Below are 142,492 nucleotides of genomic sequence, written 5' to 3' on the forward strand. Positions count from 1 at the left end.
TATGAGACTATCCCAGGCATGCTTACAGTGTATTGTATGTGGTCACAAATGGAGATAAGTTACAGTGATCTTTAGCCATATATCGGTATGTTATAGTTATAGTCATAAGTTTATTGGTAAATTGTTGTAATTTGTAAAATATAAGTGTTTGACCATTGTTAAGTTGCGGGACAGAGTGCTACAAAATCAATTGGTTTTGCTAGCTGTCTACAGTTTACCAGTGGTGAACCAGTTATACAACTTAACTTGCTCCAATATAAGTCTTTACCCATTTATCCACTTTCAGCAAACACTTCATTTAGACTGATGTGGAGTTTCTACTCAGAAGCACGGTGAGCAAAGATTAATAAATCTGCTGGTTCTGGTAGAGTTGTTTTGGCCTCTCTGATTGATACAAAAGAAGACACACTTTCATACACAGTAACACACTCATATCAGTTTAGCCTACAGATTCCCAGAACAGGCTGTCTGTGAAGTATGCAAGCAAATGGTGATACACAAGGCGTGAAGACACAGCCTTCCCTAGCGTGTCTAAGCTAGACTTGTGAAATTCAAATAAATTGAATTTAGAAGGCATTGTTACTTTTTGTTAAATTAGCATCTTAAAGAGTATAGGGGTTATTGGATTACATCCGTGGATGCATAAAAGATAGGTTTGGTAGTTTTTAAGGATATTTATTGCACTGTCTGCCAAGCTTACATTATGCAATTTATGGTTTGCTGAATACCTTAAGCCCTATGCATCTGCTAAGGGTCGAAGGTTAGAAAATATTGGCAGGATTTATGAATAACTATGGTAATAGTGTTAAAATTTATTGTATTTGTACTATCTGGAATCTAAATTGTTCTATGTAAATCCTTGAAGTCTGGAAAAGTGCAAACTTGTGCTTTTTAAAGAAAAGAAAGTAAATGTTGTTACTCTGGCATTATGTAGTAAGCATCTTCAAAATCCATACTGCCTTCATGGCTCATGAAGTCACCCAGAAACCCTCCCTCACGTCACAATGTCTCTCAATCAGCCAGTGTAAAAGTCAAGTGTAAAATGGTGAGTAGCAATAGTTATGCAGTATTAATATTTTCAGAACTAAAATGCATTTAATCTTATATTAATGCAGCAGGTATTACAGGATTAAGAAGCCGTATTTCTAACCAAATGTTTGTTTGTGAGAGTCTAAAATTGCGAGACTGTTGTATCCTCATACAAGGACTTGGTTTTGTTTTGGTAAATATCTAGTGGAGTAAACTTGAAAGCAGCGCACATCTTTCCCAAAAAACATTACACATCATAAACTTTCAGTATTTGTTTATCTGCTGCTAAGAAGATAATGCATCAATCAGCAGAGACCAGGCTGAATCCTGAACTGGTTTACAAATCTGTTCCCTTCACAGCCCAGTTTTCACTAATACTCAGAATTGAAAGCTTGTTGCTGGTGGCTCCACGAGTCACTGGGAAAACAGGTCAAATGGGGACTGACAGTAGACATAGGTTAGGGCTGAGCCCAAGGGCACCACATTCAAATAGGTGATCATGTGTCAGTTTTCTGGCTTTTCTTGTTCCTCTTATACAGGTGACTCCAAGCAGAAAGGATGAGAGGAGGTGTTGATGGATGGGGGAGAGGTGCCAGCTGTGAGGCTTTGAGGGGACCCAGCCTGTGGGCAGGAGGGGTCTCTTGTGCCCCTGAAAGAGCCCTCTTGTTTCACAGAGGCATCTGATGACAGCGTCTTCCATCGCGGCTGCCAGCACTCATCTCCCCTTCGCTTGAGAATGTGTGTGAAAATATTTATGACGATGACATCACGTGACCCCTGTCTAGCTGGGAAAGCACAGCTCTCTTTTTATAGAACTAGAATTTGCTTTATGCATAACATAAAAGAATATCATTCCCTCTGTTTATGTATCTATGTTTCACACATATGTGTATATAGCATGTACACATGCGGTACTTTGCAAAAGCCGCAGTCCAATGTACCGTGTGGGAGAATCTCACTTCAGACAGAACACAGGCCCTCCCAGTGCTGCCCGAGGACCCATAGGCTCATCTGCATTATTTAAGTTTTGCTCCGGTTTGTTTAAATTCCATTCAGTCCCCTATTTTACCCATTTTAGTCTTTGCTTTTATTTAACATTTACTTCTTTCTCTGCTACAGCTGTCCAAAGCAACTTATTTGCTCACCAAATGTTACTTAAGTTACCCCATTCACATAGTAGCAAATGCACTACAATGCAATAATCTCTTAGCCAACTGTAATGTAAAGAGTAACCATCCCATAAGTCTCAGTGTTCTGTGTCATTTATATCAGTGTCCTATCCACGGGGTCCTCCAGGCCGTTCAGGTTTTTGCTCCCTCCCAGCTCCCTGCCAGACAGTCCACATTTTTGCTCCCTATCAAGAGCTGGGAAGCGGCAAAACCGTGGACTGTTTGGGGGACCCTGAGGATCAGTTGGAGAAATACTGATTTATATTATAGTGTCCAGTGTCCTGATGAGGTGCCAGTGAGCCACTGTATCATTTCCGCATAACTTAATTTGACTTTGTTTCCCTCGTTTCTGTTTGCCTGTTCTCTTACTCCGTGCTGTCTGCCCTGCTGACGTTTCCCCTCACTGGGAATAATAGCCAGGAACTCCATTTTCTCTCCCAGCTGCTCCCCACCAAAAACCATACATTCTCTCCTCATCTGTGTTCTTTGTGGATGAATTCGTCCGTTTTCTCACTGGCGGTGAACTGCGGATGTGGGACACTTGGCGCTGTGACACTTTTGGCAGCCTCTTCCACATTGTATAAAAGTTTTGTCCTTTTTATTCTCTGTGGTAATGTTCTCCCTCTTCCTCATCATTCACACTGAATAGTCTTAATAATTCAATGTATTTCCATATCATGGGATTATCCCATGGGGTGGGTGGAGGTGCACTGGTTAGCAGCGTTGCCTCACCCTTCTGGTACCTGGCTTCCAGTCTTCCAGGATTCCATGTGTGTCTGCATGTTCTCCTCATGTCGTCGTGGGGATTCCACTGGTTTCCCCCCACAGTCCAAAAACATACTGAGGCCGATTAGAGTTACCAAATTTGCAGTAGGTGTGAGTGGATGGTGTGTAAATGTGCCCTATGATGGGTTGGTGCCCCATCCTGGGTTGTTCCCTGTCTTGTGCCCTTAAGCTCCAGACCCCCTGTGACCCTGAAGAGGACAAGCGGTTTCAGAAAATGGATGGATGGAAGGAACTACTCTGCCCGGCCAAAAAAAAAGATCACCATTTGAATTTAAATCAGCAAGTACTTAAGAGCCAATGACTGGATCATTATAACAGCTCAGCAACGTTATGCAGCAATAAAGTGAAGTCAGCTGATTTTTCTTTCCTATCGGCATGGGCATATTCCAGCATGAAAATGCCAAGACTCATCGGGCTCGAGTCGTCAGAGAATGGTTCAGGGGGCACGGGGAATCATATTCACACATAATTTAACCTTAACCCCATTGAAAGTCTTTGAGATGTGCTGAGGGAGACTTTATTGAGTGGTTCAACTCACCTATCATCAGTACAAGATCTTGACGAGAAATGAATGCAAAACTGGATGGAAAAAAAATGTTGAGACGCTGCCTAAGCATGTAGAAACAATGGCATGAGGTACGTGCAGCATAATCAAAGCTAAAGGCTAAAGGCCCTACGAAATATGAAAGGGTGCGACTTTTTTTTGGCCAGGAAGAGTATCATAGGTGGGCAGTGGTGACTTAATGATTAGATAGATAGAGAGAGAGAGAGACTTTATTGATCCCACACTGGGGAAATTTACTTGTTGCTACAGCCAGTAAATCTCAGACCAAAAAAAATACTAACAAATACAATAAATAATAAAATTACTGCACACAATTACACATCTTGCACAGACCCAAAACACATATACAAACATATATACAAACACATATACAAACATATATACATACATACAGATTGCACTGAGTGATGTAAATATGGTTGTATGCCTATGCAGCGGATATTGCACAATATACAGAATAGTGACATAGTTTAGGTGACTGATTAGGGAAGCGTACTTCTAACTGAAAGATTGCTGGTTTGAATCCCTGACCAGTGAGGTACCCTGAGCCAGATGCTGCTCTCTGGCTGCTGAATTATGCTCCTGCTATGTCATAATGTCACACATTGGTCAACTGCAGAGGACTCATTTTGCTGTTGTGCACTGTGTGCCCTGGTGTGTCGACAATGACAGCTAATTACGTTCCTTCGTTTCACTTCACTCATGTACACTATCAGAAAACATTACCAAATTGTACCTGTGCTAGTCACTGGGGCTGTACCCTCTAGGGTAAGTGTACCTTTTAATGTACAGAAATAGACTATAAGGAACATTGTTGTACCATTGGGGGTACATTAATGTTGTTTGTACCTCGGGAATGTTCATCGGAGTCTATTTCTGTACCTTAAATTAGGCTAAAAGGTACATTTACCTGCAGCTAGGGCACAATTGGCAGACCCTTGCGAGTACAGTGCCAGTGACAATCAAAGGTACAAAGCGGTACTCTTTTTCTGGCAGTGTACCTTTACCATATATTAATGTGGAATTTAAATGTGCTGTGTTATTAACACATTTGAATTTGTACTACAGTTATATGCATGAATAAATAGTCTTGACTATATTCTGTAATGTGTGCAGTGTGGACTGAGTGGACATCCGTCCGCGTCTTTGCCTGTCGCACCCAAAGCGGCCTTCTGCCGTTTGTCAGGCCGGAGTGCCCGTCTGCGGGGCAGCACGTCTAACCATGTTAATCTGCTAATTCATCCTGAGGTTTTTTTCCTCTATGGGGGATGTATTGGGAACATAAACATGCCAGGCCACTAACCCAAACAGAACTGGCAGCCAAGAAACGTTTTATGGGAAACATTTAGAGAATCGTGGGCCATCAAAGGCTGGAGCCAGGGGCCTGGTTGAGACGACTCTTTGTCTGTTATACACACGTCCTCGTCCACACACAGAGCACACTCCATCACACACACAGACTCAGGCACAGTCACACGCTCATATCACAGGCTGCCGGTTCTTAAGCGTCTTGTTTAAGGAGACTGTCAGGCAGGCTCCTTGGGCTGAAGGAGCTCCAGATGAGGCTCCTTGATGTATTACCAGCTGCTGAGGTGAAACAGAGCCCAGCTACCTTGGTTGTGGAAGGTAGGTTACCCCGTGGAAGACGTGAACCCTGCCCAGATCATAGATGGCGGGAGGAAGACTGAGGGGAGGTGTAATATCCCCGTGTTCCAGTTATGGGGCCCCGACAATAGCACGAGAGATGCTTTTAGGTCTAATTATTCTGTAGTCTATAATTGTGATTTACTGTAAAAGAGTGTGAAATGGTCTGTATGGAATGAATGAGGTGTATGTACTCAGGGTTAATGAGGGGGGTGCTTGTGGTGCATATTGGTGGGTTATTTGGGGGTGGGGGGGGGGTTGGTAGCTAGTGTACGCTGCCACAGCAGAGGGGCTAACAGTGCATCACCTCTGCAAATTTTGTTGTACAGCCGACGGCGCAGGGAGGAGCTGCTGGATGAATGATTTATGCTGCACAAAGGGTGTGTGCTTAAGGTCAGCTAGCCATGAGCGGGAAGCTGTGTTTCTGCCACTAGTGGTCATCTTGGACATGTGACAGGTCTGTGGGCTGAGGGCCACAGTGCTGGCGAGGGGGGGGGGGGCTGCCCAGAAAGCCTTGTGTGAAGTCTGAAGGCTGTGCAAGGCTGTTCTTTGTGTGGGATGAGATCCTGCTGGGAGCATTCTGGTGTTTCATTGGGGTACCGTGGGTTTAGTGGTAGTAAACAGGGCTGTGAGGATCTTGCATTTGAGTCGTCTTCTCCACCCACCTTTTGATGTGCCTGACTTGCCAGTTGCTCCCGTTTTCCAGAACCTACTTCAGTGTACAAACCAGGTGAGTTTACAGCTCAGGGTATTTCTGGCTAATGAATGTGCAGCTCCATTCTGGTTTCTAGAATGTTCTCCTGCATGGGGAATGCAATATTTTGTTTGCATGTGTCGATAGGTTTGCATGTGTTGGTCTGCATGAGTCATGCGTGGCTTAATGAGAGATGGTAACTGCCAGGAAATGCAGCAAAGGAGGAAGTAACATGGCGGTCTGGACCGCGCTGGACCGTGCTGAACCATGCTGGACCGTGCTGCCCCCCAGCACTGGTGTGAGGAGGGTGTGCATCTTTGCTCTGCTACTGTACGCAGGAGGTATTTAGGTTTATTTTCAAGGCAAGAGCTTATTAGTCAGAGTGTCCGGAGATGGCCGAGGTGCGGATGTTCTGCAAGGGCCCTCGCACTCAAGCATCATGGCTCATTCGCTCATTTTCAGAGGGTTCAGACGATGTAACCTGAGCACTGACTGCCCACAGCGCCGCTACAGCTCGGGTTCGGGGCCCGGCTGGCACGCAGGAATCATATCGGGGCAGTGGAGACAGAGGGTCGGAGGAATTGAGAGGGCGAAAGGCAAGACGGGCAGAAGAGGCTGAAGAGTGGGAGCAGGTGAGAGGAAGAGGTGAGGGGAAGACTTGGGGGAGAGTTTGGGGGGAGGGTCGGACTCCAGAGAGGAGTCTTGTCTTTCCTTAATAAGCTCCCCAGTCTCAAGGAGAAAGATAAAAGGCCACGAGAAACATTTATATTCTGAAGCGGCCGGCTGCTCCTCGCCAGCCCATGTTTTATTTAACTATCTAACTCGTCCTTCATTCCTTTTTCAGCCCCCCCGACTCTTATCGCTTCCTTAATGCCCCCATTGTCTGCCCCCCCCCACCCCCTCACCCTTCATATCATATTAAACCCTTCATCCCACGTGCTCACAGGCACTATTCCCCGTTTATTCCCGAGTTCACAAGCAGTCCGCCGGCTCTGAGACGTGACTCAGGTTACCCGCCTGCCGTTTGACATTGGCGCCTATGAATGTGGGGAGCGGAGCGACTCTCCTGGCTACGTGTCTCACCACAGCAGACGGGTCAGAGTGATTGGCACGAGCGTGTGGCCTGCCTGCTGGACAGGGACAGGTGCCTGGGGGGGGGCGCCTGCTGCGATATTCTGGCCCCTGGAGCGGCCAGAGGCAGCCTCCCTCCCCCCGGCTGTTTGTCCGGGGGGACACTGTCAACTCATATAGGCGTTTCCTTGCGTCCAGCTGGAATCATCTCCGCACCAATGGCCTCCACCAGCCACAACCTTGTGGCCTGGCACTGCTGCTTCTCGGTTTCCATGACGACATGGAGCTCAGGCCTGATTTGAATCCACAACGTTGTTGCAGCCAGAGGTTCCCGCCGATTGTTCCTGTCTATCTTCGTGTCAGGCTGTGACGGCCTCGGCCCCCGATTCTCTGCTGCTCTTGCTTCTTGTGGTTCAGATTTCAGTACGGAAGCTGATTTCAGCCAAAACCGTCCGACCCATTGTGCTAGTTTGCACTCTCCCCTTCCTGCTGCGTCGCGTAGGTCTACACCCTACAGCCACTAATGACGTTTGTGGTTTTCCACAGACATGCTCTCATTGTCCTGTATCTCTCTTTTATAGCTATTTAATCTATTAGGCCTGCCTTGCACAACCAATGCTGCCTGGAGCTGAGTGTGGGTTCTGCCTGCACCTTCCATGACCAGTTAGAATCAGCGTGATGTGCACGATGCTGCATTGCCTCTACGCTGCATGCATCTTTTCCACTTAATGAGATACTTCATTGATCCCAGGGGAGGAGTTGAGGACCATAAAGTGCAAAGAGAGAAACACACAAAGACAGCTTGCATAGTAACACAAGGGAGCAGCACAGTGGGGAACACCACCGCGTCGCACATCTGGGAGCTGCCTCCATGGCTGCATGTGTGGAGTTTGCATGTTCTCCCCGTGTTGGGTTTGCATGTTCTCCCCGTGTCGTCATGGAGTTTCTTCCGCGTACCCTGGTTTCCTCCCACAGTCCAAAAACATGCAGAGGTTAATTGCAGTTACCAAATTGCCTGTAGATGTGTGAGTGAACGGTGTGTGAGTGTGCCCCATGATGGGTTCACCCCCCCATCCCTGTTCCCTGCCTTGCACCCATAAGCTCTGGACCCCCCCTGACCCTGGATAGGATAAGTGGTTACAGAAAATGGATGGATGTAAACATAAATAAGCGTACAGTGCAATTCACATGGTAAAACTCTGGTGCTATCTGCTCTGAAGATGAAATGCTGCACTGACATGTGCTTGTGTGATGTTCCCCACAACTGACCTGGGTTTATGGTATTTAAACTGACATGCGGCATTGATAGTCTCGCTTTAATTGGTGTTAATAACCTGCTTTTTTATTCATTAAGCAGTCTCTGAAATTACAAAACAACAGCCACAGCGAGGTTAGGCGACCCTGACATTTTCACCCGTTATTGCTTCTGGTTTTTGTTCTGCTTGACCGCAAAATTGTTTAATTAGAGTTTTTACTGGCCTCAGTTGGCGCAGCAGGTCACGTGTGCTTGATTTTATGCGGAGGGGTCTTACAGATGCTGCTGGCAGAGACAGAAATAGGAGAAGCTGTAATCTGCTAGTTGCTTTTATTAATAATCTCTTCCTTCCACCTTCCTGTCGGGCGACACGTTCTTCAGTCACGGCGGATTAAAATTCCCCGTCACCCTCCTGCCACTTCACTGCGAGCTGCATGCCGCAGCTGCGAAGTTCCGAATCTGCAGACATGGCCGGCCGGCCTCATCGGGCTCCGCGCTCGGGCCCAGGGCTCCAGGTGAGGTGCAACGGGCACCCAGAGGACAGCCGGGCGGCTCTATCAGTGAGATGACAGAGGGCCTTAATCCCTGCCTGGCTCGCAGGCCTCCTGTGGACGTAACCCAACACATTCCTGAGATGACAGGAAGGAGGGCTGGGGTGAGAGGGGGGGGTGCTGGGGGGGATACTGTAAATCTGCTGTCGCTGACAAAAGACAGACTCCACTTCCTGTGGCCTTTCTTTCTCCTTATAGTACCTGATACATGCCGTCCCTCTGCCTCCTGTGTGTATTTCCCTTTATCCAGAAATTCTGGGCCCTAGAAAGACCTCTTTGAATCGCTGCCGACCCTCTCTCCTGAGATAAAGTCTGCGAGGGGAGAGCAGGTCCCCTGACCTCCGCAGACATCCTTCTCACACTCCTCCCTTTGTTCTGCTGTGGCCTGCTCTGCGGCTGTTATGTCTGAAGGTCCCCTTTTGGCTTCCCGGTCATCACGGCAAAGCACCAAGCACGTTAAATGGGGATTAACGTGACAGCAACAAAAATACATTACTGAGTGGCTGCTTAACAAATGGCTCTCAGTTGTTGGTTTCTTTTTTCCACTGTTTTTAAATTCTCAAGATTTTCCTGATTTTGTGTCTATTATTATGATTTTTGTGTATACATATTTGGTTAAAAAGGTCAAGATTTATGCGTGTTTGCATTAGGTGTATGGATCTGGGCCAGGCTAATACAGAGGTAATCGAAATTATATTAAAATAAACAACAATGAAGTTTTTGAACATAAGCCCATTGTTGCTATAGTAATGAAAATGGACACTCCCATACAAATTAAATGCTTTATTAAAGTTTGAAGACGGCGGAAGTAAAGTTAAATAGGGACTTAACCCCAATTACCATAACATAATTTACATGTGTGTACAGTTTAGTGCGAAGCATTTCAGATGATTTGTGTCATCGGGGAGGGGGGTCCAGCTGAGGGGGAAATAAAAGACACAGCTGAGCCATGTGCAGTGCAAACAGGAACAGACTGGGATTCCTGGGAGTCTTTAAATGGCATTTCCACTGTTCAGTTTATTATATGCAACCTAATGTACTTTTGTCATCAGGACGCAGTAGGAAGGAACAGACGGACCGTTTAATGTTCAGTCAGCAGCTGAGATGAGCAGAAACCATGAAATATGTGTTACTAGATGGACTTGAACTGTACGGCGGGGGAGCACCGAAGGGGGGTGGGGGCTGCCTATGCAGCGAGGCCCGAAATGCGTGTCCCTGCTGATGCTGATAGCTTCCCCTCCTGTGTGTCTGTCTCCTCCCTGTCACCTGACACCCGTCACAGCTCGGGGCAGGAGAGACCCCACCACCACCACCACCTTCTCAAGATGTGGAGCTCCACGTATCTGGGGAGGGGAAAAAAACAGAAGACAATAAAAACAATGTACAAACAAAGTTTACAGGATGCTGACTGAGGATGTTAGAGTTGCAGTGGAGGGAATGGGGAGAAAGTCTGGATCATAAAAAACGATGGAAGCGTGGAAGAGGCTGCAGAGAGCTGGGAGTGTCTGACAAACACACAAGTCAGCCTGCATACCTCTAATTCCATGAGGAGGGATCATAAGTAATGCTATGGCAGTCATAGCGATTTAGTATGAAGCTGTATGCACTGAGCTACCAAGGGTAAGACTGTAGTCCTATGACTATTCAGGGCAAAAACCATGAACATGACCGTCCACTGTGAATAACTGTAAGGCAGACACACCCACGCCTGACCATTCCAACGTGTCTAATACATTCATTAACGTAACCTGCAGTGTGGCATGTTATATATGTTTCAATTCAAATGAATTTCTCAAAACATACTTCCAGATGTGTAGATTTCAGGTCCAGTGAGTACAAGTCCAGACCAAGATTTTGTTTCAACCAAGCAGTTGAGTATAAAGAGTCACAGTCTCAGAGTACTCAACTGGTTGGTTGGAACAGAATCTTGGTCTGGATTTGTACTCTCTGGACCTGAAATCTCCACCTCTGCATACTTCATTAGCTTCAGCAAGAGATGGTTCACTAATGCGGCCAAAATTCTAGTTGGGAAGAAGTGTCTCTTGGTAATCCATGCAGCTGAGATATTTAAATAGAATGAGCAGTTCTCTTTTAGGAGTAAATACTGTATTTTTAGAGGGTTCTGTTGGGATATGGTTATAAAATTGTTTGGTGATGATCAAACGGCACTTTTGGGACGGGTACTTCTTCACATTGATGTCTGCAGCTGCTCTTGGCTGGGATGTGTGTGTGTGTGTGTGTGTGTGTGTGTGTGTATGTGTGTGTCTGTTTTTACCAGTTGTTTTCCTTTTTTTTCCAGGTGACTCTACTTCAGTGCTTTCCAGCTCCCACAAATGCACGTGCAGCAGTCTGCAGACCACCTCTATGACTGCCTCTATGACTCACCTCACAGACACACCACCTTGAACACTTAATTTGATCTTTTCTGATCTACTAGTAAGGTTGATCTTTCTGGATTTTAAATTGGTCTCTCAAAAAATGTACCACATTTGATCTTCTGCAAATAAGATAAGATAAGATACGACAAAGATGTACTTTGTTAATCCCAAGGGGAAATTCATTGATATCAATAAAGGAATTATATTAAAAAATGTAAAATATTTTTTGCAAATTTTTCATGCTGATATTATCTTTGCATTAACTAAAACAGATTTTCAGCCTGTTTAATGCTACGAATGGAAACACTTTTGGAGGAGAGAGAAGTGAAAAGTTTTAGCTGAAGAATGTCCCCCAGAATGAAAGGGGGCCACTGCCTTCGCCCATGTGACTGATAATAATCTTATGAATCAGGGCGCGTACTATTACTCATACGCTGACAGGAAACAGAGAGAGTAATATGGTCAACAGACCCTCCCCCTCCCAGCCGCTTTCAGCCATTTTGCTGCATTGTCCTGAAGTTTGAGGCTGGATCTTGCTGCGTGACCCCCCCAGACCCCCAGACTAATAACTGCATTATGCCCTCACACCATGCAAAAGGGCCCTTTGTGGGCTAGGTTAACGCTTGGGGGGGTTGGGTTGCGGGTGAGGGCGGGGGGTTACTCGGCTGGGCCTTGTATGAGTGTGGGGGGGGGGGGGGGGGGGGCGGTGCAGAGGCTGAAGAGTGTAGCAGTGCTCAGTGCTCAGTGCTCTTCAAATGCTAATGCTACTACAGACTGAGGTTAATGCTGTCATATAATATGCTGGATTGTACAATAGCTGAGATATTACAATAAAAATAATGGCAGGTAAGAAAACCAAATAAACCTCAGGTACACGTTCCTGAGATGAAAAATACACAATATCTGCACTGCTAAATTCATCTGTTTTCTCTTCTAGCAGTTATATAATTCTTAGGCTGCACATAGCTGTCCTTATGGATAACTAACAGGCTGACTGTATTGATGTCATTTCCCAGGTTTATTGGTTACTGATGGATAGCTCACTCATCTTCTACGAAAAATAGGAATAAGGTATCATGAGGGATCATTAGGTTACCCGAACTGATGAGTTAACATGGTGCTATATTTACTTCAGCTGCGTGAGTTAGCTGAGGCGCTATATATACCCTCGCAGCAATGCAGTGATGATGCTATATGCCAGTTCTCTGGGCACACAGGGAGGAGTGCCCCCCCCCCCCCCCCAACCCGAAGCGGCTGATGCAACCAGCTGAAAATACTGTGATTGAGACGGGGCCCACTGCAGCTCATTCACTGCGGGCCTCCACTGGAGCTCTCCACCTGGCAGAAATGCAGCTGGGAAGTAGCACAGCCATCAGGTGAGATGCAGAGGGGTGCAGCACGCAGACCAGGATGCGTAGGAGGGCCCCCCACCCCTGTCACAGGCTTACTGCAGGGCTGTCCCCTGAATACTCCAGTAAACTTCTTGTAGCATAAAAGGGAAAAGTGAAAATTTGTGAAATACACAATAATAAATAGATACACTAGCACAATTCACTATTACCACCCCCCCCCATTCCACACAGCTGTATTTTTGCTGGGTTTAGAGCCCAGGTTATGTGTACTGCAGTAGACTCCAGCTCAAGGTTTGATCCACCACCTTTCAGTGTCATTGACTGCTACATAGAAACTTTTCAATTTTAGTGTATATATTCTGCTGAAGGGAGCGCCAAGTTGGAGTAACAAAGGGTGGCATCTACGTGCTCTTATCTTCACCAGAGTTGCCCAACTTAAGTAGCATAGAGCATAAAGTGGAGTAACATTATACACAAACATGCAAAGTGGGCAATTTACTGTAGAGATGTCAGCTCACCTTGCTGCAGGTTTTTTGGACTATGGAAGGGCAGTGGCGTACCCTGGGGAAACTGGTGCATCATGGGAAAAGATGCAAGCTTCACATACACATCGTACGAGTGCAGCTCAAGCCCCTGTCCCTGTATGTGAGCCTCTGTGTCATTTGCCACCCCCAGGAGATTATGCTGTAAACTAAATTGAAGTCAGCATGCTTCTGTCATTTAATTATGTTTTATGGGGAGCATTTTGTTGTGAACGTGTTGCTAGGTTACATAACTAAGAAAATCAGTGTGCAATCACTGTGATTTTCACAATCACAATAATAGACCAGGATACCAGTACACTAGGTTATCTGCAGTAATGCAATAGCTTTATAAATATATATATATATATATTTTTAATATTTATATATTTATTGCTGCCTGTATCTCCTGATTTAGCATTTGAAACACCAGAGAGAAAGGTGGGCCGAAGGGGTTGTGTCTTTAGCCTCTAGATTGCATCAGGGTTGAGAATAACACTGTTTTTTCAGTCATGTGATGGTCTGGTGCTTCTTTTGCTGTTCCGAGACCAGTGGATAAAGTGTTCTCTTCCATGCCACTGCCCCCAGAACCTGAGACACCACCCCCAAGCCCCTGAAACCCTTCTCATTCTGCCCTGTGCTTTGCATTATGGAAATGTCTCCACTTACATTGTCATAATAGCCCCTTTAAGGCTTGGTTTGAAATAAAGGAGGGGAGGCACTTGGGACTGCGGGACTGCCAGAGGTATGCTAAAGAGCACATAATATTTCCATCCCATTACCGGGCCATTCAGGCCCATTAACATGACAATCTGTCCTGAGCATAGCCTCAAGGCATGCAGGGATATAAGCATCAGTGATCCCCTCCCACAACTCAGTCAAAGTGCAGAGAGAGAGTGAGAGAGAGAGAGAGAGAGAGAGAGAGAGAGTGAGAGAGAGAGAGAGAGAGAGAGAGAGGGAGCAGGAAGTTATACAAGAACGACACCATAGAGAAGATCGATGAATGGAGAGAGAGATATGGCAGAGAGGAATTTAAGGGGGGGATTCGGTCGCATATGATGCTGGTATTAGTGTAAATGGTGATGATGGTTGTTTAGAAACTGAGGTTGGAAGTTCAAATCACAGAATATTTATCATGGAGAAGAAAGGACTTCGTGGAGGAAAATAAAGACCGTAGAAAGGCTTCTGGTTTCTATACTGTTTGCACTCATGTTCCTTGTTTTTTTAAAATCCCATTGAGGCCTCAGATTGATCTAATGGGGTCTCGGGCAGTTTGTGAGTGGAAAAGTGAAAAAGTGAAATTACTGTAAAATATACGTTAGGAATCATACCTCAATCTAAACTCTCAACTAGACAACTGTCATGCATCTCATGGTGGTAATCTTTTTCATGCATGAATATTCTTTTTTGTTAATTTCTTTAATAGCATTTTAATGAAATAAAAAAAAGTTTAAAAAGTTATAAAAAGTTAAAGTTTTTTAACAATTTTGGAATTTTATTGATGATTTTCTTGCACCTCTTCCTCCCTTTACATAACACAGAAGCATTAAACATATTGTCGTTATAGTCATTAAGAATCAAAATTAATTTCACATTTGAAGGAGTATTGGTCAGTTTATTATAGGAAGCAAATATATTTTTCTGTTATTTTATCTCTAGTTAGTTATATGATCAGATGAAGAAGATGATGAAGTAAATTTGAAAGCATCGACTAAAAAAGGATCACAAACAGATGGATCATTCATAAGGAAAAATCACTTTTTTCCAAAGGGTGAATATATTTGGGTATCTAAAAAATGTAAACAGTATACTGGACACAGCTGTCAGGACAGCAGTATGATCAATGGGGCAAACAGACGGGGAGCTGAGTGCGACTCTGATCTGAAATAGTCCGGGTTTTGGTCCAGCTAACGTGAAGTACACTTCATGGATTCTGGGACCTTGCTCATCTCAGAATGTTGTTTTTCTTCTTGTTTTTCTTAGCATTTTGCTGGTCTCCATCGTGCTTTGACTTGTACTGGTCCATTCTTCAGTCTGGTGCCTGCGGGCTCCTATTCACTGCTGAGTACGATTCGGATTCCTGAGTGGACCGCTCATAAGCCCGAAGAAGATGCTCCACACGGAAAAACACAAGGGCTGAAATCACCCCCTCTTTCTTAAGGAAAAAAAGACCCCTCACGTCATTTCTTTTTCTGCCCCTCTTCAGCTTTACCGAGATGGGAGGGAGTATTTCTGGTTTTTGTGTGCTGGCCTGTATTCAGTACTTGGCTGGCCTCTTTCTTCCACAGTCTTTACAGTGTTAATTCATTCCTCCCCCCGATCGGCCCTCCTTGCGTGAGAAAACCGCAGCCCTGCACAAAAACAAACCCTTCCTGGGTTCATAAATATTAATGAGCCACACCCTTCCCATTCAGGCCCTGGGACTGCTACTAAACTGGTTACTGCCATGCACACCTCCCCATTGAATCCCAGAGACTGCTACTAAACTCCTTACATGCACACACCCTCTCCATTCAGCTGCTGAGGCTTCAGCTACTGAGACTGTAACTGGTTCTCTCCCCATCTCCATTGAAGACCCGATACCGGTTACCAAAGGCGTTGCGTGAAAACGCCTCTCCGTTTACAGTCAGGCTGCCGCTGAACATGTTGCATCCAACCCTGGGTGACAGTCACAAACAGTCCAATTGCAACATAAATCCAGACTCTGAGAACAGCCCAGATAAAGGCTGCAGTCAGTCGGCACCAGGCCCCGACCCCTGGGGACGTGGAAGGTCAGAGGTCACAGGTCAGAGGTTTGCCTCAATTGTGCGTCGCTTTATGGAGGGGGGAAAAGTTCTCTCTCCGGGCCCTTTTCTTGGGTTTGTTTTCTTTGTGAGGGCCCGGGGCTGGCAGGCTTCTCTCTTAGGCCTCTGCTTTGTTCCTGCATTCTCTTTTCTTTCTCATTTTGTCCTCTTTTAGTACTTTTTGGGGATTCAAGGAGAAAAGTTCCCTTTTGATTGTTGGGCAATTCAAGACACCATTTGTGCCTTAAATTCCAAACTAATGGTCTCACTTTTTAATCCATATTCGCCAGTGGTATCAGAAATCATTGTGTGAGATTTAATAGTCTTTGAATCTGAAGTCTTTGAATGCTTATAGAATGTAAAAGAAGTGGAAAGATCGAGCTTCTGCTGTCTTCTGGTGGTCGTGTACAGCCACTCTGCTTTCTCATTTTGCATATGGACTTTCTATTTGCTAAGCTGTGTGCAGCTATCAGATTTTCCTGTGGGTCCAGATGCCAGTGAGACCTTATCTGTAAACAATCACTGTCCGTGTTACTGTCTGTATGGGAGATTCCAGGTTTTCACACAGATCTTGGACTGCAGGTGCATTAACTGTGTGGTTGTATTGATAATTTTTCTCAAAAAAGTTTCCAACGTCTAGCTGTAATATTAGAGGTTGAAATATCGTAATTCACGTACCACTCTGACTGCACTGGCCTCTCACTCGTCACCTCTCACTGAGAAGAAATGATTGTTAGTAACATGCAGTTGCTGCCATTAGAGGTCTCTATACTGGCTGTGAGCTCATAGCATGTTTGGGTCCATAACTACAGTCAAAGCAGTTGTTGGTGTATTTCATCAGTGTTGGATCAGATACACCGTCATATATATGGACCAAGAGGGGCTGTCCCTTCCTTAGGTCTGATGTCCTGCTATGTGATTTCAGTCACTACATTATGTAAGAGAGTTTCCCTGAGGGAATCAAGACTAGGTATCTCGAAGGCAATGGAGGGAAAAACATTCTGAGTAAAATGAGAGAGAGAGTAAGGGGGGGGGGGGGGCACACTGGGGGCGAGAGGGACTGTGGGGTTGATCTCTGTGATGTAGATCTGGTCAGCTGATAGGGTCTGGAGAGGTGATGAAAGACCCCAAAAACCAGGGCAGATAGTGCAGGAATAGCTCCTGTCACACTGCTTTGGCAAGCCTGTGTGTGTGTGTGTTTGTGTGCGTGTGTGTGGATTATGTTTATATTAACATTTTTCAGGTCCCCACAAAGATTTGTGAATGCAATGGAAAAACTAAAAAGGCAAAAGTCTTGTATTTTCTCTGGTTACTTATGGTTAAGGTTAGGGCCGGGTAGGGGTTAAGGTCTTCATGTTGGGATTAGAGTTTTCCCCAAAATGAATGGAGAGTCCCCACAAAGATATAATTATAATCCAGTGTGTGTGTGTGTGTGTGTGTGTGTGTGCACGGACACTGCAGGGGCCAGTGGATGGAGGGTACAGAGGAGGGTGCCCTTCTTCCCGTGGAATGAGCTTTGGGCTTGAGGGTTTATCTCCCTTTCCCTGCACTCACCTGGCAGCTTAAGGGGAGGGTTATGTGCCAACATATGCTGCATGAAATCAGCAACAGCTTCTCTTGAACTGAATGGGAAGCTTTGTGTAAATAAAAGTATCTTCTTTACTGTAGTCCAGGCATCCATCTTCCAAACACTTGTATGCTTGGCATCCAGTGCTGGGTTGCGGGATGTTACTCTAATGCACTTCTTAATTACATTTGAGAAAACTTCGTACTAAGACTAAATTGTATATGCACAGTATGTAATTTTTCATAGGCGTATTAGAGTTTGAAAAATGTTTATTTAGATGTTTCAGACTGGTGTAGCACCTCATGTCCATTATGACCAATGGTTTATTGGAGGTGCTGAAAGTGAACTGGGTTTGAGGTGTCTCTGTGGAAAGCGTGAACATGGGCAGCCCGCGGCATAGTTGCATGGGGATGCCGATGAGTCATAACGGCACGTGCACCGTATCAATTAATGCAGCGTATGGTCAACTGAAGGCATCTGGATCTCTTTTCAAGTTCAAGTTGTTCTTAAAGGGGTTTAGATATTCTTAAAGGGATTTAGATATCCTGAAAGGGGTTTAGATATTCTCTGTGGGAGAATGCCATGTTTGAACCTTGGATGTGACCTTAAAAGTCTTTACTCATGGGTTGCTCAATCGATGCCTAACCTCCATTGCTCTTCCCCTTAGAGCACCACTAGTTGCTACACACACCTGTAAAAACACATTTGAATGTTGGGTAGGTTTTGTACCTACCCAACCGGCTCCTCTCTTCTTAACCTCAGCCCTTACTCTATGCAGTGTTATACATACACAGACGCACATGCTTGTACACATATCTTAAGTGACCCCAGAAGCTATGGAAAATATGCACATGTTTTTCTTGCAATCGGGAAATGAGTGATTTTCACTTTATGGGACCAATGGCCTTGGGCAAAATCAGAATGTAGAACGTAGAAAAAGAACATAGGAGTAATTCACTTCTTAGAGGTGAATCTTTGTTTTTCAGTGTGGGGCAATAGAAAAGATATACTGACATTCTGCACATTCTGGCACTACCTGAATTATTGATCATAGTCCACAAATGAAACATCAATCTAAAGTTTACTTATCAAATGCACAATAGTACAGCAAACAGCAGTAAATGCAGGCAATGGAATGAATTTCTGTGAGAGGTCCCTATAGTAAAGTAAAAATTAAGGTTAAGGATAAATTAAAGATAAATAAAAAAATAAAAAAATGAATTACATAAAAATGTAAGTGTGCAAAGTGCCCATACCAATTAGCAATCTTCTGTTGAGTAGCTGAGAAACACATTGGCTGCAGCAGACCTTCATCCTCCGCCATCCAAATGACTGAGGCCTAAATTCTGTGCCTCTTGGTCACACAGCCTCCAGCATTAGACCCGCACTCTACGTCATGCTTACATTTTCCACAGAAATGGGTACTTAGGCTTTCTGTGATTTAAAGCAGCAAGTCAGATGACAATTGCTTGCCTTCCTCACGCTGAATTGAAGTGAGTCCTTCAGCCTTGTCCCTCATGCAGACTGGGGGGCTGGCAGACAAGCGGAGCAGCTGATGGGCCCCCACCACCGGCCCTGGGGCACCAGGCATGTGCCGCGCCAGTGTTTGCTTTGCCATCTCGCTCTCCTGGGTAAAAGGAGGAATGCGACCTCTGAGCAGAGCCCTTGACCTCTTAACTTCTCCCATGCGATTGTGATGAAAACAGTACTGGTTGGTAAGATCTTTCGCTGCAAATCTACGTCCCCCAACTCTGTATTACCCGTCACCCTAGTAACACAGTGATGTATTTATTTACAGAGAAACACCATGTAAAAACATCTATCCCTTTCAGAGAGTCAGTAAAAAGACACAGTGAGTTTTTGGGCAGTGGATATTCCAGTGTTTATTCCAGTGTCACGTATAAAGGAACCAAATGACTGAACTTGATGTACAACAATGACTGCAGAATATTTGCCCGTTGATGCAGAGTGAGGAAAAGCTGAGCTGCCATCTTCCCATGCAGATCGCCCCCACCCCCCCCCCAGCAGAAACCCCTTTGCACCCTTTTCCTCCTTGCATGGAGAGCTATGGATAGGGATCATTGTTTGCCCATTGTCTCTAAACACGAGGAAATATTAACCATTGAAGGGAAAAAGCGGGACAAAAAGCCAGGGCTGCAGTGCCGGGCCGGCGGACGTCCCCCTCTTGTGCCGTAATGACGCTCTGACTGGTGCTGTAATTGGAACTGAGGGAATCAGAAGTAAAACAGCAAGCAGCAGGAGCTGCTGGTGAAGAAAGGCAGCTTCCCAACAGGAGTCTCCTAATCTCTTGTCTGAGTCAGGGTGGATTAAGCTGCCTCTCCAGGGCCCCCAGCAGGAACCTCCACTGCCGCCTTCCCCCCATGAGCACATATCCTCCCTGTGGGCTCCGGGCCTCTCCACAGCGCGTGTCCAGCCTCGTCCCCCCCGCCCCAGCTGGGGCCCTCAGTTACCCCCTCTGCATCTCAAAGAGCCTCCCCTGCTGTGCCTTTAAGGGCTGCTGCCTCCGTCACCCCCTCACCCCCAGCCTAACCCCACCTACTCCTGCAGACACACACACACACACACACAGGTTTGTAATTATATCTTTGTGGGGACTCTCCACTCATTTCTATGGGGAAACTTCTAATCCCGACATGACTACCTTAACCCCTACCCATTCCTAACCTTAACCAAAAGTAACCAATTAAGACTTTTGATTGTTTTTTTTAATTAGTTTTCCGATTGCATTCACAGATCTTTGTGGGGACCTGAAAAATGGTCTCCACAACTTGAAAATAACAGGTTTTTGTCACAATATAATATATACATGCCCCCCCCCCACACACACACACACATATTTGGTCCTGCATAAATATAATTGGCTTCGGAAAATAATATCCAAATGAAGAAATGTGCAAAATGCAAAACTGAGTTCCGTACATTGTTACCAAGCAACCTAAAATACACTAATGTGGCATTTCTGATGTCAGCATAAGTGGGTCGTGGGCGGCGTTACTGCCTTACATCTCTAGGGATGTTTCTGCTTCTAATCTTGTTCAAAAAGTCTTTCTACGGAGTTGTTGTGTTTATGCATGCACTGACTCTTAATTGACTTTAGAAAGTGAATCTGAGCACCCTGCAATAAATAGGCCTTTGTCCTGTTGGAAATCCTGTGACTCTTTTCAGGTATGCAATTCCTGGAAATGGATGTTATTGCCTTTTCATGCTTCTCTCGCTGGGGAGTATATATCCATGCAGTAGGAACATGTCCACCTGGAAGGGATGCTCACAGCATTTCACAAAGAGGAGCTTCTCTTGCTTCTGTCACCCTGTACTTGTTTCTGTGTGTCCACATTCATATTTATTTAACTTCCATTGCAGTGCAAGTATTTTACTCATTCTACTCATGTTACTCATAAAGACTGTGTCCCCCAAGCACTCTTCCCCTGCTGAGGTTCGTCAAACTGTACTTGTGGTTCTTGAGGTGAACTTGTGTCGAGGAAGAGTCCATCTCCAGTGTGCCCAAACCCTGAACAACTGTGATTACTCGTGTGAGATGGTGAAACCACAAGAGCGACGTAGCTGAAATGTAACAGATGTGCCTGAAACGAAGTGCCGTATTTTCATTAAGATGTTGAGAGAATCTCATTAGGCCTTGTTTGCACACGCATAGAGACGCCACCAAATGCAAAAGCCAAAGTGACTATTGACTGAAGCACCACACCAGATGTTGTCATGTGACGCTAGTGGCTGTATGCTGGATGCCATGGTGACCATGACCAGCTTTACTCCACACAGTCAGTGTCCAGTAACAGTATTTGTTCCTGTCCATTGTTTCACTGTATTAAGTCATCAAAGTGGAGGGACAATGTGCTCTCTTTCTAAAAACCTCTAGCCTAATCCTTGTCCTGTCCCTGAGAACAATGGACGAGGTTTCAATACAGCTTCTCTCCCAGTGTGTGATTGTAAGGCTGGATTCCACCCACATGACTTTATGGCAGAGATGAGTAGGAAATCCCCCCCCCCCCACCCCCGTCGTCTGAGAGTATGTAAGAATGTTTCTGCATTGGACAGAAGTCTGTTCAGCTTCTCTGAGAGAAGGAGGGATTTGGGAATCAAAAGACGGGATAATCCATCATTCTCAGATCTTGGCACCACTAGGTTGATGAGCTTCTGCTTGATCCACTGCCGCAGAAGACGCAGAGGGGTCTACAGGATTGCAGCGTGCTCATTTGCACATTCCCCTCATGCTTATGCATACATTCAGTCATCCCCTGCGCCATCTCAGCTTGTTGTGGACCTTATGCGTCGGGGGAATATCAGACCTAAGGATGAGGGTGCAATTGGCAGATTTTCAACAGCTGCTCTTGGGCAAGAGTTGCTAATAACCATTTTGGAAAACACTCTTCTGGACTGTTACATGGCTCCTCAGGGACTTCTGAGCGAAAATAAGGCATGTTGAGGCCAACACAATCTAATTGCTGGGACTCAAAAGATTTCCCTTTAATCTAAGAAACAGTCTTTCTTAAGATTTTGGGTTTCCCCAAAATGCAATTGTAAGAAACAATATGATTATCCTCTGGTAGTCAGAAAATGGGTTTATTTGGCAAGCCTTAGAGTAGCCGCAGTGACCTGGAGCACAGTCAGACAGTCCCTGACCTTCTCTGTTTTATTGAATTCTAAAAAGTGACCTTGTGCCGATGGACCCTGCGGCCGTAGTCACACCACAGCACAGCCAGGGGTGGCTCTGACATGGCCTTTCAAAGTCACATGCTTCTACAGTACTGTGCAAGTCTTAAACAGTCAAAGAAAATGATGTTCAAATGACCTTCATGTTGGTGTAAAATTATATGATGTCTGTCAAGGTGTGTCAGCGTAGCCGTTTCAAAACCTCCCCTAAAGTCGTCTAATACACACGTGTATTTTTTTTTAACTCAGTTGCTAGCACACAATCTTTGGTTAATCAATATCTTATTGAGTTATTTAACTAATTAAGGTAATTGATTAAGTTAGCTGGTTGTTAAATTTAATGAATACATGGGATGGCTGAGGTGCCCCTGAGCAGTTTGGGAACTGAGGTGGTGTTCATCTAGCCACCCAAAAAGACATCAGTAACTTTTTGGAGAACGGAAGAAATTCTTCGTAGTTTGTATTGTGCTACTGTTAATTTGCACTTGCTACCCAGATAAATAGCTTTAAACATTTTCTTTGCCTGCCTAAGATTTTGCACTCTACTGTATATCATTAGTAAGGTATTTCTTGTTTGTGCCGTCTGCATGTGTTCAGTGTTTGGACAGTAGTTATTCCACTTTTATTTAGAGAAGCCTGAAAAGTTAGCAGCTGCTGTAGGTAGATGTTTTGCAAGCGGAGATCTGCTTAGATACATTGCTGCTGAGTGTAATGGCAGGGTCCTTTAAGGCATGTGAAGGTTAGAGGTCTGTGACAGACTATGCTACTGTTTATATGTGTGTGAATAATGGGGGCTAAGCGTGTTTGCATATGACCAATAGGGAAACGTCTGCCCGTGCATCAAAGCTGCCCAAGTTCCGGCATCACGTGAACAGAGCTACATGAGATCCGTGCGAATGGAGATGTCTTTGGGCCGCATGTTCATGAGCAGGACACATGAGCTTGTAAGTCGGTCAAGATAAGATCTTGACTTTCTAATTGCTTTGTATACAAGATTATGAATTGGGTTAAGATGGGTTAAAGTTAATATGATGGTTTCATATTATTGAATGGATACATCTGGCTAAATATGTCACTTATGGTGTCATTGGATTTGTCTCCCCTGTCAACAGCTTCCCATGTCCACTATCACTTTATGACATAAATCTGCACATAAATCAGCAGATGGATGCTGTTTTAAATCATAATACAAAACATTGCCTTCTTAATCAAATTACACGTTATGAAGGTATTATGGCCGCATTCCTGCACAGATCTTTGGTAAGTCTGTTATTTATACTCTTTTCCGGAATTAGAGGCAGAAACTAAAAAATCCATATTTCAAGATTCTCATTATTAACTTTGGAAGTGACACTAATGCAAAACTCTCACCCCTGGTTTTGAGCACTGGGGCTCTTTCATTGGAATGTAATCATAATTAGCTTAATCTTACTTTGCCTTTAATCTGTTGCTATTATCGTCCTTGTTTTATTTCACAACAATAGTATTGTTTTCTAGTCTCATTGTCATTTTCCTAGTCAAGTACAGATTTACTGTCACTCTGCCACACTTGAGTATGCTGTGATTTTAACCGGAATCCCACACTGGTGTTTGGTGAAGGTGCCAGCTCATGCCCTGTGTGGTCCCCAGCCGGTCGCCTCGTCTCCTTGCCTCCCCGATCTTTATTTGTGTTTATTTGCAGTCTCTCGCTGATGCAGCTGGCATCTGTGGGCTGCTGCTCTCCCAGACTCCTGAGAGCACCATGGATGGAGGGTGGGGGCAGCGTGTGGATGCAGGGTGGGGGCAGGGTGTGGATGCAGGGTGGGGGCAGCGTGTGGATGCAGGGTGGGGGCAGCGTGTGGATGCAGGGTGGGGGCAGCGTGTGGATGCAGGGTGGGGGCAGGGTGTGGATGCAGGGTGGGGGCAGCGTGTGGATGCAGGGTGGGGGCAGCGTGTGGATGCAGGGTGGGGGCAGGGTGTGGATGCAGGGTGGGGGCAGCGTGTGGATGCAGGGTGGGGGCAGCGTGTGGATGCAGGGTGGGGGCAGCATGTGGATGCAGGGTGGGGGCAGCATGTGGATGCAGGGTGGGAGCAGCGTGTGGATGGATGCAGGGTGGGGGCAGCGTGTGGATGCAGGGTGGGGGCAGCGTGTGGATGCAGGGTGGGGGCAGCATGTGGATGCAGGGTGGGGGCAGCGTGTGGATGCAGGGTGGGGGCAGCGTGTGGATGCAGGGTGGGGGCAGGGTGTGGATGCAGGGTGGGGGCAGCGTGTGGATGCAGGGTGGGGGCAGCCTCCAGAGTCCAGGTGCCAGAAGCCCAGTCTAACCCGGGTCTCTGTGGGAGAGCTATGCTAATGCGTGAGGTGAGGGAACACGGGGGTGACTGGGGGTGGGGGGAAGGGTGCAGGGGCCAAGCCTGTGGGGGTCCCTTCCTTCAGTGCTTTTCGGCCGCTCCTCCCCCCTGGGATCCCATCTGCCCTGGAAAGGTGAGGGGGTGTGAAAGACAAACACAATCAGACATCTCAGGAATTAATCCTCTTTCCCTGGGACTCTCTTTTCCTCCCCAGTCTCAAAAATCTCAGTTGGAGCAAAGTGAGGTCTGCAATATCCCCCAAAGTGCGGCACATCTCCACTGTAAAGCGGGGGCTTGCTGTCATATACCCCCAAACCAGCGCTAAGGTGCTTTCCTGGCAACAATAGAGATGTTTCTCTCTCTTTAATTGAGTCTCCTTTGGCTCCTGCAATCTCCATGCCAATGAAGGCCTGTAGTTGACATGTTAATAGCAGAAACAGTTACTGAGTGTGTGAATCACAAAGGAACCTCATGCATTGTTGTTTCCTTCAAGATAATGTTTATAATGGAATTAAAATAAAGGGTATATTTCACTTTCAATGACTCATTTACAGCTGCCTGCAGCTTTTTTCAGTTTAATTTCTTGAGGAATGTTCTGGGATAAATCCTATTCATAATCCTTCAGGTGCTGACCTATTAAGGCAATGATTTGTGAGGTTATTCATTTTCTCTGACTTTGGAAATTCATCCCGTCCTTTTTTTTTTTTGCAAGATGTTCGTTTGAGCTGTAATACTTTCAAATGTAGGTTTGCGCTTTAATATAAAAAGTTGAGCACCTTCAATGCCTTATGGTTTGTGTGTCTTAACTGTCTACTCATTGACGTCCTCAGCTTTCCTGTCCTGCCTTTTCTCAGCGTTTGTTTCCTTTCCATCCATCAGTCTTTGTTCCTGGATGCTCGTTAGATACGTTTAAGAGCTCGGCAGGACAATGTACTCTCTCAACGATGTGCACAGCTCACTGATCTTCTCTCTCACCCTTGTTTTTTTTCTCTCTCTGTCTTCCCTTTTCTCCAGTTCAGCCTACATTTCAGTTTATTATTTTCCTGAAGAATCGACGTCGTTTCTGACATGGTACTTATGTCCTGAGTCATTCATTCTCAGGCCCTCCTTCTCCAGCTGTTTTTCTCATGTGGTGGGTTAAGTATGATTGTAAGTTGATACCTTAGTAACTCGCTGGTCCTTTTTTGTGAGAAAAAGTGAGCATGTGCTGTAGTATAGCTTTGTGGTCTGAGGTGCTGAGGACTGTATTTTTGATTATTGCTTCTGTTTGTCACCTAAGAATAAGCACTTCTCTCTAAGAAATGAGTAAGGGTAACGTGAGGGGTACTTACTTAGTATGAAAGTTCTTATTTAGAATATTTTTAAAGATTTACAGCTGGGTCTTCATTGTACTCTCAGAGTGATTGGACAGTGGCAATGTTACGTTCCTCACCCTCTTAGACAATAAAGCTTTTTGAAAAGATAGAGAAACTCTGTGGCCATTTGTCTTGGTTGTGGGGAAGGGAGGGGTGGTGTCAGGACCCCCCCTGTGGTGAGGCAGCCTGCCTGCAGAGAGGAGCCCCCTCCATGTCGGGGGAGGGATTTGTGACCAGACCCAACACATATGGTCTCCTCCATTCCTGTCACCACCATGTAACCTGTAGGTGTGATGTGATCTTCATTTATTTCATTACTGGTCTGGAGGGAGGTGGTGGTGGTGGTGGTGGGGGGGGGGGGGGGTGAAGTGAAAGCCCCTCCCTCTTAGGACATAGGATTTGGTGTTTTTGCACTCTGTCTGCTGTAACGCTCGCACCACAGGAAGACTTCCACTGACCCAGCAAGGGTGAGCAGACATATATCAACAGCAAGTCTATCTGTGTTGTTGCCACAGACACCTGCCAAAGAGCATCTGAATATGGTGGTGGTGGGGGGGGACGACTGGAGGATTAAGATTGTGCAACAATGTGGCAAATGTAACAATGTAGCAAAACTTTGATGATGTCAATGGGAAGAATTATGGGGCAGAGATGGTTCTGGGAAGGACACAGATGTAACGGCCTTCCCAAAGATACTGAGCTTCAGTTACATCTGCATGTGTCCAGCTGTGTACACAGGTGACCTAGGATCACTAAGTCATGTTTGGTAATGATTTCTGCTGACCAAGTGATGTAAATAATGTATTTCCTCCCTACACACCTACTCCTGGTGCCTTTAGCCTTCTGCTTTTTGTCACCTCGCCCACGTGAGAGTCCTTACACAAGCCCTGGGTGTCATTAGCACGTCCTCTGTCCTGATTGATCAGAACAGGCTGAGATGCTGGCAGAGCTGACCTGTGCCGGTTTTAGCCGGAGGTCTCTTTCATACCACTTCCTGCAACAAAGCAATCAGCTGATAAACACATTTTTACTGTTCACTTCTTCTTGTTGCACAAAGTGCAACTTCAGGAAATTTCTTTTTTTTTTGTCATTTGATTGGAGGAGACAGGGCTGGAAGAATATAGAGTTTGCCTGCGATACTTTCTCATACCGTGACACATTTTTATAAACCCTTGACACTAAATGATTTTAAACATGTAATAATAGTATTTTAATTGATTGATTGACTGAATGAATGATTGTTATTAGTTGTGTTTTTACCTAAGCAGCTTTTTGGTATTGGGATGTATTACAACCAGATACCAAGACACAGGCCAAATGTGAATTTGTTTTTCTTGGGCAGAGGTGCTGTAAGGGACACCTGGGCTGATTTGCAGAGGGGTGCTGGGTGGGGGTGAGAGACCAGGCTTTGCCCTATTGCCTGTCACCTCTAGCAATATGCCACGTAAATGTTGGGGAAGAAAGTGTATTGAGAAGACACTTAACAGATGGGTTCCAAAATGTATTCCCTTCAAAAAGACTTTGTCTGTTTGCTTGTTAGTTTGACAGAGTAAAAGGAGGAAACAATGAACAATAGATCCCATTAATCTCGGGCACAATATACATAAATAAACACAACAGTCATAATTTAATTAATGAAAAAGATGTGTGTAACATATACAATACCTGATGCTGAACCACACTGGGGCAGAGAGTGAGAAATCGCGATCACACCAAAGTAAGATATGTAGATATTTTGCTTCTCGTTGCAATACTGATCATATGTAAATCTAGGCTTTTCCTCCCCCTAAAACTAGTCATAATGTCAGGCACAGTTCTGAAGTCTTGGCGATGTCACTGGTGACGTCATTAGCGGTTTGCGCTAATCACACGTGTCCTAAGGTCCTGTCAGATATGCGGCACCCGTCTGGTCGGATGTGCGCATGTGTATTTGGACTCTGTACACACAGGGCCTTTTTCTCGCTCGCTCTGGCAGCTTCAGCCTCAGCTTAGCTTGCCCGAGAGGCACGCTGGACGTGTATGTAAGCCTAATGGAGTAGGCAGGCTGGGTTGCTGCGTCGGGCAATGAGCTCTCGGCAAAGATCCCTTCAAACGACGTTGTGTGCAGGCCTTGATGTGAGGCAGCCTGCCAAGGCACAATCCCAGGGCAGCCTTCATTTGGGAGCTGAGAAGAGGAATTATGGGGAGAAACTTTGGGGTGGGGCTGGGGTGGGGGGGGGTTGTTCCGCTGTGGCTACATTGGCAGTTTTCACAGAGGAGCTACTGATGATCCATTTTAAACGAGCTGGAAGTCCAACTCCTAAGAAGTAGGAAAGACTCTCCATCTCCCTGCCAATGAATATGAAAATGGCTCCAGCGAGCAGACAAGGACAGATCAGCCCAAGGAGAAACAGAAGCAGGCTTGTGGTGCCGTTCAGGAGTCGTGTGAGTAGTTGGTTTGAAAGGCAGATCAGGGCATTTCGGTCAGAATATCTGTAATTATGTTGTCACACAGAGCACACTGTGCCTTGGTGAAGTATTCATGGGGTTTTTAAATCCTGAAACAGTGACAGTAAAGTGAAGGCAGGAATCAGATTAAATTAGAATTTATAACACCAACTCACTGTGCCTAGCTGTCTAATTAACCTAAAAACTTCACAAATATAACAGAAAGTCATACTGTGGAAAATGAGACCCAGAAAGGTTAGCTAAAGAAATTTAAAAAGCGTGTTTTATTGTTTATTGATGGTTGTCTGCATTTTCCTGTGCTCATATTAATTGGGGATTTCTTCAGAAATTCTAAAGAAACAGTTCCAATCCCCATCTGATCTGGAAAAGTCTTCGAAATGTAGTGCTTAATTGAGTCACCAGTGTGTCCTGTGAAACTTTTGGAAACTTAAAAATTCTCGTCTTGTTAATCTGTTCTTGTCTGTCTGTTTTGTATTATGTCATTGAAACCCAAAAGAGGCTGGGAGATAACAGGCATGATGGACATGCTGTTTCAGATAAACCCCAGAGACTCTGAAGATCACACCAGCCACACCACAGCATTCATATTTACCACTGCTTGGTCTTAATCAACAACACAGTACACAACTGTCGGTAATCCATATAGCGTGTTCTATACATCTGTATTAACAGGAAAATTTGTTTATTTTTATTTTTGCCTGTTTATTGTATGAACATTGTAAATTTTGCATATCCTATAGCGCCACCCAGTGGTGTTTGACTCTTGCTCAGTATGTGCGGCATATGATTCTGTGACAATGAGTGGAAAAGGAGAATTTGTCCCAGAAAAAAACACCTACTGAATCCTGACAGCATTAGTAGGCCTACTACAGCTACTAAGATTGTAAAGGTGACAAACTGATTGACTCCGTGCCTTAAAAGACATAAAGACAAAAAGAATGCTATGGGTACCTTCTGCGCTGTAATATATACTCCATAAATGGACAAAGAGAAGCTGGGTAAGGCTCGTCACCAGGACTCAGGTTCACAGACTATGAGCCACCATAGGCAGTGTATAGTTTCAGCCCATTGTGCAGTAAGGACTCCATCTTCCTAGTGGAGACCCTGACAGAATGATTAGATCATCCCCCAGGGCAAAGGGATGATCTTTGATTAGTGTGTCTCCCCATCCTATCTCACCCACCACCCTTCCCCCACTGATGGAGCCCTCTCAGGGGCGTGTGTGGGGGGGTGGGGGGCGGTCAGCTCTGCAGGGTTAGATACTTCAGCCATGGACAGCCCTTCCAAGCCCCCGGGCACACCACGTACAACTTTCACTCAGGGTGGGGTTCGCTGCCCTAGCCTGCAGAGGGTGTGGCTCCCTGCCCCCATACGATGTGGAGAAGAAGATTTCAGCCTCCCCTGGAATTCCAAAGGACTGGTCACTGTGCCCATGGGGGGGGGGCACTGCCATACCGGGGAGCTGGGCTCTGGGCTGCTAAAAATGACTGACGAGCTCAGGCTTCCCCACCAGGGGCTGGGCACAGATAGAGAGTCAGGCTGGTAACCGGCGCGTCCATGTGCCTGTGTGTCTGTGTGTCTGTGTGTCTGTGTGCCTGTGTACCTGTGTGCCTGTGTGCCTGTACCTGTGTGCCTGTGTACCTGTGTACCTGTGTGCCTGTGTGCCTGTGTACCTGCGATTATCTCACCACTAAACTGATGCCATTCAAGCCATTTAAAACTTTACTTTGTTTAATAGTCTAGGTACATGTTACCAAACTAAATAAATCCCATAAAGACGTAAACATTTCCTTGAGTATGTGGCATTTGTTAAGATTTTAGGTAACTTTACTTGAGGGGGCATGAATAATGTAGTACTACACCCTTACTTAATGTATTAATTAACCAGAAACAAAGTGTCAGTTATGTACTGATCCCATGTTGGTTCATCATTAATCAGTCATAAGGGTTCATGTATTTCATGCAGGAACTATATTATTTCATGATTTGTTCTTGAGGAGTAAATGAGCAACAGTTATTTGTACCCCCTCAAGTAGAGAGTTACCGCATTTTATTTAGCATTTTCTGAGGATTAGTAATAGGCTTCAATGTGATCACATGCAGCTTTGATGTCTTTCTCAACTTCGTGTTTTTTAAATATATATGTTTTTATATTTCCTTAGGAATTTCTTATTACAAGCTACTTATAAATTAAAAACAAAAGCTTTAGAGTTTACATGAAAGATAAATTCATGCCAAATCCTTTTTATCTCTCCGTGATATTGCAACAACACAATTGACTGACTTAGAGAGTTAAAAAATGTAATTTAATCCAGCCAAAGATTACTGAAAGAGATAACAGGGATGAACAAAACAAAACAAAGACACATCAATGATCCCTCCCCCGACACCAGCGCCATACCCCTCCTAGATAAGTACATTCCTAAATTTCTAATCTCTCTAAACTAGAACCATTTGGCTAATAATCCTATTAGCATTTCAGTTGGCCCAAAGTCCTATAGGCTGAGCACTTTGTAGAAACTAGAGATACCTGAGTGCTGCTGTCCCTTTCTTCTTTGTTTACGTGGAAGCTGCTCTTCCGGAGCTGTTTCTGCAGCAGGTTCTCACTACCGGAAAGAAAGGGGACCATTGTGCAATAGGAGCCTTCAGTATTACCCCGGGACCTGCTAAAGATGCTCGCCAAAGCTTCATCAACTGACAAACTTTGAAGACCAAGAATTTGTAAATCGCATTGAAACAAGAAATTCCAAGTACATATGTAGTTAGTTTTTTGCTTGAGTCGATCATTTGTAAACACTTACCGTGCACTTCTGTAATGTTAAGCGTGGGATGTTATTCAAACAATAAAACTGATCAGCGTCAAATGCAATTTAATTCATTTGTGTCATTAAAAGCTTAATTTAATAAAGAGTTACATCAATCTGCAGCAGTCAAAGGATTCTTGGCAGCCTCAGTCTGTTTTCAAAATATCTCTTGGCAGTGATCTCTACCAATTGTTGTCAGTTTGACTGTTTGTGTGCTTGGACATGTGGGGCACTTATTCAGACAAACAGCCAAGTAAAATTGTAAAAATAATAAAGGATTTCATCATCACATGTGGCAAAAGTTAAAATCCAAGTCTATAAAGAACACCATCATTTATACTCTTTTATTAGTCAACATTGGTTCAAAGCGACACACAATCAGGTCTCATTAGGCTGCCCTGATGCCCACACACACAAAAGGGCATTTTACAGTCTTAGTGCACTGTAACGATTTAAATACATGAAGATACAAAGAAAAACATGTACATCCTTATTAACACTGCTGTAATTCATATTGCTAGTCATAATTCATTTTGAATTTTGAAACACACCAAAGTATGCTTCTTACTCATTATGAGAGTCTTCTGCTTTCAAGGAATGAATATTTTGATTATACGAATGACGGTTAGCCACCCTAAACTGCCTTCTGGTCTGTGTAGAATACTGTGCCTCGGTTTTGCATGAGGGATTCTCTCCAGCTTCCTAAAATACTCCATTTGTGCTAAGATGTCCATGGCACTTTGCACTAGACCAAAAAGGCCTGTGGTTTCCATGGCCCAAGGCAGTTTACTCTCCTGGAAACAGCTGGTCACTTTGGTGAACTGATGTCCATGCGCTCATAGGGGAAAACCCTTAAACTCAGGCACCTTCAAAATTACAGGAACAAGATTTGTAATTCACCAAACAAAATCCTTTGGTTTGTAAGATATTTTGTCATTGTTGATCAGTTTAGCCATGACCAATCCAGTCCTATACATTCAATCCTATGCAGAAAGTTGCATGGAACCAATTACTGTATTGAAAATACATGAGTGCATATTGGGGGGCGGAGGAGGGCAGACCATTGGCAGCTCAAAATGTCTCTAGAAGGCCCGGAAGATTTAACCCCTCCCACAATGCCAATAATTGTCCCATTAGCATTCAAAATAATACATAGTTTGACTATACACAGACAGGCCATCACCATCCCAGCATACACCAGTCCCAGAGGCCTTTTACCATTGGCCTTTGTGTTGCGTGGTAGCCCAAGATGCAAAGCTTCATGACAAGGTTTCCATGGCTAGCTGCACATGCACTTTCTTCTCAATGAGCACCAGCATAAAGTCCATTTGGCCTCGTGGAGGAAACACAGTAACAGCCAAGGCTGCCCGTTCTCCCCATGTAGGAATCAGCAAACGTTTGGGAAGCTTAGGTTCACTTATGTAGTGTTGGTCAATGTATTATAATTTCAATACTTCTTATATATGGATATACAGAACTCAATATATAAATATACAACTGTTCTTATTACTCATGTAGCTATTATTTTTTTTTATACATCTTGCAAAATAAAACACAGTGTGAGTCATACGAGAGATTTGTCACATATCATATTATTTATGGCTTCATTTTACAATGGAGCTGTACAAACTGCAAAATAACATTTAAAAATCTCTCCACTCATCATCTGTCTTTCTTTTCTCAAACACACTAAAATGGACACACAGCTAAAGCCTGATGTTCTAAAAATTTTAGGAACCGTTTTGGAAACAGGAAGCTACCCCTGGATAATTTGCACATCTTAGCCTGCCTATACTGGCTCACATCTCTCCGGTGTAATGGTGGGCCATCAGCTTTGGGGCAAGGGCAGACATCCCACACCTTCCGGAAGGTCCCAGACTCTCCCGCAAATTGACAACTGCTCCCCGACACCCGCAAATGATGTGCAATGTCCAGTAAATCAGTCGTTGGTGGTGAAATTATCCGGCAATAACATCATCCCAAATTTTATCACCACTCTCTAGCCCCGGTCAGCAAATTTGACCCCCCTGGTACTACTGTAATACCAGCCAAGCATTGGCTAGCAGCCCCACCCTTCCGGATGCCCCTCATCTGCCTCCCTGAAATCGATATCACTAAGGTGGGATGTCTGCAAGGGGGACCACAAGGACCCCCCCCAGCCTCAGCACCACACTGCCACTTTCTGCCCATGTGGTCTTCTTACACATGGGATATTTGTTGGAGGCGCAGGGATAAGCACAAACAGGGCTGAATGCTGGTGAGGTGTGTGTTGTGGTCCTTCCCACGAGGGCTGATGTCCAGGGGTTTTGGGTGGCTACACAGATGCCAGAGGCTGATCACCAGCACTTGGTGAGGGGGGTGTGAGAGGGTTTTATCCTCCCGCCAGGACTGAAGATATCCCTGGCCTCCGCCTCCAGTCGAACCCCAGGGACCTTGAAGATGGACACTGCTGCAGACGGGCGCAAAAGGAGAGGAAGGCAATTTGTTATTTGCAGAACACAGGCGCACAGACACGGATGTTAGATACGGCACGTCTCACTGAGCTCGACCAAAGAGCGTGGGTGGGGGGTGTCATGCCACTGGCTGGGTTTGCTGCCGGTTCTGGGCCCCTTGGGTCCACTGGGCCACATACATACTGAGGCAGCCGGAGCAATGATGTAATTAGGCCACCCACCGTGCTCCCCCCCCCCCCCCGAGACGGGGAGGCTTGGGTCATGGGGAGCTGGGATTTGCCGAGACGCTATGCGGGCCGATGCGTTCACGTTCCCGTTGGGGATAAACAGCGGGAGGGAGGGAAGTGGCAAGATTTTATCTGCTCTCTGCTCCCTAAACATAACACACAGAGCCAGGCGTCCTGGAATGCAGCGCCATGTTTGAAGTCTGCAGGCGAAGCTTATTCCGAAAAAAGGCTAAACAAAATCGGCAACTCAAAATAAATGGCCGGGTAAGGAATGTTTAAATGCATGGAACATTACAGTGGCCCAATTCAAAGTGTTACAGCATCACACCAGACAAAGTAAAAAAAACAACAGTAGTCTGCTGGGGCAAGAGCACTTTGAACCGTGTGTAATTAAGGTTTGTCTGGAAGCTGTGTGGAGGTACAGACCAAAGCGGAGTGCCGTGTGGTGTGAGCGCTGCACCTCAGCCAAAGCGCCATTCTGTTCTCCGTAGGAAGCAGTTACATCGACACTGCGGTTAGCAACAGGCTAACACCCAGCAGCCAGGCTATGAAGAGGGCCTTTAAGGGCAGGGCAGCCGGCATGGAGAGCGTTCAAAGCTATTCTGGTGCCACGCGAAGGAAAACGCTCTCTGTCTCAGACATGCCTCACTCTGTGAGAAACCTTCAAAGTCTCAACGCTGGTTGTGAGAAGGAGATAATAGAAATGGAGATGCAGAGGGTCAAGGGTGATGCCCATTAAACCTGTGCTGTGTTTTAAGGCAGGCAGGCGGCTTTGAAAGGAAGCCTCTGATCATGAGGAATGGGGGGCTGGGCACCGCGATCCCATGTTTCCTTCAGGATCACACCCGTGGCTCCTCAAGCCGTGGTGACGGATGCCACTTTGACATAATGACACTCCTCTAGAGGCTTGTCTGGTGGATTTGGCTTCAGTGAGAAGGATGATTTGAAAAGCTGCACCAGAAGGAAGAATGCTCCCGCTCCAGATATCTACATTCAGGAGTGTCTGATTTATTTGCAGGTGACCCTGCTGCTAACTTAGCTGATGAAAAGCAAAAGCTACGGGGATCTGGCCACGATCAGAGGACACTCATTCTGAGTCTTTCTGTTGCAGCGCCCTCCTGTGGTGGCTATCAGCGGTCAAGGGAGCAGATCCATTGAAGCCAAAGAAAGCCTTTTCCAATATTTCTAATGCATTTTTTTAAGCAATGCATTAATTTTTTTCTCTGTTTCCAAAGTGAAAGACAAATTAAAATAGTTTCCTATTGCTTTTCACGTGTAAATATGGGTAGATGTTTCAGACGTTGGAGCGTGTGTGGACGATGACTGTGCCGATGCTGATACGCAGGGATAATACAGGCTGCCATTTCCTGCTGGAGCCCGCTTTGTACGTGTTGTGCTTCCTGTGCGCTGGGGGCTTTCGCAGCTCAGCCTCGCCCCCGATGCCATGATCGGGTGCAGTTGCTGTCTTTCTTCTCCGAAGGTTTTCGAGGCTCTGAGATTCCAACTGCGTTAATGAAACTGGTGAATAAATTACATCCACGGGTCATTATATAAATGAAATACCACATTGTTTTTTGCCGGTTTAGATGTGTTTGACAGTGGGGAGCTTTTCTGGCAGTGGGTGAGAGCTGGGGGGGGGATAAAGGCAGGGTAAAGGGTGGTCTGCCTTTCTGTGGGTCCCTCTGATTGTTGCACACCACTGTGATAATGAGTCCTCATTAGAGCCTGGCATCCCCCCCAAAAAGGTCCTTTAACATCTTAATTCTGCTGTCTGCCAAGGAGGTGGGGCTGCACGCCGCCTGGGTTAAATCGCTTCCGGCGTCTCATCTCTGTCTCTCTACAAAAGCAGGGTTAGGGTCCTTGGCTGCATCGGTGGGTTTTCATCCGCATTGTTAACAGCAACAGACGCTCCTGCAGTTTTGCCACTTCCCAGTGGTGCTCTGACTGCAGGTATCGACTTAGTGGTGCTCAGTGACAGGCCGTGTGGCTCAGAGAGCACCTGAAACAGGGGCTCGCATCCCCCCCCCCCACCCAAAAACCTGCACACATTTAGCCTTTGAACTCGATCTGCCTGTGATAATGAGGCTGGGGGGTCTGAGTGCGAGTGATTCTTCCCCCCCAAGGTCACACTGACAGACAACTCAGTAACAGTAGAATATATTTCTCTTGGTAAACTGCTTTCCAGTGCCTGACTAACAAATGCCTTATAAATGTGGTTTACTTGGGATGTTTATTTTCACAACTAAAAGAAAATATATCTAATTATTGTGCCATTCGCAGTATTTTATGAATTACCTGTACAGTTATTAAGGTTTGCTACTGTATGATATATTATGCTGTGCTGCAGAATTGTAAATTATATTGAACCGTACTCTACAGTACTCTGCCGGTTTAAGTACCATGCGGTAGTGTGATATGTAGATTGCTCAAGCATGTATCAAGCATCAATCATGCTGATGTAGAATGCTGTCCTGTGTTATGAGGTAGTATTCTCTACTGCAGTATACTTAATGAAGTACATGTTTGTGCAGTGTGCAGTTGAGTACTGTACTGACATATATTCAAGTATGGTTGCGAGTACATACTGTCTCTGAGGTGCATCAGAGGCGGCGGCAGGGTGTTAAAGTAGGGGTGCAGCAAGGCATCTTGGGCAGGGATCCGGTCTCGAGGGGCAGGTCTTAGCAGTAGCTGGGCCAGGTCCTCCGTCTTGTAGGGCAGCTGTCCCAGTCTGCAGAGAGAGGAGAGCCGGCAGCGTTACTGCAACAAACATGCAACAGCTGTACTGTAAGTACCAGGGTGTGCAGGGCTGCAACCTCACAGACAGCACAAGCAGCTCCTACAGATACATCAGCCATACAGGCCAGAGATCCGACACAACTCAAACCTACAGAGCTGAACCTTCGAAGCCATCAACTACATAGATTGACAATATTATGCTAATGAATAAAGTTGTTACCATTTCAGAAGGAAAGGTGTCTCCCTAAATGACTAAACAAACCAAGTCAGAGCATGCTGAAAAGTGCACACAGCAATGCAGCCTTGCTTCCCGGTGTGTGTGGGGGGGGGGGGGCAGCCTCGCCCAGCTTTTACATAAGGAAAAGTATTTTAAGTCGTTACTTTGACAGAACCCATGATGCTGTCCAAGAAATGCACCTGGAAGATGGATGGATGGACGTGACGACAGAATATGTCACCCAGTGGCATTCACAGGCTACAGGAAGGTGCCTGAGTGAAAATGGCCCCAATCAGCAAATTATTTGCGCTTCCTAAAGCAGGTGACGGCTGAAATTAGTCAGCCTCGTGCTGGGAGGCAGTGAAAAAGCCACGTAGCGGCGGCCTCACGGGGAACGTTAGCGCAGCCCTGCCCCACACGCCGCTGCCAGCTGCCCCCCCGGCATTCCATCAGCGGGCAGCTGCCTGCTGGAGCCGCCCCCACCCCGCCGCCCACATGCAGCTGCGGAGGGCGCTGCTTTGATACGGCCATTGCTAATGCAGTTACAAGCCTCCACCGGAAGCTTAGAGATTCTCATTAATGTATAATTTAGCACTTTATCATACCACAATAACATAACATACTGACAATGGGCCTAATGTCGTTCCAGTCTCTCTCCACGACTCTCTGGTAGTGTTTACTGTGTCCATCCGCTGCATCCCACCGGCATTTAGGCTTCCGACATGCCCTCGGTCTCTGCTGCTTACTTCCTGGCTTGTCTTAAAAGCCTCCTCTATCAAATTAGTTTATTTTAAAATTGTGTCTCTGTAGGGGGTCTTTTTAATTAGATTCGTGGTGGTAAACAGAAATGAAAAAATCCTTTAAATCAAAGTTAAATGGGATTGCATTAAAATCCAAATGCAAGCTCCCTGTGGATCTCGCATCACCACCGTGCCCCCCCCCCCGCCCCCCCCACATTCTCGCTCGCCTTTTCTCTCCTATCGCTCTGCTCTCTTTCTAGCACTATGTGAACGAGACCAGCTGAAGAGAGGGCCTTTGATGAGCACACAAGCACCGCGCAGGACGGCCATCTGGCTACCCGGACGACTCCACCAGCCCGAGCCGCGGCTCTCACTGACCAAGCCAATGTGCTGCCACATTGTCATTATTTCTGAAACAATTCCTCCCTGTTCAGGGGAATGTAATTCCAACAATGAACATGTGAGCACGCATAATATCCTGTTCTTCTCTACAGGAGAAGCTTCTTAAAGGTTTTCTGTGGCACGTCTATTTAAAATGGAGAATTCTCAGCATCAGCCTGGCTCTCGATGGCCAAATGTGAGAACGCAGAACCTCACGTTTAATCACGTCACATTTAACCACCTCTCCATTGTTCTTCCAGCCTCATACAGTGTCAGGGGCTTCTTACGTTTGAATAGTACTGTATTTTTTTATATTTGCATATTGTTGACAAAGTTGCATGTCAAAAAATAAGAATAAGCTCCAAGTGGACTGCAGTTGTCTTCAGTTATTTATAGGAGATGTATATTTTAACAGTTTCATATTCATAACTGATATTAAAAGACTACCAAAGATAGAATTTGTATTACATTTTGAGCTGGAGTTTTCTGTGGTGATAGAATATGGACCTAAAAAACATATGCAGAATCATACATAGTACTTCATGATCGGATGGTAAATTTGTTTTGGTGCATTATTTTCGTGTACTGTGGCCCTGTACTCTATAATCATATAGTCCCTTAAACAGGCATGACGGTGAATTCTTTAATGATCATCATGACATTAGTTATGTCAGTTACTCTCCATTCACCCCTCAGGTCTCAGCCTTATGCCGCCTGATACATACGTTTGATCATTTGCCACCTGCATTTTCTCTGGTTGTTTTTCATTTCTCTTTTTGTCAATAAATTTTTAACAGGGGTGCTTGTACGTTTTTGTCCGTTTGTTTGTATTTACAGGAGCAATTCTGGTTGAAAACCTGCCCAAAGGAACATCAGCAAACTGCAGCAGTACTCGCACCCTCCCCTGTGCCCCCCCCCGCCCCCTTTCCAGTCTCCCCACCCTGTCCCACGAGCTTCTCCTTTCTGCCTCCCAGCCGATCTCCTGTCCAGTGGAAAAAGCCGTCTACAGTAAGAGGACATTGCTGTAAATTTCCACCCTGCTCGGTCAGCGCCCTTTGGGCACCTGGGGGGGGCTCAGCAGGCATGCTGGGGAGTTGTACCCCCCCCCCCCCCCCGCACTGTTTGTTATTCTGTAGCTGAGCTCTGGCCGAGTGTGGCTTACATGTGTCATTACTGGGGTAGTGTTACACCTGCATTGCTATAGGCCGATGTAGCTGCCCAGCTTTCCTGTAAATTCATGTATGTGTGGCACTATATTCCTATTGACATAAAGGTGATCCGGCAACTGTTCGTAAATCAGTGCGCACCGTCTTTGGTACTCTGTGTGTGTGAGTATAATGAGAAGAAATCATGGTGTAACAGTGTGTGTGTTGGGGGGGGGGTCTGTAAAATAATAATAATAATAATAATAACAATAATAATAATAATAATAATAATTTTCTATGCAATTTGATATACTGTGCAGGATCCAGTCCATCACCAGGGAAAGACTGCCTGTGAATTGAAGCACTCAGCAAATGCATTTCTCTTCCTGTGGCACTGAATGGAAGCAGGATGTCACTGTGCTGGGGACACAAATATCCACAGTGCTCACAAAGCCGCTCCTCTTTACACCTCCCAAAAAACACCCTTTTGACAAATACTGCTTAAATGAAAGACATGTTCCGTAATGGGATCTGCACTTACGTCCATTAGTTTGCTGCCTCATCATGCACACAGATATGTACATATATTCAGTCTCACTAAACACACACACACGGCACAGACCCTGCAGGGTGAAAGGCTTTATCTGTGTGGGACGTATTTGCCAGCGTGCTGCTTCAGCGATACCTTTTCCAAACATTCCGGAACTGCTGCGGCTCACAAGGGAGAAACCACTCTGTGGGAAGGAGGAAAAGGATGTCAAAGGTCAATATCTGACTGACACAACGCAAACGCCTCCATAAAGCAGACAGCAAATGAGCCGATACTGTAATCCTTAAACCTTTAAATGACTCCTCTTTTCATCCCTTAAGAAACTTTTTCTCATTCACTCACTCATTCACTCGCTGGCTCACTCTCACTCACTCACTCACTCACAGATCAATTATTCTTACAAAAATCCAAACATCTTATTCAAGTGGCATTTAGCTGCTTCTCACCACAGTGACTATGAGTAACTGCATTGCCCTAATGTCCAGCCAGTGATGTCTGTGCGTTACTGTTTTTTCTGCATGCTTAATCAGACGCTGTTATGGGAACGTGGGCGCAGTAACCTGAGCTTCGATTTCCTGGCTTACCAGGAGGTGCTGTGGTTTAACTCTAATCAGTCCTCCCAGATGTGGGAGGCAGATGTTTCTGAGTACTGAGTACTGAGTACTGAGCCATGGCTCCTGATGGACTTCTTCCAGTTGTTGCAACAAACTGCGTGTCACAATAAAACCGTCACAATGCAGTGCGGCGTAAGTGAAAGATTTCGGGTCACATGGGTTTGTCTGTGATAAAAGCAGCCATCTGCTGGGATCGGATGAGCTCACATGGCTTCCCGTCACGGCACAGAAACGTCAGCAGCCGCCGCTAATAAGCAGCTGCACTGGCCTTCACACGCCTCGCAGTTATTTTAGTCCTCAGTGTCGAGTCATTAGGATCAAAGCTTCAGGTGAGACCCTTTAAGGCGGCTTGCGAACGGTGGGCATGGGGGCGGGGGGGGGGCATGATGACGCACGCAGCCCCCCAGCCGTCCCCTCAAAACCCGCGGCCTCTCACCACTGCGGTACCTCCCTGGGCCACCCTGGTGTGCTGCTGAAAGCTGCTCAGTCTGGCCCTCCCAGTGTGGCTGCTGCCCCCCCCTCCTCCCGAGAGGACAGGAGTGAGAGACCCTTCTCTGTGGGGTAACATGAACACTCGCACTGCGTCTGCAGCTGCCCCCCCCTCCCGAGAGGACAGGAGTGAGAGACCCTTCTCTGTGGGGTAACATGAACACTCGCACTGCGTCTGCAGCTGCCCCCCCCCCCTCCCAAGAGGACAGGAGTGAGAGACCCTTCTCTGTGGGGTAACATGAACACTCGCACTGCGCCTGCAGCTGCCCCCCCCTCCCGAGAGGACAGGAGTGAGAGACCCTTCTCTGTGGGGTAACATGAACACTCGCACTGCGCCTGCAGCTGCCCCCCCCCTCCTGAGAGGACAGGAGTGAGAGACCCTTCTCTGTGGGGTAACATGAACACTCGCACTGCATCGGCCTCTGCCTGGGCCTCTTCTCCACACTCGGCCTGTTACCTGGTCGTTGTGAAACTCCACTTGCTGCCTAATTAATTTGTTCGCTCTCCCTCTTTGTACTGCCCCCCCCCCATTTCATTTGTATGCCTAATGGTCTTTATTGCTGCCTTTATCTGTTTTTATGCTTAAACTTCAATGCCATTTTACAGAGACTGTAAGCAACCTGGCAAAAGCTATGTTTCAAAGCCCCGACGGCTTTGGATTTACTCGCTCTGTATTCATTCTGGGGCACCGTCTGGCAACAGCATCCCCCAGGGCTAAAGAGACTCGCTTTGTTCCGAAGGGCTGCATGTGTCTGGTTTTGGGAGCCAGTGCGTGTGGAACATCTGGACCGCGATCCATCATCGTGAATGTGTTTGCGCACACGCGTGTGGTCGATGCTGCGCGTCAGCGTGTCACAAGCTCGCGTGTCTCTAGGTGTGCCTGCCTGCCAGGGGCACGACAGCACGCTCATTTCTGCTCCTCAGCTGCGTACTCCATGCTCCATCCAGAATTACACAGAATTCCAGGGAACTGGCTCACTGGCTGCTGAATGTTGTACACTGCAGCTGTATGTGGAAAAAACCAGCACAGCATCCCCCCCACAACGACGCCTGCGTGTCCTCCCGGCCCTCCCCCTCCCCCTTCTGCGATCCCATCTCAGGATGATGCTCGGCCAGTTACGGGATGAGGGGCGTGTGTACCAAAGTCACGCTGACCTTCTGTGGGATCTGTGTCTGAGGTATCTGCTGCTTGACACACGCCAGGCCCTATTGCAGCATCTCCTCCCCGATGGACTTCATTCCATGACCGGGTTCATTTTTCCTAGATGACATTGCAGGCGCAGGTCACATGGCGATAGATGGTCATGATTAAAAGCTGCTAGTGGCCAAACCCAGAAAGAAGAAGAATCTCCATAAAAAATGGCATCTTCAACAAGATGTGAGAGAGCCAGACATGATGGGCGGGTGTTTTAAACCATGGCTTGTTTGTACAGCTCAAATGGAGCCATGACCTCAGTCACAGTTTCAGCCCTGGTTCCTTAGCCTGTCAGCTGGCTACAGAGGAAATTCCTACGTGACTCTGACCAGAGGTTACATCTCCTGGTCCACACCATGTCCGCTCGCTTGCCTCTCTGCCTAAAAAGTTGCTCGCTTTTGGAACAGGCCATGTCATGATTGGAAGCTGGCCAGCTGGACAGCATTTTATTTTTTTCTGTGGGTGCAATTACAGTTTGATTAATTTCTTTTCAGCAGGAAATCATTATATTGTAAACCGAGTTGCTGCAGACATTTTTTTTCTTTCCTCAACCTGATTTTGTTAATTTGCCAGAGATGATGGTACAGCTAGTGAGATGGGAAGCATGTGCGTGTGTGTGTGTGTGTGTGTGTGTGTGCGTGCATGTGTGTGTGTGCGTGTGTGTGTGCATGCATGTGTGTGCGTGTGTGTGTGCGTGTGTGTGCGTGCATGTGTGTGTGTGCGTGTGTGTGTGTGAGCGGGTTTACCTATCCTTATGGGGACATAATGTCCCCATAACGTGATAAATATCCGTTTTTTTTCCCTTATGGGGACCGGTTTCCTCTATTTTATAAAACTCGGTGACTGCTATGAAAAAACTAAAAATGCAAAAACTCTTGTATTTTGTTAGGTTACTTATGATTGTGGTTAGGGCAGGGTAGGGGTTAATTAAGGTTGTCATAGTTAGCGTTAGCATTTTTCCAATTAAAATGAATGAGCGGTCCCCATAAGGATATGTATACCCTACATGTGCGTGTGTGTGCGCGTGTGTGTGTGTGCGAGCATGTGTGTGTGTATGTGCATTTAGATCCTAAAAAGAGCAGAAAGCCGTGGGGAGATAGCAGATGTGTGAACTGGCATTAGACAAGGTGGGTACAGCTGTGTAGAATTACAGGCTGACATATTTCAGTGCCAAGGCTGGCAGGTCTTGCTGCCCGCCGCCATGTCAGTGAGGGGGCAGTGGAAGGGGTGGGAGGGGGCATCGCAGAGGCCCCCGGCCAGCAAAGGGGGCGTGCCGAGGGGTGCGGGACACCACTGCAGACGCATCACCACGACTCACCACAGGCCTTGCACGTATCTGTAACCAAGCTCAGACTGTACGACGTTAATGGATTTCCATAAGATGCCCGCCCTGCCTTATTCGTGGCTGCTGGCCGTCATGGATCATTAGGCTGCCCTGCACTCTATGCAAGATGTCCGAGCTTCAGAGAGCAATAGGGAGCTGGGGCATGCAGACCTTTAGGAATGTTCCATTTTTGATGGAACATATAGTATAAATAAATTATGTTTTTTTTTTTTTTTTTTTTTTTAATTGTTTTCAAATGACTTATATTTTAGTTATTTTAGATTCAAATCAAATTTAATTTGTCAAAACAAGCATGGATTTCTCGTGAAGGCCTAGGCAGTTTTAACCTGGGCATCAATTAATGATTAATCCCAAAGGGAAGATACATGGAAATGAAGCAGCATTTTCTTTGGAATAATCTGAGAAGTAGGTAAAACAATAGTGATTATGGAGCTTATATTTTCAATACATTATCTTGCAGACACAGACACTGACAAAGCACAGTCAATGGGAGAGTGCCTGGGGGAGATAGAATGATCGCTGCAGGGAATATTTTGTCCAGTTTTTATGCTTTATTTCTGTATTTATGTAATTAGCTTGTTTGCTATATTTTGACAGCATTAGAGCTACATCACACCCGGCCAATATACCTTCAGGATAAATAGATCAGTATTACTCTCTATTCTCTCATTAGTCAGAACACCTCCCTCACTACTAATTACATAAATTCAGGTAATCATAATTATCGGCAAGTTCTACTAAACTTCAGCATTAGTCAGAGCATTTGAAAAGATGGGGAGGCTTTAATGAGAGAAATCACGGCAGAGACTCTATTGCCTCAGAATGAGTAGGTGGTATGCAGATGAATTAATGGTTTCATAGTTGCTAATGACTTAGGTCAGGGTGCATATAGGAATATTTGAGCTTACCCATAATTCCCTGCTTTTTATGCAAAGATATTGTAATATCCTATATTCATTATTTGTAATCGCACAGGCACAATTCCATGGACTGCATTATATTGATAACGTTGGTTTTGACAAGCTGAAGGAATCCAGAGATCTCAAGCCAGCCAATTCCAGAAGGAACGACCTAGACTCAGAGCCGTCACTGAATGTTCTGATTTTCCTGACATATGACAAAAGTTAATAACTGGGAGTATAGGAATCCAGATGGAAGAACAAGCTATTACAATTATCTATTCTAGTTTATAACAAATTTAATAGTGGGAGGGAATGTCTGTTCCTGACTATGCTCCTTCTTTGACATCCTTAAATATATCCACTTGAAAAAACAAATCCCTTCAAACGCGCTGCTCTCGTAATGGAATAGCCCCTAGACTATTTGTTTAGCTGGGAGCAGCACCCTGAACTGCTAACACTAAGACTTCACTTCCACCCTTTCCCAAAAGACTCACTGCTCCTCCTATCTATACTCTTCACATGGCAGCTGTTTCAGTATCAAAACCATCAATTGGGCAGTATTTTCCTGCTGTCCCTTGCTGCCCCCTGGTGGCGAGAATGAGGACTGGCCTGGCTAATCTTCACAGTCACCTATCATGTTGCATATTAGAACCCAGTCCTGATATATTTTGACTACAAACGAGATAGACTAGGTGGACTCTAACCTGGTTTGTGATTGGGCAGCTCACTGACCCCAGGCCAGGTTTCCTCTGTTGGAACGCCCAGCACCTGAGGATAAGGAATTAAGAAAAAGAAAAAGAGCTGCAAACTCAGCCACCACATGCTCTGTATATATTCTAAAACAAAACAGTGACTTCAAATACTGAAATGTCGCAGAAAGGTTGAGTGTGGAAATTTTTTTGCATGATGTGCATCCAAAACCACTGAAGTTAAAATTAATTCCTTAACTCATTTTCCCATATGTTAAAACTGGTATCATCATTCAACATGCTTCACATACAAAAAAGAAATGTGAAAAAGTATCAAAATGACACCATAATATTACTTTCCTTGGTGATCAATTTCAGTCAACAAAACATAGGTCCTCCCCGCTTACTCTCTACGCCCTGCCTTTCTGATGAGCAGGTGGCTATATAACACAAAATCACACAACATAGCTACCATAAAACATGAAGTAGCTGAGCAAGACCAATTCAAAAAAATTAAACCGACACGCCTCTAACAGTTAACATCGAAAGACATATTTCACTCACTACGGGATTTGAGTCAACCGTCCATCTGAGTCTCGCATGTGCCAGTCTTGAACGCCCAAGACGAAAGCAACCAAAAAGTACCGTATAAGCCCAGTTCCTGTGAAGGACTTTGCTAGTGTCAACACAGGAAATGAAAGGTAATCAGCCATTTTATGGAAATATATGCAAATACATGAGATGAGCCTAAGCTTAAGGGCGCAGGTTTGGCAGAACCTCTGAAGTCTTTTATTGCTTGAATCAAGGCTGTAATTTTAATATATAATGGGGGGGGGGCACATCCACCCCAAAATTCAGATGTTCTCACAATATTTAATAGCTGAACACGGCCCACTCAGATTGGCAGTGCATGCACGACTCAAATCTACAGTTGACTGTACTGACAGTTGCTATTATAACAAACTCACAAATTGATATGTTAAGAAATCATATTTTTTGTATTTACTGAAACATATTCTCTACAAAACCAAATGAAATAACTTTTTTGTTCAACTTAAACAGAGAGTTGGCGCGATGCTTCTGTTGACCGCTTACATCACCTTTGGGGTTGCAGCTTTGCAGATTCTTAGATTTATCTGAACTACAGATCCTCACATCCATGGAAAATCGCTCTGATAAAATGAGCAAATTCTACAAATAAAACATGACATGTATTTACTTGGCAAAAAGAAACGTGCAATTATTTAGTGCATGTTCCAAACATAATAAAAAATAATGAAATCACTGGATTTTGTAAGATTCACCTTTGACTTATTTGGGAATACAATAAATCCAATACTTTATTAGTAAGTAGGTATACTTTATTGTTCCTTACGGTTAGAATTACTCTATGACTCAGTCAGTGCTTATCAGTGTTACACAATTTGTGTAGCGATTCCACAGTGATTTGATCAAATATTTGGGTGAGTAAGACACAAACAGGAGAGCAGAAGGATTTATACTCACTGCCCAGATCTTCTGCAGCTGCTCAAAAGCATCTGCTACCCCTGGGAACGCTGGTGCCCCCTGGAGCATCTCAATAAAAATGCAGCCAGCACCCCTACAATAAAACAGAATACATTGCTGGTCTATGTTTTATTTGCATATGCAACACTACAGGCGTTAGCTCTCACTTTTTGGCAGGCATGTCTTTTTAAGCAGCACCAGAAGAAGGTTGGGCTGGGGTTTTGCAGAGAAATCCCAGAGGTTAAAACATCATACCTCAGCAGATAGGAATGACATATGAGGATGATGAAATATTTAAGAAACAAATGTTCTCCATGGCTGTTCAGTGTTATATGAAATATAAACTAAACTAAACTAAAGACAGGATTGACCAGCAAATTATTAAATACTTTGCTTATACCATAATATGCTTCACATTGTATGTCTGTGTTACAGCATAGGAGGAAAAACACTGGGTCTTTTGAACATAATATCATCAATAAATAAATGTGTATCAGATGACATATCTATTCATTGTTGTATCTTCATCATCATCATGGAATCCGAGTTTGTAGACTTCAAGATGTCAGATTTGTGCAGTCTTAAATCTCAGTAATGCTTGGCATTATGTTAGAAACACCATCCCACTATGATTAATAAGCAGGCTGATTTTAACATATTTATTTATATGTGTGTTTACACTGCTATGCCAACTATTGATGGAAAAGTTGTCCTTCTTATCAACTTCCAAACATTTGTTTTTAATGTGAAGTTGTGTGCTAACTAGATATCCTTCAAGGGATGTCTTCTCCAGCCAAAGAAATAAAACTTTTATTAGAAAGGCAACATAATTTACCAGAGAAAGGCAGTGGGAAAGGCTCACAAGTGAAAGTCTTTGCGGCCTAACGTTCTCAATTGCTAGTAAGACTTTTCAGTTTGGAGATGGTTTTCAACAATGAGGTTGATGAGTCGCCTAGGCTGAGCCCTGGCCCTTAAGGGTGACAGTCCCTTACCAGATGTCCAGAGCTGTGGAGTAATCAGTGGAGCCCATCAAAACATCTGGGGGTCTGTACCATAGTGTCACCACTTCAGAGGAGTAGGTCTGGCTGGGAATGGACTTGGAACGGGCCAGACCTGAGAATAAGCATCTCTTTTAAGGTTGGAACTGGACAATGGAACAGCCCAATATACTATCAACAGACTGCTAAATAACATTGAAGGAGATTGACATTGGAAAAGATTGAGTTACTTCTGTTAGGAAGCAGACCCTGGGATGGTCTGAATGACTCTGAGCTGAAGCCTGACACTAGAACTTCTAGAACATATCAGTTGACACCAGAGACTATGTCTGAGAGACTGTGGTTCCTATAGTCCCTTGACTGCTTTCACAGATTGGGTGTGATGTCACTTTCCTTGTCTAAGCTCTAGAGGGGATCACGGCTTAAGGCAAACACAAAACTACAAAGGATAAACACACAATAAACTTTTCTCCACTTATTTTATGGTTTACAGAGATGTCTGATTGTCTGATAACTCCAAATGGGAAAAAAAGGAGGGAGGCATGTTAGAAACCAGAAACATTGATCTTAAAGACCCACGTTCACCCAAAGTTAACCCAAAAAGCTTGTGCTAAAGAGCCAGCCTTGATGGTGTAATCTAAGGGCACGGTATCTGACACTGAAGTCTCACTCAGTCTCACTCAGCTGTTTAGAGCTTTCTCCTGATGGATACAGTCAGGTTTTGGGATTATCACAGAGGTATAGTAGGACAAAAAGATCAAAGATTCCCTCAATTCTGCTCTGCAGCAGCCTTGTTATTTTTCATTGATTTGGAGAGTGAATTGCTGACAGGGGTTTAAAAGGCTGTACTGAAGAGATTGGAATAAAAACATATCTGGCTTTGTTTGGAGTCTCGAGAATTGACCATAAAATATTGGAGTTATGTGAGAAGATGTTGCATTCATTTCTGAAAACCTCTATGCTCTGTCTGTTTCACATTTAGTTCAAAAAGATGAGGTGTTCACTTGCCAAACACATTAAAACAAAATGTTCACATTTTTTGGAGTTGTGGGACCAAGTCATCTTTGGGGGCTTTATGAAGGACACTGCACCCTTGTAGTGCCATCCACAATTTCTGTCTTTATATTTACTTGATGCTTTTATCAAAGTGCCTTAGGGAAGGGTCACAATTCATGGATGCTCCCTGGAATTTGAACACATGACCTTTATATTGTTAATGCAAGCCTCCATTTGTTGGCCTACATGAGCTTGAGGCCTCTTGCAGTCAATGTAATAGGTCTGGTTGTCTAGAGCCTACCGAAGTCTGCAAGCTTCAACTCTCCCAAATAGCTGATGAGCAGATTTTGAGGTTTGAGGTCACGGTGAAGGATCCTACGCCCGTGGATGTAGGAGAGACCTCGGAGTAGCTGGAACATGAAGATCTGGCAAAAGGAGAGGGATGAAGATGTACAAGAAGAAAGTGAGAATGTGTTAGGAGAAGAGCAGAGACATATGGCTTTTAAGGCTCATTGCAGCAATTGATTGGAGCAAAAGATAAATAAAGTAAAATTACACATTCTCCCCAGTCATGTGCCATGAGTGTGACCTTTCAATGAGCCGGTGATGGTTTAGCGTATCTTATTTCATGGTCTAAATCCTGCCTCAGAACCTCCAGATGCTTACCTTTGATATGTACACCTGCTTCCCATTTCCCAGGCTAATCGGACAGAGAGCATCTGCAGCTCCTTTGAGCTGCCTGTCAGAGTTCATTAGAAGGAAAGCACATGGAATCAGGCTGCTCCGGGGGTCCAGTTCTTCAGCAGCGGCCAGGTAAGCAGATCTTACCAATCAACTCTCGTGTTAAGAGTCATCCTGCAACTATTTCTATGTTGACTTTGGCCCCAGTAAGAAGCCCAACTATCCTGAAGGCCTTGACAGCGCACACACACACACAGACACTCTAACACTGGGTATACCCCCTGCTCCCCAGCACTCACAGTCAATATAAATTATTAACACAGTCTTGCATGTTATATCAAGGTTTTAACTGCTTCATGATAGATACATACATGATAAATTTGTATGGTGATGGGGAGTCAGGAAGTCTACCTAAAAGGAATCCTACCCTGGCAGTCTGTGTACATATGTGCATATGTGTGTATCTAACAAGCTGGATATTTGAGCCGGAGTACACTGGCCTGGTATCTCTCACACCCTAAGCAGTCCTTCAAGTGAGAGATCATGATAATAATTTAAAGCAAACACCCACGATCCCTATTGGTCAGTATTTAAGTGACGTCACAGGTCCAGGCAATGATATACCCTTACCCTCACATTGTAGGAGTGCAGTCCCCCTGGGTGTTGAGTCATGTACTGGGCTAGGTCTGTTTGCTGGAGAAGCGAAATTGAGAGACAGTAGGTCAACAAGGTAAATGCTTGTGTAAGTGGTGTGAGACTTACAGGCCAAATCACTGGGGGAGTTGAATATAGACAAAGTGAGGCCTCGAACTTACCACATACTCAAAGACGAAGGTGAGCGACTCTCGCGTGTGAATGATGTCATGCAGAAGGACGATGTTGGCGTGTTTCAGGCCCTTCAGCAGAGAGGCTGGAAAGCTCACAAGAATAAGGGCTAAAGCAGCTAAACACAGCTGAAGTTCATTAACTCCTACTAACAATGAAAGCCAGAAGCCCTGAAGCTAATTAATTTTGCAGCGTAACTCATCGCCTGCTTTCCTACCTTCTCGGATGGCTGTGAAGGGGATCCCCTCCTCTGTTTTCATGCGTATGACCTTCAAAGCCACCAGGTGGCCGTTTATCCTGCACAGGGGGAAGAGTGATGGTTTGTTACCATGGAGGAACATGCAGGGGGCTTGAGCAGCCCCCCTGAAACAGCCTACTCAAAGAATACTCCAGCCCTGAAATATTCCATGTCACTTTCTTGCTAAAGTAACCAGGTTCTGCGGCTGAAGCCCAATCCATGGCAGCTTATGGGTGCTGGTGCTCAAGGGTACTCTATTAAACATGTACTAGACATCATAACAGTAAACATGACCTTATGACCCTATAACACCCCTATAAAATGTTTACAGGCTAAAAGCTCTGTCTTCTCTCCCAAACCACATATTAAGTATGAACTTTCAGGAACCTGAAGTTGTTTAATAAAACTGTACATCACCTAAATAACTTGGCAAAATAATGGGAGAACAAGTTTAAGGATAATACCCATTTTTAATTGGTTTTTTAATTAAGGGCTTGCAGTTTGGCTCCCTTGGGTGTAAGAGTTAACTGTACCAAACAGAGTTAACTGTACCAAACAGAGTTAACTGTACCAAACTGCAATCCTTGCCCTTTTACACACTGGGTGGAAGGGATGTGTCAGGTGACCGGAATGCAAAGGCTTCTTGACACTGACCGACTTATTCCCTTGTACACTGTGGCATAACTTCCCTCTCCCAGCTTCTCCAAATTCAAGTAGGACGTGGCTGTACCAAACTGGAGACCAGTTTTCTGCAGGGTTGAAGAGACTTAAGAAACTCTCACGCAGTGATAGTGAAGCGAGTAAATTCAAAGCACTAATATGCAAATAAGCCACTCACCCACTGGAATTCATTTTCAAAATTTTTGCCTCCCATGGGGTCACTGTTACTTCGTGACCTTTGAACCCGAAGGCGGCGGACTTGCAGTGTGTGGAACCAGTGTGGCTGGGCTTCTGGAGAGTAGGGAGCATCTGCTGGGTCATTGAGCTGGCAAGCATTGGGGGGAGGAGTTTAGGAAATGAACCCAATGAGATACAGACAGTATGGTACAGATCGTATGACTGCAACAGAAAGCTGGGGTTTGATTTCTTGGAGTGAGATTGAGAAACGAAATATTATTCATTTGGATTAAAGTGATCCGTTATGTGTACTTGTGCGAGAGGGGGATTCTTTACATATTCTGTGCTTTTGCGTGTCCCTGCATTTTACTGCTGCAGCTCCACATCCAAAAATCAGTTAGAGCAACATTTACCATGAAGCACTGTGGCCCATTTTACACATTTCCTTCTTTACAGACTGAGCTGCTGGCAGACAAACCATAAAGACAATTGCAGCTGGAAAAGAATGCGAGGAGGAATGTAGGCAAGAGCGATGAAGACACTGACAGCAGCATCAAAGCTGGTCATGCTAATATAAGGGGAGATGATTTGGCATCCATGGGTCACTTTGTACTCAGTGGAATTGCCTGCACTCAGTTTCTGTTGACGCTGCAGATTTATGGAGTCTATTCATTAGCAGGCAGCACTATTGGGCTGGAGGGGAACATGATTTGATCGAGGCTCCTGCCAAAAACGACTTTGTAGGAGTGAAACAGTGTCTTAGTGCCTCCTGTCAATCATATCTTGGAATAATGCACATAAACTTTGGCAGCAAAAGAGTATAAACTCATCTCTGCCCCCTGCTTTCTCTCCATTCCATTATTCTATTAATTTCTTTTTCCATACTTCCTTTGTTTATTTTGTGCGCAGTGCCATGGTTGAAAGGTCAGCGTACCCCCCGCTGGGCTGCTGTGTGCCTTTGTGGGTTTGGTCTCTGTGCCTATGATTGGAAAATTGCTGGTTCAAATCCCCTAGGTGGTTGAATAGGTGAATCTCTGTTGTGCCCTTGAGGAAGGTCCTTAACAGCACCACCGTCACCCCCCCCCCCCCCCCCCCCCCCCCCCCGCCCTGTGTGCCAGCTAAATAGCAGTCCCTGCGCTCTGACCCCCAACTTCCTTCTCATGTATGTGCGCAAATGGTCAATAATGGAGCCATGCTCTTCAAAAAGTATAATCGACAGACAACTTCAACATGATTACGTAGCAGGCATTTTTGTCCGAAGCAGTGTGCCAAATGAGGCAGTTAGGTTAAGTTTCCAAAGAGTGACCAGGTTTGGTCATTGTGTAAAGCTCTGACACCCGTTTACGCAGCAGCAGCCAGCCAGACAAATGCAGCTTTCTCTACCTCTGCGGCGGGTGGCTTCAGTGACACCCCTCCCAGGCTGTCCGCTGACGGCTGTTTCTTGTCCTCGTCACCTCCTGCTGTCTCTCTCCAGCAGCAACAGCAACTCTCCCGGACACACACCAGTCCCATGTGCCGGACCCTCCAACGCAAATCCTCCGCCATGTCCTCTATCCCTGAGCCATCATTCCACTACCTCACTCCCTCCTGCTTTCCAATGTAGCGAAGATCCCGGAGCTCATGTGACCAGTATGAACATGTCCTAAATCATGGTCTCATGACTCAACCCATTTGGGGATGAAAAAATATTTAAATATTTGCTTCCTTTAATTGGAACAAAGGGGTCTATTCATCAAATGGCATTGACGAAAAAATTAAAAATAAAGTGGTGGAGACTTAGGGCTAGACTGAAGGAAGAATGATCAGGAGGCGAAAGCAGGTCTGGTCTGTTCATAGCATTTATAGGCACAAACGGCAGGACATGCAGGAAGCCTTTATTACTGCACCACCAAAAGGACGAGACTGTCTAGGCTGCAGTCATGAAACTCCAGCAGCGTGCAAGCCAGTGTGAGAAGGTCTGTCTGAGTGCTTACATGTGACTGCATGCGATCACATGCTGCAGTGGGCATGCTGCATTTGCAGTGTTGGGTTGGTATGTTATATTTAAGTCACTTTATATTATATGTAAGTTCCATTATCTCTAATTTATTATTTTACTCTAAAGAGTATGCATTACAAAAAATTACAAAATACAGTTACTTTGATGCATTTGAAAATATTCTATATTCTAAATATACTTTTCATTTCATTTCAACTTTCATTTGTTTTGTGCTGTATTAATAGTAACTGTGATGATGTTTCATAATAGCTCATACCGGTTGCCTGGCCCTTTGCAGACCCCATAACTGACAAATGTAATTTGTATCCTTGTCGTAGCGGAACCTGGTTCTCCGCTGTTCTGCTATTGGATTGAGAGCAGCTGCTTCTAGTCATAGATGCACTGTGTGCAAAATGCTCTCTTCACACCCGCATACTACCACTTTTCTCATGTTTGTACGCACCAATTTACTGGGAGCTCTGGGAAGCTAATTAGGATTATCAATCAGAAGGTAGCTGCTGAAGAGTATATAAGGAACATTTGTGTTATAACATCATAAACGGGATTTACTGTTAACGTTTCATGGATTTAATGTAATCTAATCCTTATTCTTCAGAGAATATTAATGCATGTATTGTGATTTAGTTTGCCACATGTCTCTAAGCTGTGGCAATGCATTCAATATCATGGCGGATGCTAGTGTTTGCTATTTTGGTCCCTGGCATCCATGAGAATTTGTTTTCCTTAGGAAACAATCGTGCTTGTTGGCAAAACAGAATTTGGGATTAAAAAGGGTGAAAAGGTCGCAAAAAAAGGCAGGAAACATTGCCGTGCCGGGCTAGATGCAGTCTGTGCGTTACCACAGCGCAGAACCCGCTTCTGCCATCAAAAGGAGGTATAAGAGGACGTACGGTAAATCTTACAGCTTAGAATTCATGTCCTTTCGCGCTATACAGGTCACCCTGGCAGATTTTAGCAGCCAAGTTCTAAAAATACAACATGCTGCCTCTGACCTGTCTGCAGGCCTGCTGATTCAGAGAAGAGGTGTTTCTCTGCTTAATTATCGAAGACTACTGCCTTTTTTATTGTTGAGTCATGTGATTACAATATTTTTTTAGATATTATTGTGTTTGAATGTGTTTAGACCACAGTATGCCAATCTGTAAAGTTCATAATAGGCTGTGTTTCATGACCATGCCCGCTTCTGAAGGAGATGCTCATTAGACATAATCCACACGTCGCCCCCTTCAGGAATGGAGCAGGACTGAAATTGTGACCTTTTATGTTACCAATCATTTTCCCTCATGTGAAGCTACAAATTCTGTCTGGCTAATATATTTCCTTTGATGTCTGCAGTGCTATGCCTGGTTTCAATTTTTTCTGCATGGAAAAAATCCAGCTTCATGGCTTTTTCCCTCCTGTATTACCTCACTGTGATACATGTCAGCACAGAGACATCTTCTAGGCGCTACGGTTTTGGATCTGCTTGAAACTTTGCCGCTTCTGATAAATTTAACCATATATAGTGGTGTAAAACTGTAATATGGAAACTTTAAAATCTTCATGGACACCACAGTTTCAAGATGGCTCAGTGAATTCATGCTTTATGTATGAAAAGACTTAACATTTACATGTTTACTGTTTCCATTGTATTCTGCTTCATAACGCTTCACGTTGCCTTCAGTCCTGTCCGCAAAGATGAGGGTGACAGCTGGTCACGGGGATAGCATGGACCCGCCGGTGTCTGCTGGCATGTTCTGCGAGCTCGCGTGCGTGCAGAAGTGCACCGTCTGCGCTCCCTCCCCCCCCCCCCGTTTGTGTTTACGACCACACGCACTACACTGCCCAGCCAGCTCTGTGGGGGCAGCCTGTGTTTTATATAGAAAAGCGCATAAAGTGAAAATGAGCCGGGGTCACGCATGCGAGCCGCGGTAGAGAGCGTGTGCGTGTGAGCGGCTGGGTCATGCCCAGGGTCCCGCTGAGATGCCCGCATGCGCGCCAACCTTGGCCAGCTTTTATACGGCCTGCGCCTTCTCTCCCAAACCGCATTATTTCATTTTACTGTTTTTTTTATTTTATGTCTTTTACTTCTTGACATTTTTCACAACAACACACAGATATAGCGTGTGCATGGGACTTTTTTTAGCGTGGTTTGACACCGCCGACTATGAGAGCTAACCAAGTCTGACAGCCAGCGGTGGGACCTGAGCACAATGGCTGCCATTGGCTGAAGCTCTCGGAGAGAGGGGAAGGGGAGAGGCATTTAGGGTGGAGCTGTAGGGAGCTTCTTGTGCTATTCCTGTCCAGCTTTAAAGGGTGCAGCCTCATGGAGAATCACCCTCCTTTGCATGTGAGCAAGGAGACTAGCAACCACATGTAATCAGAGTCAGTGTTCAGGATGTGGCAACAATCTGGGATGAGGCAGTGCAGGGTCATGGTGCGGGAATCAGTGTTCAGCAGAGGGCCGTGGTGTTCAGTAGAGATGGCTGTGTTCCAGGGTTAATGCACAACAGAGAGGGCCGTGGTGTTCAGTTGAGTGGGTCATGGTGTTCAGTTGAGTGGGTCATGGTGTTCAGTTGAGAGGGTCTTGGTGTTCAGTTGAGAGGGCTATGGTGTGAGATTATTTTCTCATTAGGTTTGGGAGTTTATTGAAAGTTGGTTTAAGTTGGCTTAAGTTTTGGACACTCGTAATGGCCAACTTACCCTCATGCTTCATGTCTTCATTTTTATCTGTATGGAATGACTAGAAATGTGATTTTTCAATCTACAGTAATAAAATATAAAATTAAAATTACATCATCCATCAGAAAAGAGGGTAATAAGCAATTAGTAACCTGGTCTAATCTGTTTTCTCATAGCTGATGGGCAGGGGAGACTAAGCAGTATTTAATTATTATGTATTACCTAATTATCAGATATATGACATGTATAAATTTATCAATGCAACTGATTATCTTAAACATGCCTGCAAAAACAATAAAGCGCATATGAAGGAGATAGCAGGAAATGGGAGTAAAGATGCTCGGGGGAAGTAAAGCCGAGTAATGAGAGAGTAACTGCCGACAGCCAATTCAGTGGCTTACTCATGTCCAAAGAGGGTCAGCTCATTCTAGGGCGGCTGCTATGCGCTTGCTTTGGGTCAGGCGCTCAGTGAGTGCCAGGTCTGTGTCAGTATGTCCCTCGTACAGTCTGGGGTATCAGAGCTCGGGAATGCAGCGACGTGTCAAAGCGCGTCATGAACAGCATGATGCCTTACCTCCTCGTATCCCAGGTGTCTTTGCTTGAGACCTGGTCAGGACAAGCCAAAGAGAAAGAGAAAAAAACACATCAGAACCATGAGCAAATCAGCAGGCTGTTTTAACGGGGAAGAGGAGATAAAGATCTGAAAGCTACATCCTGGCCCCAAAATGACTGATCACTGCGCCAGTGATACACATGCAGGTGTTACACACCTGGGAAGGGAGGCAGTGCAGTAAGAAATACACACTAAAAATTGTACAGTGTATTTATACATTTTTAATTACATACTAGATTACCTTTGACAGCTTTAGATTTTTCAATTTTCTAGGGCTCACAAGATGATATGAATATGTAAATAATATAAATAATATCGAGTAGTCTACCTCAACATTTTGTAAGTATTTTCCCCCCTGTGACTGCATGGGTGCCCTCTTGGTCCTCCTGGGGGCCCCCAGCAGTCCAACAACCATCCATGCGGTTAGGTGAACAGGTGTTGCTATATTGCCCATGGTGTGTCATGGACTCAGTGGGGGTTGAAGCCCACATGGCACTCTAGGAGCTGCACACGGTCCTTGGCCGGGGGGGGGGGGGGTTGGGCAGTGACAGTGTGCTCTATGTTTGCTGTGGTAGGCTACCCTATATCCCTACACAGGATAAGTTGTAATGGAAAATGTACGAATCGTCCACCTTTGCCAAAGTGGCAGTAGAGTGTCTCTAGGAAAGTTCCAGGAAACACAGTCCTGTAGTACCATGCTAATGTGGGGAGCCTGAAAAATAAGTTGCCATTTAGACCTGAGTTCTCCGTGTAGGAGTGGAACGACAAACTGCCCAGCGGCACATTGGTGGTAACCGTGACGACAGAAGCAGAACATTTAGAGCATCGTGGCATCGCTGTGGCTTTGGGCTGCAAAGCTGCGAGAGAGAGTGTGAGGTTACGGAGAGCCTTTCCCAGATCTCAGAGGAGGTCAGCCTGACGCTCCAGTGCTCAGACATGCCTTGTTTGCCTTTCACAGGCAGCACAGGGCACAGGGTGATGGTGAGCCTGGAGTCTATCATAGGCAGCACAGGGCACAGTGTCATGGTGAGCCTGGAGTCTATCATAGGCAGCACGGAGCACAGTGTCATGGTGAGCCTGGAGTCTATCCCAGGCAGCACGGAGCACAGTGTCATGGTGAGCCTGGAGTCTATCATAGGCAGCACGGAGCACAGTGTCATGGTGAGCCTGGAGTCTATCATAGGCAGCACGGAGCACAGTGTCATGGTGAGCCTGGAGTCTATCATAGGCAGCACGGAGCACAGTGTCATGGTGAGCCTGGAGTCTATCATAGGCAGCACGGAGCACAGTGTCATGGTGAGCCTGGAGTCTATCATAGGCAGCACGGGGCACAGTGTCATGGTGAGCCTGGAGTCTATCCCAGGCAGCACGGAGCACAGTGTCATGGTGAGCCTGGAGTCTATCCCAGGCAGCACGGAGCACAGTGTCATGGTGAGCCTGGAGTCTATCATAGGCAGCACACAGCACAGTGTCATGGTGAGCCTGGAGTCTATCATAGGCAGCATGGAGCACAGTGTCATGGTGAACCTGGAGTCTATCATAGGCAGCACGGAGCACAGTGTCATGGTGAGCCTGGAGTCTATCATAGGCAGCACGGAGCACAGTGTCATGGTGAGCCTGGAGTCTATCCCAGGCAGCACGGAGCACAGTGTCATGGTGAGCCTGGAGTCTATCATAGGCAGCACGGAGCACAGTGTCATGGTGAGCCTGGAGTCTATCCCAGGCAGCACGGAGCACAGTGTCATGGTGAGCCTGGAGTCTATCATAGGCAGCACGGAGCACAGTGTCATGGTGAACCTGGAGTCTATCATAGGCAGCACGGAGCACAGTGTCATGGTGAGCCTGGAGTCTATCATAGGCAGCACGGAGCACAGTGTCATGGTGAGCCTGGAGTCTATCCCAGGCAGCACGGAGCACAGTGTCATGGTGAGCCTGGAGTCTATCCCAGGCAGCACGGAGCACAGTGTCATGGTGAGCCTGGAGTCTATCATAGGCAGCACGGAGCACAGTGTCATGGTGAACCTGGAGTCTATCATAGGCAGCACGGAGCACAGTGTCATGGTGAGCCTGGAGTCTATCCCAGGCAGCACAGAGCACAGTGTCATGGTGAACCCGAAGTCTATCCCAGGCAGCACAGAGCACAGGGTGATGGTGAACCTGGAGTCTATCCCAGGCAGCACAGAGCACAGTGTCATGGTGAACCCGAAGTCTATCCCAGACAGCACAGAGCACAGGGTGATGGTGAGCCTGGAGTCTATCACAGGCAGCATACATCACAGGGTAATGGTGAACCTGGAGCCTATTCCTGGCAGCACACAGCACAGGGTCATGGTGAGCCTGGAGCCTATCACAGGCAGCATGGAGCACAAGGTCATGGTGAGCCTGGAACCTATCACAGGCAGCACAGGGCACAGGGTCATGGTGAGCCTGGAGCCTATCGCAGGCAGCACGGAGCACAGGTTCATGGTGAGTCTGGAGCCTATCGCAGGCAGCACGGAGCACAGGCTCATGGTGAGCCTGGAGCCTATCGCAGGCAGCATGGAGCACAATGTCATGGTGAGCCTGGAGTCTATCACATGCAGCACAGGGCACAGGGTGATGGTGAGCCTGGAGCCTATCGCAGGCAGCACGGAGCACAGGTTCATGGTGAGTCTGGAGCCTATCGCAGGCAGCACGGAGCACAGGTTCATGGTGAGCCTGGAGCCTATCGAAGGCAGCACAGGGCACAGGGTGATGGTGAGCCTGGAGCCTATCGCAGGCAGCACAGGGTACAGGGTCATGGTGAGCTTAGAGTCTATCCTAGGCAGCACAGAGCACAATGTCATGATGAGCCTGGAGCCTATTGCAGGCAGCACAGGGCACAGGGTCATGGTGAGCCTGGAGCCTATTGCAGGCAGCACCGAGCACAGGGTCATGGTGAGCTTAGAGTCTATCCCAGGCAGCACAGAGCACAGGGTCATGGTGAGCCTGGAGCCTATCGCAGGCAGCACGGAGCACAGTGTCATGGTGAGCCTGGAGCCTATCGCAGGCAGCACAATGCACAGTGTCATGGTGAGCCTGGAGTCTATTGCAGGCAGCACAGGGCACAGGGTCATGGTGAGCCTGGAGCCTATTGCAGGCAGCACCGAGCACAGGGTCATGGTGAGCTTAGAGTCTATCCCAGGCAGCACAGAGCACAGGGTCATGGTGAGCCTGGAGCCTATCGCAGGCAGCACGGAGCACAGTGTCATGGTGAGCCTGGAGCCTATCGCAGGCAGCACAATGCACAGTGTCATGGTGAGCCTGGAGTCTATCATAGGCAGCACAGAGTTTGCCCCTAAACAGGTCTCTTAGGTTCTGTTATATCCCGTGACAAATTACCATAATTCCGCTATGCTCAGTTTGGAATAAGTACACTATGAATTATTTACCTACTACTCATATGAGTGGTTGTCAAAAAACATTTGTCAGCATAGTTCCTGTGTTTCGCCTTTTGTGGGTATTGTAGGAAACTTAGGCAAACAGGGAGAACATCCAGTCTGTGCAACTGGGAGTCAAACCCACAACCTTGTGGTGTGAGGTTGCAGTGCTGCCTGATGGATAAAGCAAGATACTTCACACACAAGTACACTTGTAATAATTGATTTTTAAATAAAACTCTATATCTTCTACCTATTATTAGATCAGTGTTTAATGATACTGAAATCCAGCCACAGTAATTATGTGGCTGAATTGACCGACATCAATGGTACGCATGTTAATTTGGCAGAATTCATCTTTAAATGGCAACTTCAATTGTCCTTCTTCTTTTTGTCCTCTTCTGCTATACTGTCCGCACCAGTCATGTGTCTCTGGCCTTTTTATAAGCGAGAGACATTCACCATCATTCTCAGGCCTTATCAGTATTCTTAAGGCAAAGTTTCCTCGCAGGAATTGCTCTCTCTCCTGTAAGACAGCTGCGCTGGACGAGGGTCACAGGAGTTGAGTTCTGGTTAAGCCCCCCCCCCTCCATTAAGCGCTGATGGTTGTGCCTGGTGTTTGTGCAGAGTCTAACAGCCATGGAGACCTCTGACCTGACTGACAGGGGGGTCTCTGGCCCTGTTACTGGTTTTCTCTTTTTTCGACTTGCTCTAATTTTAACCTAATGTCAAGTCCCGTGAGTTAGTGCCCTACAGATGACAAAGGAGATTTCAGACATTAGCTCATTAGATATTTGCATTTGTTTGGGGAGAGACGTCACATTCCTATACACCCTAAGACATTTCGTTTCTGGTGGCTTAGTTTCATGATGATGGCAAAATGCCCAGGGGATGTATTTCTGGCAAAGGTGCAAACTACACTCAAAGAAATTAGATAATGTATGGGTGGGATGAGACAAAAACAGTCTATCTCCAGTTAAGATTGACACCCCGGGGGACCCCCCCTGCAGCCATGGGAGGTGTTTGCTGACACGTACACTGGCAGTTAGGGCATTTACTTATAGATGACATCACCCATTCTGCAGCTGTGGGAGTGTACAGGGTCCAGCCCGGGGCCCTTCTCGCACGATAGGCCTCCCCTGGGATGCTGACCAGCCTGCTGAGAGCTCTGACTGATCGATCTCATTGACAGCCTCATTAAGTGCCTGCCAGAGACAGGCAGCAGAATCACAGTGTTGCATGCTGTTGGCTGGCTCCTGTTGGCAACCGTCCTTAACAGGCATCAGGAATGCCGGCGGCATGTTTGCAGGCCCGCACTCTGCGTGTGCGACGCCGGTGCTTCGCGTCTTCCACGGTTCACGCTAACGCGTTTACGTCCGCAGCAAGTTGGAGCTGGCTCCCCTAGCAGAAACTCATAAATCCTTCCTCTGCTCTCGGCGCTGCATCTCACAGAGCCCACGGGGGTGGGGGGGGGGGGGGGGTGCACTCCATCAGACCTCCCCTCTTTTGTCCACTACCGATGCCCCGACCTGTTTTGTTTACGCCATTCCTCCTGCCTGACACCTCTGCGGATCACTTGAAATATGCAAATCGACGAGGCTCGCACACAGCGCCGGGGGAAACGGCGGCATGAGGCACGGAGAAGCACAGAAACAAGCTGCTTTTTAGACTAATGGTACAGTAGCCTTAAACCAGTGGCCCCCCGACGTCACTTAATAACTCAGGGGTAATAAACTGAGGTCATAAACACGGATGGAAACGCGATACAGGTTAGCTGCTCGTCTGCGCTGCCGGCGTGGTGTTGTTGTCGTGGCCGGGTAACATGCTCACCTAGGCGATGGAATGCCTCCGTCGCTGCCTGTCGCAGGCTCTGCATCCTCAGGCTTCTGGCGAACGCCGTCGGGAGTCTCACTTGGATCTAAACATCTTCAGCGCCCACTCGGGCACCACCTCTGGGCACTCATTCCAGCTCAGCTCTGCGTGCAAAAGCTAATGATGGCAGCCTGACAGATACTGCAATCCTCAGATGTTTCCCTCTTCAGGAGTAGACCAAAACAGTTCTCACTCTTAATTCAGCTCTCTCCGTCTCTCTCTCTCTCTCTCTCTCTTGCTCTCTCTCTCTCTCTCTCTCTTGCTCTCACTCTCTCTCCCTCACCCTGGGGATGCTGCACTGTGTCTGTCTCCTGCTGTTGTCGCTGCTGCCAGGAATAGCCACCAACCAATCAGCATGTGAGGAATATCCACCATCCAATCATTGGCAACACAAATAAGAGGGGGGTTCTATGCCAAATTTAAAAGTTTTAAGTGATTCATTTAAGGTGTCATGCTTTCGCAAGAGCGGTTTTTAAAAATGCAACAAGAAAGTCTTAAATGAATCTTCTCTTTTTATTGCATTTGCTTGTATCTCATTACACTGAAGGAAATTCACATGAATTATATCATACAGTAGATGTATTGACTTCTCCCTGTGTACAGTGTGTGTATTTTTCTGCAACAAATCAGTAAAGGCAACAGGTGCATTCTATATGTGCAGTCTGCAGGCACTCCTGTTGCATGAGTTTCCTTCTGTTGCATGAGCTTCCTCCTGGTTCACCGGTTTCCTCCCAAAGCTCAAAGACAAGCAGTTATGTGATTGTGCATGAGTCCTTCAGTTGACTTGCATCCCATGCAGGGAATTCTCCTACCTCCAGGCCGCCCTGCCACCCTGTACTGGATGTGGTCTTGATGATGAATGAATGAATGAATGAATGAATGAATGAATGAATGAATTAATTAATTAATTAATTAATTAATGGATGAATGAATGGATGGATGGATGGATGCCTTTATTATCATTGTACAAGATACAACAACATTTGAAGACTATCCTTTCAGTGCAAGAAAGAAAAAAGAAAAAAGGACGGATAGAAAATATAGAAAACATAGGTGAATAGAATATAAAATAAACTGAATATAAACATAAAACAGAATATAAATGAGTAAATAGAATATAAAATTGAATATAAAAGGATTGTGAGGAATAAACATGTAAGCAATGTGAAAACAAATAGATAAAACATGACAAAAAATTAATGTTGAAATAAATTAAATATTATGGTATAGATATTCCTCTCCTGGATGGATGGATGGATGGATTATAGCTTTAACAAAACACAGTACAGTCAAACCTCAGATTGTGAGTAACTTGGTTTGCGAGTGTTTTGCAAGGCGAGCAAAATCTATAAATAAATTTAAACTTGATAAACGAGCGAGGTCTTGCAATACAGTGGAGCAGCTCAGTTTCACTCCAGTATTACGTATTTGCTTTGTCTGCCGAGCGTCACGTGATCACAACTGAGTCGATGGATCTCTCTCTCTCTCTCTCGCTGCGGGATTGTGGGTAATCGTCTCCCATGCTCGACCTCATTCAACGTGCCTCACTCATATAGTAAATATTTAGTAGAAAAGCACCACCCGAATAAGGGCGTAGCAGTGCGAGCGATGAATCTGTTTAATGACAATGCAATGTCACATTTCGGAATCGAAAAGGAGGCAAAAGGGGCTGTCATTGGATAGGTTTCTTGTTAAAGTCGCACAAAAAGAAAAAGATTCCAGTGAGCCAACAGATAGCAGTGATTCCGTTAGTTAAAGTGAAAGTCGTCCTACAAAATAGCCTTCCTCTTCTCCTCTCTCGTCTCCCTCACACCATCCATAATTCTTTTCAAAGGTAAAGTGCAGGTTAATTTGTATTTTGACTTTATATTTTGTATTAATAATTTTTATATGAATATTTTTGGGTTGCGGAACGAATCATCCGAGTTTCCATTATTTCTAATGGGAGAATTCGCTTTGATATGCGAGTGCTTTGGATTACGAGCACGTTTCCGGAACAAATTATTCTTGCAATCCGAGGTTTTACTGTATAACACAAATTAGTGTGTAGTTTTAACCAGTCACTCTGTTTTTATTTGTTTGGGAGTCACACACTAAGCAGCTAGTTGAATTATTGCTGCTAATGAAATTTGACATTAATATCTATCAGATAGAGCTGAACAATTATTGGTATATAACTAATACAGACAATATTCAGCACTGATAAATCGACCCTTGAATATAACTGAATGTATTACAATCCATGTGTATACTATGCTTGGTCTTTTTATAATATGGAAACCTGAGTTTTCTAATGAGTAATTGTGTGGGGCCTTTTATTGGAAACGGCCCCATTACCAGTGATGGTCCATCCCCGCTTTCTGAATGGGAATCTTCATTCTGTCTCTCTCTTCCCTCTCGGCTAACTTTCGTCTCGCCTGCACCTGAAGGCCCTGGTCCGCAGCAGATGGGCCCCCACAGGTGAGGGTGTATCTGAACAGGGCGTTCGACCCGGACTCCTGGGTGAACACCGTCTGTTTCTACTCTTTGTCTCCCAGCCTCCTAAAGTATTCAGGGTGGAGTTATCTTGACATGTTTCCTAAAAACCAGCTCTTCACGTTCATATAGTTCATTTTATTTTTTGGCTTATGGGATGTTTCCGTGTAAATTACTACAATGTTTATTTGTGCTTCCCATTGTAGTTAAGTAACGTAAGCAGAGGTCTCATTACCAAAGATCATTCATTTGTTTATACTAGTTGAGAAAACGCCCATTTTGTGTTTGTTATTGCCTGTGACATCAGCCAAATAATTCCTCACGACTCCCATGGGCAGCTATGAAAAGTGAGCCAACTAGTGTATAAACAATGCCCTTCATGACCCAGGTATACATATTGAGTTAGAGTGACACAATGCGCAATGCCACTATAACTATCATACAGTAGCGACCAGAAGGTGAGATCCTCAGTGCTATTTATTGTTATATATCACACTCTATCTTGTTTTCAATTTCTCTATGAACATGTCAGCAGTTTGACCTTGACCATGTGTGACTGCGAGCACATCTTGCTCAAGAAATTTCTGGGTTTCAGACTGAGAGAGAATTGAACTAAGAATCCCGTTTTAGATACCAGACTCATTAACACTGACATTTACAGTCACCACAAAGAGGTCTGACATTCATGCACTTTTAATCAGAAGGCAGAGTGTAAATCATGGCACATTTATTTGACCTTCTGCGATTCCTATAATCATCATCTCCCGTTAAAATGCTGTATTCATTGTACTTAGGGACTTCCATCCATCCATCCATCCGTCCGTCCATCCATCCATCCATCCATCTTGTTTCCTACCTTACAGCCACAGCCTCCAAGACAGGCTCTGGACACCCGCGATGCTAAATTGGACTTCTGTTATAAATAAAGGTTCCCCTGAATAGCTTTTGGCAGTAAAAGTGGAGCTGTCTTTTGGTTGGGAATGCTGTTATCTGTATACCTACTCAATAATGCATATTTTCCAGTGACATGAAGAGGGTGAAAGTAAAAATGAATTGATGGTGAGCAGTTGCGATATGACCCAGAGTATTGTTTTTCTGTTACTTTGTGCAGCAGCAATGGTAGAAGGCAAATTTCTAGTGAAGGAAGTCCTCCGAGTAGGTGAGATTCAGAGCAGATACTTCTTGTGAAATAATTTTATTATCCCAGTTTTAAATTATCCCAGTGATTAGCAACACCAGCTGAAAAACTGTGTAGGATGACACTTGTGCACCAGATGTCCTTGACGAAACACTTTGGACAATTGAGACACAGTAATTCATGTGACGTAACTGGCCGGATGTGGAGTGAAGAGGGATCCAGAAGTCCGGAAAAACCCACACAAACACACAAAGTCTGACAAATAAAAACTGTCAAGAAAAATGTTAGAGAATCGGCCACCTGAAGTTTTCTTTTCTCTGTGTGATTCTAAGACATGCACAGTACTGGGACAAATCCTTTACTCTGGTTGAGGAGAGCGCATAGCAGTTATTTATGCACAGAATGCAGCTCAGTTTCACCCTTATTAACACTGTAAAAAAAAAATCCTCTCTGGTCTTGGTGAGTGACCTTGCTTAAAATTATGTCATCAACATATGCTGTTATCCTAAATTTATAAAAGTATCCAAACAAGAGTAACATGCTCTTAGGCAGAAATGACAATGTAGACAATAAAGACTCAAATGGTCAACATGTCAGTGAATAGCTAGCATGTAGTATACAGTATAATATACAATTTATCATAGAATGCAATTGGCATTCATTTAGGAATCCATAGGAGAAAATGGAGGCAGGTCGTATGTTACTAGCCAAATTAAATTAGATTACCCTAACTGGATTAGCAGTTACAGTAGATGGATGAAATTAAGTCATGAAATGATGAAGACTTCTGCAGAATCCAAAAACTGGCATGCAAAGCTAAAATATGTGTCACTTTAAACGGGAGTAATTTAATCAAACTGAAAAAAAACATTGACCAACCTTCCAAGTGTAATTCACTGGTGTAAAAAAAAAACATTCATGCAATAAAAAGCCTTAAAGGAGTAAGACTACTTCATAATAGTAAGACAAATTCATAGTGGAAACTGCATTAACTGCATTCAATGCTAAAATATTAAGGAAATGATGTAATTAGGGGTATCTGTGTACGTTTCTAGAATTGTAAACACCCTAATTTGGGGGTGGGCAGTTTGAGCCGCAATGGCCAGAGGCTCAGCTGGATTTCATTCCCACTGCACTGTTCATTGATTAGCTTTGATCAGAAATGCATAAAGAGAAAAGATCCATGGGAAGCTGGAGGATGGAACAGGGTGATTTTTTTGGCACCCTTGGAATATATGAGGTAGGTGAACTGGTCACCATGCACAAATTAATGTAACTGAAATGAACAAAAAGTAAAGCCAGCAGGCCTTGGGCCTCATGTATAGGTCAAACTGCAGATAGCAGTCAATCAGAGGAGAGTAGAGGGGACAGCACTGCACATGCCCTCCCTTTACATATCCATACCCTCTCTGCATCTCCCATTCACTTAATTCCTACACAAATGCATATGGGGTTCTTAATATCCAGTAGAAGTTGAATAATTGGAGAAGGTTTGGTCAGCAGTGTCAGGTCATGCTCACCAGTGTTCCTCACACAATACATTCGCTACAATAGAACTGAAGCCCTACATGCAGTCTGGCTAACTGGCATCCATAGTTCTTCCCGGAACAACTGGGCCTGCAGGGGTGCGTACTGTTGACTCATGCAGCAGCAGGACCACAATTTCAAATGAAAATGTGGAATATTTATGGTATTACTTCCCTCATCCGCCTCCCTGGTATGAATATGCCTAAGGTGGGATGTCTGCATTAAAGCGCCTGTAATCGACAGGGAATCCACAGCAGATGCCATTCTTCTGTTGGCTGACATGTCAGGGGCTGCGTGGAGCTTGTCGGAGGGCTCTGTATGCCCCACTTAAGCCATGTGACGTAATTCAGTCCCGAGGACGTTCCCTGAGAACCAGGAGCAGGTCTTCAGAGGTTGGGGCTGGCTGTGGTCATGATGGAACAGAAACATCCATCCATCTTCTGTAACTGCTTGTCCTACTCAGGGCTGCGGGGGGGGGGGGGGGGGGGGGCAGAGCCTATTCTGGAGGCTACAGGCGCAAAACAGGAGTGGCGATATGAAAGAAGTCTATGTTTCCTACTCGTTAAATACCATTCATCCTTTTCACAGCCTCAAAAGGAGAGGCAGCATGCCAGACTACGCCACCCTGGGAATTTCACCCAAGGAAATAACTAATCCTCCTCTAACACAATAAGGCAACCAGGATTGATATACGCCCAGGCAGGAGACGCGATACCACTTAACATAACACTTTTATTACACAAACTCTAAAAACACAGCAAAGCACAAAAGCTTCATCCCAAATGACACTAAATAGGAGTGAGGAGCCAGATAAAGTGGGGAATAGATAGTCAAGGCGTAAGAGCCCCGGAAAACAAATAACCACACAGCTCACACACAAAACGCCAACCCCCCCCCCCCCCCGATACACTAACCCCACATCGGCCAGTTCTAAACACATGCTAAAATGACCCACCACGCACACAAGCGGGAAAAAAAGGACACTCCCAAAAGAGAGCAAAAGAATTCACAACAATATAATAAACACCAAAAAGTTAAAACATTAAATACAAAACAACCACTCAACACAAAACACAATTAATGAAAAGAAACATAAAACCAAAACATAAAAAGGTCCCACAGAGCAGCAGTGGTCCTACAAAGTCCCCGCAACGTTCTTGCAGCCGTTAAATCGTGCAGACACCATCTATTAGAAAAGTAAATACAGTTTATGTGCTACAGCCAAGAAAAAGGGCAAAACCGACAACTTTCAGGTATACATACCACTCAGGCAGCGCCCTCAATCACACGCAAGAGAGGAAAAGACACACCATACCAGTGTCACACTGGGAAAGAGACTGTCCTGTTACGAAGCGGCGTGCACGCTGCCTTCCATCAGAGTTACTGCGTCGCACCGATATCAAAAGCAAACGAACAGTCAATGACAAAATGTAGCCGATAGGAAGCAAAACAGCTGCTGCTGCTACTACTACTGCTGCTACTACTACCTTACTCAGACCGCTGGAAATGGGACGACCCAGAAGTGGGCAGTATCAATGCCGACAAGTCAGAGAATGCCCCCCGCTGGACACCAAAGCCTTACATAAGGTGCCCTCAGGTGGATAATTGATTAACAGACTGAGCAGGCAACACACCCCAAAAATCAAAGCAGCTTCACAGGGAACAACCCAGGAAGGGGCACCAGCCCAATGCAGGGCACTTACACCATCACACCATCGGGCAATTTAGTAACTCCAATTAACCTCAGCATGTCATTGGACTGTGGGGGGAAGCTAGAGTACCCAGAGGAATCCCCACAAGAGAACATGCAAACTCCACACTCATGGAGCCAGGGCTGAGACTCAAACACCCTCCCAGAGGTGTGAGACAACAGTGTGAACCACTGCGCCACCGCACTGCCCCTGTACCACCGGCCCCAACCATTCGTTTCATTCCTGAAGGTTCCTCATTACATCACATATACTTCTTGCTTATCACCCAAGGTGTGTATGTTCTGTTTTCTATGTGAACCAAGAACAGAAAGTAGTAAGAAGCTTTGAGAGCCCAGCCAGCCAATGCAGGTGCAGCAGAGCAGAGAGAGCTCTTAGCGGATTAGATGGGATACTGAGGGATTAGAGGCCCCTCTTCCGGGACAGCTCACAGGAAAACAGTGTGTGGGGAACAGGTGCTGGCCAACAGTCGGAAGCAAAAAACCTGCAGTGATCCTCTGTCATCTGCTGCAAATCAGTACATCTAGGGTGCAGTCGGAGGTCAAAAAATGAATCTTGGAGAAGACGTTGGTGGTTGGTGAGTAAGGTTGTGCCCTCGTCCATTTATCAATTGAGCAATTTTTGATTCTGATCCTGGAACAGTGTAAAAATAATCATGGTAGTAAAAACACACACTGTTTTTCTGTTTAAAGGTGGAATACATTCATTTTAAAGTATTACTCCATTCAGTTGTTTGCTTATAGATGTTAATGAGCATTTCATACAAAACCAGAGAGGAATGAAGTCTGGAAATATGGAACATTCATACTCAAGTGTCCAGCTTCAGTTCCTATAACATAAGAGTACAGTAATGATTTCCAAAGTGTGAATCCTTAAGTTTGGTGCAAGCCTTTGACATCGTGGGTAATATTTGCTTTTATGTCTACTTTATATCTGCATCCTTTCTTTGTTATTTTCTGCATTAAAAACAGCATTGTTTATTTGGCTTTTTTAACAGAAATGACCCTGGGACTGAATCCGGTGAAGGGACATACCGCCCGCAGTGTGCCGTCTGTCTGCCAATATTCGCGTCAGTGACAGCAGGAGATCTTTGCATAATATTCAGGTCATTTTTCACGCCCTTACAATATGAACATTTTAACACCAATATATGCTTTACACTTGGATGCAATAGTTTTTATTTTTTATTTTTCCTGGAGGTACGTCATTTTGAGTTACATTAGTATACATTTAGTATTTAGTTATCTGTTATTTAGTATAATTTGCCATTAAGTATAGATCAGAATCACCATTTAAACACTGAGGGGTTCCTTTAATCAGACCCAGAATAACCTCCTGTTAAATCACGCTGAGTTATTAGATTCATTGCTGCTGGTATGACATATGAATTAGCATTTAATCTTCTGTTTTGTAGGGGCATGTAAGTGCACAGTCATTTATTTCCTTTTAGCCTGATTTAAGTGAATCTTCAGTCTGCTGAACAAGCAAAGAGTGTATTTCAGTTGCAATTTTTCCCATCCCATATAGACATAAAAAGTCTGAACGTGTGCCTGTTTCCCGCTAGTTGACTTTCACGAAGGCATCACTGAGAAGGAGTGGATTCTTGGCACCAAAGATCTACACAGTCAGCATTATGAGGCAGGCCAGGGACGTCAAGTCAGTATCACTCCGTGAAGATGGTGAGCACTGATTGGTAGTTATTCTTATCATGTGATTTTGGACTTCATTGCCCAAGGTCCAGCAGCATGGTGGCTCAGTGGGTGGTACTATTACCTCACACCTCTAGGGCCGGGGGTTGTAATCTTCCATTGTATGGATTTTGCATATTCTTTCCAAGTTGTATCTTCAGGTTGTCCAGTTTCCTCCTGTAGTCCTCAGACATGCAGTTTGGTTAATTGGAGTCTTGAAATTATGCCCATCAATGGACTGGCATCCCCTCCAGGGTGCACCTCTACCATTGCTGCCTGAGTGGCTTCCCTTGTAACACTGTCCAGGATAAATGGCTGGAAGATGGGCTGATGGATTTTAAGGGTTGAATGTTGCACCATGTTGCTCTGAGGTCATTGAAATATGTCCTTCAGGCCTGACTCAGATCTTGGCCACTGTAGTGGAGGAAGTGAAGCTCTCCGTCAGCAGGGATCTCAGCGGAGCCGACCTCCTCTACAGCTTGCTGAATGCCCCATGGCTTAAGTCTCTGCTTAAGGTCAGCCCACGGCAGCATCAATCACCGCTTTTACGGACCAGATGTGTCACTCACTTTTTTCCATTAGTCCACATTCAGGCTGAACACAAACCCTGCCTCTGTAGTTTATATTTAATTTGTCAATGTGCGTCAATTAGAGTACTTAAGCAGGTATGCAGTCTTTACCAGGACATCTGTTTGTCCTCCCCCCAGGTATATGAGCGCCTGCAATGGCACATGAGGGCCCCCCCTAGCCCATATCTCCCTTTTGCCTCAAGTCTCTCCCACCAGGTCAGTTCTCACTTCAACCAGTAGAGGTAGTCATACTAACCTGGGCTTGTGGTAGGCTTGGTTGCTCTCTGGCACCGCTTGTCTTACCCAGTTGTATGGGTAAGGCCTTGTGTGACATCACGACTCTAATACGTAATAGGTGATGGCTGACCTGCGAGGGGTCGCAGCCCCATCCCTGGAGGCCAGACAGCTCTACAGATTGCTCAGAGATCCTCATCTGCAGGTAAGTGGTGGAAACAGAGCATAACAAGAGGAGCAAATCAGCTACAAACCTCACTATGACTATACTTTTCCCTGTTGTCAGGGTCAGTTTGCAGTTTTGGTTTGTTTTAAACTTCTCCCAGCATCAAAAGCAATATTTTCCACCTATGTAGCTAGAGCAACAGTGTATTTATTGTGACATTAATATGAGGGCGGACTGCTTTTACAAGTCCGTCATTAGTCCGTTCTGTCCATAGGCATTTTTATCTGCCCATGACATTGTGGCCCAGAAGAAGTATGGACCGGTGTTGCATCCTCTCCCAAACAATTTGCCGGATGATGAAGAGGCTTTTAGAATTGTGTGCCTCGTCAAGAACAATCAGCCATTGGTGAGTTCTTGTTTGCCAAATCAAAGGATCTACTTGTGGGACAAAAGTTCTTTGTACAAACCGTTACATAACATTTCTGTAGTCATTCGTGTAATATTTGAAATAATTAACATGGCAGTTTGGGATTTTCTTTAAATTCTGGCCCAATCACAGGACGCAATTTACTGACCAGCACAATCTCGCTAATGGGGGACCTTTCATGTCAGCCAAAGTTTTGTGGCATCTGGGTCCAGGTCCCGCTGTTTCCCAGACCTTGCTTATGCCACACAAGGCAAACGTTTGAAGAACAATTTAAATGTTTCTCCAAGAAGAGTCTACCTGCTGTTCAAAGAGAAGGGTTAGTCTCCTGCCGTGGCCAATACCTTTCTCCATCTGCTGTGCTGTCACAAGATGACAGCGACCTTTAAAACATGACGACAAAGCAATGTATTGTGGGATGCAGGATGTAACTCTTCTGTCTCTATCTTGTCTACAGCTTTCAAATCTTTGTAATTATCCAAAAATTTAGTTTTTTCTCCATTTCCATCAATTTTGCCCTGCTTTACACTCAACAGTCCATTATAGCCATTTAGCATGTTGTGTCTTCCCTGCCGGTTTCCATGGAGGGTACTGTCGGTGTAGCCTTAGCACAGGTGGCCAGGATTCTGCCTTCCTTTGACATTGTGCACTGACGCTGGGCACTTTGCCATCTGGAGAACCTCCTGCCCAAAGGACGCAGACTGTAGACGTGCCTATTGTGTGGCCTCTCTCATTAAGCAGTAATGAATGCAGCCATTGTTTGTATTTGTTGTTTCATTTGACAACGGAAGTAGACTCTCTGGTCAATAAGAAGTTTCTCTTTTACGCAGTTCTTTGGAAGACCATCCATCCGTCCTTTTTCCATAACCGCTCATCAAATGTTAAGCCCGGGTTCTATCGTTGGACACACAGCGTACAGGGCAGGGTGCCCCTGGCCAGTCCATCAAAGTCTTTTCAAAGCTATTGTAATAAATAGCCCATTTCCTTAATTGCAATATGATCAATTTTGTTGGGCCAATTTAAACAAAGAGACGATTATGATTCTGGATTGAGCTAATTAGCATAAAACAACACAGGGGAGATGGCACAGATCCACTCAGATTAATCTATCTCATGTGGTAGTGGGCCAGAATGAGTCATCACTTTCCGAGGGACGGTCACCGCCTCACCGCAGGGTGGTATGAGTGTTGAACTCTGCATGGTATGAGTGCTGCAGAAAGAAAGCATGCTTTTCTTGGAAAGCCATTTTTTTTCCTTGCTTCTTGCGCAAGTTTTATTCACATTTGTTGTTACCTGTTTTTTTTTTAATTTTCACATTAAAGCTGTAAAAAGTATACGGGAAATATTCCTGAAGCACTCTACTCTAGCTTTCTGTCTACTTCTGATGAGAGATTCAGGTTCGGTGTCTCTGTTTTCCAGGGAGCTACGATAAAGAGGAACGAGCTGACGGGAGAGATTTCCGTGGCCCGAGTGATCCATGGCGGACTCGCAGACCGCAGCGGTCAGTCCACCTTCACTGCCCTTCTACACTCTCTCATGGTCTTTGTATTTCTCTGTGGCTGACAGGTCATGTGGATAGTATGATCTGTATCTGTGGTGTCAGGTTATACGCATTAAAATGTTCATCAAGGGTTGGGTTGCACATACTGTACAGCGGCTGTAGATTTGCTTCGCAGGTGAAATCTGATACTGTGCAGATTTATTGCTGATCCGTATTTCTGATTAAATGTAACTTTTTCTGTTGTGATTAATAACACAGGTCTACAAAAAAAATTTTCAGGTGCCAAGGTTTTTTTTAATAGATTTAGGGTATTTTGAGGGTGCCGAATTAAAAAATCCTGTAACTTTTGCTGAATTGTTTCTAGTTTTTGAGATAATGGACATCCATGAAAATAATGCATTCCCCCAATGCGACTTGTGTGTGATAACAAATGCAATATCTTTTGGTCTGTCTTTTGACTCTTTAACAGTGTCTTAGGTAATGAAATATCCCATATAATTGTTTTGTATTTCAATTTGTAGGCCTACAATGGTATAAAAGCGACTTTTTGAAGCCAGAATTCAACTGTGAATTTGCAGAGGAAAGAACTCGGCTGCAGTATAAGTTTGTCAACCCAGTCTTGGTTTATACCCAAAAAGTTCTGTCTAAATAAGTACATAAATACATTTGGGAGTTAATATGAGCATAAAGATACATAGCCATTTAATCAGATTTCCAGATAACCTTGGAGACTTCAGCAAGGAACAAGGCGAGAGGTTCCACCAGGATATGAAGGTGATGCAGGAGAGATATCAAGGCAGATGGGGCATACACATTTTCCTGTCACTTATAGATATTTTTAATAAATTTTTTTGTATGATGTTAGACTGTTTACTTACTAGTTGTAACTAAAATAAAAATATTCTTGCAATTCTTGCAATGCTTTTCAAACGTGTTGCGTTAGTTCATTAATTAATTATCTATTAAATATCTCAGATATCTCAGTCCAGCCCTCAGTCAGGGCTGGACTGGAACTAAAAAATGGCCCTGGACTTTAGTGTCCCCTACGGTAAAATTTCCCAAGGGGGGAGATCCCCACCACAAATTTTGCCTGCCTACCTATCGGCCCACCAGGAAAATGCCTGATATTCCAGATGACCAGTACAGCCCTGCACGTGAATGTATAGAACCTGCCTCTCTGTGTGATGCAGGTCTGCTCTACGCCGGAGACAAAATTATGGAGGTGAATGGGCAGCCAGTGGAGGGCCTGGAGCCAGAGCAGATTATAGAGATCCTGGTGAGGGCCCTCAGATGCCTCTGTATGTAACCGTATTAGCTCACTTCGTTTCTTACAGCTACTTGCATTAGTGTACAGGGTTTCATGGTAAGTCAATAAGAACAAATAATACAGAGAGCTTCACAGTCTGAAAAAGTGCCCATTCTGTGAGCTTATCTGGTAACCCTCTGATCTCCGATCCTTAGACTTTACAGACTTTATAAACTTTGATTTTCTTTATAAACTTGTTGTATATTCAGGCACAATCCCAGGGGACCATCACGTTCAAAGTGGTGCCCATGTCAGACCGGCCAGTGAGCAGCCAAACTTTGGTGAGCTTATATACACGCTTGTCTTGGCCCCAGCTATCATTTTAAAACATTCCTATGTTGTTCCTTTTATATCTTTGTTTTGCCTTATAATCTGACTTGATTTCTGCACTTTGCTGTCTAACAGGTCTATGTCAGGGCAATGATAGATTACAGCCCATTGCAGGACCCTGCTATCCCATGTGTGGATGCCGGCATGGCCTTTCGAAAGGGAGATGTGCTGCAGATAGTGGACCAGACAGATGCCCTCTGGTGGCAGGCCAGGAACATGCCAAGCAATTCATCCTGTGCTGGCCTCATACCCTCCATTGACCTGCTAAGAAGGTGCAGGGAGCACTTTACTATGGCATAAGTGCCATTACTGGTCACTATGACACCACATATCCAACACTTACATACAGTACAGTGTTATGTCAGTCTTGTGCCTTTCACCATGGCTGTATCTAACACTGAGGACACCAAGGTCAAGTCCTCAGTATTTTTTCTGCCACTCCAATAACTACGATCCATTATGGGGCACACCAAGGAAGGGCTAACACACTTGAACTCAGCATTTTAAAAACCCTGGCTATAGTCCTGCATTTCACATAATATTCAGACATACTGAGACACCAGTATCTTACAAACTTGCAATTGCTGATATTTACAAGCCTTTCCTAATTTAATGTGTCATATAATGTATGTGCATATTCCAATTTTATGTGCACCTGTTTGCTGGAGGTGTGTACCAGTCCTTGCATTACAGTATTTAAGTATTGTTGCATTTTACTTATACAGTTAGTGGTCCTAATATTTTATGGCATTCTGAACATTTAGCGGCTCATATAAATCGGTCAGCTTGATTTGACTTTGATTTTCCTTGTTCGATCAGAAGACAAAGGGAGATGTGGTGGTCACAGGCTTTGCAGCCGCACACCTGCACTCCAGTCTGTGAGTTGGCACTATTCTCTCACACCTCTCGGTTTCTCCGCCCCCCGTCCTCCATCCTAACTCCTCTCAACACAAAGACAGCATATGGTAGAGACAGCGGGGCTTTCCCGTGAGAGTACTGGTCCTGCTGTCTCTGTCCTTTTCCGTGAACCTAACACCACCATGCCCATGGTCAAAGCATTCCAGCCAATTAAACTGCTACTCACCGACATTACAAAGACGTGTTTTATTTTCTCTATGTCCTGTGGACCTCAAGTGAACAGCGTCGACAAAGGTGAGTGTCTATGGGTTTGCATAAATCAGTGTACATCATCCAGTGTGAGTGTCTACGGGTTTGCATAAATCAGTGTACATCATCCAGTGTGAGTGTCTACGGGTTTGCATAAATCAGTGTACATCATCCAGTGTGAGTGTCTACGGGTTTGCATAAATCAGTGTACATCATCCAGTGTGAGTGTCTACGGGTTTGCATAAATCAGTGTACATCATCCAGTGTGAGTGTCTACGGGTTTGCATAAATCAGTGTACCTCATCCAGTGTGAGTGTCTACGGGTTTGCATAAATCAGTGTACATCATCCAGTGTGAGTGTCTACGGGTTTGCATAAATCAGTGTACCTCATCCAGTGTGAGTGTCTACGGGTTTGCATAAATCAGTGTACCTCATCCAGTGTGAGTGTCTACGGGTTTGCATAAATCAGTGTACATCATCCAGTGTGAGTGTCTACGGGTTTGCATAAATCAGTGTACATCATCCAGTGTGAGTGTCTACGGGTTTGCATAAATCAGTGTACCTCATCCAGTGTGAGTGTCTACGGGTTTGCATAAATCAGTGTACCTCATCCAGTGTGAGTGTCTACGGGTTTGCATAAATCAGTGTACATCATCCAGTGTGAGTGTCTACGGGTTTGCATAAATCAGTGTACATCATCCAGTGTGTACTGTTGATATCTCTTCGACAATAGCAAATATGTTTCAAACCTGATGTTGAAATAGTTTCGAAACCACATAAAAAAATTCATGTAAAAACTTTCATGTGAATCACTTAAGAACCTGTTTTATTTTGTATTGCAGATGAAGACCTAGATGACGTTTGTTTTGAAGCAGGTAAATTACCTTGTTGTACATGTTGTACATGAATGTGTATAAGTGTCCATTAGCGCACGACTGTCTATCTTTTCATTTGTTTCTGATCAGACGTTAACCTTGGGCACACATTGGCTAAAGCTAGGTCATTTCATGTAATTGTAATTCATGCAATTGGCAAATGATATCTGCTTTTGTCATTGGTTGAAGGTCTCAGAAATGCCTACCATAGCACTAGAAACTTGGCCTGATTGGCTGTTTAGAAAGTCAGCTGTCTGCAGGCATGTTTCTTTTCATACTCTGGAGGCAGCAATGTTTGTAACATGGCCTCTCTGCCTTGCTTCTTGCTTACAGAGGAGGCTGAATGTAGCAGAAATTCTGAAGGAATCTATCTAGGTAGGCATGTAGTCTTCAAGGTTCGGATATAAGTGAATAAGGTGATTTAAATACAGCATAGCCGTTTTTATTTGCTATGTAAAGTGGACTGTAAAGCACACATTGCTTCCTGTAGTTCATCTCCATGTGGAGCATTGTTGTCTTACATTGGTGGGGTACATTTCTGAGTATTTGTGTGCAATGATGGATGTATAGTCAAGTAACACGGACAGCCGGTCGACCTTTGCAGCCGGGTTCCGGCGCAGCCTGCGCCTATGTCAGAGGAAGGCACGCAGGTCTCGCATGCAGGCATGCAACGCTCGCTGCCTGAGCAGCTGCTACAGCTCCCTGGCTAACCCCTACGAGGAGATGATGCGCTTCCAGCGGCAGCGCGAGGACAAGCCGCGCCTCATCGTCCTCATGGGTGAGACTCTGTTCAGACATGAGCACACGGGGGGTATGTATTTTCGCCACCGTGTTTTCAGGGTATTTGAAAACACTATGTGCAAAAAGATTCAAAAACGTGTGTGTGTGTGTCTCATCTGCTCAGGCCCGCAGAGTGTGGACATTAACGAGCTGCGGAGAAGACTAATTGCAATCGACCCTAAGACTTACCAAGGACCCGTGCCACGTGTGTATTGATGGTCTGTGTGTGCGCTGTGTGTTTCTCTGTAGGCCAAGGCCTGTGCTGGTGACTGATCATTCATTCGGTTATGCTTTGTTTTATTGTTTATATTGTATACAATAGCTCTGCTACTCACCTGTTCATTGTGTGTGTAGGTGTGTATATAACAAAGCACAGCAATGGCCTAGTTCTTATGACGTTAGGTTTTGTTTGCTAAGCTAAAAAGCGAAATAGCTGTTCTGCATGTTGCTCAGTTCGCCTCGCTGACGCATCCCAGCGGCGCTGATAAGCTGTGTCTCCCTGTCCTGTGCATCTGTACACCGTTCCAAAAAAAGGGTTTTTCCAGGTTTTTTTTAATGACAGTGCCACTTCTGTCCCTGACACCCTGCACAATAATAGGTTACTTAAACTTGGTTTTTTGTTGACTTGAAATGTAAGAGTTTGTCTTTCAGCAGCTTTTCTGGTTGTTTTTATCAGACACAACGCGGCCACTCAAGTGCTTTGAGAAGTCTGGAAGAGAGTACCACTTCATCAGCAGAGAGCTCTTCGAGAATATGCTGTACACCCACAGGTATTGCATTGTTCAATGATCAGGCTATTGTTATGTATCTCTGACTTTCCATTCATCGATCTTCCAAGTGCTTATCCAGCAGAAAGGGACCGTTTCTGCAGGAGTGTAGGCAGTACTGGTTATTGCCCATGTAGAGCTTCATGTAGGCTTCACTGCCAATACGCTCTGTCTGAGGCAAAGTGAAATTGGCTTGCTAAGTTGGCAACCCCCTTGAGGAGGGTGCCCTAGGCGGCCATCGCTTTCACCAAATGGGTTGACCGACACTGAGTGTGGAGCATTAGACAAGGGAATGCCCACAATGGAATGCCAGTCCATCACAGGGCAGTCCATCGTCATGAGCCTTTCAGATATCAGCGAACCTTTTGAAAGTTTTGCTGTTCAAAGAAGGTTATAAATTTACAACTGAAAACAGTACATTCCATATCTGGTCAGCACCGTGGTTTTATGTGTACAGTTATAGTTGTCTGAGCCAAATTATTTTGAATTAAATTCTAAATGTATCTCTCTTTTTCACCTAAGGTTCTTGGAATATGGGGAGTACAAAGGGCATCTTTACGGCGTAAGCATCACTTCAATCAGGAATGTCCTGGACAGCGGGAAGATCTGTGTTGTTGACATAGATCCACACGTGAGCAGAAGCAGATCAAAAAAGGCACTGGTTGTGCTGCCATTTGTTCTTTCTGCAGTAACTATTTCGATTCAGTTTTATCTATATAGTGCATTTTCGCAACATTTCATTGTCTTAAAGCTCTTCACGTTATCCCTGCCCAGTGCCCCCTGAGAGTAAGCCAGAGGTGACAGTGGCAAGGAAAAACTTCCTAATAGGAAGAAACCTTTGGAGGAACCAGACTCAAAGGGGGAGCCCAATCTCCTGGGGCCGGCAGAGGAAATCCCGATTTGTTAAGTCTTGGTGTAAATGTAGAATCACTGACAACAGGGCAGACAGGAGAGACATCACAGGCAGGAGGGAAACTAGACGTATTGTGTATTACAGGGACTACAGGCCATTAGAACGCATGAACTCAAGGCTTACATCATCTTTGTGAAGTCGCCTAGTGCTGCCCGCATGAAGCAAACTCGCGCAAAAGCCCAGAATGCTGACATCCCTCCCTCCAGGGTGAGCATTCTTATGTCAGACATCGTTCAATCTGGTTCCAATTGATCTTACTGTAAGGATTTCATAAAATATTTTCAAAGTCATTTTGTTGGGTGACAAGTGAACTTAGGCATATTGCTGAATTGCATGGTATCACACTATTTTATTAAATCCTGTGACATGGATGTAATATTGTTGTTCTGATACTGCCCTCTGGTGGAGCTGTATAAGAATACACCTGTAATAGTGTGGTGTAGTTACTCTTTGTCGATGCCTGTTTTCCACAGCACCACTTCAGCACGAAGACTCCATTCTAAAAAAAGTTTATTTACGATGAGCTACTCATTCTTGCGGTCATCTGTTGAATGTTTTTCAGAATGCAGACATCAATGTGGTTGAAGAAGCAGCAAAGATGGAGTCTTTTTACTGCCAGTTCTTTGATGAAGTGATTGTGAACAACGGAGTGCAGGACTCCTGCCTGGAGCTGCTGGAGGCCATTAGGCGTGCACAGGAGGAGCCCCAGTGGGTCCCGGCGAGCTGGCTCCGCCACACAGCAGACTGCTAGGCAGAGAGGCTGCCATAACAGGAAGGACAGAGAAGACAGGCCATGTGGGATGAGTAGAAACTGTAGGGGGAAAGAGCAAGTGTGGAATAACAAAGGTAGAGGAACATAAAGAATGAGGATATAATCCATTAACACAACAAACACGCAGGGTGATCATTGAAGTTTCATTCATTCTGTACAATAAAATGGTATGCCCCTGTGATAAAATTATTTCATTCATTCTGGAAAAGCTAATATGACAGTAGGTATTGGTAAACATGATAACTCAGAGAAACATCCAGATATGTTCATATAGGATATGGATATTGTGAAACCTTGGTGGGATAATAAATAAATATACAATAAAAATGATTTCATACTCATTACTGTATTTCAGATCTTCCTAAATTTCATTTTTTTTTCATGACAATGTGTGTATGTTTTAAAACAGATTTGTGCTTTTAAAAAAACTAGTTCAGTTTTGCAACTGATTTAAGACATTGACTATAATATACACAATATGGACAAAAGTATTGGGACACACCTCTCAGTCATTGAATTTAGGTTGTTTCACTGAGACCCTTTGGCACAAATGTATAAAATCAAGCACCTAGCTTGCAGTCAAGTTTACAAACATTTGTGAAAGAAAGGGTTGTTCTGAAGAGCTCAGTGAAGTGTGATAATGTCATAGGGTGTCACCTATGCAAATAAGCCAGTTTGTAAAACTTCTTGCCTGCTAGATATTCCACGGTCAACTGTAAGTGGTATTATTGCGAAGTGGAAGTGTTTAGTAACACAAAGTGGGAGACAGAGTGACAGACCGGGGTCACTGAGTGCTGAGGTGCATAAAAGTGCGTAAAAATTGCCAACACTCTGTTGACTCAATAGCTGCAGAGTTCCAAACTTCCTCTGGCATTAACCCCAGCAACTGTGTGCCGGGAGCTTCATGGAATGGGCTTCCATGGTCGAGTAGCTGCATGCAAGCCTCACATCACCAAGCGCAGTGCCAAGCGTCAGATGGATGGGGTGTAAAGCACGCTGCCACTGGGCTCTGGAGCAGTGGAAACATTTTCTGTGGAGTGACAAATTACACTTCTCTGTCTGGCAGTCTGATGGATGAGTCTGGGTTTGTCGGATGCCAGGAGAACTTTACCTGTCTGACTGCATAATGCCAAATGTAAAGTTTGGTGGAGGAGGGATAATGGTATGGGGGTGTTTTTCAGGGGTTGGTCTAGGCCCCTTAGTTCCAGTGAAGGGAACTCTTAATGCTTCAGCATACCAAGACATTTTGGACAATTCTGTGTTTCCAGCTTCGTAGGAACAGTTTGGGGAAGGTCCTTATCTGTTCCAGCATGACTGTGCCCCAGTGCACATAGCAAGGTCCGTAAAGACACGGTTGAGTTTGGTTTGGAAGAATTTGACTGACCAGCACAGATCCCTCACCTCAACCCCATCAAACACCTTTGGGATGAACTAGAATGGAGATTTTGAGTCAGGCCTTCACGTCCAACATCGGTGCCTAACATCACAAATGCTCTTCTGGATGAATGGGCAAAAATTCCCACAGACACACTCCAAAATCTTGTGGAAAGTCTTCCCAGAAGAGTGGCAACGGTTATAGATGCAAACCAACTCCATATTGATTCCTGTGGATTTAAAATGGAATGTCATAAAAGTTCCTGTGGGTGTAAGGGCCAGGTACAGAGGCCCTAAATGGACATACAATTTAAAATGTAAAAAAAATTACAGTATCTGGTGCGCACCAGTTGGTATCTGGGGTGTACCAGATATTGTAAAAAAACATTTATCACCTATGTCCCTTTAGGGGCTCCATAGCCAGGTCCATATAGTGCAGGGGTGCCCAACTCCAGTCCTGGGGGGCCAGAACCCTGTACATTTTTGTGTTTCCCCTCATTTAACACACCTGATTCAACTCCTTGTGCTAATTACCACACAGCACTTGAGCTGAATCATTTATGGTGAAACAGGGAACGAACTAAGCTACACAGGGCTCCGGCCCTCCAGGACTGGAGTTGGGCACCCCTGATATAGTGTATGAATATTATTTTTTTATTATTTAGTTACCAAATTATTTTCCAGTGTGACACGTACACATTTTCTCAATATGCTTATGAGTATTTCGGAGGAGAGCTGTCTTTAATATGTCTTTAATTGCGATATGATAAATCGTCACCCAATATAATCTGAAGTGCGCTGTATCACTATGCTTTATGTATATACTTAGGAAATTACGGTAGCAGTTGTCTAGTTGCGCATATATTTGGAGACATACGAAAGGCAGTGATTTGACACGGAAGTAAAGTAATCCCTACCTCTTTCTACATCTCCAATGGCAACAGTCAGCAACACCTTGGTAACAGGTGTTTGCATCGTTGACATTAAGGGGATTGGTTTCTGTTGGTTATAGTACCTAATTTGGCTAACGTTTTCTATGTGTTTTATTCGTTGTGTGTATGCTGTATAATACTAAATGTCAACGATGGAAAATGAAAAAGCCCAGGTAAGAAGCTAGCTAGCTAATTGTCACATGCATGGTAACGAGGCAGAGTGTATGTTTTGTTAGCTGTTGCAACAAACAGTTCGTTAAGTGCATATATACATAAAATTGCGTAAAAATCGCCAATACTCTGTTGACACAATAGCTGCAGAGTTGCAAACTTCCTCTGGCATTAACTCCAGCACAAAAACTGTGTGCTGGGAGCTTCATGGAATGGGCTTCCATGCCTCCCTTTCATATCACTGAAGGAAAAAAAAAATAAATAAAAATAATAATAATAATAAATATATATATATATATATATATAAGGTTTTTTTGTTATTGAGTTTTTGATATTTTAATCAGTTATTACATAGTACATAGTAATTATTCATATGGGGATGGCATATTATTTGTTCAATCTATGGAGCTGGAAAATAGCTTTAAAACAATATGAGGTCCATTTCTGTGCAGCTTATATTAAGGTAAATATAGCCAGTCAAAGTCATAGTCCCCTCCCCCCCCAAAAAAGTTAAAACTTTGTTCGCTTAAATCTCCCTCAATATTGACCCAAGACACGCCCAATTTCAGATTCATGAGTTACTTATGTGACCAAATCAGCATGCCAAGTTTCGTTAAAATCCATGATGATGAGGTCCGAAAGTGTGATGATTTGACATGGAATGACCCCTATACATGTGTTCATGTCAGGTATTCCTTATCAGCAGACATCACTTTCTCCAGAATCTGACTGGCTGCATGACTAAATGAAGCTGTTTTCCTTGTGTCTAGTGTTGTTTTTGTGACTCTCACACTGTAATTGTTTTACACAGCCTACAAGGACACCGCAACCAGTGACCAATCAGCATCTGCCTCCAGTAAGTCAGGTGTCACATGTCAGGTATTGCTGCCTTTGAGGAAAGTGTATTTTGCTAGATAGTTTAATATGTGAGAGAAAAAAAGACAAAATATCAGATGGTATGTAAATAAGCCTCCATAACCTGTTTGAAGAAGGACCCTGGTCATTATACTCCCTCAGTCTGAGGATTGAAGGAAGTACATCTCCTTTATATATTTTCACTTGTATATACATGTTTGTGCCATGCCTGTGTTTCACACTTCAGCAAGAAAGTTTTAAAAGGTATAAAAATGTGTAATGTGCACAGTATTTTAAGCTTTCTTTTCACAGTACCTTGGTTATCTGTCTATGCTGTAAAACATTTTTATATATATGTGTGTGTTAATTTACACGAGTCATGTATACTATTTATTGGAGTTATTTGCATTATTCAGTAATTTTAACATTACTCCTAGATGCTCAGTGGCCAGCACTATAGCTTTACTCCTGCCTGTTTTGATTAGTGTCTTTGTGTATGTGTTTGTGTTGAGTTTACATGTTCTCTTTATGGATATCACAGTTTCTAAAGCTTTATAAACTATCTGTGGTGATTGTTTGAGTGGTGTGGTTCTGGAACATGAATTAATGGAGAAATAAGAGGGAAGTGGAAGCCTATGCACTTGAGAGACCAGTCATCTAGTACACATGTAGGAACTGGATATGCTTCTAATAGCTGGTTTTATATCTGATGCTGGAAAGTGTCAAGGGCAGGGGTTGCTTTTGTGATGCTCTTTCCAGCACGAAGCGTCTCTCTCCTTGCTTACTTTCCTCCCCACGAGTCACTGAACCCCGAGTGTGATCTACAGCACAGTAATCCCTGACATGTGGCTTTAGTCAGGGATTACGCCCTGTTCCAACCCTCTGAACAGTTTGGTAGTCCGATTCCCCAGTTATTCCTGGAGGAGAAGTAGGGCAGAACAAGTGGTAAGTCCCCTGTGGTCTTACTCAGTGGTCTTTAGGAACCAGAGGAGTAGTATTTGATGAGATCTTCTGGGGTTTGATTCTGTTATGAATTGGAGGAAATGCTGATTATATACATTTTAAGGATGATCTCATTTCCTTGTCTACAGGTACTCCGTGTTGCATTCATGCTGTCCTTTTGTTTATGTCTTGTCAATGGCAAATCTATCTGGCTAGAATTTCACTATAAACAAATAATTAAAATAGTGGAAACAAAATGAAGTCGGACCTGCTATTATGTAATCAGTGATGTGAAAAATAAAGTCAATACTAAACTGAAAGGTAATACCACTGTGATTCACATGTGCTGCTAGATGAAAGTCTGCCTAAGTCAAATATTTAAATGTAAAGATTAGTATATTGTCTCGTGACCCTGACCAGGATAAGCAATTAGAAATGGAAGGATTGATTAGTTTATAAGCGTCCACATCTGTTTGCTGAGGTAGATGTGGGTGACTACTGAGAGTATATGCCATGTTGTGCTTAGTGGGAATCAGTTGTCTTCATTTTGTTGGATACAACATGTGAGGAAAGACCTTGCTGGTATACACAGTGCTGATGTCCACACTGTGTATCTGTCACTAAAGGAGCTTCCACACCAGGGTGCTGCTGTGTGTCTACTAGTGGGCTCTCTAGAAATCCCAGCATGTACACCCACAATTTGGCAGCATCACGTGTGTTTCTCTGGTGGGGTGGATTCAGTTGGTTTGGTCCACACACATTCCAGGCAATAGCATTACATTCTTGCTGGCCATTTTATGCTGGGGGGTCCAGTTCTGTGTGGGAGGGTTTCTTCACATGTGCCAGTCAGTAGCTGGAGAGGTTCTCTGAGGCACAGTGAGTTGTTTATCTTAACTGCATCACGATCTCTGATGTAACTAGGTCATGTGTCGCCTCTTGGTTTTTGTGTGTTTTTCTGCGTAATTAACAAAATGATACCATGCTGTAAAACAAGGTCTTCTGTTCTGGCATGAAATGCAGCTGTAACTCTTGGGAAAATATCTTATTTTTTGGTTTTTCTCAGTTGCCATGGTTTTCCTTATCCTTGTGCTTACTGTGAAGTGCTGAGACTCCCAGCACTGTACTGTGTATGTGGCCTAATGCAGGGATTTTGGCCTTTGCAGCTCTTTTCTCTTTGTTGTTTCAGCTTCGACCACGTGCACTGCCACTCATGCCAAGGTATTGATTTATATAATACATCAGACGTAGCAACGTACATTTCCATGTATTTTAAAGTATGGAGTTCAACAAATAGTATATTCCATTTTGCCTGAATCTTACTGTGAGATGCGCCTAAGAACATTTATTTTGCACACAATCTTGTCCAAAATGACATACAAGTGAAGAGGATAATAACCACAAGCATACATCTGATAGAGATCCAACTGCTAGCTTCAAATGACCAGTAACAAGTGCAAGGTAGTATTCCTAAACAGTCATAATCTAATGTTTGAAAAGCTATTCAAGTAAACAGCACTAAAAGCTATTCGGAATTAAGTCTACATGCAGTAACAAAATGGAATGTTCAGTAAAGCTAAGCAACTGTCCATTCAGTGGTAGGATGTTATTTGAGGTGTTTGTGGAAGAAATGGCATTTTACTGTTCCTTGAAGTTTATGAGGGTCTGGATTTTGTTAGGTGGCATCTTCCACAACAAAAGGACCATGCATGAAAAATATCTAGTGCAAGGAGCGTTTTGCTCTTGGGAGTTTTACTTATACAAAAAAGTTCTGAGGGTAGAACGAAAAATGATTGGTTCATACAGATAACCAATCAGATTGTAGAGGATGCAGGACCAAGACATCTGATTGTCTTGATATCTGAGATAACCAATGATTTTTCGTTCTGCCCTCAAGAGTTTGGTGCTATACAGAGTAACACAATCTGTATTTATCTCTTCTGAAAACCCACAAAATGCTTCTGCTGAAAGCAAATGTATCAAAATTGATACCTGCATTGATTCTGATTAAAAGAGGCATAATAAGAGAAAGTGTTTGTACAATTAAAACTGTAAAATTGCCATAAAATATATAATTATTACTACTGTGTTTTTCTTTATGTATTTCTCTGAATATATGCACGTGCGTTTAGGAAGATGCCTTGCTACAGTAAAATGAAAAATAACACACATTGTAAATCTGGGGGCAAATTAAATCTTTTTAGTGCCTAATCAGAGTTTTCTGGAGGCATGCCTGGCAGTCTGTATAGTTAAAATAAACTTATTTTGTGTAAAGAGTAACAATAATTTATTTGCAGGACGGTGCCCTAAATGTGCTGAGATCCTGCTGGATACTTGGACAGAAAGGCACATTGGCTACCATAAAATACTATTTTGAGCTGTGCCACCGAGCTGATTTGCCAGATAATCCATAGCTCTGAAGAGCTATATCAAGCTGATGTCAAACTTCAGTTTCTCATCCCTGTGCTGTACAGTCAGACAGTCAGTTCATATAGCAAGTAATTCATAGAGAATTCCCATTTGAGGCTGGTGATCAATCAATAAGTGACAAAGAAAATCACCCATAGGAAACTGACACTAGACCTGTCTGTACTAAACTTACTGGCACATTTGTCTTTTGTGCTCCTGTTTCATGCTTGTCAACAAATAGTCTGGACATGGGAGGTAAGCACACTTTTATTGGTAATTATGAAACCAACATTATATGAGCTGCTCCTAGCACATGTATTAACTGAAAAGTTGTGGTTATACTCATTTAGTTTCATAACTCTTGTTATACTCAGCTAGCCCAAAATTAAGTGTCAGATCAATCCCAATTTTTGTTTTCAAAACAGCTGAAAATGAAAACAATGACAAACATTTTCCTTTTGTACGCTTTTTATTGGTGTCTCTCATATAAAGACATTAGGAACAGGGTTGCTATCAAGTTAAAAATGTGTTTGTTTATTCAAAGCCATGAATTATCAACTGAAACAGATAGTTAAGTATCAGTCATGCATCTCACCAGTCGACATCACCATATGGTTTATTTAGTGACTCCTATTTTTGTGGCTATTGATCTGCCCTTTCTTCCGACATTAATTTAGATGAAATGCCACCGACTAAACCAAAGAAGAAGAAGTCAAAAAGAGAGTCCAATGAAGTTGAGGATGGAGACGGTGAGAAGGAAATGATAAACCCATTGGTTTGCTTGTCATGTAGATGATGTCGTCATCATGGTGCACCGTTATTAGCATTTGGGATGTTTGTCTTGATATGAAAAAAGCAGGTGAGCAATGTCAGTTGTTGCTGTGTTTTCTGGATAGAGCCAGCAGTGGAGAGGATGGCACCAGAGCCCCAAGACATTCCACCTCAGAAGAAGAAAAAGAAGAAGAAAAAGAAAACACAGACTCTAGGTGAGTCAACACAACAAGTTCAAATGCCATTCTGTTTTACACATGCAGCATGGCCAGGGATGTTTCCCACCACCGTATCACCACATGATAAGTGTTGATAAGTAGCATAACATAGCGTGCATGTATTGATATTTCCCTTCCAGATCTGGAGCGGGAAGGAGACCACACCCAGCTGGACATGGCGAATGGAGGTACTGCTGTGGAACAGTCTGTGGATGGGGAGGACGAGGCCCCAAAAGCCAGAAAGAAGAAGTGAGCACAGGCATAGGCTCCTGAGGACTGGCAGAAGCTTTGTGCATAGGCCTTGGTGTCATATATGTATATTTCCTGATAAATCAGTGGCACAGTCAAGAGGAGAGCTAAATGTTGATGGAACTCGCGTCAGAGAATGCCTCTACCACTGCAGGAAGCCGAAGATCGGTGACAGGCTGCACTCCAGCGAGCTAGACAGTGAGGACGAAGATGTCATCACCAACGCAGCTGCCGCTATCCCCCAGCATTCCCTGTTCTCTGCCCCACTGGGACAAAGTCAACCAATCAGCAAAGTTTTTGTCGAGAGAAACCGTGAGTACAAACAACTAAAATCAAAGCACTTATTTGCATTTAGTGTGGTTTTGACAATTCTATGACTGTTTTCTCAACATACTTTATGCGCTATATATTTAATCTGTTTTGTGTTCCTATTATACTACTTTCCAAAAAGTATTATATTCTGATATGAGATAAGTAGATATTTACTTCATGTATGAAGGAGTTTTTTGGCCATTTGTCATTTTGGTGTCCAAGGAACTTAAAACCAACAAAGACTCAATGAACTGCCAGTGGGTATTTGTGGATAAATAACCTTGTGACACAAAGCTCAGGATGCTTTTTGGGTTTGCTGCGTGCAGGGCGGTTCCAAGCCACGGATCGCACAGACTTGGGCAAGCCCAGCATTCAAACAGATGATTACCTGGAGATAACATCCGTCTGGAGTACCCGGGATGTGGCCTTGAAGGTGCACAGTGGGTTCAGGTGAGCAGGGGACACGTTAGTGACTGCACAGCTTATAAAGAGAACCCACTGAGGGCCAGCCATTATCAAGTGATCCAGTTATCTTTGCAGCCATCTAACATAAGCAGTTATCTAGTATTGGGTTGCAGTGCTTATCCCTGGAAGCAGGGGGCATAAGGCAAGTAGCCCCCTTGATAGAATGTCAGTGCAATTCCAGGGAGTACACACACACACACACACACACACGCACACACACACACACACGCACGCACGCACGCACGCACGCACACACACACGCACGCACGCACGTACACACACGCACACACGCATGCACGTACACACACGCACGCACGTACACACACACACACACACGCACGTACACACACGCACGCACGCACACGCACGCACGTACACACACGCACGCACGCATGCACGCACACACACACACGCATGCACGTACACACACACACGCATGCACGTACACACACGCATGCACGTACACACACGCACACACACACACACGCATGCACGTACACACACACACATGCGCACGCATGCACACACACACACACACACACACACACACGCATGCATGTACACACACACATGGTCCCATGGTCCCCACAACATGAAAATGACAGGTGTCCCCACAATGTAATATAAACCTAATCCACAAACACACACACAAACCTGGAGGTACTGAATGAGGTCATGGTGCTCACCTCTGAGCCACCAAGCCACCCACCATTAAATCAGCCATTATTAATTCAACATAAAAAGATGGCTAAGTGGATTGAGAGTGGATAAGCTAATATAGAGTGTCTGCATGGTACTTTGTCCTCAGGGTGATGGGTCTCTTCGCACAAGGTTTCCTGGCTGGCTATGCTGTCTGGAACACCATTGTGGTGTACGTCCTGGCCGGGGAGCGGCTCAGCAGCTTGACCAACCTTCTCCAGCAGTACCACACGCTGGCCTACCCGGCCCAGTCCCTGCTCTACCTGCTGCTGGCTCTCAGTACCGTCTCCGCCTTCGACAGGTGGCTTGCCCTGCCTCTTTGTTGTTGTGGATGGCCTCTCTGCTGCATGCACCTGTGTGTGCCAGAGAGAGAACGAGTGGTTGATCCATCTGGAGGTGCATAATGTCCCTCTCGACAGGGGAATATTTATGTGTGTGTATCTGTGTCTGTGTGAAAGTATATGTTCTCTCAATTTTTAAGTGCTGGGGTACATTGATTTCTATCTATAGCCTCATTCAGACATGCAATGCCACCCTGAACATTTCTAGACATTACCCAGAAGAGCTGTAAGTGTGTATGAAACAATCATGCTGGACATTTAACAAACTTTACCATGCTAGCTACCTAATATGAAGTCCTCCTCATTTCTGTTTGCACCCCCCCCCCCACCCTGTGTGAATTAGTGCTGTAGTTCTCGAGACCGGTCTTGGTCTTGAGACCAATTTTTTGTGGTCTCGGTCTTGTCTTGGTCTTGACTCTATTTGGTCTCGGTCTTGTCTTGGTCTCGACCCTATTTGGTCTCGGTCTTGTCTTGGTCTCGGACATAGCGGTCTCGATGGGATGGGGAAAAAAAGAGAAAACAGCACATCCTCACAGAACAGTATCATTATTCATTACGCGCCTCAATTCAAATGCAACCAGTCAGATGCATCTACTTTAAAAACGTTACATTGTATACATTTTCTCAATGGACACAGTGCTTCACAGTCCACACACTTCATACACATCGCATGATAGCGAAGTCGGCAAAGAAATGTTCCACCACGCATCACCATGTCACATGGTACAAAATCCTCGCGAGAGCAAGACGACTTGAGACAGACCGTGCAGCACAAACTGGAACCGCCTCTGTGACGACACAACTTTGCCCTTATTGGCTGAAGATTTTAGTCACACGCATGACGTTTGTATCCCAGGAAGTTCCAATGTGTTATCTGCTATGTCTCCCGAAAAGCACATAAAGCAGTGAGAACTGGTTTCAGTTCATTTACTGGTAAAATAAAGTTTAAATAAATTACATAAATGCTCTAACAGTACACGTAAGTTAATGATTTATTTATTGTTAGTTACTGTAATGTTGTGCTGCTTTATTTGTTTAATCGTCAGACATACCCATCAGAAAGACATACCTATCAGACATACCGATCAGAAAGACATACCGATGTGACATGCCCATCAGAAAGACATACCGATCAGACATACCGATCAGAAAGACATACCGATGTGACATGCCCATCAGAAAGACATACCGATCAGACATACCGATCAGAAAGACATACCGATGTGACATGCCCATCAGAAAGACATACCGATCAGACATACCGATCAGAAAGACATACCGATGTGACATGCCCATCAGAAAGACATACCGATCAGACATACCGATCAGAAAGACATACCGATGTGACATGCCCATCAGAAAGACATACCGATCAGACATACCGATCAGAAAGACATACCGATGTGACATGCCCATCAGAAAGACATACCGATCAGACATACCGATCAGAAAGACATACCGATGTGACATGCCCATCAGAAAGACATACCGATCAGACATACCGATCAGAAAGACATACCGATGTGACATGCCCATCAGAAAGACATACCGATCAGACATACCGATCAGAAAGACATACCGATGTGACATGCCCATCAGAAAGACATGCCGATCAGACAGACATACCTATCAGAAAGACATACCGATCAGACATACCGATCAGAAAGACATACCGATGTGACATGCCCATCAGAAAGACATACCGATAAGAAAGACATACCGATGTGACATGCCCATCAGAAAGACATACCGATCAGACATACCGATCAGACAGACATACCTATCAGAAAGACATACCCATGAAGACATAACAATCAGACATACCCATCAGAAAGACATACCCATGAGACATGCCCATCAGAAAGACATGCCCATGAGACATGCCCATCAGAAAGACATGCCCATGAGACATGCCCATCAGAAAGACATGCCCATCAGAAAGACATGCCCATGAGACATGCCCATCAGAAAGACATGCCCATGAGACATGCCCATCAGAAAGACATACCCATGAGACATGCCCATGAGACATGCCCATCAGAAAGACATACCCATGAGACATGCCCATCAGAAAGACATACCCATGAAGACATAACAATCAGACATACCCATCAGAAAGACATACCCATGAGACATGCCCATCAGAAAGACATGCCCATCAGAAAGACATACCCATGAGACATGCCCATCAGAAAGACATGCCCATCAGAAAGACATACCCATGAGACATGCCCATCAGAAAGACATGCCCATCAGAAAGACATGCCCATGAGACATGCCCATCAGAAAGACATACCCATGAGACATGCCCATCAGAAAGACATACCTATCAGAAAGACATACACCTGAGACATACCCATGAGAAAGACATACCCATGAGACATGCCCATCAGAAAGACATACCGATCAGACATGCCCATCAGAAAGACATACCTATCAAACAGACATGCCCATCAGAAAGACATACCTATCAGAAAGACATACACCTGAGACATACCCATGAGAAAGACATACACCTGAGACATACCCATGAGAAAGACATACCCTTGAGACATGCCCATCAGAAAGACATACCCATTAGAAAGACATACCCATGAGACATGCCCATCAGAAAGACATACCCATGAGACATGCCCATCAGAAAGACATACCCATGAGACATGCCCATCAGAAAGACATACCCATGAGACATACCCATCAGACAGACATACCCATCAGACAGACATACCCATCAGACATACCTATCAGAAAGACATACCGATCGTCCAATCTGTGAAGAAGGCATGCAGGTAATATTTGTATAGATTTATCTACACCCTTCTGGCAGTGCTGCCATTGCAGTCAGGTCTCACAGACTACGAGGAGTAGAAGTTGTCCGACTTGGCTGCAGTCAGTTTATACTCCACCCCTGCAGCCGCCGACAGATCGCACTCCACGTTGCGTCAGCTGCAGTCGAACGCACCCATTGCTTCTTTAAGGGAGGATGGGCAAAATTACAACGTCGTTGGTGATTGGCTGTTGTGCTGGCGTTCAGTAAACCTCTGCTCGATAGGCCATCGAGTTGTCTGTCTCAGCGCATTCTCTAAAACGGAGCAAATTTGGTTGATCGAGTTTTATAGTCTGTGTGTATCATCGTGATCGTCCGTATTTTTTATCGATAAATAATCGAGATCGTTTTATCTTCCAGCACTAATAGCATAGTTATAATTTAATTAAATTAGGTATTTCACATTCATTAGAAAGCACGGTCTTGGAGGTGCAAGTCAATCTGGAGGCTCATTCTCTTCAATTCAAAGCAGAGGATCATTACATAGCCGTATTCATAGCTTACCCGAGGCCTCTGTCCCTGGTATTAGAAACTTAATATGAACATCTTTCTGGTACATCCCATCTCTTTCCCTTGACGAGGTCTGATAAAATGGTTATAGGAGAGGATTGCTGAGAATATTATTTTCCATCAGGCCTCGTAACTATGACAAATCTGGGAGATTTTAAATGAGAGACATATGGACATATGGACAATATAATTGAAAAGATAACATGAATTTGATTTAACGAGTAATGACACTTTACAGCAATGCCTTTTTTCTCTACAGTTGATCTGAGTAATGTGATGTCGATTCTAGTCCTAGTCTGTTTTCGGTCTTGGTCTCGCCTTAGTGTGTCTTGGACTTGGTCTTGGACTTGGTCTTGGTCTTGGTACCCTCAAGTCTCGGCAGTGTCTTGGTCTTGATACCCTCCGGTCTTTGCAATGTCTTGGTCTCGGTTTAGGCGGTCTTGACTACAACACTAGTGTGAATGGAGCAGGAAATTTTCCGGAGAATTTGTCGCGAGTGAGTAGGGTGTTGATCATGTTTCTGTCATGCGACTGGCACAAAAATGGAAAAATACAAACATTTTGAGGGCAAGGAAGGAGGGTCATTAACACAAAGGGTCATTTACACTTTGTCCATGTTCTGTGGCTCTGTTCAGACTCTTTTCTGCTTGCCTGTATATTGCTTTCCATTCTTTCACTGACATTGCGGATATGTGCTGTAAGCAAAACACTGCGATCTCTACAACATAATTTTTGCATCATGTCCTGCCTCTGACATGATCTATCCAAGCATCACTCCTTGTCTAAACAAATTGGAACTATTTCTAGTAGGTGTGAACATGTCTGATACAGACGATCTCTGCTTGTGTGCCACGTGTGAAAGGGCAACTCTGGAAAACGTCTGGACGCGATTCTCTGGACCATGTCCAGAGTTCATGAGTGAAAGCGGCTTTTGTCTCTGTGTTTGATGCCTTGTGGGTTTTATGCATTAGTCTGGGCAGCTGTGGTCCTTCCTTATTCTGCCTGGTGTCTTTCTCCTTCTCAGGGTGAACCTGGCCAAGGTGTCTGTGGCTATGAAGTGCTTCCTCACTCTGGAGCCAGCAGCACTGGCCTCCATCTGTGAGTAACAGTCACTGAAACCAACTCCTGGCAAACACACTCACAGTCCTCCACTATCCTAGCACTGTGGAAATCTAAATAACCCATTTAACACCCATATTCAAAAAAGGGGATAGAAGTAATCCAGCAAACTATAGGCCAATCAGTTTAACTAGCATTACTGGAAAAATAATGGAAGCTATAATTCAAGTGAAAATGGTAGAGTACCTAGATGCAAATAACATTATAAAGGATAGCCAACATGGATTTAGGAGAGGTAGATCCTGCTTAACGAATCTGCTTGAGTTCTTTGAGGAAGCTACAAGTGAAATTGATCACAAAAAGGCCTACGATGTGATTTACTTAGATTTCCAGAAAGCCTTTGATGTTGTCCCCCACAAACGGCTCTTGTTAAAGCTTAAAGCTGCAGGAATTTTAGGAACTGTGGCAGCTTGGATCAAAAACTGGCTAACTGATAGGAAGCAGAGAGTAGTTATTAGAGGCACTATGTCACAGTGGGCCTCCGTTTATAGTGGGGTACCGCAGGGTTCAATTTTAGGACCACTATTGTTCCTAATTTACATTAATGATATTGACACGAATACATATAGTAAACTGGTTAAATTTGCAGACGACACTAAGGTGGGCGGGGTAGCAGATACTAATCTAGCAGCAGAGAGGCTTCAACGGGATCTGGATTTAATTAGCGAATGGGCTGATACTTGGCAGATGAAATTTAACACAGATAAATGTAAGGTAATCCATGCAGGGAGCAGAAATATACAGTACAGATATTTTATGGGTTCCACTGAAATAAAGGTAGCTGATTACGAGAAAGATCTCGGTATGTATGTTGATGCTTCCATGTCCCACTCTCGCCAATGTGGGGAAGCAATAAAAAAGGCGAACAGAATGTTGGGTTATATCTCTAGATGTGTGGAGTTTAAGTCAAGGGAGGTGATGTTACACTTATATAATTCCTTGGTAAGACCCCACCTAGAATACTGTGTGCAGGTTTGGTCACCATACCTCAAGAAGGACATTGCTGCCTTAGAAAAGGTGCAACGAAGAGCTACAAGAATGATTCCAGGTCTTAGAGGAATGTCTTACGAGGAGAGGTTAGCGGAACTGAATCTGTTCAGCCTTGAGCAAAGGAGACTAAGGGGGGATATGATTCAGGTCTATAAGATTCTAACGGGTCTGGATGCTGTTCAGCCAAATGACTATTTCAATATTAGTCTAAATACTAGAACTCGTGGCCATAAGTGGAAATTAGCGGGAGAACATTTTAAAACAAATTTGAGGAAGCACTTCTTTACACAGCGTGTAGTCAGAGTATGGAATAGTCTTCCTGCTATTGTAGTGGAAGCTAAAACCATGGGTTCCTTTAAATCAGAGCTAGATAAGATTTTAACAACTCTGAGATATTAGCTAAGTTCTCCCCAAACGAGCTTGATGGGCCGAATGGCCTCCTCTCGTTTGTAAATTTCTTATGTTCTTATGTTCTTATGTTCTTATTAAATCGTATTCAGTTTCCAAGAAATTAGTACATTTTACTGCTTTTTTAATTGGTTGAAAAATATGTCTTCTGGTAGGTAAAAGTAACTTTACCTCATACTGTGAATAAGTATGTACACAAATTTCAGATTTTCAGCAAAAGAAAACTGTGGTGGAAAATAGTGGTTAATCTTTTGTAGCTCTTTTCAGGAGAGCACATTGGCTATTCCTTTACATTAAAATGTGCAGCATCAGTATGTTTATATTATGAATATACTGTATATAGTGACTAACCTAGTTTGTCTCGTCTACACATGTAGTGTATGTAATGTGCATGCTGTCTTCTCCCTCTGCAGTGCCTGCATATTGTATATGCAGTGGTTAAAAGAGCACTATTTTCTATCCTTGCAGTGCCTGTACATTGTGTATACAGTGATTAAAACAGCTCTATGCTCTCTCCTTGCAGTACCTGTACAGTGTGCTTATAGTGGTTAAAAGAGCTCTATCCTCTCTCCCTACAGTGCCTGTACAGTGTGTATGTAGTTGTCAAAACGGCTCTATCCCCTGTCCTTGCAATGCATGTACAGTGTGTGTCCAGTGGTCAAAACGGCTCTATCCCCTGTCCCTGAGACGCCTGTACAGTGTGCATGCAGTGGTTAAAATGACTATATCCTCTCTCGCTGCAGTGCGTGTACAGTGTGTATGCAGTGGTTTAAATGGCTCTATCCTCTGTCCCTGCAGTCCCTGTATACAGTGTGCATGCAGTGGTTATAATGGCTCTATACTCTGTCAGTACAGTACCCGTACAGTGTGTTAACACAACTCTATCTCCCTACAGTGTACTTTGCAGCCCTGATCCTTTCTCTCAGCCAGCAGATGACCAGTGACCGAATCAATCTCTACAACTCTGGCAATGGGACGTTGTGGTATACAAGCTTTTGTCTCTAATTTCTCCAGATTGTCTACTTCACCCATTTGTGTTCTACATTATCCAGACCAGTCCTGAATCTTAAGCGTAGCACAACAGCAAAAACACAAGTAGACTAACAGCAGTGAATTTTTTTTATAATATTCATGCAATTGCAATGATAGCCATTTAAAAAAAAAAAAAACACTTTCTCTGGAAAAAGGTGTGGATTATGTTCTGGGAACTGAGCCTTATAGCTGTGGATACAGAGTTCCCTGGGTTTCCATGCAAACGATGTTCCTCCCAGGCCCACAGGCTCAGAGCAAAGGTTCCTGCAGAACTGGATTGTGGTGAACCTAGTGGTGGCAGTATTGGTGGGACTGGCCTGGGCGTTCCTCTCTACACGACCTGAGTTGGATTACACTGAGGGTAAGAACAGAAGTGAAAAGCAGGCATGTTAATCAATAGACTAGCAATGATCTATAACAGTAAAACTGTTATAAAAGTAGCAATACTAGTTTTATAAGGAACATTTAAGATGGTTTTTATCCTGTCAGGAGAGGTTACGGTGCTATGGAAAGCTAACAAATGTTCCCTCCTCAGAATTCTTAAGGACAATGGATGTGGATGAGGTGCCACATAAAGAGAAGAAGCTGGAAATCCCAGCCTGACAGAGAGACCTGCCATTGCTTGTTTATTACACATTTTATGTACAATTTATATCTTTATATGTCTTTATATATTAGTTTTGCCCAGACTACTCAATGATTGAAGATGCTTTTATTATGTAAGGTACTGTGTATTTATAAATGTTTACTTTTATTCTGCTCAGTTTTAAAAATATACTATTACACACATTTAACCAATTAGTAGGACCTTTCTCAGAGCAAGGAGTGATATTCAAAGTCCAAATGACTTTTGAAACACTTCACTTGACTCATGAAATGGTACTGTGTAACAATAATGTTTAAAGTTTCAAAAACCTTACTTCTTTTCTGGAATGGTCATCATGCTCCTCATCATAAGTGTAGATTTCAGGTCCAGAGAGTACAAATCCAGAGCAAGATTTTCTTTCAACCAACCAGTTGAGTAGAAATAGTCGCAGTCACGGAGTACTCAACTGGTTGGTTGAAACAAAATCTTGCTCTGGATTTGTACTCTCTGGACCTGAAATCTACACCTTTGCTCTTCATTCATAAGGCAAATATAACAATTTCTACATTTGTTTATAAAAACCTTGTCTTTTTAAGTTTGGTAACACTTTACTTAAAGCAGTCATTTAAATGCATTATACATACCCACATAATGCATTGTAATGCATTCATAAAATATGATAAACATAGCTATAAATATATATAAAGGCATAACACATTATAGCCATGTTCAATATGCATTATGAATGCTCTCAGATATAATGCACTATAAATACCTTCATAATGCATTATACTGACCATTATAATGCATTATGAAGGTATTTATAGTGCATTATATCTGAGAGCATTCATAATGCATATTGAACATGGCTATAATGTTATGGCTTTCTATAGATATTTATAGCTGTGCTTATAATACTTTATGAATGCATTACAATGCATTGTGAGGGCATGTATAATGCATTTAGATGACTGCTTTAAGTAAAGTGTTGCCATTATTATTTTTTTTAACCGGCAAGCCAACACATTTGTATATTACTCAGAGTCTTATATACTTATTTGCCTAAAATGTATGTCCTGGATGGCAAGCAATTGGAAATAACCTTGACTAGCAGATATGGTAGAGATTGTGAAATTGTTACAAGGCCTTGTCTCGAAGATAATGTAATTCTGATGAAACACGTAATTATAATGGAGATAACTTGGGCTCAATCATTGCATTTAAAGCTGAAATGGAGGCAGCTTGTGTGGTTGGTAGTGTCAAATCAAGATGTGAAATTGCCTGGTCATTGCCAAATCGGTCTGGCTCTTTAAAGAAACATCTGTAATTCAAATTCATTTTTTACAGCTGTTCACAGAGTAACATACTAGTTATAGTTTACATTATAGACTATTAAACAAGTAATAAAACGCTAGTTTTATGAATTTTACCAGGACGTTTTATAGTGATATGAGTACATATTCTGTTGTGGTACAAGTCAGCTCGAAAATGAAGCAACCCCAAACTTGAATCAGCATTTAGTAAAAGAAAATGTATAGGAAACAACCTCTCTCCATCCAGAACGTGCTTTGGGCAGAATGACCAGCTGCAGGCCCAGCGCTAGTGCTTAACTGAGTGTGTCACGCTCTCTTCCCCCAGCTAGATAGTTGACTTAATTTTGTGTCTATGTCAAGTTTGTCAATTTTCACCAGCCGTGAAATTGTATTTCAACTTCCACTTTAGTTCAACTGTGAACTGATTATTGTGTAAATAATGCTGAGCTGTAATTAATTGACATGGAAGGGGCCTGCCATTAAAATGTGAAATGTTTTTACAGATTTATACAAAGTTTGGTGCAGTTCACTGAGTTGGCATGGCAGAAGTCGAGAAAGCTAAGCATTAATGAATCCTTAATTAAATTAGCTAGTTTTAATTGCAGTTGAAACTTCTATTACAGGTGAGGCCATGCTGCTTCTGCAGGAGGTAGACAGGCCCTTATATGGTTGACATGAAGGAATGAAGTTTATTTGGGTTTTTTATTGGGTTTTCCATATATTTAAAATTATTCCACTTTGTGATAATTCTGGTGGAAGAAGTAACATGGGGATAAGAACATCCTTGGACATCCTTCTGGAACTCAATGACTGGAGACGGCTCTGGGTCCTTGCTACTGTGCACTATCAACTCTAGCAGCAATACAAACCAGAAAACAACCTTTTCTATTAATTCATACAATAGAAACAAGAAGTACTTTTGGTCATGGCAACTTTATACACTTTTAAATGCCTTTATTCTGGCAACAGGTGAGGACTAGATTTGTTATATTGACGTGAAAATCACGTCAGTCATGAACTTTCATGTTGCAAAATATAACTTCAATGTCGAAATTTCTGAATCCTTATTCTATCAGTATCTCAAGTCTTTGAGTCATTTATGAGAATTGATAGGTCGCCCAGGTTTATAGGTTCAAGTTTGTGTTAAGTTTAATTTTTCCTCATATTTCTGTGGATTTCCTGTCACAGATCGTGTTCAGGTGATTTGAAATTTCTGGCTATAGACTGAACGTCGGTTCTGGGATAGACCCCAAGCTCACTCCAACCGTGCATTGAATAAATAATTTTGCTTGAGCCAAAGATTTTGTGGCTGAAGGCTGAAAACCGACTAAAAACATTGTACATTTCTATATACGTAATAATGTTCGCACAATACGGATTGTTGTCAATGGAAAAGCGGCTAATACTTTGAGCATGTCTGATCTGCCTTGCTGTACCTCCACGGTTCAGAGACTGGATTACGATACAGCAAACATAAACATTATATTCTTTTCTTTAACTCCAAAATGATCAAATCGACAAAACCGTAACGCGCAAGTAAGCAGAGTTAGGGCACCGGGAAGACGGTCACCCCCAAAGCCCATTACGTAATGGCAGGTTATCAGCTGGGTAGGACTCCCACTACAAACAGGAGAGGAAGTAGCATTCCCAGCGCTTCCTGTCTGTGAGCGCTCCTGCATCAGGGTGTCAAAAAGATGTAAAGATGGCGGAGCTGCAGATGCTCTTGGAAGAGGAGATTCCAGCAGGTCGAAGAGCTCTATTGGACAGTTTCACCAACCTCGAAAGAGTCGCCGAGTATTGCGAAAACAATTACATTCAGGTGAGGAGCGGCGGCTGCCGCTGACTGCGGGTGTTGGCGCGGCGCGAAGCGGCTCATTCTGCGGCGGACGGAGCGCTGCTCTCTGCTGCTGGCTTCCCCTTCTCACCGCGGCGATATGTGCTCTGCTGCCGCCGCCTACCCTGTCCTGGAAATTGCATTTGATTTTAGCCCATTAACTTTATCGTAGTGAAATTACGGTCTGGGACGCTCCCCACCTGCTTCTCGTTTGTTAGGCATGTGGGTGAAGCATTTGTAACGGGTAGAAGCTGCTGGAAAATATTATTGGGGTGTCACTCGATCACCCCCGAAGTCACTATTTTTTTTTTAAACTGGAGTTATCGATTTCGTAGCTGCTTTGTAGCTAACCTTATCCAGTTTCTCACCAGCGCGTTTGTTTATAGGTCTATTAGATATACATCAAAATAGTTCACTTGTCGGTTGATTTAAAGAGTAAATGGACTGATTACATGTTAAACCCTGATATTATCATCACTTCTTAGGGAAGTAACACGGAAGGTATCCTACTTATAGCTAAGATAGATGGTGTGAAGTAATCAGCGATCTTAACGTTTTCCCCGAGCACAAACGGGCTCGCTTTTGATTTTCATTTATAGGGAGCCAAATTATACATCGCAGTGTCGTTCAATTCGTTGAAGTTGGGTCATTTAGTATGTTCTTTGATGCAACATTTACGAGACACATCCCCGTGTAGACCCAATTAAAATAATGTTGTTATGCAACATTTTCGAATCATAGCTCGACCATATTCAATGTATTTCCCGGGTAAAACCTCGGCGGAGTGTGATAGCTGTGTAGATACGATGCCTTGAAGATGATTTTGGGGAGGCTGTATCCAGATACCCAGAGTTTGATATGAGTCGTTCAGTGCTTTGGTTTTGCTAATCAATTACTCAACTTAATTTTTACATGTGGAAAAAAAAATCACAATTAAACTCCTTTTATGACCCGAGTTCAGGGTTCAAATTAACGGGATGAATTTTGTGCTTTACTGCGAGATCGCTTTGACTGTATCAGTGTATGTGTAGTTAAATGGAAATCTTAGCAATCTTCGCTGTGATGTGATGCCTGTCATACTCGGCATGGTTTTACTGGGGTGGAAATAGTTCAGTTATGCGGTTTACGCGCTATATACCCTTTGCAGATATTCAATGTATGTGAAAAATACGAAGTACCCCTAAGTGCGTAGTCCGAAATGGATGACGTAGCGGTTACTATTAGCAGTAAATGGTCGTCATAGTGATTCGGAGTATTTGTGACGTAACAGACAGCGCGACTTTGAGTAAGAATGGTGTAGCGATTCAGGTAAAATGGATCTTTAGATGCTGACCCTTTTTCTGTTTAGTTAGGAAATCCTTTAAGGCAAGTATTGATCCATTTTCGAAGGCGGTTGAAATCTTGTAAACAGTATCTTTATGAAGCGCTGTCCAGTTATGACAGCCCGTCGTTTTTGTTCTGGAATAGCACAGGTTACTGTGATTGCTGTTGCTTTCCTGCTCAGTTTTGAAGCTGTCTGGATTTTCTATTTGCATTCACTAGCTAAGCATATTGTTATTGGTATGTGTGGTGATCTTTTGAAAGCCAGAGAGCCTTTTTTCTGAACCATCTCTGGTTGTTGAATAGCTTAGCTCTGTCTAATCAGCTAGGGACCACATGCAGTTGAACTGATGTCTCCGTGTCTTCCAAAATTGTAGCATGGTTTAAATATGTGACCCCATCTGTAGGTCCAATCATTTTGTTTTGGAAATAAGGATCAAGAGGCTGATTAGGTGCTGTTTTGTTTGTTCAGAGTATGATTTTAGAAAACTGGCCTTTAATGTGATATATCTGTTGTATTATTTTTTAAGTTCTTATTGGTGCAGAACAAATTCATCTTTTGTGCATATTTCTGATTCAATCTATTTTGTTGTACTTTTGTATGTTTAGCTTCTGTTTCATTTTCCCCTCATCACTTCCAAGCAGTCTGATAATGAACTCGCCTAAATAGTCGAAACGTCTTTTTTCTTATGTCATATGTTTGCTTAAATGCAACCGCCACAGGATTAGTGCCTTTTGGTCAGGATTAGCACGCATTTCAGTTTTGTTTAGTAATTGTATTTAATTTCTGGCGACTCTTATTCACCTAAACATTTACACACCAACAGTAAAGGGGCATATTTTGCGTTGTCCACTAAAATTCTTATATATGGAAGTTGGTCTGTTAGTTTTCCGTTGTCTCATTAAAAGTTTTCCACTTGTTATGGGGGAAATTTTGCTGTGTACAGCCATCTGAGTGGTGTGACTGGTGGGGAAGATACTCTACATGTTACTGGGTGGTGGGGTGGGGGAGTAGCTGTGCTTTCGCACAGACTGTGCAGCCCACACAGAGTCTGCCGTGGACAGATGCATCTACCATGTGAAAGCGGCATTGTGGGTACCGACACATGCTGATCTCCCTCTGCCACCCACAGAGGCAGGCTGCAGGGGACCCCTTCCTCCTGCTGGGGAAGATCTGAGTCTCTTTCGGCCTGCTTGTAAGTGACCCGGCACGGGCTTTGCCTGGTTGACAAACATTTCATAATATGTGCCTGTGGCCTTGCTTAGACTGTGGCCAGGAGCAGTTTCTGTGTTACGCTCTTGGGAACCAGCAGCACCTCTGTAGCAGTTGGATTGTGGAGGAGGTGATACAAGACACTGTGAGGACACTATAAGGCACTGAGCGGACACCAATTCCATTGCAGGCCAAGCTCTTACTGTTCTCTCAGTGGAATTTGTTCAAAATTGATCTGACTGAACAGCAGAGTATTCCAGTCACTGTTTTCCCTCTTTTTGTTTTATTACTTTTCGAAAAACGTCATGCTTGAAAGAGCCCGATCTCCACACGATAGACATCACCGTAGACCAAGCTGCTGCTGAAGGCGATTCTGATGACCGTGTGAATGTGTGACTCTGACTCACGGTTCTTGTGAGTGCATGTCTGTGTGTCGACCTGCTTGGGCGTGTGTGTATGTGTGCGCATGCGCGCACTGGGAGGGCCTCTGACGACATGGATGCTTGCCACCATGGTCTGTGTGACATGGTCTGTTTCTGAGCAATACTATTTCTCTGTTGCCCGTTGAAATGAATCAGAAATGGAGTTGTTAAATTCCAGAGGAAACGCTTCTTTAACACCGTGTGAACTGCCCTGCAAGGTTTTCACTGTCACTACAGTCTGATTTGTTAGTAAGATTTCTGTTGGTTTAACTTGAGATCTTATTGGGTGTGTTGGCCTGAGGTCAGTCTCATTGTATTATGAAGCATAATCAAAAGTCAGAGCTGGTTTTTCTCATTATCTGATATGAGCTTGTTTTACAACTCAGGTTCTCCAGTGAAGATGGGCAAAGTACAGAATGTCATTTGATACAGCTCTGCCTATGTGCTTTACATGTATAGTGCAGTGGTTCAATAAGACAGACTTTGGTGTGATTCCAAAAACCACAGAGTCTTGCTGAGAACATGTGAGGCAGAGGTGGTTCTATGTCGCAAACTGGTTATTCAGCCACGCCGTGTGTGTTACGGGCCTGAGGGCTTTGTGGTACGGGGAAGTTTGCCTGGTGCTGAAATACCGGTTCTTCTGGAATGGCGCCCACACATCCTCTTGGTTAATTTCCTGCTTTTGGTGTGTGCTTGGCATAGCCGCTCTCCTGTGGCACATTGTTGGACCTTTTTGAGTGTGCGTGTGTTTTCAGGAGTTTTCTGGAGTTAGACACATCAGCCCTTTGACATTTCACATTTTTGCTTTATTTTACTTTTATTTCTCCATTTTGGGTATTTTTAGATGTACTGCACCAGCATTCCTTGGGGCACTTTCTGCCGTTGTGAAATAGACTCCACCCACTGCCGGGGCCATACATGAACTCTGACATAGAGGTTATCATAAAATTTTCTTGGTTCTGTTTCAGAGTGAGATTGTTTTGCTCGTTCAGCTTAAGGCCACAGTTGTATAGGATAGGCCTCCTCTGCCAGAACGTCTGACAAAAGGCAAACAGAATTGCCCCTTGTTCACTGTGTGAAATGATGCTCTGAAGGGCCTGTATTTGGGAGGTTCATTGTTAGCCTGTGTGTAAGGCGTTGAAAGATGAACTACAGGAGTCAGCGTGAACAGAAGTTGCCCTGTCTTCTAAGAACATTACTGTCCTGGCTTTGGAGTAGCCATTTACCAATACAGCGCAATCTTTGTCTTTTGTGTCTGACGGCCCCAGATGTTTGGTGGTGTCAGAGATCCGGCAGTATAAGGCAGAACTGATTATGAACTTTTTCACTCGCCCGACAATGTCCTAGTTACACGCATTTAATTGCTGTTCTTGTGGAAGTGTTTTTAATGATCTTTGTGAATGTAGAATGCAGTTTGACACAAAAAGCGATGCAGAGCCTGGCCCTGTTAGGGCTCCTGAATTGCCATCATCTGTGGCTTTCACAGCTTTGGGGCTGACTCCTGTTCACTGAAAGGGACAAAGAGGAGAGGCTGAACTGTGCGTATGTGAGATCGCTCTCTGTGAAACTTCCACTGCTGCTGCTCTGGCTATCCTTTCAGGCTGGAGCGGGGATATCGGGTAGGTAGCTGCTGTTCTGGCTGTCCTTTCAGGCTGGAGTGGGGATATCGGGTAAGTAGCTGCTGCTCTGGCTATCCTTTCAGGCTGGAGCAGGGATATCGGGTAAGTAGCTGCTGCTCTGGCTATCCTTTCAGGCTGGAGCGGGGATATCGGGTAGGTAGCTGCTGCTCTGGCTATCCTTTCAGGCTGGAGCAGGGATATCGGGTAGGTAGCTGCTGCTCTGGCTATCCTTTCAGGCTGGAGTGGGGATATCGGGTAGGTAGCTGCTGCTCTGGCTGTCCTTTTAGGCTGGAGCGGGGATATCGGGTAGGTAGCTGCTGCTCTGGCTATCCTTTCAGGCTGGAGCGGGGATATCGGGTAGGTAGCTGCTGCTCTGGCTATCCTTTCAGGCTGGAGTGGGGATATCGGGTAGGTAGCTGCTGCTCTGGCTATCCTTTCAGGCTGGAGCGGGGATATCGGGTAGGTAGCTGCTGCTCTGGCTATCCTTTCAGGCTGGAGCAGGGATATCGGGTAGGTAGCTGCTGCTCTGGCTATCCTTTCAGGCTGGAGTGGGGATATCGGGTAGGTAGCTGCTGCTCTGGCTGTCCTTTTAGGCTGGAGCGGGGATATCGGGTAGGTAGCTGCTGCTCTGGCTATCCTTTCAGGCTGGAGCGGGGATATCGGGTAGGTAGCTGCTGCTCTGGCTATCCTTTCAGGCTGGAGCGGGGATATCGGGTAGGTAGCTGCTGCTCTGGCTATCCTTTCAGGCTGGAGCAGGGATATCGGGTAGGTAGCTGCTGCTCTGGCTATCCTTTCAGGCTGGAGTGGGGATATCGGGTAGGTAGCTGCTGCTCTGGCTGTCCTTTTAGGCTGGAGCGGGGATATCGGGTAGGTAGCTGCTGCTCTGGCTATCCTTTCAGGCTGGAGCGGGGATATCGGGTAGGTAGCTGCTGCTCTGGCTATCCTTTCAGGCTGGAGTGGGGATATCGGGTAGGTAGCTGCTGCTCTGGCTATCCTTTCAGGCTGGAGGGGGGATATCGGGTAGGTAGCTGCTGCTCTGGCTATCCTTTCAGGCTGGAGCGGGGATATCGGGTAGGTAGCTGCTGCTCTGGCTATCCTTTCAGGCTGGAGCAGGGATATCGGGTAGGTAGCTGCTGCTCTGGCTATCCTTTCAGGCTGGAGTGGGGATATCGGGTAGGTAGCTGCTGCTCTGGCTGTCCTTTTAGGCTGGAGCGGGGATATCGGGTAGGTAGCTGCTGCTCTGGCTATCCTTTCAGGCTGGAGCGGGGATATCGGGTAGGTAGCTGCTGCTCTGGCTATCCTTTCAGGCTGGAGCGGGGATATCGGGTAGGTAGCTGCTGCTCTGGCTATCCTTTCAGGCTGGAGCAGGGATATCGGGTAGGTAGCTGCTGCTCTGGCTATCCTTTCAGGCTGGAGTGGGGATATCGGGTAGGTAGCTGCTGCTCTGGCTGTCCTTTTAGGCTGGAGCGGGGATATCGGGTAGGTAGCTGCTGCTCTGGCTATCCTTTCAGGCTGGAGCGGGGATATCGGGTAGGTAGCTGCTGCTCTGGCTATCCTTTCAGGCTGGAGTGGGGATATCGGGTAGGTAGCTGCTGCTCTGGCTATCCTTTCAGGCTGGAGTGGGGATATCGGGTAGGTAGCTGCTGCTCTGGCTATCCTTTCAGGCTCTCTCTTATGTGGGTGATGGTGAGGGACACAGCCGTGGGAGGGGGCCCACCTCACCTCTGCCTTTCAAAGTCCCATTGAACAGACTTTGTAATCTTTAGTCATTTAAGCTCTGAACTGCTGGTGTATCAGGGTGCCGTTTGTCCTGCCCTGGTGATGCCCCTCAGCTTCTACACCTGAATCCACAAGCTTTCTGTAAAATGTGGTAATTATCATGCAAATGTAACTGAATGAGGGGTGGCACAGTGGTGCAGTGGTTACCGCCGTCACCTCACACCTCTGGGACCTGGGTTCGAGTCTCTGCCAGGGTTCCATGTGTGTGGAATTTGCATGTTCTCCCCATTTCCCCCTCCGGGTACTCCGGTTTCCCCCCACAGTCCAAAAACATGCTGAGGCTAACTGCCCCTGCCTTGCGCCGATAGGCTCCGGACCCCCCGCAACCCTGAATAGGACAAGCGGTTTCAGAAAATGGATGGATGTGTTTAACTGAATGAAGGGGCCAAGTGGAGTGAATGTGTCCCCCATTAAGCAAGAGCATGTGGTGTGCTTCTGTCTTCCTCTGCCTCTCTTTCTCTCCCTCTGCCTCTTTCTCATTCTACCTTTTCTTTCTCTCCCCCTGCCTCTCCTTCTCCCCCCTCCCTTACTACTTGCTCCTTCAGTATTAATCGGTGAGCAGATCCTGGCTGGCCGTCGCGCGGCTCTCGCATCGCTTTGGTGGTGCCATGCGCCGCCGCCTCCAGCCTGGCCGTCGTGTCCCGTGACTCATGGGCATCTGCAGGTCCTCCTGGGGCTTCCGCCTGTTGGATCTGGGATTTCTTCCATACCCTGTAGAGCTGAGTTAAAGGTCACTTGTGGGCCGATCTGGGCTTGGGTGTGGTGTTTTTTAGCTCATGGGCCTTGGAGAAGAGTCACCTTGTGTAGACCTAGACCCCCCCCCCCCTGTTCTTTTCCTGAAAGCTCGCCCCCTCCCCCACCATCATTGGTGTACCAGGCGTCGGTTCTGAAATATTTAGGCATTTCACCTTTTCGAACAGTCAGGCATGGAACAAAAGCAGAATACTGATGCCACGCCGAGGCAGTGGTCAATGATGTCATACTTCTCATCTCAAGGTGTCTTGCAACTGGTTCTCTGCTCAGCCTGTACCACTGATCACTAATTTGGGAGCCACATGTGTATTTCTAACAGTCTGCGTTGTCTGTTTCTCTATATTTGGTAGCTCACACCCCAGAACTGTTAGGGGAAGCTTTGGCTTTATGAGACTCTGGTGTCCCTCTAATGTAAAGTTTAAAAAAAAAAAATACTGCTGTGATAAAATAAGCACATTAGTGGTGCTGCACGTGTATTAAATCAGTCCCTTCACTAAGTGTACATATCTGTTCCCCGCCCTGGTTTCTTCATGCAGGCTCTGTCCGGCCGTTATTGTGCTCTTTATATTTATATGTGAAAAGATCAAGCTATTCAAATCGGGGCCCTATGGCAGACTCTGCTCCCTCTGGCTGAGCCCTTGGCCACGGCTGCGTCGGCTGTGGTGGCTGCAGTGGCTGCAGCTGCGTTTCCAAAGCCCCCCTGGGCCCCATCACCCTTTCAAAGCCTCAGCATGGATCACGAGTCTTGCAGCCCTTTATCTCCGTGACTTTGGTCAGAAGCTAATTAAAAGGTGCTTAAAAGCTTTTTGAAGCTGCCTGGGGGAGGCCGTGTGGCTTCCTGCGATGGCCGCTCTCTGCAGGCGAAGAGGAGCCAGAAGCTGGGACTCCCACACGCCCGGCTGGCGGGGAGCCATGCCCTCCCACGCTCCCACTCCTGCTACTCCTCTTTGGCCAAGCTGTTCCCGTTTCGGACCGTGTCCCCGTGCTGCGAGGGGATTCCTAAAGTCTTCCTGTCTCGTCCGTAGTGGTTCGTTACCGTCACCTTTCTGTTGACTCTGGCAGCCACAATCCTTGGTTTTATGAGCCGTAAAACAAGGCTCTGTCAGCGTTTCGCTGGACCTGCAGGGATGTGGCAGGGATGTGGCGGGGATGTGGTACCGCTTATGGACTTGGCGTTGAGTTCTGCTTGCTGGTGCTTCCATGTTCTGGTCTATTAGAAAGTGCTCCTGAGATGTACAGCTGGTAGGCATGACCAGAAAGTAGGTGGGACCCCCTTGGATTTCCTGTAGCTTCCGTCTGTGTTTTTCTGTTTCTTTCCCAAAACACTGAATGGAGCTCTTGGGGGTGGAGGATGGCTGGATGGGGGGGGGGTATTATGTTATCTATATATCCTTGATTCAAAGTGCATTTAAGAAACCACTTGAAAGAAAAAACCCATGATTGTGACCGTTGTTTATGAATGGTGATGTAACAGTTCACCAGTGGAATCCTTCCACTCCTGTCTTGGTGTTTGTAGGCTGTGTGTGTGTATGTATAATTTTTTTATTAGGACAAAACTCCCATGGTTGCTGGTTTCTATCTTCTTTCACTGAGACGACCAGCTGGGTTCTTCAGTGCCTGCTGGAGATGGTATCAGTGCAGCAGTCGATGTTCTTTCAGGGACCATTTGATATAGTCGCACTGATTATTTTAGCCATATAGGCCAGGCTTTCCAGTATGAATGAGAGTTCAGCTGTGGGGTGCTGTCGTGGACCAAAATAGACCTGTATCTCTGTGCTTATGCATGATTATTATTTAAGCATTCTTTAGTATTTCAGTAAAATATCCCACACGGGAGGCGGAGTCTCCTTTCGTGCTCTGACATGTGACCATGTTCTCTGCTGCATTGGCCAATCAGAAGGGAGATGTTTTGCTCTCTTTTCTCCTTCCTTCCTGCATGCCTGCGTGGACGCAGCGGCGTGATGTAACAGAAGCCGCCGCCACCTGTTTGCCGTCTGCGTCCGGCAGCTACACCCGCCCCCCCCCCCCCCCCCCCCAACAATCTCTCTCTCATGCTTTCGCTGACTCTGTAATTACAGCCTCCCTCTCTGAACTCCTCCTCCTATCCCCTTTCAGCCTGAGTCCCCACTGAGCTGCTTCCCCATCAGGAATGATACCGATTAAACAGAGTATAATTACAGGAAGCTCTCCGTTCAGATGAGTGGCCCCTCCCCATTTTCCTGCTTTCTGCAGCCCCCTCGGAGTGCAAGATGTTTGGCCTTCTGCTCTCTCGAGGCATTTGGCTCGGTGTCGGTCCTCCTTGCTGGGTTTGATTCTCTCATTGCCAGCTATTAGCAAGGGAGCAGAACCTTAGCTTTTGTTTGTGGCTCTGTAGGCCCCAGGGTGTCTGGCTCTCGTAGTGGGTTCAGGTGCCTGCAGCAGTGTGGGGATGCTTTAACAGGCAGCGCATGGCTGTGTTTTTAACTGCGACCCGCTGAGTGCAGCCTGTACAGCACCTCCACACAAGATGACTTTAGACTTTTCTTTGTCTTTTATGTGTCATGTCATGTTACTCTTGAAGTACAGCTTAAATTAGTCTGTGAGAGGGGAAAGGCAAAAAAAAAGGTTTTGATGTCGACGAGCTTGAATAGAGACTCACTGGAATATGGAAAACTGAGGCATTAAGGTAGCGTAGCTTCTGTCATCTATTAGATAGGTGAGCGAAGATGAAAACGCATCTAATCTGACCTTTTTCTGTGCTAGATATTTATCGAAGTCAAAGCAGGTAATAAGCTATGAATGACATGACAGAGCAGCCGTGCTTCCTGCCTGGCTGGGAGTCTTGCTCTTTATCATGGCAGTCGGCTTGTTAGAACGAGACACTGGTGAACTTGAAGCGTCAGCTTACATTTCCTCACACCATGTGCAGTTCAGCTAAGCAGCAGGTCTTCAAGGTCTAAGGAAACCGGGGGGGGGGGTGCAAATTTGGTACATCCCCGGCTGGGGCTGGTTGCTTATGGTGCGTTCTATTATTTCTCTCCAAGTCGGAACTGGGATGAAGATTTTGTTGTCCGAGTTGCCCCAGTGACGTAATTTCAACATGGCGACATGGTTTGTTTGTAGTTTACCGTTCCAAAAAAGAATATCGCTATGAATGTACTCAAATATTTTATAAAGCTTTTAATGTGGTTTGACTAGTTCGTGTTTCTTGTATGTCTCTCGGAAAAATCTCCATTTCTCCATTTTCTCCTTTTGGAAAACTCCAAATCTGCTAAAATATAAAGCAAAAACACACAGCAACGTGTTCATGGAGGCAGCCATGTTTTTTCCGAGATGTGGGTAGTTCGAACGGGAGATTGTCAGACGTGATGTCACTCAACTCGGAATTTCTGAGTTCCGAGAGAAAAACGAACGCACCATTAGTCTTGAGGTTCTGACCCAGGCCTTCTCATCAGAAGAAAACAATTTGACCATTGACCAGCCTTTGTTTATTGAGTTAATTTAATTCGTTAATCATTTAAATAGGCCAAAATGCCGTGTCTCAGTGTCTGCCATCTGTAAACTGTTGCCTTAAATGTGACCTATGCAAGTAGAGTTTAATTGGGTTGTTAATTGTTTATGGTTTGGAAGAAGCCATACAACCCACAGTAAAACTATTTTGATTTTCAATGGGATTCACTTGCATTTGTTTTTCTTTTCTGTTTTAGTTATTCTGGAAAGATTAATCAGAAAAATGACTTGTTCAGGGGTTTGGAACAATGTAACATATTTGCCATTCTGATATTTCGAAACGCATGTACAGTCAGTCCCTGGGTTTAAAACATCTGACTTAAGGACAGCTTGTACTTACAAACAGACTGACATAAAATCTGTTATAAATTTGCGTAAAATACAGTGGTTTATAATTTCAAACTCACTCACTATTTTGTGATGCTCGTGAAAAAATTGCACAGCTTGAATGGTTTGTCGGTTCGATATATTGTACCACATGTAGTTACTTTTATTACTGTATAATTTAGTTTATGTACTGTATTTTTTTTCCGACATCTACAAATTCGACTTAGGGAATGGATCTCATTCTTAACCTGAGAACTGTATACATTTAATAATTTGACTTAATATACCCTGTTAAACTATTCTTTCAGAAATTCAATAGTTTTAAAACCTTGTCATTCCATATGTGGCAACTCCCCTATTGTAAAGCTTTGAACTGCAGGCATGAGTGTTTCAGTAAAACAGCACAGCAGCAGGCTTCATCCTCCCTCTCTCTCTCTCTCTCTCTGATCTGCTGTGGCCACAGGGGCTGTACTGCTGAAGCTGGTTGTACAGCTGAAGCTGGCAGGGCTGATTCATTCTTTTCCAGCACACACTGGACAGATGGACCATTCTGACCTACTTGGTCGTTTAGGTCCAGAAAAGGTGGAAATGGGATGCAGTTGGGATAGAGGGAACACAAGGAGGTTCCCAAGGAAGGCTATCGTCTTTTTCAGAAGGTATCTCCAGGACCTGCTTTTTATGCTGTGGAAACATGCATGGACAGAGAATAGCAAATTAAACTGCGTTGATCCATTGTGTCCTGTCACTGCTCACTGCACTCCCCATCTTTCTTGGTGGTGGAGAGGGAGTCTGGAATGGATGATGGAATGAAGGGCAGGCAGTAGGGTGCAGCGGGGTGAGAACAGATGGTGTGCAGTGGATTCCTAGAAGTAGGAATTCAGATGGGAATCGATGTCCTTGAACTGCAGATCCAAATGAGCACCCCTTGGTCCTTCAAGTGAATTCTCAGGAAACTCCTTCCTGTTCCCCAGTGCACCTCTTTGTTGTAGTGTAATCCAGTTATGGAGCATGATTGGGTTCTTTTTTGTCCTTCACTGTGCTCCGTGTGACCGCTTGTCTTAGACCTGGTAAAACAGATCTCAAAGTAGGTCATTCTTAATCCAGCTCTTCTCCTCTTCTGACGGTTGGTGTGTGTGGATCACTGGACCATGATGGTGGCTATGGGGCTGGTTCTACTGGAACATTATATTATTGCTTCTTTTACCTAGACTGGGATCAATCAGAACTTTCTTTACTTTGGTGAATTATCCATTATCCCGAATAGGAGCCCTTCCATAATGAATGATGCTTAACATCAGTAAAGATTTGTGGGGTATTGGAGCTACTGTCTTCTGTCTCTACAGCTGAAATAAAGTTCAATGAATAGTTATTTATTGAGAACTGTGCATTTCCATTTTCTCTCCATATACATGAAGTTCTAACTGAAACATCACGCATGTGCCTGACTTGATAAACGATAATATTCTTGCATATGTGAAACCCTGAATTGTTGTGTAAGAGCCAGTCCCTCCCTGTCAGCATTACCTTCGTTAAATTGGGTGAAATCTGTTTTCAGGTGACGGCAATCCGAGTAAATGGGATCCAGTGCAGACTAGGCTTTGTCTGTTTTTGATGAGTTGCTGCTTAGGTATTACCATAGCAACTGCAAAAGCCAGCAATACCCTGAGCGGAAGACCAAAAAAAATCAATGAGCAGTATAACATTGCAAGAATGACGGTCCATTTTTCACCTTTGCTGGCCAGTGTCAGAATCCGTGGCACTGAGAGCCGCAGCTGTGCTGATAAATGGGGGCAGAAATTGCTCCTGTTGTTCGGTGTTTTGTTCTCTTATGATATGAATTGGCGCAGTATGACTTTAGATGTTATTTCACTGAAATGATTCATTCCCTGGAAGACAGGGAGTGTGCTTAAGGTCCTGTTGAATTGGCTTTCTTATTGCTGTACCTTTACTACAATTCAAGTGAGAGTCCAGCACGAATGTAATGTTTCCTGTTCTATGTCTGACCCAGCTGTGCATTGTGACCCTGTGCCAAGGCATCTTCGAGTGTACAGAGGATTGGAGGCAGATGGAGGTAACGCGAATTTCGAGAATGTTGAACGCTGACGTTGACTGCTGGAATTGCAGTCACCGCTGATGGATGGCACGCAGGCTACGATGAGGCGCGCCTGTAGCGACCTGGCCAGCTGTGGCTTGAAAGACTGCATATACCAGTATCATATTTCTGCTTCCATGGGCTCCATCCATAGGCATCCTTTCTTGACAGCTCTTCCTGTTGCATTGCTACTGCCTTAATGGCAGCAACACCTGTCTATAATTTGGCTTTTGGGTACCAGCCATAGACAGAAGTTTTGTACTTTGTGCTGGGTTCTGGACGCCGGCCTTAGAAGGTATGAATGACACCAAGAGCGGACAATGCGGTCGCGCCTCCATAGACCTGATTCATGCATGATTCATGTTTACTCCTGAGCGGCAGGGCAGTGACACATTCTAGAATGGCTTTACATCTCAGGGCTCCCATTTCTGAATGTGCTGAGGAGGAATTCCAGAACAGAGAATATTTGGGTCGTCACAGTGGGGGACCACCGAAGAGGAGAGGCAGGGAGACGATTGAATTACCTAGAAATGTGGCACTTAACCCTCTGTGTATTGGAGGAATGAAATGTGTACATGGCCATGTAGGAGCTGTCTACACACAGACATTTCACACATCTGGATTTGTCAGAGAAGTGTGATACTGTGTCCTAACAGATACCTGTGCAATACACAAAAGACATGGGAGAAATTGGTATTTGGATCCAGCTGTGTTTATTTGAAGCTGTAACCATGACTTGGGTGAACACTAGAACTCTAGGGGATGATGTGTGATTCTGTTGGTTAGGACTCTTTCTTGTGATTGGAAGGTTGCTGGTTCAAATCCCTTGGCTCCTAGAAGTGGTTTCACCTTTGGGCTTAACCTCAGTCACTCCAGACTGCCTGACCCTTCTCCTCAATTGGATGTCAATTTGGATAAGAGCGTCTACTAAATAAAATGTAAATTCTTCTAAATGGTTCCTCGAAATAACATTGAGGGACACGAGTCATAGATTCTTCGGCTGTGTGCTGTATTACTTTGGCACATTTAAAATCCCAGGATGTCTGCCTACAACTTGAAACACTTGGGATGAGTATTTGCACAGGGGTTATGAAGAGAGTTCTGATGCATTCTTTGGAAGGGTTTCTGGAATGATCTAATTGAGGTTAGTGTGATTTATATAATGCATACATGGTTAGTCCTGGTAGCAATGCTTGATAAGTCTTTCCAGTATGTTTCTTGATTTGATGCATGAAGGATTTGAGTTTGTTTTACATATGGAAATATTTTATTTTTACATGGAAAAGTTTACTTTTTGTATCCAAGTAAAAGTTTGGCATTACATTCTAGTTTTTAATGGATATTTTAGCCAAAAAAAAAAGAGTTTATACTCAATTCATTGTGGTGGGCTTTCTTTTGCTCTGGTGTTGGTCAGTGATGTTTAAGTCCTTTTTGGGTCTGTCATAACACATGATGCAACTTGGGGAACCTTGAAGCTATTAGTCAAGGCTGTAATCATATGCAGTAATCAGGAGCCTCGGGGGGGACCTGGGCTTGGGGAGTGTGCCCTTTCTGACAGCCGTTTCTGATGCCCATCCTGTTGCCAAGTCTGGTCTTTCGGTTCTAATCTGTTGTGGAACGAGGAGGAACCTCCTGCCAGCGTCTGGTGTGCTGATCTTCTCTTGATCAGGTCACGCTGTGGTTCTTTATGGAATCTATTCACCGTCTCTTAGCAGCAGCTTGGCTGTACTCTCTCCTCCCCCCCCCCCGTCACAGACGGAAGCCCCCCAATCTGGGGCCAATTTCCTGTGTCTTCTGTCAAAGAGACAGGGTAGCGTAACTCAGCGCTGAGTAATGTCTGCCAGGAACCAACGGCAGGACAGAGACATGCGCGATGTGAGGCTCTCTGAGGGGCCCTGACTGTGATCCTCTGTGAAAATGATTAAGTAGTTCAATCCAGGGGCTCCATCTTGTCCTGCCCTCTTCAGAAAACGCAAATCAGCTGCAGCTCGCGAAGTTTGTCTCAATCTGTTCGTTGGTGGTACAGGTAACTTCAGCCTAATGACAGTCTAACGATGGCTTGGGGTTTGAGTCAGAGGACAAACGGAGCAGTTGCCCTTCCCAGCATGCTTTGGGTACCAAGCATGGAGGTAGTGCTGGTAGTAGCAGCCTTGGAATGGCCCCTGTAGTGCCTTACAGACTTATAGCTTCTTATCCTTTTCTGCAGCTGGATGTTATTAGCCTTGAATATGCGGCCCCTCTGTGGCCAGTCTGTCTCAACCATTTCTCTCTTCCGAGTGGGACACAGAGAAAGCCTCTCCTACTGTCACTTGAACAAACTAAATAGACCAGCTTAGTTTCTCCAGTTTGCATTGCCTGAAGAGGAATCGATAGCTCCCGCATTATTATAATGACTTCTGGACCTAGAGGCGTTTGATTTGTCCTGCTTAACCAGCAAAAATTGCGTCTGATTTAAAGATGCCGTCTCATTGATTCTTGTACTGAGAAAAGACGTTTTCTCCCATGCAGGCCTGCTGCACTGCTGCTTGTTTACTGCAGAGGAGGCTGTTACTCGTACTGGCCACAGAGGGCGCTGCAGGACTCACAACACAAGCTTAAATCAGTGTTTGTTTGTTCTGATGTGTATTTTCAGCCATAACATATATAATTTTTTTCTCTTTCTAATGGAGTACACGCCAGCAGCTCAGGGACTCCCAGGCACATATGGCACTCCTCACAGCCTTGAGCGTTTGTACGGGATCACCAGGCCGTCTGCTGCAGTCCGTGCTGCTGAACAGAGAACATGAGGTTTGAAAATGAGGCACAGGGCTGGGTGGCTCGTCTTCCCTGCATGCGCTGCTATTTTCAGCTCTTCTTTCTGTCTTACTGCTGCAGACACGGAAGCAAAAGTGAGTCGTGCGACCGCTTGCTCTCTCTCTCTCTCTCTTTCTTTACTGCTGGCGTACCCTTTCCATTGGATCCTCGCCTTAATATTGGCTTTTCAGAGTCCTTATTTTGCAGCAGGTACCTGACAGAGTGGGGCCCTTCTGTGTGGCCCCTTTATAAAGCATGGACTAGTTAGAGGTGTGAGGTAGGGACTCTCCTGGTGGATGTAACGTCACCAGCGATGGCTGTAGGGTCAGTCCATGCTATCCTATGGATGGCTGCAATGTTGCTGTTTCCTGCTGCTCCTCCAGGGGTCACCGGTGAGAACTTGTGTTCGTCCTTGTTGAATAAGGATTCCCACCCCTAGCAGCCGGTTGGCTGTGTCTGAATGATGGACAGTTCCTGCACATCTGCCTGTACTCTCCTGCTTAAGGCTGGACCACAAAACCCCTCCAGATGTGAGCATCCATAACTCCAGTGAAACTTCCGCATTTATAACTGGGCTATATTTATATCTGGATTGGGCTCCCCCGTTGGGTCTGGTTCCTCCCAATGTTTCTTCCTTACCGCTGTCACCTCTGGCTTACTCTCTGGGGTCTTTGGGCAGGGAGGATTTAAAGCAGTTTGAGACAATGAAAATGAGCTACACAAAAATGAATTGGATCAAATGAATATAGAGAGACCCCCTCGAACTGGTGGTGTGATCTGCACCTGTCCTTACAGCTGATGGGGTAGGACTGTACCAAACCCCCTGCTGAGGGGGAGGGTCCCATGATGGCGCCATGGAGGCCTTCCGGTAAAAGGGAGCCTGGCCCTCCCACCCACTCTGGAGGGCAGTTTTTGCCCCTGGGAGGCAGAGGCAGCCTCGCACCGTCCCATTGATGCGGGGAGGGGGGGGGGGGGGTCGTACCATGTGCATGTAAGTGTGAGCAAGGGGCGGGGAGAACCACAGCTGCGCTATCTGTGTCGTAACGGCTGCTCTGTCACAGGAGCCTGAAACCTGATATAAGGAAACGGTGGATTCTCAGAACTCGCGTGTGTGAGCTTGGTGCTTGGTGTGTGAGCTTCAGTAGTGCAGCTTTTAATAGAAGGAGCACACATGTGTACATGAAGATTAATGAATACTGCAAAGTGCTGGAGATTTTTACAGTATCCATCCAAATATTGAAATGATTTCTGAATCAGTCATTTCCGGACACATTAATCTTTACATCGGCGTAGCTCTTCATATCCTGTGTTGGGCTGCTGTGATCTTGAGTCCTTTCCCAGGATGCAGAGGCAACAGGGAAACTCTCCAGATATGATGCTGGTCCTTCACAGTTCACTTCACGCCTATTTTTATTCCAGCAGGAATGAGATTATGAATTGTCTGCATGTGAGCAGTGTGTTTGCTCTTCAGAAACTGGTGTCAAATTAGACATTTGTTTGATTCCGCCGTTTGTGTCCCTACAGTCAGGGGACAAGCAGAGAGCCCTCGAGGAGACCAAAAACTACACTACCCAGTCGCTGGCCAGCGTCGCCTATCTGATCAACACCTTGGCCAACAATGTTCTGCAGATGCTGGACATCCAGGCGTCCCAGCTACGCCGCATGGAATCCTCCATCAACCACATCTCCCAGGTCAGTCCTTCCTCTCTCAGGGCACAGAAGCAGAAGATGCTCTCAGCCCCACATCCTGGCCCTGAGCTTTTACTAGTGTCCTCACTGGTGTCACTGAACGCCGACGTCCTCCACCCTCCATATAGAAGGAGGAGGATATTTTTATGTAGGAACCTAAGGCTTAGGATACGGATCATCTCTGTAATATTCGGGTCAGGTGGCGGTGCTGGGGGCATGGTGCTTACATCACTCATTTAGCTAGAGACGACAAGCACATTTTTAGGACCCCGAGTGTGATTGGTGATGATTTTCCACCTTTGCATCACATGATGGAGAACCGCGTTTCATGTGGCCGGCAGGTCTGCGGATTGGTGGTGGCTGTCCTGCTTCCATTTGTGTTTAAATACCCAGTTAGCCTTCAGGATTATGCAAGAACTGCAAAGTGAGGCCAGCCCTTGAAGGTCAGCTAAATATCAGAAGGCTGCTCACAGTTGTGCATTGTAAGGGGTTGCGTGGTCGCATTTATAGCAATGCAGCGGTCGGATACTTGTTGTTTCGAAGCCAGGTGTGAGGCGGCCTGGGGGCACGACGCTGCAGTGCTTCTGGGGAGCTGGGAGCCGCTCACAGCCTGGGCTTGCTTGTTAGCTTAACCACCATTGGCCTTTACACACTGGGGATCTTCTAAGCTGGGCCAGGCAGCCATTCCCACAGCGCCCTGGTGCATCCTGGGACATGAGCGCTCATGGAGCCAGTCCAGCTGGATGTGTCAGCCAGGGCTGCTGCTCTTGCCAAGACCAGACCTTGGCCTTCTTAGTCGCTCTTTCAGGGTTCTGTCTGCCCTGCAGGTTCCCTGCCATGGTGGATGCTGTGTGCAGGTCTTTTAAAGGGACATGCTCAGAGGCTGGTAACAAATCCGCTAGTAAAGGCTGGTTTTGCTGTGACCTTGTGGTAATGAGTGACTGGTTTCCCCTTCCTCCCACTGCCAGACCGTGGATATCCATAAGGAGAAGGTGGCCAGGCGGGAAATCGGCATCCTGACCACCAATAAGAACACGTCCCGCACACACAAGATCATCGCCCCCGCCAATCCTGAGCGGCCGGTGCGCTACATCCGCAAGCCCATTGACTACAACGTGCTGGATGACATCGGGCATGGAGTGAAGGTAGGATGCTGGTACAGACACACGACGCACAGGGATGTAGCAGACAGTCAGTGCTTGATTAGCAGTCAGTTCAGCATCTACTTTTCACTGAACACTTTTTTTTAAAGAACCGTCATAAATTGTTCAAACCATGAAATTTCTTGAATGAATTAAAACTGCTCCTTTAACCAGATGATTATTTGAGGTTAACCCTTTCTCGTCTCTTCGAACCCTGACATTTTAACACTTTTCTCTTTCTTTGGCTGTCTCTTGCCCTGTATTTAGTGGTTGCTTAGATTTAAGGTAAGGATTTTTTTTTACAAGGTTGCATATGTTGAGCATTCCTGTACAGCAGAAATGCTCTTTTTCATTTTATAATTTAGTGTCCTCATGCGTGATGGTTTGATTTTTTCATAAGTCATGTGATGGCTTCCCCCCCCCCCCATCATGCTGCTGTCGTCTTTGTTGTGTTAGCATTACATCTTGGATAGCGCCTCCGACATCAGCAGCACTGATGATCATGGAGGGCACCGTTCATGCTGTTTGTTTGATGCATGCCGCCGCGGAGCTGGGTGCTAAAGCATGCCACAGCGCACAGCCCGGCTCTCCTGCCACCGGGCTGGCACCCAGTGCTGCCCAGTAGGCCCGAAAATTCAGTTATAGGGACGGAGATGTGACACCATTTGGTTGACGGTTTGTGTAGCACATTTGCTAAGGTTATTGGCCCGGTGGCAGTTCTTTGCGGAGAGCAGGCCAGCGCTTCCTGTCGCGGTTGGACGCGGTTGGCCGCTTTGACCCGGAGTCGGCAGCCCCTCGCCGGAACTGCATGACTGGCCGGCTGTGGGGGTGACAGCAGGAGTCCGGGCGCTTGCTCTGCTCCATGCCAGTGTCAGCGTCGCCCTGATCTCTGTCTGTGCTTCTTGTAGCTCCGCCTCTTCCTGCGTTGCTTTCGGCCATGACGTTTCAGTCCGGTGGCCGTGTGACCTCTAACCCCGCTGCGTCCTGCAGGTCAGCACCCAGAACATGAAGATGGGCGGTATGCCCCGCACCAACCCCCCGACCCAGAAGCCGCCAAGCCCCCCTGTGTCTGGGAAGGGAACCATTGGGTATGTATGCTGGCGGGGGGCGGGGCCATGCCCCTTTCCCGGGGGCGCTGCCCACCTTCACACGCAGGATGCTCCCTACAGCCTGGCACCCGAATTCAGGCCCATGGACCCTGTCCTGTTCTGCACTTCACAGTTTGGTTTGATTCCTAATCCAGGCTGATGGGGGGGGGGGCGAGCTGCCCTTCCGTGACCTTCAGCATGGGCACAGCTCCACTTTGTGTGTTCCTCGAGTTTAACAGGCCTTCACTATACTTCCAGATTGCTGGCTACACCAGTCCGAATGCCTGCTGGGTTTGATGCCGTTTGACAGCTCATTGGTACCCTGCTTGACCCTCACTATCCCTTATCCCCCCCCCTCCCTAAAGGGTAGCAGCCCTGTTCTAAGGGGGTGGGGGGTGTGATGCCTGCTGGGTAGCTATACACTACCTTACTGGGGGGGGGGCTTGTGGAGTCTGAGCTCATTTCCCCAGCGCGCCCCCGCCAGCTGGCCGGGCCTGAGGCCTCGCGCTCCCTCCCACGCCTGGGGCAGGAGCTGCTGTGGGACCAGGCCAGGAGAAGCCATGGGCCAGGGGTCCTGCTGTGGCCATGACCTGCATCTCTCACACACTCACACCATATCGCACTCGTGTGTGTGTGTGTGTGTGTGTGTGTCATTCTCCTCATACTGCTCACGCTTGTGTGTTATTTATTTATTATGCTGACCCGCCATCTGGGAGTGGGTCTGGGCTGTGAAAATCGCAGCTTCTCACCAAGCTGAGGATTGTGGGAATGATGAAAACTTGGCTCTGACCTTAACTGACTCTCTCTTTCCCTCTCTCTCTCTCTCTCTCTCCCTCCCTCCCTCCCTTCGCTCCCCCATCACGTGTTCCAGATGCCGTGAGCTGGAGACGCCAGTCTACACTGACACTGTACTGTCGTCTGTTTCTTTCCAGACTCCGTTGAAGAACTATTTGTTTTTCTGAATCTTCCTTTATATTTGATATACTGCACCTGCCATGTCATTTTTTCCAGGGTCAGATGTGTTTTGGTGGCAGCATTTCTGAAGAGTAGTTTAATTTCATTTGCCAGCCTGTAATTTTCTGGTGCATGTCACTCAACTAACTACCTCTTTGTCTTAAGTATGAAAATGTGATTTTGACAATATTGTATGAACAATATTTATTTTCACCTCATTTTAGAGTTTGTTCCATGTTGCCTTTGTTCCACGCCTGAGTAGTTGCAGTTTAATGGTTGTCACTGTCTGAATCCAATACTGCTTCAGATGGACGAGGAGGGACTGAAAGTGCCTCTCTAACTCGGAGTGGTCCGATCTTCATTAGCGAAATCGGCCCAGTGCCAGCTGAGCTTTCACAGTGACGGCTTTTTAAATTTCAGCTGGATCGCGCACACTGCCACCAAAGGTGTCACTCTGAAGCTGGATGTGTTTAAATGAGATGCAAGGCTGTCATCATCTTCAGCAGATCGAGAGCCAGAAGCTGACCGCCTGGTGGTCATGTCTGTGCCTGTCTGTGCCTGTCTGTGTGTCTGCGGGGGGTGGTGGTCTGTATTCATTCTGAAAGCTGTGTCTTCCCACATACTCGTCCTCGTGCCACCAGTGTATCGACCTTGTTCTCCCTCAGAAGTCAGATGTCTTAGGGCGAAGGGTGCAGTAAATGCAGTGTGCAGTGTCGATCGCTATGATCTCTCTCCCAGCTAGTGATTATGCAGGGTGACATTCATGTAACGCAGCTCGTGCTGAAGCGAGCACACTGCGGGTCATAAGTAAGGCAGCTGAGGTGTGTCTGCGCTGGGCTGGAGCTCGCTCCTGCTGTCTGCCCATTAATGTGTGCACAGGAACATTCCCCCCCCCCCCCCCCCTCGCAGTGTCACCAAGAATACCACACAGAACCTCCCTGTTCTTTTATCAGTCTGTTGCTTGTGCCTTTTCCGTTTACGTGCACATTTTTCAGTTTGTTTCCATTTTGAGTGCATCACCCACTGGATGTTGAAATGCTCTCACACCCCCCCTCCCCTCACAGGAGGCACTCCCCCTATAGGACGCTCGAGCCGGTGCGTCCGCCCGTGGTCCCTAACGACTACGTCCCCAGCCCGACCCGCAGCATGGCGGCAGCACAGCAGCAGAGCCCTGTGCGCACGGCGTCCGTTAACCAGAGGAACCGCACGTACAGGTACCGGGACACGCGCACGCAAGCAGACACGCACATACATGCTCGGGCACGCGGCCGGCACACGCCCCTCTCCCCCGCAAATCGCTACACCGAGGTGCGTTTCTTGCTTCCTCGGGCTTCTGCTAGTCTAGCCAGTGTCTGCACCCCTGGCCGGGGTGGGGGGGGGTTTAGCTTAACCTGCTACTTCATTTGTTCAGGAGAAGCCCCTGTAAACTGCCAGAGTGGGGGCGGGCTGTGAGGGGGGGGGGGGGCTAAAGCAGTGTTTTCACTGGGAGGAAGCAAAAGTGGTCTTTCTGAGGGTCCCAGAAGACCCCCGCCCCCACCCGTTTGGCGGGTAGCATAGCTGCAAAGGCCTCGCCCCGGAATTGGCACCACCCCCCTGCCCCCTTGCCAGGCTGGAATGCCAGGGCCGACGTGCCACGAGGGTGCCCGGCGCTCGCCGATGAATAGGGACCCGCAGGGATCGTCCTGCGGCCCCACTGCCTCCGGGGGTCTGGGCCGCCTTCCCCCGTGGGGGGTCACAGCCGACAGACCCCGTCCATCCGTTGGCCCGTGTGTCCCTGCTGCCTTTGATTCTTTGACCTCAGGTTATTTTTCATTGGTTAGCTGTCATACGGGTGGGGCGGGGGGGCTCAGTATAGGCTGGTGTGCAGGTGAGCTACCTGTGGGTGAATTTGCCCTTCATGTGCCCCCCCCCCCCCCCCCACATGTCGTGTTGTGTTCTTGCCCCTGTCTCTAATCGGCTGCCTTTCTCTCATCTCAGAAGCCTTGCATCTCCCTGTCTTTTCAGTGACAGCCCCCATTCTGGCAGCATCTTACTAACAATCCCTCTCTCTCTCTCTCTCTCTCGCTCTCTCTCTCTGACTCTCCTCGGCATTTTAATCGTTTGTTTTATTATAATTTTTTATTTTCTTTTGGAAAGTCTGCGCTCTTGGTGGGGCTCCTACTGGCCGAGTCTATTAGACGACGGACTTTCTAAGCGCTGAAGGGGGGGGGGGGGGGGGGATTTCCACTTTAACTCCAGCTTGGGTTCCGTCTCTGTGTAGCTGCTGCGGGCGTCCTTCGCCTGCACACCCAGCCCCCGATGAAGCCCCACCGCGAGTCGAGACCCACGTGTCTTGGTGCTAACACTACTTTTCCACGCCATCGTCCGTTTGATTTCGCGTGCGACCGCCTCGCTGTGATACCTGCATGCCAGTGAGCCGCACTCAGAGCCGCTCAGCTAGGGGGAGAGCTCGGAGGCCGGGCCTCCCTCCCCCCCCCCTCTTGGCTGTGGCTGCTGTTGTGCCTGGTTCTGAAGTCGTGTGATTCACTGCGATTCCCGTGGCGGCCAGCAGAGGGCCGGAGCAGTGCCGCGCACACGATGGCCAGTATGTCATTCCCTGCCCTCGCTCCTCGGCAGCAGCAGTGGGAGCAGCGGCGGCAGCCACCCCAGCAGCCGCAGCAGCAGCCGCGAGAATAGCGGGAGCGGCAGTGTGGGTGTGCCCATCGCCGTGCCGACGCCGTCCCCTCCCAGCGCCTTCCCAGGTAAGCCGTGCGTCCAGCCCCCCCCTTACTGGCTAACAGTCTCTCTCTCTGACCAATCAGCCACTGCCTCATGCCCCGTACTCCAGCTGCCTTCAGCCTTGCATCCAGCATCACTGGCTTCGGGTAGTTTTGGTGTCGCTGTATTTGGGCCCCATTGAATCGCCACTTTATTTGAGCCTGACAGCTGGGGTTTGAGTTCCAGGAGTAGAACAACACAGAGGCTTCAGTTCCAGAACATGTCTGTGCCGGAGATAGGCAGCATATTTCATATAAATGATCTTTCATATAATTCATATCATTGCATATGGAGGCATTTAATGTGATTTATTCTTTCTCTGAATTGTTAAATCCTCCGTTGCCCACAAAGGATTCCTGATGCTCTGGGTTTTTACCCCCCTTACCTGTGGCATGTGAATTAGCAGGTAACAAAGATAGAATCCAGCAAATTTAGGCCTGGACTCTGTAGGAAACGGGACGCGGCCCCCCCCTCCCCACGGCCAGCTGGAGCGGGGGGGCAGAGTGCGCCGGTCTCTTGCTGCTCTCCTGAACAGAGCACCCGCCTCTTCCTTATCTTTTCATTCGGGCTTTCTCTCTCCCCCCCCCCCCCCCCCCCCCCCTTCACCTTTTCCTCTGTAAGCCACGGCTGCTGGCCCTTCAGGTACCCCTCCTGCTTCAGCCAACCCTCCTCTGCCCCCCACCTTCACTCCTCCTCCTACCGCTGCCTCTGACACCCCCAGTGCCCCACCTCCCACCCTCGACCCCTCTCCGACACCTCCCTCCGAGGCCCCGAAAGCTCCACCGGAGGCCACCCCTTCCTCCCAGCCCCTCCCTCCTGCTGTCGCTGCCTCCTCTGCTACTAGCACCGCCCCTGCAGCAGGTGAGTCTCCTCCCTCTTGCAGCACCCCCACTTCCTGCTGCCTGTGTCCTGCTTCCTCCACCCCCTGCACTTCATTGGCTGTTCAGTGTCCAGGAAGTGGGCCAGCTTTGTCCCATTGGCTGACCCAGCCTTGCCTTGGATTCGTGTTTTCCACATTCTTTATTCCAGCTGCATTCTGTTGTTCATTTATAGCATGATGAATATAGCAGCTTGATTGATGTAAATCCCATAGTGCACTGGGGCCAAAGGACGGGGAGGTGGGGTTGAGGGAGCTGCATCATAAGAGTAGGTAGTTCAGGATTGAGTTGTGCATTGTCAACAATTCCACAAATTAATTGTTGCATTTATAGAATTCCGTCCTTGGATAATGGGGAGGTATTGTTTAGAAAATTTTGTTTTTCTGTCCCGAAATCATTATTTGCCCTGCATATTGAACTTGTGGAGTTGTGTACATCAGAAGTGGTGCTGCATTTAAGCACATGCAAGTCCGCACCATCTAATCGATAACATTGATCTTAATCGGCGATAAAAGTAGCTGGCGACAAATTTTCTTATCGATTGGTTGCATTTTTGCAGTGTGCTGTGTGAATTACGCTTAATGACATCACCAGCTAGCAACGTTAATGTTGGTGTTAAGCCTAGTTCACTCTTCATTTTTACGCTTTCCGGTACGGTGGCACGGACTCTTGTGCGCCTACTATATCTGCGCATGCATGCAGTAGTGATGTTTCACCAGACACGCAGATGTATTGCAACAAACACAAATGCAAGCAGTGTGGTGAAATAGGAAAACCTTTATGAACAGTTTTAAAGATCTTACTTGGCTTGGGTGGCGAACTGTATACTTCTTGATGCTTGATGTGGGGTCTCTGCTGTGCCCATGTGCAGTGGAAAAGGGAGGGGGGGACAGGGACCCCAGCCCAGATATGGCTCCCTCTGTACTGCCTCCCCACTGTCCTCTGTCAGCCCCGTCTGCGTTTGCCTGTTTGTCTTCATCAATGTGAATTGCAGCAGCTCTCTTCCTCACTGTGTTGCATGTCGGAATTGCATGGATTGTCGGAGCGACCTGATAGGCCGGCTTGCTGAGTTTATGCCTCGGCCGCTGTCCTATCAGAGCCTTATTGCTCAGTGTGCTCTGTCCCCATCATAGGTTTCACTGTAGAAACACCAGCTGGATCTGCAGAGCTTCTAACACTGTGCCAGATGAAATCAGAAAAGCATCAGCATTTCCACGCAGAACCCTGATAGTGATTGATGCCCTGTAGCGCTTTCTCTAGCCCCCATTCGGAAAAGGCCATAACTTCTCTTGAATCATCATAAATTTTGTGAATGATTCAAGTCTTGCAAATTTTGAAAACTCAGTCTTGCAAATTTTGGTTAGATGAATATCGCTGATTTTGTCATTTAAATGAAAGCTGGTTAAAAATCTAAAATAAAAACAGTGGAAAGCAGGTGTTTATGCAATACTTAAAGTATTTAAAATAATAATGTAAATGCACGACAGCCTAGCTAAACATTTGCATACAGTGTTTCTTACAAAGCAATGCAGAGATGCTACCTGTTTGCATAGTGAGCGGTTAATGGCGAATGCCCTGGTTAAGGATTCGGCAGCAGTGTCCGTTCTGAGAGGCGTTTGGGTAAAACCGAACACGGCACTTCGGTTACTGTGTGGGTAAGTAAGCATCAGGAGTAGTACTATGCCAGAAAAGCAGCATCTGGACATTACATTTTGGCTTCACTCGGTCTCTTTGGAAAATCGGGAAATGAAAGTGGTCTCTAGTGTCCGGAATGTACCAGCCAGATGGGTCTAAGATGAGCCGTTAGCCACTGTTTGTTTAAACCCTATGGGATGATTCACAGTCGCCCCCTGGTGGTTTTACTGCAGGTACCCCTCAGTTCTACAGCATGAACCGGCCAGCGTCCAGGCATAATGCCCCAGCAGTGGGGGGATCCTTGCCATACCGCCGCCCCCCCTCTGCCACCGGCCAGGCCAGCCTGCCCCAGAACCAGGTCAACGGCGGGCCGTACTTCAGCCAGAACCAAGGTACGCTCATGCTGCCATCCTCTGTGTAGCTTACTGTACTTTAAATGTACAAAACGAATGTATGCTCTTAATGTGGCTCGTGTTACAGCTTTCAGTGCCGCCTGTTTAATTATGGTACGATATGAGACGGAGCCGGTTCCAGGGCTGTGTTTGGCAGTCAGAGGCTCAGTGGTGAATGCCGGGTTCACGGCCACGCACGCTGCTGACTGTCACTGGGTGCTCTGTCACTGGGTGCTCTGTCACTGGGTGCTCTGTCACTGGGTGCTCTGTCACTGGGTGCTCTGTCACTGGGTGCTCTGTCACTGGGTGCTCTGTCACTGACTTATCGCTCTCTCTGCTCTGCCGAAGGGCATGTGTTTCTCACGCAGTCGTGTGTCTGCACACTAAACTAAGCAGCTCTCCTTTCTGTGCTCTCCCTCCCTCTCCTTCTCTCTCTTTTTTTCCCTCTCTTTCCTGCTCTCTCTCGGTCTCTCTCTCTCCCCTTTTCTCTCTCTCCTTCTCCCGCCTTCCTTTTGCTGGGCCACACCTGTCCCTCATTTCCCTCCCATCGCTGTGCTCTCCACCTGCCACCACCCCCGCGCTCATTTCCGTGTGGCTGCGAGCAGCAGGCTCGCTGGTGGCCCCGCCCCCCTCCGTCACTCCACAGCTCCCCCTGGTGGGCTTCGTGGCTCGCGTTCAGGAGACCAGTAAGTGGCTTTTGACTCCTTTCCATGCATGTGGTTCAGTGCCATGCCTGTCCCCATGCCTGTCCCCATGCCTATCCCCATGCCTGGCTTGTTGTTTAGCACCATTAGCGGTCAGACTCACCTCCTCCTGCGTCATACCTGTCAGTTTTTTTTTTTTTTTTTTTTTTTTTTTTTTTTGAAGGAAACAGTAGCTTATCAGGCATAAAGTGAGTTAGCAAAAATTATTAGTAATTCATTTACATTACTTACATTACAAGTCATTTGATATTATCAGAGTTGGGGAATTCAGGCCCAGAGAGTAGAAGTCCAGACCGGGATTTTGTTTCAACCAACCAATTGAGTACGCTGTGACTGTGACTCTTTATGTTCACCTGGTTGGTTGAAACAAAATCTTGGTCTGGACTTTTGCTCTCTGGACCTGAATTTCCCAACTCTGGATATTATTGACCCAGCCAGTTGAGAGAGCCAGTGTCTATGAACAGAATAAGCATCTATTTCTTTGTCAGTGTAAGCTTAGAAATATAATCAATGCAAGAATTAATAGAATGATGCGAGTAAGATTGTAAATTCACTTTGTAAATTAAATTACATAAATTAGTTTAGAGCCTAGGATATTTTACAAGAACTTTTAATATTAGATTTTATAAAAGGTTTATCACTAGATTAACTAATTACCTCAGTTGTTGTAAAGGCCCACCAGGCCTTAATTAGTTGTCGGTGAGTCTGCCGACTGAGTTCCCGGAGATCTGATGAGGAGCGAGTTCTGCATGCGGATCCTCGCTGTGACGTGCGAGCATGCACACGCGCCGCCAGTGCAGCATGCAAGCCGGAGGCCTTGACAAGGCCGGCCACGCTCCCTGCAACCCCCACCCCACCCCCCCGCCCGCATGGCCGTCTCCGCTCTGCAGGAACCACGTTCTCACCGGCAGCCCTAAACCAAGCGCTTGGGCGAACGCAAGTCGCCGGGGCCACACCCACATGTCAGCTTATGTCCCGCCCAGTTACAGAAGCCACGCCCCCGCCACCTCCTCCTGTCGACGAGCCAGCCTTTGAGGATTCCCCCCCACCTCCGCCACCCCCAGAAGACTACGAGGAAGACGAGTCGGCCGTGGTGGAGTACAGCGACCCCTACGCGGAGGAGGATCCCCCCTGGGCCCCCCGCAGTTATCTGGAAAAAGGTGCTCTCTCTCTCGTCCCTCTCACTCCTCCTCTCTCACTCTAATGTCACCCCATCATGGGCTCGCTGCACGGTTTGGCTCTTGCGGTGACACCCTGTCCTGTCTCCCTGGCCCTCAGTGGTGGCCATCTACGATTACACTCGAGACAAGGAGGATGAGCTCTCCTTCCAGGAGGGCGCCATCATCTACGTCATCAAGAAGAACGACGACGGCTGGTACGAGGGCGTCATGAACAGCACGACGGGGCTTTTCCCGGGCAACTATGTGGAGTCCATCATGCATTACGCTGAGTGAGCCACAGGGGGCGCCCTCGCCGTCTCCTCGCTCCATGCACCTCTGTTGTATTTGTACACGAATACATATGCATGTGAGGAGAGGGGTAGCTGGAGGGGGGCAGGATGGAAGGGAGAGGAAGTAAAATGGCAAGGACTTTGGGATCTGAACACCTTTTTTGGCATCGTTGTGTTTAAGGGGGAGGGGTATCCAAGATTAAAAATGAACAAATATAAGTGAGTTAGAATTTAAATATTTCATCAAATGCTGTTGTAATAAACACAGAAGTAACCACTATTTTATTATCTTTCCGTTTTTGAGAAAATAATTGAAGTTGAGACATTCTTGTGCTCTTTCTTTACTTTTCCTTTCTTTGCTCACATTCCGTATTCTCACCCGAGACCGTCATGGGGCGTGCCGGCCGTGTTCCGGGCTCGCCGCCGTCCCCGAGTGATGCATTGTGGGAGAGCTCTCGAAGCAGTGCTTTTTAAGTAAACCCAGGGATACGGTTCAGTCTTAAGCGGGCGTGCTGCAGTGCTCACGGTGAGTGAAGTGGGCAGGCAGCGAGTCACCCTGGGCTCACTTCACGGGGGGAGGGGGTGGGGGGTTATATTAGCACAAAGGTCGATTGACGGCGCCTGGGCCTCACCGGCCTCCCGCAGTCGGCAGAGACACTGGTGGCTGGCAGCCCTCTCTGCCGCACATATGCAAATGCTAAGTGTGTCGTAGGAACATCTTTTGACTTTCTTTTGCTTTTTTTTTTTTTCCTCCTTTTTTGGTTGCAAGCTATTGTGTAGTGAATCTAACCAAAATGCCCAGTTGAATTTTAAAAAATCTTTTTATGTAGTGCTGTATAGACTGCATGCTGTATTAAAACTGATTTTCGAATGATCATTTACATTCTCACCATAATCCTCTGCTTCCCTGGGCTTGAGTATGCAAGCGGTCTTTCTGTTATAACTCCTCAATGGCATGGATACTGCATAACAGGAGAATCTCCAGTCACATTCAGGGAGTTCTGGGCCCGTGATAGTGCCATATTGTGTGTATTTGTATGGATTTGTGTGTGGGGTGGCTTTATTATACTCAGTATCACTTTGGAGGTTGTCATCTTTGTTTAAATGGTTTGGAAGTGGTCTGTAATTGGTTTGAAACTACAACTGTAGTCAGGACATTAACGCATAACATGGCAAGTATATGGGAAATGTAGTCCTGACTATGAGAATAACATTTCCCTCCTATTATTTCCTGTAAGAAATATTCATAAATGAAGACTAGATCTCTGAAGCTGACAGCCACTGAAGGGCATATTATTGCACCCCCCTCACTTAAAAAAAAAATACTGGGTAGAGATTATCGTCAAAAGTATTTATCAAAACCAAAAGCACATTGTTTTATAGAAAAGAACTTCTGGGCAACAAAATGAAAGCTGTGTATTTGTTTCCCAGGCTCATGAACATTGCAGTTTGCAAAAAATAAAAAAATTCTATTGAAATCAGCAGGAAAACGCTCTTGGGGTAACAGCAAAAATGAGTGTTATGCACAAAGAGTATATTATAGATAGATAAATATACATGTTTAGGTGTATGAAGTGAGTTGGGTTTTGACTGTTTGCTGAGTTGTCACAGTGAGCGATTTCATCAGTGTGTCAAAAATTTTACATTTTTTCTCCCCACCTTGAGTTGATCTGTTCTTGTGACTCTTGCATGTGTTTATTTTGTGGTTTTGCACCTTCTGATCTCTGCGGCGATCAACCCGAGTGCCATCCCAAAACTGAACACTGGGGGGAGTCGGGAGCTCATGGGCAACTAGCCTTGTCTGCACAGAAATGTAACTGTGGCCCTCAGTCAGAGGGCAGGCAGGGGAACAAACATTAATGAGATGTCTATAATAAAACTATTGGGACTAAATGGGTGTCCTGGCTTTTTTTTTAACCCCTTTTCTGAGTTTTTAGTTTCAAAGTGTGTGTGTGTGTGTGTGTATGTGTGTGCGCATGCTCTTAGCTGGCTGATCCTGAGATGGACTGAGTGATTAACATAGCAGATTAACAGTTCCGATGTGACTCAATAGCTGCATGATTTACTAGTCCAAGGAGCCTGACTGATCACAGCAGGCCTGGAGGTGAGATAATAAGCTTCTAAACCTAATTATACTGTTATACTCGGTCAGATTGACCTTCCTTATCATGTACTCTTAATTTCATTTCCCTCCTGGCCTATGCATTACTCTATGCATCTATTTGGGAGTGAAATACCAATAGAAAGCTGATTTCTGTTTTCTCCCATTTTTTTCTTCATAAATTACTGTTGTTAAGTGGGCTGGGGGATCTGTGCCCAGAAGGTTGTGGGCTTGAATCCCATGGCAGGTGGTGTAATATCAGCATTATGCCACTAATTCCAGCTGCTGCAGAGCTCTGGGTGCTGGCCGCCGCTCTCAGACCCCCAAGCTTTTCTCATGTCCTCGCTGTGTTGCTTTGGACATGTGCCGAAGTGAGAAACGTTCATACAAATCAATTGTAGGACTTACATTGTGACTTCAATCAGATGGTGATCTTTAATCCATGATTTTTTTTCTGTCTTGCATAACGTCTTTCAGTTTGGGTCCCAGATGGCTGAAAAACTTGAATGTAACTTTGGGATGGAGAGACTAAGCCCAGGAGCAGCAGGCATGGGGGTGAAGCTGACTGGGTCAGATGTAATGTGCCCATGCGGTGACTAATATCACCCTTTGTCCTCTGATGGCATGCCAGGTCTATCTAAACCTACGGATCAACAGAGCCAGATAGGGCCTAATACAAAGTGCTCAAACCTGCTGTATGGAACCTACAAATGACCTCTCACGGTCATCATGGAGAGAGAGAAGGTCCATTAATGCCAGAAACGTCAGTCGGAACTCTATACCAGATAAACTGTTTAATCTGGTGGCCAGTCTGCCCCTTCGAAGCGACATGCTCCAGCTGCTTTCAGAACAGCACACGTGTGGTGGGGGGTGGATTAGGGATGCCTGGGAATGCAGGCCTGTTTGCCTGTGGATCGATACTGTTTGTGTAAGAAGGGAATCAAACAATATCCAAGGTTATGTGTTCCGGTGAGAGCGAGGGAGGTGGGCCAAGAGTGCCCAATGAGGGATATTTAAGGAAAGACGGGTGGAGGGAAAAGCTGTTTGTTTTTTTTTTCCCTCCGAGAGACATGAGGGTGGACGTGCTTCTCTGGGTGTTACTGCACGCGCTCTGCTGTGCCGGTGAGTGACGCATGCTGGGTATTAAGCAGCGTGGTCCTGCACTCATTATATTACGTTACGCTGTTTGTATTCGATCGCAAAATGAGTTTCCATTTAAAAATAGAATATAAGCTGAGGTTTTATACTCAACGGCTGCATGGGATAGGGTGGGGATGGAGGCATCACCGGCGTGTTTGGGTGCTGCAGGCTTCCCGTCGCCATGGCGTGCCACACCCTCCGCAGACCGCTGGGCCTTGGGGCGCCGGGCCCTGGGGGTGGCCCTCGACCACATCAACCAGCAGGCCCAGGGCTCCTGGCTCTACCGAGTGACCAGCAGTTCTGTCAAGGAGGTGATTCTTTGTGCTCTTGTTACCAGCCTGTATTTAAAAATCTTGTTTCATTTTTCTCATTTCGGTACCATTGGTGCAGAGTAATGCTGTAACAGAGTAATGTAGTTATATGTGTATTGATCAGATCACTGAAGTATTTACACAATGTGTTGAATATAATACCTAGATCGCCCTCTTGTGGTTTAAAATCCTTTTTTTTTTGAAGAAGAAAAATTTAAAACCTTACATAATTTTAAGTACGCATGCACACATGCACACAAAAGCAGCTATCCAAATCTGTTTAAAAGTGCCACACATTAAAAAAAATATTCTGCCTCATCACTCAGTGTCTCTTCTATGAACAGGAATATATGCATGTTTGCTATACGAACAGGTGTGACGTCTCACTCTCTTCCCCTGCAGATTATCCATAAAGGGTTAAATTCCTATGAGGTTATGCTGAAGTTTGGGATCAGGGACACCATCTGCCCCAGAACATCTGCAGTGAACCCAGAGACCTGCAGTGTTAGGCTGGATATTTCTGCGGTATGATCAGAGCACAATGCAAGTCAGAATCATGGAATTAGCAGCGTGGCTGTAAAGAGACCAGCCCCACAGCACTGAGTAAACATGAGAACGATGAGAACTTGCCTCATTTCTCCAGACTAAAAGATTAATAATTGACCAGTACAAATTTGTCATTTCCTCAGTAGGATGAAACCAATATTGTATTTTTCAAAAGGCTTATAATTATTAGAGGCTCTAATCATTTCCTGTAATATTGGCCAGTACTGCTGGTTAATCCTGTGAATGTGGCACTGGTGCCTCATGAGGACCTGAGATACTGATGTTACAGGGTTCATACATCCTGCCTGTTCAGTACAGCGGTGGGTTTTGCTGTATTTGCAGAACTCTGTTAGTGTTGGCAGCAGGAGACGAGGCTGATGGGATTCTCGTCGGTGACCTGGAGGAGGGCTTAGACAAAGCCAAAACTTCAACTGTCCAATTTCTCAACACTCAAATTCCAACTATAGTGCCAATTTTCCAGGACCAAGTCACAAAATTAAACATTTCCGGGAAGGGAATGGCGATTTTTCTGGAGCTACATTCTCTCACCTGCTCTCCCCCCAGTCCCTGGCATCCTGTTCCAGTCGCGTGCGGCTGACTGGTGACCTCACCGAGCTCGTGTCTATCAGCTGTGACATTGCAAGCAGCTCCAGCTCTGAGTCCAGCAGTGAAGAGGTAGGCAGAAGAGAAAGGCAGACCTCAGCAGGTCACCTGGGAGGGGTTAGGGTTAGGAAACCGAACCAGGTGGCTAGAGACTGCAAGGAATCAACTACAGTGGTACCTCAGAACTCCGGATCGAATTTTCCCCATAAGAAATAATGGAAAACCAATTAATTGGTTCCCGGCCTCAAAAAATTACACCTAAATGTTTTTTTTTTAGCATTTAAACACAAAATGAACCGGATAAAACAAGAAGAGCATATACTGTACTAAACACATCTAAGCACATTTATCAAAACAGTAATTTGTAAAGTAAGAAAATAAATGTATCCAAACAATGTGTCTTGCCCCGATCGTCCGCTCCTTCCGTGTGCCACGCCCCCTTATTTACCCCGTGTGATCAGCTGTTTCTGGTTGTTGTCATTAGTCCTCTGTATTTCGTCCGCGTTTGTTTTTTTTCCCCAGTCCCGTCATTGTATTGTTATTAATATTAAAATAATGAATAAGAGATCTTTATTTTTAAATGTATTTTATTATACAATAATTACTGTTACTATCATTGTCTAAATGTATTTTTACTCTCTAAATATATGTATTCAGCTAGTGTAAACATGCAAGGTGCTATCACAGCGAATGCGAAGCTGAGACTGAAGCTTTACCCTTTGTTTCCGCTGAGAGACGTGCCACGTGATTCATTTCCCCGTGCGTACAAGTTATCTTAGGTCAACGTTCACGGTTTGACTTCTGAGATTCAGATCGAGCTCTAGGTAATTTTTTTTCGAACTGATTGGTTCGACTTTTAAGAAATTCGAGTTCTAATGAGTTCGAGAACTGAGGTACCACTGTAATGTATTCATTTTGAATATGCTTTACATCATGGGACGCACTTAATCAACCTTGACTGATATGTAGAGCTTCCGTTTGGAAGTGAATGACTTTCACATTTCCCATGCAAACTGTAAAATCTCAAAATAATGTGAAAGATGCAAGTGCACGTAAACCCATCCCACCTACAGATATTCGTGACGCTGCCCCACACATATCCATGGGACCCCTATGGGAATGGAGGTAAGCAGCATTATCGTCTCGTTGCCTTGGTGATCAGCAGTGTGCCATTACACTTGTTACATAATAATTAACCAATCGTTAATAGGTCTGGCTCCGCCCATTCTGCCTCGACCCACAGCTGACTGGCGGAACACAGATAACCAACTGAACCATAATGATCTGGGACTTCAAGAGTAAAACAGTGAGGGATACAAGGTCTGATCCAGCCGTCCTGTACATCCTTATACAGGCTGCTTTTGTTGTTTCTGGGTGATGTTTTGCATACAAACCCACTGAAACTGAAAATGTTTGAGGGAGTACAGAATCTGAGAAATAAACTAATATACTGTAGCTCATGTGGTGCTCTTGAACTTCCCCTTCAAAGATATCAGGTTCTTTACCACAAAGGCTACGTTGAGCTGACAATAGTTAGTGCCATAGACTGCGGTAATAATGGCATCTGCCCCACTGATCAGTCAAAAGCATCACGTTCATCTCTACACAGTCATCGCACTCTACAGTCACACCCTAACTGTGTGGTACCTTAGCGATCAAACACATTAGCTTTAACAATACTTAGGCAGTATATTGTCACTGATGGTGGACTCCTCAGGTCTATCATGAAAGCTTGATTATCTATCATCCAAATATCCATAAAGCAATGTGTAAGCCATAAAGATCTGGTTTAACATCAGATACTTGCATATTTGGGCAAAGATCTTAGTACAACAGAAGCACAAGTCCATCAGCTCAAATAGAAATATGGAAATAGGTCTGAATAGGGGTTGTAAAATATTCCTGGTACTCTTGGTTTATTAATATATTTTGCTTACAAACCCACTTAACCATCTTTTTACTGACAAAGAGTCAAATTTACAAGTGCATAAAGGCAATGCCTGGATGGACAAAGCCAATTTAGGACTGAAAACATTTACCACCAAAATTACGCGTGACGCCATATCAGACAGCTAATGTGTATTGTCTTCAATACAACTCAGCTTGTTAGTCTGGCAGTGACTGACTGGAAGTAACAAAATAACCTCTAAACAAAACATAGGTAGTAGACAGTTACATGTTAGCGGTTCAGCCTTCCTCTAACTGCCCCAAACAGGGTGGTGTAGGTAAACTGAAGCTGACCCCAGGCAGCACCGGGCACAGACACACCCAGTCATACTCTATGGACCCAACCACGCATCTCGGAGTGGTGGGAAGGAATCTGAGTGCCTGCGGAGACCCACGTGACACAGTGACCACAGAAACTGTCCTTCATTTTTTGTTGTATAGTTATGACTGATAATTAGATGGCATTCCAGCAGCATGCTTCTCCAGGAAAATCCCAGGTCAGGCTGAGCAAACTGTCCAGGTGCTGGTACCCAGCCACCATGATCCGATGGTGGAAGAAGTTATCTAACCATTAAGACGCTCGACCTGCAGCTCTGACAACAGACACTCTCCGTCAGACCTCTAATCCACCTGCTAGTTAATCACATTGCCAGCTTGCGTGAGAGGAGGTAACATTTTCTCACTCCAGGGATAAAACAAAAAGGGGGGGGGGGCGTGTGACAAAATATGACTCACACATTGAGCTTTTTTAATTTCGAGATGTCGTCAAACGATCAGTAAAGCACAACAAAGGAGCCACAGCGACACATTGTGGTCAGATTTAAACATTTATATTGTGATCTTCAGTTTAAATGCAAGAGACATTCTGATTTTTATTTATTCAGTTATTTAGATATGCTAGATGTTCCTGAATTTAAATATCTCCCTTTGTTTCCAACATAGGATACAATATTCAATAACTTAATGTTCAGTTCACATATAGATAATTGAAGGCTTGGGGGAAAAAAAACAATGATATATTGTAATATAACCAAATTTCTCCCACAAAGGAACAAGATGCATGTAATTCAACATCAGCTACTTCTCTTGGGTTGAGTCCTTTGAACATTTCCATTTGTCATGGATTAAAAATAGTTGAAAATTGGCAGGCAGGTCCATTGAGGAATTGTAATTGCAATTGCCGTTGTAATCGTAACTTCAATCTGCTGATGGGTCCTGGGAGGGCACTTTGTGCTGCACATTTGGTGTAGTTGATGTAGTGTCGTGAGCTGATGCTTAGATGCACGGAAGGCAGTAACAGGCTGCTGTGGGGTAAATGACACTGACATCTGAACAAACTACTGCACTCAAATCATGCATCCCCAAGCCGGCAGGCGTTCTTAGGGCACGACAGCACGCTGTCAGCTTTAGTCCCTTATGCCAGTGCGGCAGAGGAAGGACGGAAGGCCTGGCCGACAGGAGCAGCGGCTGTGCGTACAGACAGACAGCACCAGGAGCAAAGCAAACAGAGCACATGAAACCCAACAGCCCCCAACGGCCCCCTCCACCCCATCAGCTCAGGAAAGTCATCTCCCAGTGCATTGGCTCTTAAGCCATCACATTTCCAGTCGTACAGTGATTGTGTTCCCAGTAGGTGAAACAGTGTGATCCTTTGTGAGAAGAGGAGGGGAAAAAAAAAAAAAAAAAAAAGCAGGTTGAACTTGAACTACATGTGGGAGGAACCGCGTCAGGCCCCTGCGACTGCCACAGGGAGACCCCTGTCCCAGTTCACAGCCCATCACCTGCCACATGCTCCCCATCCAGCTCTGCAGCGCAAAACGCAGAGCGGAGACTGCGCTACGCTCCGCTAGACTCCGCTTCTTCTCTTCAGGATTTAAAAATGCATCTCTGTAATAAAACAAGAGAGTTCACATGTATTAAATAGTTTCATATAAAAGCAAAGATGAAAGTGATGCCTCAGCCCATAGTCTAAACACACTTTTCCACAGACCCAGTCACTGTCTTCATACATGTAGGGGAATCCATGCAGTACCAGTATATTGCAGAAGTCGTCATTCTTGGTAATGGTTTGTGAAATCACCATTAATACAGAGCGGCACAAATACACAGAAAAGCCTATCGGTGGTCTGGTTTGCCTTTTTACAGGATTATAGGAATAGTTGCAATAGGAGAACACTGCACAGTCCATGGTGGGATATGATGGGGAGGAAAGTTCTAAAATATGCTCCACAGTTCTCAGTCTGGGCTTAACAGCCTCCACTGCTACCAGTCCCCAGTCAGTTTGGTGCTTTGGTCCCGTTTGGGGGGTGCAGGCGGGGGCCCCCGGCGCAACGTTGCATAGCCTGAGATGTTCCCTGAAGCACAGCTGCCCTGCTTCTGCTCCAGCAGCACTTCTGGGGGGGGCGGTGGGAGCGCCATGTCATCCATGGTGGCCATGGGCTCCAGCTGGTCCGAGATCTGGGGGGAGGGCAGGGAGCCATGCCTGCTGACAGACTTGCGCTTCAGAGTCCTGCTCAGGTCCTCCAGGAAGTTGCCTTTGGGGGAAGTGGGCGGCACCATATGCTGAGGGGGTGGGGAGGTGTGTGGGGGCTCAGGCGTGGAATTTTTGCGGCGGGACAGCATGAGCTCGGGGGGCTTCATTAGTGAGTTCTTACCCCGGGAGGTGGTCTGGGGCTGGGGGTTGACCACAGCCACCCTGGGGGACCCGTTCTGAGGGCCGGCTGGGAGCGGAGGAGGAGGTGGCAGGCGCTCTAAGTTAGGCGGGGGAGGAGGGAAGTAGTCACATTCAAGTGGTACAGATGGGAAGTCACCACCGGATTGGCTGTTCTGCCCAGCTAAGGCCTGCAGGGCTAGGGGCAGGTTGGAGAGGTTGAGCTTGCCCGGTTTGAGCAGCGCTCTGGGGCCTACAGAGGGCTCCTTGGAGGGAGGGCCAGAGGAGGACGCAGGTGAAGCAGATGCAGATGGCTGGCCGAACCTACTCACCAGACTCTCCACCTTTTTTGGCTCCTGGTGCTCAGAGGAGCCAAACTTGATACTGGTGTTGCGGTGGGGGGCCGGGGGTGGCTTCTTCGCTACGCTGCCGAATGGGGTGGACTTCAACGGCGACCCCATAGTTGGTGGGAGAGGAGGCGGCGGCGGAGGAGCTGGAGCAGGAGGAGGGGGAGGAGCTGGAGCAGGAGGAGCTGGTGCAGGAGGAGGGGGAGGTGGGAAGTCAAAATTGCCTTCTGGAGGAGGCGGGGGAAACTCAGGAGATAGCTGCTGGGGCTGCCCCCCCGGCTGCCACTTGGGCTTAGCCTTGACAGCAGGGGGCGATGGTGGCCCCATGAGCTTTGAGCAATCAGAAGTATTAGGGGCAGCCAAGGAAGACTTAGGGAACTGGCTGACTAACTGCTTCACCAGGGAGGGGGTGGAGGAAGTTCCCCCAGCTCTGGAAGAGAGGCTGTGCTGTTTAGGGAGGGTGGGTGGGGGTTTACTTGATGAGAGACTGTACTGCTTTTTCATTGGAGCAGGCGGGGGAGGAGGTGGGGGAGGAGGCGGAGGTGGCACAGGATGCTGGGCTGGTGGGAAAGAAGGCAGAGCAGATGATAGCAGGCCAGATGGTTTTGGGGCAGTCTGGGGTGGAAATCCACCGAAGAAGGTCTTAGCTGGGGGAGGGGGTGGGGTTGGTACATGCATGGGAGGTGGCAGAGGTGGCGCTGGTGCAGGAGGTGGAGGGGGTGGTGCTGGCACATGTAAAGGGGGGGGTGGGGGGAGAGCTGGAGCAGGAGGGGGTGGGGCTGGCATATGTAAGGGAGGTGGTGGGGGTGGTGGCGGGGGAACTGGCATATGTAAGGGGGGTGGAGCTGGAGCAGGAGGTGGAGGAGGTGGGGCTGGCATGTGTAAGGGAGGTGGGGCAGGAGCAGGAGGTGGAGGAGGCGGGGCTGGAATGTTTAAGGGAGGTGGGGCAGGAGCAGGAGGTGGAGGGGGCGGGGCTGGCATGTGTAAGGGGGGTGGTGGGGGTGGAACTGGAGCGGGAGGCGGAGGTGGGGGAGGAGGAGGTGGTGTCTCTTCATGGCTGGCAGGGGGTGAAATATCCAGTGGAAGATTGGGAAACCTCTGGGCAAGGACCTGCTGGAGGCCATTGCTGCTGAGGGGTGGTGGTGGAGGGGGGAAGCCATTGCTTTGCAGGTGAGCAATGGGAAGTATAGGCTGTGGGCGGAGCAGAGGGGTGGGCTGGGCCATGGCATGGCTAGGAGGGCCCAGCTTCAGCACAGCCATGGCAGAGCCAGGGGCCGGCATGGGAGGTGGAGGAGGAGGTGGAGGTGGAGGTGGGACATTGACAGCCGTTGGTGACTGGGGCTTGATGAACTGGGGTGGTGGGGCAGGGGCCACTAGATGCTGGGCCAGCAAGGAAGGCTTTAATTGGCTGTTGGCCTGTGAAGCATTCTTGAGGCGGGTGATGGTGCTGTACTTGGCGAACATGGTTGGGGTGGCGTGGTGGGATTGGTTGGGAAGAGGTGGAGGAGGTGGAGGAGGTGGTGGGGGTGGAGGAGGGGGCGGTGGCGACGGCTGAGCAGACACATTGGGGAAACTGCTGCGAGCCTGAGGTGGAGCTGGAGGTGGGGGAGGGAATGAGGTGGAGGTTGGGGTTGGAGGTGATGGCAGCATCGGCATGTCAGATATCAGGGGTGGGGGTGGAGTTAGGGGTGACTGCTCCACGGGGGGGCTGGGCAAAGTGCTCCATGCTGGAGGTGGGGAATGCTGGGGCAGGGTCTGGGGGGGAGGTGATATGGGTAAACTACTCCGTGCCTGAGGTGGAGCAGGGACAGGGTGGGCCAGGGAAGGGGGTGGAGGTGAGGGGTGCGCCGGGACAAGGGGTAAACTGCCCCATGCTTGAGGTGGAGCTGGGGCAGAATGGGCTAAGATCGGGGGTAGAGGTGATGCCTGCGGAGGAACGCTGGGTAAACTACTCCGTGCTTGAGGTGGAGCAGGGACAGGGTAGGCCAGGGAAGGGGGTGGAGGTGAGGGGTGCGCCAGGACATGGGGTAAACTGCCCCATGCTTGAGGTGGAGCTGGGGCAGAATGGGCTAAGATCGGGGGTAGAGGTGATGCCTGCGGAGGAACGCTGGGTAAACTACTCCGTGCTTGAGGTGGAACAGGGACAGGGTGGGCCAGGGAAGGGGGTGGAGGTGAGGGGTGCGCTGGGACGTTGGGCAGACTGCTTCGTGCTTGAGGGGCAGGATGGGGGAGGCAGGGACCTTTGACAGACTCCGCCTTCACCTGCAATCAGAAGTTAAAATGTAAAAGGACAATGGAGCCACAAAATGATAGACATTTCCAAGAAGAGCAGTTTCCATAATGCATCACAATGCACCACACGTGACAACACAATACTGGTTATTCTGCTTAAAACTCACTTACAGAATGTGGCAGCGTAGCACAACAGAAAATAAACCAGCAAAATGCAAGTATGAAAATCACATGGATGCAAGAGACAAAATATTAATGATAATGTTCAGGATTTAAACCGTGAGGAAGAGAGATATAACTGCAGCAAATGGTCTCTCCTCCTCTCTTTAAAGTCAGCACGGGTAAGCAAGTCTCAGTTCTTCTGCACATAAGGTACCAACACACACTCTTGCTAGAAACTGAAAAACACCCTGAAGGAACCAGCAACAGTGGATTTTCATTCAAGCGCTCATGGGAGTTTTACTTACACAAAAATGTTCTGAGGGCAGAATGAAAAATGATTGGTTATCTCTCTGAACCAATCAGATTGAAGAGGAGGTGGGTCCAAGCAACAAGACCAATCAGATGTCTTGGTCCCGCCTCCTCTGGTTGCTTGGACCCTGCTCCTCTACAATCTGATTGGTCATCTTTGAACCAATCATTTTTCATTCTGCCATCCGAACATTTTTGTGTGAAGTAAAACTCTCACAAGCCATTCAACCAAAGCTCAGAGATGGTGCATTAAGCAACACAAAGCCAGGACAATACCTTCACAACCCTCACACCAAGAAACAACTGATGAGAAACACGTCTGAAGAGAATCTGACTTTTAACGAAACAAGGCAGACTGCTAAGGTAAACATCTCACTGGGAGGCTCAGTGTTTTGCAGCTCTCACACATGTGCACAGTTCCCATCCTTGCTCTGTTACACATAAAAAACTGGTCTAACTGATGGCTTATCAGCATCTGTGTTCCACAAGGCTGCATGTTTTCCCCCCACAATGAAAGAGGGACGATCAGCTCTGGCAGTTCGACTGGCACCATGGTGGAGGCACACTGGGAGCTGACTGACTTGGAAGCCTGGATCTGGGATCCACTGACTGATTTATGAAGGTGGCAGATTGACCACTGACAGAAAAGCTGACATCAGCCTGGAAACAGGATGAACATCCGGGTCTGTCAGCAGACAGGCTGGGGCAGGGAAGACTGTAGCGGAATTAAATCACTGCCAGGCCAGAGCCGAGCGCCATCACAACACGTGACGCACGCAAACATGTGCACCACATCGACACTACCTGCACACTTCAGTAAATCACACTTCCCACTCGGGGAGGATAAAACAGACTGACAAGCTGGGTTAATCCAATAAGGGGGAGGACCCATCAAACAGGGAAGGGGGATTAAATTAAAAGTGCTCTGTGAATGGACTATGTTAATGAAACAGACGGAAAAAAAACAAGATAAAAATCAATATATCAGCAGAGTGAGCGAGCATTCCGCTTCAGGAGCCAGCCAGGCTGGACGGGACAAGCTGGCGGGCTCATCGAAATCTCCCTGCTGCGGATTACAGACTCCAGGGTCACAGTTAAAGGACTGGCAAACCCCTAACCTCAATCTCCACTAGTGCACAAGGGCATGGCTTTGCGAGACTTGACCTTCGACCCCTGGGTAGACAAGGGGAGAGGAGAGAGATGAGGAGAGTAAAAACATTGACAGGCATGCTTTTTTACTCTTCCTTGTGCAGAAGAGCACAGAAGGGCTAGATAAGCCATGTTATTGAAAATACAAAAAAGGTCTTCTTCATCCAGTCATTTTCAGGACCAGCAAGTTCAGGACACACAAAGACATGGTGAACTGCATGATTCATCCTATGCCGGGAAGGAATCCAAAAATTTGATGAGAATGCTTGAAAGACATACTTATACAAAGCAAGTCGACAGTTTGTAAATGTATACAGTAATCCACAAAATACAGGCAATCTATGCATGGCGCTGCCTTCTGCTGTATGGATGGCTTAGGGCAGCAGGAAGACAGGGTGGTGGGGAATAATGTGGGGGGGGTGGGGGTGAGACAAAGCAAGTAAAATGGCCAGGCCTCACCTTGCTGCTCTCCTGTAGCTGTGTGCCCCTTTTCCAGGCCTCAGAGAAAATGGAGCTGACCACACTCTGGGAGCGGGCGTGGCTTACGCAGGCGGCGTCCGACAC

The 142,492-nt window shown here is 45.8% G+C and overlaps 6 protein-coding genes and 1 long non-coding RNA gene across 28 annotated transcripts in view; 5 read left to right on the forward strand and 2 right to left on the reverse strand.

Annotated features, from left to right (window-relative positions):
• Positions 1-5,640: 5,640 nt before the first annotated feature.
• Positions 5,641-11,333, forward strand: LOC111840814 (uncharacterized). The gene is made up of 3 exons (XR_002837515.1): positions 5,641-5,923; positions 8,595-8,728; positions 11,064-11,333. It is a non-coding gene; the product is annotated as an uncharacterized lncRNA (long non-coding RNA).
• A 19,989-nt stretch (positions 11,334-31,322) lies between these two features.
• Positions 31,323-61,538, reverse strand: cdk15 (cyclin-dependent kinase 15). 2 transcript variants are annotated; one of them, XM_023806022.2, is made up of 14 exons: positions 61,258-61,538; positions 55,991-56,022; positions 50,758-50,904; positions 50,574-50,668; positions 49,899-49,978; positions 49,672-49,766; positions 49,487-49,549; positions 48,477-48,600; positions 47,174-47,294; positions 46,182-46,275; positions 44,691-44,754; positions 39,577-39,625; positions 36,258-36,400; positions 31,323-33,441 (listed from the first exon to the last, which is right to left on the reverse strand). In XM_023806022.2, the coding sequence occupies exons 1-14, from the start codon at positions 61,301-61,303 to the stop codon at positions 33,329-33,331; spliced, it is 1,266 nt and encodes a 421-aa protein (XP_023661790.1). In that variant the 5' UTR covers positions 61,304-61,538; the 3' UTR covers positions 31,323-33,328. The 2 variants fall into 2 exon arrangements, with proteins under 2 accessions (XP_023661790.1, XP_023661788.1); XM_023806020.2 differs by lacking the exons at positions 55,991-56,022; positions 61,258-61,538 and adding an exon at positions 52,140-54,481.
• Positions 61,539-68,600: 7,062 nt separating this feature from the next.
• Positions 68,601-79,886, forward strand: mpp4a (MAGUK p55 scaffold protein 4a). The gene is made up of 21 exons (XM_072714711.1): positions 68,601-68,725; positions 69,146-69,253; positions 69,713-69,827; positions 70,230-70,351; positions 70,544-70,621; positions 70,761-70,844; positions 71,080-71,211; positions 72,649-72,730; positions 73,921-74,006; positions 74,246-74,317; positions 74,442-74,638; positions 75,186-75,244; positions 75,501-75,518; positions 76,317-76,349; positions 76,683-76,724; positions 76,954-77,127; positions 77,254-77,334; positions 77,806-77,899; positions 78,419-78,527; positions 78,894-79,016; positions 79,372-79,886. The coding sequence occupies exons 3-21, from the start codon at positions 69,782-69,784 to the stop codon at positions 79,558-79,560; spliced, it is 1,821 nt and encodes a 606-aa protein (XP_072570812.1). The 5' UTR covers positions 68,601-68,725; positions 69,146-69,253; positions 69,713-69,781; the 3' UTR covers positions 79,561-79,886.
• A 1,971-nt stretch (positions 79,887-81,857) lies between these two features.
• tmem237a (transmembrane protein 237a) lies at positions 81,858-97,420 on the forward strand. 5 transcript variants are annotated; one of them, XM_023805678.2, is made up of 14 exons: positions 81,858-82,060; positions 82,870-82,914; positions 85,019-85,073; positions 86,503-86,516; positions 86,939-87,010; positions 87,158-87,247; positions 87,391-87,499; positions 87,654-87,811; positions 88,138-88,261; positions 89,085-89,276; positions 93,678-93,751; positions 96,066-96,153; positions 96,442-96,563; positions 96,738-97,420. In XM_023805678.2, exons 3-14 carry the CDS (start codon positions 85,066-85,068, stop codon positions 96,803-96,805), a joined length of 1,119 nt encoding a protein of 372 aa, XP_023661446.1. In that variant the 5' UTR covers positions 81,858-82,060; positions 82,870-82,914; positions 85,019-85,065; the 3' UTR covers positions 96,806-97,420. The 5 variants fall into 5 exon arrangements, with proteins under 5 accessions (XP_023661446.1, XP_023661448.1, XP_023661445.1 ...); XM_023805680.2 differs by having other exon boundaries at positions 85,042-85,073; positions 86,150-86,516; XM_023805677.2 differs by having other exon boundaries at positions 85,042-85,073.
• A 2,285-nt stretch (positions 97,421-99,705) lies between these two features.
• Positions 99,706-130,324, forward strand: abi2a (abl-interactor 2a). 15 transcript variants are annotated; one of them, XM_023805858.2, is made up of 12 exons: positions 99,706-99,920; positions 117,267-117,434; positions 118,400-118,576; positions 118,841-118,858; positions 119,564-119,661; positions 121,680-121,829; positions 123,232-123,356; positions 123,994-124,233; positions 126,119-126,277; positions 126,883-126,963; positions 127,965-128,141; positions 128,260-130,324. In XM_023805858.2, the coding sequence occupies exons 1-12, from the start codon at positions 99,804-99,806 to the stop codon at positions 128,433-128,435; spliced, it is 1,686 nt and encodes a 561-aa protein (XP_023661626.1). In that variant the 5' UTR covers positions 99,706-99,803; the 3' UTR covers positions 128,436-130,324. The 15 variants fall into 15 exon arrangements, with proteins under 15 accessions (XP_023661626.1, XP_023661630.1, XP_023661627.1 ...); XM_023805862.2 differs by having other exon boundaries at positions 124,015-124,233; XM_023805859.2 differs by having other exon boundaries at positions 99,707-99,920; positions 123,235-123,356.
• A 978-nt stretch (positions 130,325-131,302) lies between these two features.
• Positions 131,303-134,548, forward strand: LOC111840732 (secreted phosphoprotein 24). Its single transcript, XM_023805888.2, has 6 exons — positions 131,303-131,654; positions 131,841-131,983; positions 132,386-132,508; positions 133,094-133,204; positions 134,206-134,257; positions 134,343-134,548. The coding sequence occupies exons 1-6, from the start codon at positions 131,492-131,494 to the stop codon at positions 134,432-134,434; spliced, it is 684 nt and encodes a 227-aa protein (XP_023661656.2). The 5' UTR covers positions 131,303-131,491; the 3' UTR covers positions 134,435-134,548.
• A 1,345-nt stretch (positions 134,549-135,893) lies between these two features.
• Positions 135,894-142,492, reverse strand: part of raph1a (Ras association (RalGDS/AF-6) and pleckstrin homology domains 1a) — a 54,053-nt gene continuing 47,454 nt past the window's right edge. The window contains exons 15-17 of one of the 3 annotated variants that reach the window (XM_072714766.1): positions 142,388-142,492; positions 139,066-140,338; positions 135,894-138,723 (exon numbers count right to left, since the gene is read on the reverse strand). The exon at positions 142,388-142,492 is cut by the window's right edge and continues 38 nt beyond it. In XM_072714766.1, coding sequence (XP_072570867.1) covers positions 137,342-138,723; positions 139,066-140,338; positions 142,388-142,492 — 2,760 coding nt within the window. In that variant the 3' untranslated portion in view covers positions 135,894-137,341. Of the gene's footprint in view, positions 138,724-139,065; positions 141,953-142,387 lie in introns of those variants that run through there. The other 2 variants (XM_023805885.2, XM_023805884.2) reach the window with 2 other exon arrangements.

Source organism: Paramormyrops kingsleyae, chromosome 1 (genome assembly GCF_048594095.1).
Source record: "Paramormyrops kingsleyae isolate MSU_618 chromosome 1, PKINGS_0.4, whole genome shotgun sequence".
NCBI lineage: Eukaryota > Metazoa > Chordata > Actinopteri > Osteoglossiformes > Mormyridae > Paramormyrops > Paramormyrops kingsleyae.

Bases quoted from the DNA above. Each gene is read 5' to 3' on its own strand.
- cdk15 (XM_023806020.2), bottom strand. From the start codon at position 52,301: ATGGCGGAGGATTTGCGTTGGAGGGTCCGGCACATGGGACTGGTGTGT. The intron at 44,755-46,181 runs GTGAGTATAAAT...CCTTATCCTCAG, and splicing joins AGCTGCAGAAGATCTGGGCA to GTGCTGGGCGTTCCAACAGA. The intron at 36,401-39,576 runs GTATCGCTGAAG...CTCTCTCTGCAG, and splicing joins TTCCGGAATGTTTGGAAAAG to ACTGGGACAGCTGCCCTACA.
- mpp4a (XM_072714711.1), top strand. From the start codon at position 69,782: ATGAGGCAGGCCAGGGACGTCAAGTCAGTATCACTCCGTGAAGATG. The intron at 70,352-70,543 runs GTCAGCCCACGG...TCCTCCCCCCAG, and splicing joins GGCTTAAGTCTCTGCTTAAG to GTATATGAGCGCCTGCAATG. The intron at 70,845-71,079 runs GTAAGTGGTGGA...TTCTGTCCATAG, and splicing joins TCAGAGATCCTCATCTGCAG to GCATTTTTATCTGCCCATGA.
- tmem237a (XM_023805677.2), top strand. From the start codon at position 82,031: ATGTCAACGATGGAAAATGAAAAAGCCCAG. The intron at 82,061-82,869 runs GTAAGAAGCTAG...TGTTTTACACAG, and splicing joins TGGAAAATGAAAAAGCCCAG to CCTACAAGGACACCGCAACC. The intron at 96,154-96,441 runs GTATACAAGCTT...TGTTCCTCCCAG, and splicing joins TCTGGCAATGGGACGTTGTG to GCCCACAGGCTCAGAGCAAA.
- abi2a (XM_023805858.2), top strand. From the start codon at position 99,804: ATGGCGGAGCTGCAGATGCTCTTGGAAGAGGAGATTCCAGCAGGTCGA. The intron at 119,662-121,679 runs GTATGTATGCTG...CTCCCCTCACAG, and splicing joins TCTGGGAAGGGAACCATTGG to GAGGCACTCCCCCTATAGGA. The intron at 126,964-127,964 runs GTAAGTGGCTTT...TGTCCCGCCCAG, and splicing joins GGCTCGCGTTCAGGAGACCA to TTACAGAAGCCACGCCCCCG.
- LOC111840732 (XM_023805888.2), top strand. From the start codon at position 131,492: ATGTGTTCCGGTGAGAGCGAGGGAGGTGGGCCAAGAGTGCCCAATGAG. The intron at 132,509-133,093 runs GTATGATCAGAG...CTCTCCCCCCAG, and splicing joins TTAGGCTGGATATTTCTGCG to TCCCTGGCATCCTGTTCCAG. The intron at 134,258-134,342 runs GTAAGCAGCATT...AATCGTTAATAG, and splicing joins GGACCCCTATGGGAATGGAG to GTCTGGCTCCGCCCATTCTG.